The sequence below is a fragment of the Mytilus galloprovincialis genome, chromosome 1, assembly GCF_965363235.1.
Source record: "Mytilus galloprovincialis chromosome 1, xbMytGall1.hap1.1, whole genome shotgun sequence".
NCBI lineage: Eukaryota > Metazoa > Mollusca > Bivalvia > Mytilida > Mytilidae > Mytilus > Mytilus galloprovincialis.
The window spans coordinates 125,687,749-125,831,927 of NC_134838.1; the positions used below are offsets into that span (position 1 = coordinate 125,687,749).

General features: G+C 32.0%; 6 protein-coding genes across 9 annotated transcripts in view; 4 read left to right on the plus strand and 2 right to left on the minus strand.

The window, feature by feature from the left end:
* Positions 1 to 1,764: 1,764 nt before the first annotated feature.
* On the minus strand, positions 1,765 to 20,951 carry LOC143057789 (solute carrier family 35 member D2-like protein). The gene is made up of 11 exons (XM_076231191.1): positions 20,786 to 20,951; positions 16,632 to 16,665; positions 16,224 to 16,310; positions 15,553 to 15,620; positions 14,005 to 14,076; positions 12,606 to 12,674; positions 10,691 to 10,793; positions 7,110 to 7,202; positions 6,605 to 6,751; positions 6,088 to 6,170; positions 1,765 to 5,242 (listed from the first exon to the last, which is right to left on the minus strand). The coding sequence occupies exons 1-11, from the start codon at positions 20,911 to 20,913 to the stop codon at positions 5,131 to 5,133; spliced, it is 996 nt and encodes a 331-aa protein (XP_076087306.1). The 5' UTR covers positions 20,914 to 20,951; the 3' UTR covers positions 1,765 to 5,130.
* Positions 20,952 to 21,485: 534 nt separating this feature from the next.
* LOC143057775 (uridine-cytidine kinase-like 1) lies at positions 21,486 to 44,147 on the plus strand. Of its 2 annotated transcripts, XM_076231171.1 has the most exons (15): positions 21,486 to 21,580; positions 22,782 to 23,044; positions 24,012 to 24,118; positions 24,665 to 24,835; positions 25,706 to 25,777; positions 26,517 to 26,706; positions 27,542 to 27,603; positions 29,656 to 29,774; positions 30,131 to 30,224; positions 30,463 to 30,525; positions 31,191 to 31,205; positions 34,428 to 34,550; positions 35,401 to 35,566; positions 36,273 to 36,371; positions 36,661 to 44,147. In XM_076231171.1, exons 1-15 carry the CDS (start codon positions 21,525 to 21,527, stop codon positions 36,777 to 36,779), a joined length of 1,719 nt encoding a protein of 572 aa, XP_076087286.1. In that variant the 5' UTR covers positions 21,486 to 21,524; the 3' UTR covers positions 36,780 to 44,147. The 2 variants fall into 2 exon arrangements, with proteins under 2 accessions (XP_076087286.1, XP_076087294.1); XM_076231179.1 differs by lacking the exon at positions 31,191 to 31,205.
* Positions 44,148 to 54,860: 10,713 nt separating this feature from the next.
* LOC143057794 (intraflagellar transport protein 172 homolog) lies at positions 54,861 to 91,462 on the plus strand. Its single transcript, XM_076231204.1, has 47 exons — positions 54,861 to 55,020; positions 56,910 to 57,053; positions 57,440 to 57,552; positions 57,981 to 58,086; positions 58,568 to 58,647; positions 59,000 to 59,087; positions 59,304 to 59,518; positions 60,557 to 60,680; positions 61,073 to 61,168; positions 61,753 to 61,914; positions 63,754 to 63,807; positions 65,057 to 65,160; positions 65,419 to 65,504; positions 66,289 to 66,353; positions 66,727 to 66,774; positions 67,251 to 67,418; positions 67,665 to 67,801; positions 68,468 to 68,575; positions 68,900 to 68,984; positions 69,136 to 69,228; positions 69,729 to 69,806; positions 70,036 to 70,116; positions 70,436 to 70,531; positions 71,088 to 71,159; positions 71,377 to 71,455; positions 71,806 to 71,926; positions 72,118 to 72,262; positions 72,836 to 73,023; positions 74,189 to 74,324; positions 77,231 to 77,347; positions 79,531 to 79,673; positions 79,869 to 80,027; positions 80,822 to 81,002; positions 82,392 to 82,501; positions 82,783 to 82,918; positions 83,411 to 83,509; positions 83,723 to 83,832; positions 84,946 to 85,009; positions 85,472 to 85,558; positions 86,126 to 86,242; positions 86,655 to 86,765; positions 87,116 to 87,331; positions 87,983 to 88,042; positions 88,280 to 88,378; positions 88,780 to 88,933; positions 90,555 to 90,646; positions 91,227 to 91,462. Exons 1-47 carry the CDS (start codon positions 54,982 to 54,984, stop codon positions 91,314 to 91,316), a joined length of 5,256 nt encoding a protein of 1,751 aa, XP_076087319.1. The 5' UTR covers positions 54,861 to 54,981; the 3' UTR covers positions 91,317 to 91,462.
* A 6,692-nt stretch (positions 91,463 to 98,154) lies between these two features.
* On the plus strand, positions 98,155 to 114,841 carry LOC143057801 (uncharacterized). Of its 3 annotated transcripts, none has more exons than XM_076231218.1 (4): positions 98,155 to 98,209; positions 107,796 to 107,850; positions 108,791 to 108,837; positions 109,915 to 114,841. In XM_076231218.1, the coding sequence occupies exon 4, from the start codon at positions 109,924 to 109,926 to the stop codon at positions 113,017 to 113,019; it is 3,096 nt and encodes a 1,031-aa protein (XP_076087333.1). In that variant the 5' UTR covers positions 98,155 to 98,209; positions 107,796 to 107,850; positions 108,791 to 108,837; positions 109,915 to 109,923; the 3' UTR covers positions 113,020 to 114,841. The 3 variants fall into 3 exon arrangements, with proteins under 3 accessions (XP_076087333.1, XP_076087349.1, XP_076087342.1); XM_076231234.1 differs by lacking the exon at positions 98,155 to 98,209 and adding an exon at positions 98,236 to 98,308; XM_076231227.1 differs by lacking the exon at positions 98,155 to 98,209 and adding an exon at positions 98,532 to 98,602.
* Positions 114,842 to 124,829: 9,988 nt separating this feature from the next.
* Positions 124,830 to 137,309, minus strand: LOC143057828 (DNA primase large subunit-like). Its single transcript, XM_076231255.1, has 12 exons — positions 137,050 to 137,309; positions 131,780 to 131,892; positions 130,591 to 130,670; positions 130,229 to 130,349; positions 129,639 to 129,731; positions 129,126 to 129,263; positions 128,765 to 128,908; positions 128,085 to 128,267; positions 127,561 to 127,687; positions 126,613 to 126,695; positions 125,885 to 126,047; positions 124,830 to 125,012 (listed from the first exon to the last, which is right to left on the minus strand). The coding sequence occupies exons 1-12, from the start codon at positions 137,204 to 137,206 to the stop codon at positions 124,867 to 124,869; spliced, it is 1,548 nt and encodes a 515-aa protein (XP_076087370.1). The 5' UTR covers positions 137,207 to 137,309; the 3' UTR covers positions 124,830 to 124,866.
* LOC143057821 (putative lysosomal cobalamin transporter) overlaps positions 137,289 to 144,179 on the plus strand; it is a 21,589-nt gene continuing 14,698 nt past the window's right edge. The window contains exons 1-6 of the mRNA XM_076231242.1: positions 137,289 to 137,435; positions 140,694 to 140,870; positions 141,159 to 141,222; positions 141,724 to 141,824; positions 142,295 to 142,362; positions 143,433 to 143,521. Coding sequence (XP_076087357.1) covers positions 137,376 to 137,435; positions 140,694 to 140,870; positions 141,159 to 141,222; positions 141,724 to 141,824; positions 142,295 to 142,362; positions 143,433 to 143,521 — 559 coding nt within the window. The 5' untranslated portion in view covers positions 137,289 to 137,375. The remainder of the gene's footprint in view (positions 137,436 to 140,693; positions 140,871 to 141,158; positions 141,223 to 141,723; positions 141,825 to 142,294; positions 142,363 to 143,432; positions 143,522 to 144,179) is intronic.

The following is a 144,179-nucleotide window of genomic DNA, read 5'->3' on the forward strand; positions in this document are numbered from 1 at the left end:
TACTGCTCACTGATGATACCCCCGCCGCAAGTGGATAATATTAATAGTGTAAAAATATGCAAGTGTTCGGTAAACAGGAAGTTGTCGAGTGATGAATCTGAAAACGCATCACACGGTATAGCTGACTTATAAAAATCCTGAAACCAAATTTCAGAAATCCTTGTATTGTAGTTCCTGAGAAAAATGTGACGAAAATTTTTAACTTGGTTATCATGTGTAAAATCATACAAGTGTTCGGTAAACAGGACGTAGTCGAGTGATGAATCTGAAAACGCATCACACGGTATAGCTGACTTATATAAATCCTGAAACCAAATTTCAGAAATCCTTGTATTGTAGTTCCTGAGAAAAATGTGACGAAAATTTTCAACTTGGCTATCATGTGTAAAATCATACAAGTGTTCGGTAAACAGGAAGTTGTCGAGTGATGAATCTGAAAACGCATCACACGGTATAGCTGACTTATATAAATCCTGAAACCAAATTTCAGAAATCCTTGTACTGTAGTTCCTGAGAAAAATGTGACGAAAATTTTCAACTTGGCTATCATGTGTAAAATCAGACAATATATAAATGTTGATACCAAATTACAGAAAGGGTGGATGTGTAGTTCCTGAGAAAAATGTGACGAAAGTTTCATGGGACGGACTGACTGACGGACGGACTGACGGACGGACGGACTGACAGACAGAGGTAAAACAGTTTACCCCCCCTTTTTTAAAGCGGGGGTATAAAAACTATTTTCAAACTGTCTTTTAAAACTGGTTTCACTATGCTTATATACTGTCTATTCTTTTGATTAGTTCTCTGTGATTGATTTTTCCCAAAGGAAGGTAGTAGCTTTGTGTATAATGATTTCATGGTTCAGCTAGCAAGCGAGCAAACCAATGATACTACCTTTGCCTACACACTCAAGTGAATGTGCTGTAAATGGAAACATAACTTTGCGGTCCAATAACACACTCGGCCACCATGACATTAATAAACCAATGCACCAAACATAGAATGATTGATATAAATAACCAACAAAATAATCCACACATAAAGTATACATACACTGTTAACACAGAGAAATGTCTTGCCTATTTGTTATTTTGATAAGGCAAATGTTAAAATTGAAATAGCAACACTATGAATATGTCAAAATCAATAAATCAACAGAACATGACTGAAGGTCAAGGCCAAATAATCTCCATGGAAATGAGATATGCCATTGCTTATACAACTGCATACCAAATATCATTGACCTACCACTAGTGGTTCACCATAAATTAGACCTAATTACAAACTAATACATTGTTGACATCACAGACGCTATTTCAATGTCTCTCTTTTTGAATCAGTAGTCAAACATAGATACTCTTTGGTTGAGAGTTTTCTCATAGGAAATAGTATAACATCTCCAAATTTTATATTTCATAGTGCCTGAACTTAACTTACCACACCAGAATACACAAACATAAAATGATTAACTAAATAAACTATTTCAAATAACCTATTCATATGCAGAATTGAAGGGAAGTATGAAATAAACCCACTCTGAAATAACCTATACATATGCAGAATTGAAGGGTAGTATAAAATAAACACACTCTGAAATAACCTATATATATATATATATACAGAATTGAAGGGTAGTATGAAAGAAACACACTCTGAAATAACCTATACATATACAGAATTGAAGGGTAGTATGAAATAAACACACTCTGAAATAACCTATACATATACAGAATTGAAGGGTAGTATGAAATAAACACACTCTGAGTTCCCACAGTATTTATTATATAAAAATAAATAATTAACAATATAACAAAAAATTAAAAAATAGTACACTAAATTATTTGTTCACTATATGTTTAACGATATTAACCATGATTGTTAAATTTATACTACTTAAGAACACTCTGGATTTCTAATATCCATATCTAGGTTTTACAGAATTAAAGCAAACTGACCAAACTACATCTACTATAATACGATTTGTCAAAATATGTTACAGTAAAAAAACACATTGAGATTCAATTTTATAAGGCATTGTTTTTATTAATTTCAACACCCTTTCAAACCTTCTAATTCCTACATTGATTGGAGATCAATTTTAAAAACAAAATTTAAAATACATTTCATAAGCTGCAGGGTTGTCTTTAGGAAAATGCAGAGCAATAAATCTATTACTAAAACAGCAACAACAAAATAATTATAAAGAAACTTTAACATTTTCCCCTCAAAACTTTTCCCTCATAAAACAAAAGGTCAAGTGTTTCAAAGCTGACTGAAAATCAACTCAGAATAATGCAACATTGGACCTTAAAAAAGAACACATTAAACTGTATGTTATGGTCCTGTAAAAGTGTTATTAAGGTGGTACCTAAGACTACAGGGAGATAACTCTGTAAAGTCAGCTAAACATTTTAATTACGTTGTGTTGTAAAAGGAATATTAAGCTTCTCAATGATCAAAATTGGTGTTTGTCAAATTGCTATATAACCAGTGTAATTTTTCTGACAAAACGGTTGGTTCAAAAATTTTAAAATTTTTATATTTTTGTTTATGTGTCAAAGTAAATAATTTGGCAAAATTTTATGAAAATTAAACGAGCCAAATTAATTTTAGTGAAAGTGTTGGGTACCACCTTAACAATAATACAATTTTCTATAAAACCTCATCATTAAAGGGGAACTAGCTCTAAGATATATAAAAGATCTATTATTTTGTTCAATCATTAATATAAGTGAAATAACGAAATTATAAGTCGCTTTTAGCAGCCAGTATGGTTCAATTTTGTCAAAATAAGAAACATTGAGGATGAGTTTTTCACTTGCAAGTGAATAATTCGATCTTATTGAATCCGTATTCATGTGAACTTCAATTAAACCCCTTTGCTAGAGATGGATAACATGTGAATTGTTTGTGTAAAGTTATTTATAGGAAAAGAATGTAAACATTAAAAGTGAAACAAAGGTAAATCATTTGATTGACTGATTCTATCCACCAAAAAAATCATTCTTATACATGTAAAAATGATGATAAAACATATCTTTTTTATCTATAATATGAAATTAAACAGACCTAGAAAAATCCAATAGCACGAGTTCGCTTCATCTAATTATATTTATGTTTACAACGCTTATATGGTCATAAGATGACTTTGTAGGTCAACTTGATAGTTAATTAGATGGCATACAGACTAAAATACACACGAAACGAAGCTATGAATTTTCATGCCCATGCCATGTTGATTGTTTATTTAAGACTTTAAATAGTTTGGATAAATGTGTTACATAGTTATAAATTAAATATGAGAATTGGGTCAAATTGGTGAACATGAATTTGACAGCTAAAAAAGAACCAATGTAGATATCACAACTGAAAGTTACAAAAGTTCATCTGCTTTTACTGTGGATAATAATTTATTATTTCTATTGCTAATACAGACACAGTCTCTTTCTTGTTAATCAATTGTTCTTAGTGGTACTTGTTAGACAAGTTTTTGTTCAATGTTCATGTAAAATATAAGTTAATCAAACATTTTACAAAAAGAAAATCTCAGTTGATAATCTCATGTCAAATTCATTTAAAATACAAAATTCAATAGCTATGCAAAAATGAAAATAAATCTTTTGTCTATTGCACATGCCCACTGACAATAAATGATAGTTATTTCAGGAGACAATCATACTGTATATGAATTCTGTCTACCAAATTGTAAAGCTGATCACCTTCAAATTGTGGGGCTAACATTGCATATAATTAAATACACCGATTTTGAAGTTTGTAGCCTAAGAATATTTAACTGTATACACTGTTACAAATAAGATTATACAATCATTTATCTTAGATGAATATAAACAAGAGGCTGTCAGAGCAACAGCAAACTGGATTTTTTAACATTTATTTGTGTCCTAAACATTTTTCAATATCACAAGGACCATAACTGATGAACGGTGAAAGTGAAAATCGTCAATATCAAAAATAACCTCCATTTTGTCATCAGTAGCAACATATTAAAATTTGAAAAGCTTTGGTTGAATCATAATTGTTCATGAGTAAATGCACGGACAGGACTGGAAACACAATTTTTCAATCTTTACTCCTGAACAGTAAAAGTCAAAATTGTCATTCTTGGACTTGACCTCCATTTTGTCATCAGTATCAACATATTAAAATTTTGAAAGCTTTCAAAAGCTTTGGTTGAACAGTTCATGAGTAAATGCACGGACAGGACTGGAAACACAATTTTTCAATCTTTCTAGAACCGTAACTCCTGAACAGTAAAAGTCAAAATTGTCATTATTGAACTTGACCTCCATTTTGTCATCAGTATCAACATATTAAAATTTTGAAAGATTTGGTTGAACAGTTCATGAGTAAATGCACGGACAGGACTGGAAACATAATTTTTTAATCTTTCAAGAACCGTAACTCCTGAACGGTAAAAGTCAAAATCGTCATTATTGAACTTGACCTCCATTTTGTCATCAGTATCAACATTTTAAAATTTTAAAAGCTTAGGAAAATCGTCATTATTAAACTTGACCTCCATTTTGTTGTCAGTAACAACATTTTCAAATTCTAAAAGCTTAGGTTGAATGGTTCATGAGTAAATGCATGGACAAGATTTGGCTGCCGCCCACCAGGCCACCCAACTGACTGCCAGCCGTACATCTCCAAATCAATAACCAACATTTGTGTCACAAAATTCCGTTAAAAAATCAAATGTAGCATACATAACCTTAACATAAACAAAACAATAGAAAACTTTCAAAATCTTAACAATACTTTGGTGTTGTCATAAATGAACTGTACATTATCAAAACAATAACAAAAATAATACAATACAATACAAGTTAAAAAATATAATGCATAGCATTTAGTGGTTTTTATGCAATATAATCACAACTTCATTTAAAAATGGATTACCTGGTAAAAATTAACAATAAATCATCTCCACAAACATGCTTTATAACCCTTGGCCTTTTAACATTACATTAAGAAGCATCTTTAGTTTTTCAAAAATAATCCCACATTATAATACACAGTCGTAATAGCCTCTATTATATGTAATTTATTGCATATAACAAGAAAATGTCTTTTTTAGTATCTCTTACATTGCTGGTTGGATTAATGTTATACAGTAGCTGGTGCTTTCTGTTGTACCTCTGGTTTTTCTACAATGATTTCTTTTGATTTGTCAATCTTTCTAAATGTCACATAACTGTAAATCAAACTGCCAAATACACTGAAACAAAAAGAAACTTGTCAGTACACATTATAGATGGCTACTTAGAAATAAAAGAGCAGTGGTACTATGTATGCTGTGGTTGCACATATTTTGTCTGCCAAATAGCAATTACTTGAAATAATAATTGTAGGTTCTTTTAGAAGGCAATTTTACTCAAAAATAAAAGAACAGTGTTCCTATGTACCCCAAGGTTGCACATATATCTGCCAAAGTAAAATGTGCAGTTTCTTTTAAACTTTTTCGCAAATATTCTACAAGGAGTGTAGACATGAGATTGGCTGGATAAGAAAATCAATCATCATATTTTTTATACCAAATAAAGTTGACATTTTCAGTATCTTTGTATTGAACCTCACCAGGAAAACTTAACGTTGATTTCTGATCTATACAATGATGTGATGGTTAGGTGAACCTTGTCTGAAAAGCATGAATATCTTAAAATGATTTTATTATAACCAAAAAAGATCAAAAACCTGACCTGCATCACTGTATATAATTGATTTAGGTTAAATGTATACTGGAGCATAACTAATCATTCCCTGATATTAAAGCCATGAACACCTGGTTAAAATTTTCCTTGTTCAATGAGTGTTGTAAAGACAGACAGGTGGAGTCTAGAGGTTACTAAACCATATTCTGCCTTTTTAATGAAGTTGTCCAATTACATATAATAAATGAAAAACTATCACATGAAATAATAGAATAATGATTTTTTAAAAGAAGAGACTGAATCCTGAAAATAAGGTCAACGACAACAGACTTGTGCCAGACTGAAAGTTAAGAACATAAAGCATTTGTATAAAAGATATAAATAATTAGGAGACAAATTATATTTGACTTACCTTATGTTAATACCAGTAAAATTTATCCAAGTAAAATTATAATCTCCTCCAAGAAACATTCCAATATATGTCACAAACAGGTTCTGAAAAATACAAACAAAATTTTTTTATGGAACTATTTCAGAAGAAAAATTCATGGGGATCGGTATAAACCTTTCCAACTTCCTCTTTTATGCAATAACAAGTTCTTATTTTAAAATGTCATTCAAAATTTACTTTATACTTGAGTTGAAAACCTATTTACCATAGGATAAACTACAATTCTTTTATTAGATAAAACTGTATATAGAAAATATTTCTTGTTATTTCCCCTTATTACAGCCTATTGTTTTCTCCTGTTTATTACTCTATGACACTATCTTCCATTATGACCAAATGATATTTATGAGATAAGCTCCAACAGCATCAATTGTTGATTTGATGATTGCACATTAAGTTTACCTATAAAGACATGCTAGTATTTTTGGCAGTGTATGAACTTTTGTCTGTAATACCAGTATATTATTAATTCACGTACCTTAAGGACTCCAACTATGTTAGTTGTTAGAGCAGAATTATGTTGAGTGCACAACACTATTGAGTAATTCAGTATAAATCCCATAAAACATGACAACAAGAACTGGGTCAAAAATCCAATGGTCAGCCAATCCTCAAACTTCATTGCCTGAATATAGTAAAATACTTACTATGTTTTTGTGATTTGAATGATAATCTTTTCTTGTTATTAAGTCTTCATTCAAATTTGATTCTTATTCAAAATTTAAAACAAGATGGATATGAATGCTTTCCATGGAAACAAAAGACTAAGTAAAACAAAATGTGTGTAGCTTACTATGTAGTATGGGTTTTGCTCATGGTTGAAGGCCATACAGTGACCTTTAGTTGCTACCTTATAGTAACGGATGACTAAGTAAGGAAAACACATGGGCTCAAATAAACTGTATGTATTCTCATTATTTTTGTTATTATTCTTATAAAATATATACATTTTAGCAGATTTCACAAACTTTTGTTATATTTACCTTATCTATTTCTCCCATAGAGAAAGCTAAAATGCTGATAGGTACAATCATAAACAAGGAATTGTAAAACAACAGTCCATACTTTCCTAAATCCTGAAATATTGAAAGGAACAACAGTTTAATATAAGGAAATACTTACTAGATGCTGGTGTTTTTTACCAATCATGAAAATGTTAACCATTTATAGCTTTTACTCTTATTATCTTATAGTTACTGTTAACTTGTACTAAAAATATATGAACAGATGATTGACAGCTAAGAGTAAATCAGTGAATTTGAAAGAACAGAGTTTTGAAAATACAAGTAAAAGAATCAAAAGATTAAAATTAAATTAATTTTGAACTGTCATGAAATACAGCAAAACTCATGTTTAGAATAATAATTATAATATGAAATATAACTTCATCAGACATTCATCTAGTTGATAAAACTTGTTACTGTAAAGTTTCTTGAATCTTGCAACATCTTATTTAACTTTAAAGTACATGTACTAGCAAGCTTAAACATTTTCTACCACCTTTTTTAAAAGGACAAAAGGTCCGAATGGGTATCATGTATGTACCATATTAGTTTGTCACAAGGTGTTTCATCAAAGATGTTCCATATATGTACTATGTACATTTTTTTTTTTAAACAAGAGTACACACACTGAAATGTCTCACCTTTTTTACTAATCATTGATATTATGTTGATAGTCCTAAATATAAAGCTTTATTACAACTGTCAACATTAACCAAGAAAACTAAACATTGATCAAAGAACCATGAAAATGAGGCCAAGGTCAGATGAACCATGCCAGGCAGACATGAACAGCTAACAATTCTTCCATAAAACAAATATAGTTGACCTATTGCTTATAAATTGAGAAAAACAGACCAAAACACAAATACTTAACACTAGCAATGAACCGAATGAGGTCGAGGTCAAATATAACCTGCACGACTGACATATAGATCATAAAATATTTCCATACACCAAATATAGTTGACCTATTGCATAAAGTATTAGAAAAATAGACCAAAACTCAAAAACTTAACTTTGACCACTCAACCATGAAAATGAGTTCAAGGTCAGATGACACCTGTCAGCTAGACATGTACACCTTACAATCATTCCATACACCAAATATAGTAGACCCATTGCATATAGTATATTAAAAACAGACCAAAACTCAAAAATTTAACTATAACTACTGAACCATGAAAATGAGGTCAAGGTCAGATGACACCTGCAAGTTGGACATGTACACCTTACAGTTCTTCCATACACGGAATATACTAGACCTACTGCTCATAGTATCTGAGATAAGGACTTGACCACCAAAAATTAACCTTGTTCACTGATCCATGAAATGAGGTCAAGGTCAATTGAAAACTGTCTGACGGGCATGAGGACCTTGCAAGGTATGCACATACCAAACATAGTTATCCTATCACTTATAATAAGAGAGAATTTAACATTACAAAAAAACTTTTTTTGCAAGTAGTCACTGAACAATGAAAATGAGGTCAATGACATTGGACATGTGACTGACAGAAAGTTCATAACATGAGGCATATAAATACCAAGTATGAAGCATCCAGGTCTTCCACTTTTAAAATATAAAGCTTTTAATAAATTAGCTAACATTGCCGCCGCTGTAGCCGCCACCACCGCCGCCGGATCACTATCCCTATGTCGAGCTTTTGCAACGAAAGTTGCAGGCTCGACAAAAACTATTTACATTTCTTTACCATTTTGATTCTTTTCTAATTTCAGACTTATTTAAAACTGTTGTTTGTGCGTTATTTTGTAAAATTTAGAGAAATTCAAATCCATCTAATTTTGATATCATCAAACGAAAAATTTAATTGCAACAATGCAACTGCCCTAAAGGAATCCTCAACTTACTTCCAAAAAAGCATTGCCACAACATATTATTTACAGTTCATTACTTTATAATACATGTTCTCTTTAAAACATGTTTGCAATGGACGAAAATTGATATTTATTGACAAGTAGGAAAGCTTAAATGGATTTTTTAACCTTTTTACTTAAATACCCTTTCCCATTAAGCTTTATATACCTGAACAGGCTTCACTGTGCCAATAATGGGTATTCAGTCAAATCTTAAGATAGAATAATTGCATTTTACATTAAGTTATGGTGATACCTGTATCATAAGAACTGTATGTAGGATGTTGTGCCTTATAATGGTGATACTTCAAGTAAAATTTATGTCATGTCATTCACATTTTTGGCAAAAAATAATTACTCTCTTATGAAAGTTTAATGTTTGAAATCAAACAAATTAACAATGACATACCACGTCATACAGGTTGCACTTTGTAAATACAGCTGTTTCTCAAACCACGCTTCTTTTGGAGCGATACATAATATTCATAGATAATTAATTTTGTTTAAGAACTGGTTCCCAGCTATTATCTCTATGTTTCATCTTGTAGATGTAACTTGACAATGGTACCAGTTAATTAACATATATATTGTGGTCAAATTGAAATCTATAGAAAACCTTAAGTCGAGTAAGGGTAGTGCAGAATTTTAGTGTAAGTTTAAATTTTTACCAGTTCAAGGCATATAAATTTGATTTATTTTTTTTAAATATCTTAATTATAATGTATTTGGGGTGAATTTGTAATATATGGGTGTTGTTATAAGCTTGTTCCCATAGTTCTCACGATTATTTTTTCAACTGAAAAGTAATTATTTTTCTTCCAGAAACAAAAAATACATAGTAAAGGGATGCATATAAGTTGCAGATGGAGAAGAGAAAGGGAAGAGGTTGTGTCCCTCTTTTATAATCTAGCTAGGACACTGTCATATATTGTATGTACTATAATAGCTTTTACTTTGCATGAACATCTTACATAGGCAAGTAAGTAAAATGAATAATGAGATGAGATATTCTCTGGTCTGCATGCAATTGTAATCAAATCAATTTGAAATAATTGAATAGAAATTGATTTCAATAAATTAATTCGTAGATATAATAGCAAAGGCAAAAACAATAAAACTTTGGAATAAGAATAAATTATGCATCACAATATGTTTCCTTATAAATAGTCTACTTCATATTGACTTTAATTTTCTAGCATTCCAACTTTCTAAAATACTCACTTTCCTGCTCTGAAATATTCCATAGGTTTATTATTAAACTGTTATAGGAAATACCCAGTTGTATCATTTTTTCTCTCATCCCCATTAACTAATAAGTTTAATGAGTATGGCATTCACATGCTCTCCTGAACAAGCAAAGCCGATTTACAAAATAGAAATTATGGGAAGATATACAATAAGTTGTATTCTTAAAAAATACTAGAAAGAACTTAAATCTTATGTTATGCATTTTCTTGCTAAAAATATAAGTCAATAAAAACCTGAGGACAGCATGGCAAAAAAACAATAAGATTAACTTATTAAAAAAAAACCTGCATAGAGCCTAAAGACTGAGCGATACAAACCCAACATAATTAATTCCGCAATTTTGTTTAGAAAATAAGACTTCTTTACAAGCTATGAAAACCACAAAGTAAATATATAAATTAGACAATGTCAAAATCAACTGATATTTTTATATTTACCTTAGCTTCTAATTTCTTTTTCGTGTAGACACCATTAGCTGATGTGCATAAATCATTTAATATTATAAATACATATCCAACAAGGTCAAAAGCTAGGTCATTACTGAAACAGAAAATAGGAAATTTGATAAGAAAAGATACATCTATCTATTTCTGCAAGGCATATTTTATTCTTATCCATCATTTCAATTTCAATCTAAAGTTCACATTGTTGTGCCTGTCCAAAGCCAGGATCCTTTGTTAATCTTGAATGTTTTGTAATTTAAGTTCATTTATATGTTTTGCAGTTTAGTATGATGTCCATTTTCATTAAAACATTTTATCAAGGGGCCATCTGAAATCTGCCTCCAGGTGCCAGATGTTTTTATTGTGTTGAAAACCAATTGTTGGTGGACTTTTACTCTTTGGTCATGTTGTTTTCTCTTTGACATATTCCCGATTTCAATTCTCAATTTTATTGGTGTGAATCTGTAAATTTAATATGTTTTATTTGTTTCAATTTTCTTCTTACACTTATGAAATTTGTCTATACACTTCGTGTCGCTTATTCTTTAGTTTTCTATGTTGTGTCATTTGTACTATTGTTTTTCTGTTAGTCTTTTTCATTTTAAGCCATGGTGTTGTCAGTTTATTTTTGATTTAGGAGTTTGACTGTCCCTCTGATATCTTTTGTCCCTCTTTTATGAAATATGCCTTACACTTATGAAATATGTTTTTACATAAAAATCATATCACTTTCTAAATTTTAAATAAATGAGAATAAACAAAGGTATCTAAATGTTGATAATATTTAGTAATAGATTGACAAAAAATAACCACTTAAGGGGTTCCTGACTTGGGACAGGTGCCTGAACATTTAATGGGGTTGAACCAGAGACTGCAAGCTGCAAAAGGGGAGAAGTTTGGCTTTTTTTATGATCAAGGTTATATTTTCTAAGATGCAAAGGGAAAGGGTGTGACTTTATCAATCAAGCTCTATATTGACATTTTATCTAGACAGATGCTATAGGAAAGAGGTGGGACCTCATGATCAAAGCTTGTTTGGTGGATAGTCGTCCCACTGCCAATCAATGCCAACCATACCACATCTTTTTATATTTGGCTGTTACATCTTATTGAGACAAGATTTTTTAGGAAAGAGGTGGAACTTCATCATTAACTTGGGTATCTAGACAAGATACAAATGAAAAGGGGTGTGATTTTATCATTAAAGCTATAAATTGACATCTCATCTAGACAAGATACAAGAGACAAGGGCCATGACTTCATTAAAGCTATATATTGACATCTTATCTAAACAAGATACAAGAGACAAGGGCCATGACTTCATTAAAGCTTTATATTGACATCTTATCTAAACAAGATACAAGAGACAAGGGCCATGACTTCATCATTAAAGCTATAAATTGACATCTTATCTAAACAAGATACAAGAGACAAGGGCCATGACTTCATCATTAAAGCTATATATTGACATCTCATCTAAACAAGATACAAGAGACAAGGGGCATGACTTCATTAAAGCTATATATTGACATCTTATCTAAACAAGATGTGAAAGGAAAGAGGTGTGACTTCATGACCAAGTCTATATATTTCGGTTGTATAGCTGAGTTAACAGAATGCATCAATACAATATCTGCATTTTAGTTCACGTAATGTAGATTGGCTGAGCGCAAGATCATTTACTATCATATTGTTGGGAATATATGCACTGTTTTCATGTTTAGTGTAACCTAGTATTATGATGTACTTTGACAGAAGGGAAAAATGTACAATTACAAAATTCAATATATTTGAAATAGGTCTCTGTGAATATTGTAAATATTTTTCTTCTGTCTTGTGTGCAATTATGATTGTGGTATAAAAATATATGGAACTAAAAATGTTTGAATACATTCACTTAATAACTTACCTAGCCGCCACCAGGGCTCCAAAGATCATTAAGAATACAGTCATCTGAATTGTTCTTGATGCTTTTACACTGAAAAGAATCAAATCAGTAGAAAAGGGAATGCCAACAAATTTATATTCACCAAGCTATACCAATGACACCTAAATCAAAGCAAAGTCCATAAAACAATTTTTAATATCTTCATTTACAAAAAAAATTGACCAGAAGCTTAAATTATACTAAGAAAAATCATCTATTGTTTTTTTTTTCAATTTTAAGGAGCAAGAAATTCCTTTTGCTTACCCCTACAATTCTATAACATATACATGATATAGTTTAAGATAGACATATGCCTCATTCACACATAATCGAATTAGATTCGCATTAACTTATTTAAATTAGTTTAATTCAAATTCAAAACGTGTTATGTCCTTACATAAATTCTAATATGAATTGCGTTGTGCATCAAATTCGCGTTTTGTTCTAACGACGTTAACTAATTCATATTAACAAAAACGCATTTCAAATGCGAATTAGATAATGAGAATAAGCCAATTCAAATTCAATTCGAATTAAATGTATGTGTAAACGAGGCAATACAAAGATGTGGTATGAATGCCTTTGAGACATTTTTAGAAAATCTTATAAAATACTTATTATTCTTCATAACTATCTAAAGAAAACAGGAGCAAATGTTGAATGTATGAAAAATAAAGAGGGACTCACTTCCCTCCAAATTTTCTACAGTTTATATCTCAAAAACAAGGTCAGAGAATTTTATTTATTTCTGTTTTTAAGTTCTGTTATTTACATACTACTAATTTATAAGTGTCTTTAAAAAGCAGAGCAAACATCCTTTTACAGTTTTATTATGCCATATCATTTCCTTTCCAATTCTAAAAAAAAAAATATAAACTAACAGGAATATTTGTGATAAAGGTTGTGTATGATGAAACTGATGAAACAGTTACCTACCATTAAATAAAATTGAGAATGGAAATGGGGAATGTGCCAAAGAGACAACAACCCAACCCTAGAGCAGACAACAGCAGAAGGTTACCAACAGGTCCTCAATGCAATGAGAAATTCTCGCACCCGGAGGTGTCCTTCAGCTGGCCCCTAAACAAATATATACTGGTTCAGTGATAATGAACACCATACTAAACTCCAAATTGTACACAAGAAACTAAAAGTTAAAATAATACAAGACTAACAAAGGCCAGATGCTCCTGACTTGGGACAGGCGCAAAAATGAGGCGGGGTTAAACATGTTTGTGAGATCTCAACCCTCCCCCAATACCTCTAGCCAATGCAGAAAAGTAAACGCATACGCACATTAAAATTTAGTTCAAGAGAAGTCCGAGTCTGATGTCAGAAGATGTAACCAAAGACAATGTATTACCTACTGGTACATACTTACCCCAAGACATAATATTCTGCAATCATAGTGAACAGTATGGTAAATCTTCTGAGTATTATGAACATAGGTAAGCTGAAAAAGTCATTAAATGTCAAAAAAGTGACAGTATTACCCACAAATCACAGCGAATATGAAACAATAGCAGAATTTAATGGGGCTGTCAAATGATTTCAATAATTTGAAATAAAGACCATGACCTGCAAAATGTGGAATGAAGATAATTCATGACTAATAAATTGAAAAAGTGTTTCTCAAATGACTCAGACATGAATACAGTTCAACACATTTACAAGATCTTGGATGAGAGTTAGTCATGATAATAACCTAAGATGAATTTCATGATACATTATTACTGTTAACCAACTAATTGTCAAGAGCAATTTAGTTTTGTGACTTTTGTGAGTAAAAAAAAAAAACACAAATCTTAATCACTGTGACTATGTAAAACTAGGATCTTTTCTTACTTTATAAATACATCTAGTTTCAAAGTAGTTTGAAAATCACAAAATTAAATCGCAAGAATGAGCTAAAGGCGAAAAAAAAGTTTCTGTGAAAATAAGTTGGTTAAAAGTAATTGAATGATTGTTGGTGTTTAATGGCACCCAGCACTATTGGCTATTTGTGGCGATCCTTTTTTATTTGTAAAGGAAGCCAAAGAGAATGAATGTCCTAGTCAGAAAAATCTTTATGCATGTCTTATTGTCGTTTCAAGATATAAATCAGCTTTGAATGATATCTTTATTTGAAACATTTGGTCAAAGTCAAGACACATTCTTGGGTCATGTGCATTAACTGTGAAATATCTGTAAGGTGCAAACAGACATAAAAAGATATGACAGAGTCTAAAGTTAGTACATTATTTAGCTATTACACTGACATTCAAGATGAAGGGGTGAGATCAAATAATAACCAAGGAAATAAGATATGCAAATATCACTGACTTACCATTAGTGGTTCACCTTTAAACTGTCATACTCACAAACTTATAAACTATGCAATAGTCTCAACATCAATTTACTATGACTGAACGAGTGGGTCAAAAATCTCCATTGAAATTAGATGTACTAATGCTAATGCAATAGCATATTAAATATCAACTTAACCTTAAAATAACCTAATCAAACTTTCAAATGTAGATCAAGCAAAAGTTTCATAGTCAATAAACCATGACTGAGAAGTCTATGGACAAATAGTCTCCATGGAATGAGATGTGCCAATGCTTACAGAGCTGCATATTAAATATAATTGACTTATCATTAGCGTTTACTCTTGAACTGACGTTTATCAGTCTTTATCAACAGATGCTGACAACCCCAACCACTGACATGTGAATCAGCACACCTAAGTCTTGCTAAAACAACGTTGTCACAGGTGAAACAAAATTCAAACACTTGGTTTGACCTTTTTTTTTATCTTTTTTATCCATTTTGCAGTGACATATATATTGTTTATTTCATTTAAATGTGTGATTACATTCATAGCAGAAACTAAGTGTACATGAGATACTCCTTGAATGAATTTGTTTTCTACATTCAAAAATATACTAACTTTAATTTTTGGGTTCCACCTAAACCCAGCACCAGATTTCCAAGGAAAAATAAAGGCAAAGGCCATATCTGAAAATAAGAATAAAAGATCTTTTCTTCCTGTTTACTTCTTTATGCATTTATCAATTCATTACATCCTTTTTTTTTCTTTAAATGTGAATGAAGTATGTATACATCTCTGATGAGATAGGTCTTTTTCAATTGTACTTTGAGTGTTGCTATACCTTTATTCTAGGATTTCAGTGAGTTCAGTGATCACAAACAGTGTAGTGCCTGTCCTGTAATTATTTTTGTTTTATTGTAAGACAAAAATTAAGCCAATATATGTAGTCTATGACAATCGCTTCATGTAAAGAGACAAATATTTCATGTACATAGTTATTAAGTGGACTTACAAAAAAGTCAAGAAATTTTGCTAAGTGGTAATGATGGCATGTTGGGTAAGACTAAAAAATGTGACTTGCAACAGGTCACCTACTCCTTTAGAGATCTGTTGTTATTCAATTTCCCATCTTGTGGACGTTTTAATAAATGTTGACTCCATGTCTTAGACTAGTTACTGGTATCTCTTAAATTTTACTAAGGAATTCAATCCATGATTTTTTTAATCAATATAAGTGTTGTGGACAATGCTTACTAAATGTTACATTTCTTTTGTGTTCTGTTATTTACCTTTCTAAATATGTCTGTACTGAAACCTGGGAAATCTACAATACTTAGTTGTCTGGCAAAAAATAACACAACAATGCCTGTCACCATCTGTTAAAAAAATAATAATACATTATGATTATATAAAATGTCCAACTAAAAATCTGTTTAATATAATATATATGATGGAGAGTATGAAAAAAATCCTATTTAACTCCCCTCCTCAAGTAAGATATGTTAAATTGTGTTAAAATTTTTGCTTGCCATAGCCTTTTCATCCTTGAAAATTTGGATTGACAAGTTGTTTTTCTACGAATATGTATTTATTTAAACAAATGGTCATAAGGAGATCTAGAAGGTACATTTTTGACAAATTTACTGTTTGAATTCCTTTCCATGTTAACTTTGTTGAGATATTAAAAGTTAACTTACCTGCCCAAGAGCCAAACACTGATATGATGGAAATCTACAATACATTAAACAAATTAATAAATTTCTACTTTTTTAATTAATTGTTGGTTAGTACATGTAACAAAAAGAATACTATTTTAAAGCCATAATTTAAATGAAAAAAGGTTATTTTGAATCACCAGTGATTGATCTATGTTAACTTCTTTTAAAAACAAGAATGTGTCCATAGTACACAGATGCCCCAATCGCACTATCATTTTCTATGTTAGGGGACCGTAAAATTGGGGTAAAAACTCTAATTTGGCATTAAAATTAGAAAAATTGTATCATAGGGAACATGTGTACTAAGTTTCAAGAAGAGTGCACTTCAACTTCATCAAAAACTACCCTGACCAAAAACTTTAGCCTGAAGTGGGACAGATGAACAGACAGACATCCAAACGAAAGAACCAACCAACAGACACACAGACCAAAAAACATCATGGACATAATGGAAAATAAAAATCAGTCACATCTGGGGTAGTTGGCAATGTAGCTTTCAATCAATACCTTATGTAATTTAGCCTGTTAATAAATAAGGCAGATAAAATAAGGAGGTACAAATGTAAATAATGTCTATTGCATGTGTCTGCATGCGCAGGCTAGCTCTAAAGCAGATCATACTATTTTTTCAGGGTAACTTACCCAGAGTAAAATATAGTCAAAAAGATATTTAAATATTAAAATAAGGAGATGTGGTATGATTGCGAATGAGACAACAATCCACTAAAGTTCAAAAAAGGGGAATGTTATGAAATCAACCTTACACCCTTCAAATCAGATTTTATATCATTTATTCACATAATGATCTGAACATGTTAAATTACCAGGAGTTTATCAAAATCGGCAGAGCAATTATAACAGTTTATAGTAAAACTAAATACATCCTTTTTAGAATAATAAGTAACTACCTAATAAATTAAAAAAAAACAGGTCACTGAGGTGTCCCTTTAATACTATTTATCAATAAAAATTAAAATCAATTACAAACGAAAGTGAACCAACGCCTGGTGAGTCTGTAGTACGGTAGAGTCCATAAAGTGGATACCCGAGGGTATGCAGGGTCGTTATGATAAAAACATAAAATGTAGAGAGTCTTATAACAACAACACTTTAGGGACTGCTGCAGAAAATTTATTGATCGACATGTTTCGGTGCCTAGGGCACCGTCATCAGGATAAAAACAATACATAAAATCATGTTGAAGTAAAAAATCGGGTTGTTAAAATTTAAACGTCACAGTGTCACAATGGTAAGTAACGTTATTAATAGCAACGTACTGAAAGTGAAAGTGAAAGTTCATTGTAAGTATGTAAATAAACTATAAAAAGAAATTAAAAATAAAATGTTTTTGTTGTGAAAATGTTTGTTAAAATTATTCTGCCAACATGTGTTTGTCCTCTTGCATCGTGGAAAGAATAATACAATTAGTTGTCAGGCTGTGTATAGACTGTATAGGTTGTGTGGTCTGAATGTTCTGTTAAATTTCTTCCCCAAAATAGACGACATTTTATCAGCAATTCCGTACCAATGACCATTTCGACTGGCTTCCCTTGGCCAGAGGTAAGCCAGTCGAAATGGTACGGAATTGCTGATAAAATGTCGTCTATTTTGGGGAAGAAATTTAACAGAACATTCAGACCAGATAGTTTATTTACATACTTACAATGAACTTTCACTTTCACTTTCAGTACGTTGCTATTAATAACGTTACTTACCATTGTGACACTGTGACGTTTAAATTTTAACAACCCGATTTTTTACTTCAACATGATTTTATGTATTGTTTTTATCCTGATGACGGTGCCCTAGGCACCGAAACATGTCGATCAATAAATTTTCTGCAGCAGTCCCTAAAGTGTTGTTGTTATAAGACTCTCTACAATAAAAATTAAAGTATAAACAAAAATGTAAATAAAACATCTGTATCTTATTCAATAAAGGAAATGGCTAATGGTAAATGTAGATAACTTTGTTAAATCTTTGCTAACAGACAGATAATCAAAACTTGTTTTAAATACATGTTTGTACAGTGATTTAAAGTGACAGTAAAAACTATTTCCTTAAAAGAAGTAACAACAATTTCACACTAGATAGTTTGCCATAATCACTCATCTAAAACTAAGTATTAAATGTCTAATTTGGACACTTTTGATACCTGTAATATTTGGAACAACTTATTTGTTAATCAGTTTTTCCATATTTATTATTTAACGTAAATTATTTTAGTGGAACCTGATTGAAATTAACTACAAATAATGTTTCTTTAAGAAAATTATTGCTCTGTTGTCAGTTGATATATATCAAAATGAAAACTATGCATTTGAGATAAAATGCTTTGCTGAGCACTGGCTTAGAAGACTGCAGCGATTGAACCCTAAACAGTTGGACAAATTAAAGAATTACAAAAAAAATAAAAGTGCCGCCTGATTTAATAGACCACACTGGGGTCAAACCCTAAACACAAAACAGTTGGACAATTCAATGAATTACAAAAAAAAATAAAATTAGTCCAAATAGTTATGACCTATTAAAGGCTATTCTACTTTTTTCTTTTATGCCTAAGGGACGACATCAAAAGTTCAATGAAGGATAAAAAAACTTAATTCACATAGTTTTTTCACTGACCCCACACCCCCCTCTTAACTTCATTTGGGAAAAATTGATTGACCAATAGGGATATATGTAAAATCGATTTTAGATTAACAAAACTTGCAGCAATGTTGACCCCACCCCCCTCAAACTATTTGATTTAAGTTTTTTATCCTACATCGATCTTTTGATGTCGTCCCTAACTGTGAAGCAAAAAAAAAGTATAGCCTTTCAACATGTTCAAGATGTCAGAATAATTTAGACTGGTTAGTTTTTTAACCCCAAAAAATTTCAATATAATTAAAAATTTGAAAGATCATTTATACATATTTAGAAATATTTATATATGTATACATTTATCAAATCATTGGATGTTGAATTGACTATAAATAGATGTCTATTACATACCTGCCAACTTTTCAAAATGCCCATGGGGGTTTTGCGTGCAAGACGGCTCTTATAGTCCTACAAAACCTTCAAGGGGTCTTCAAGGGGCCTTCAAATACATTGTAATGTTGTGTTTTGGCTTCTACATACTCCAATAAGCCCATTGCCATTGTAAAATCAATTGTAAAATTGTGAACAAAATCGTTCTTTCAAAATGTTCATTTGGAAGCCTCCATGGGGGAAATCCCCTGCAAATAGTGTCAGTTGGCAGGTATGCTATTAGACCAGAGGCCAATTTAACTATGCACAGCCACAGATTTGACTTTATCTCTATAGAGTCGAGTTGGGTTGAAAATCCATATCATTTTCATACTCATTTATAAATGAACACCAAATAGACACTTAAGTTAACAAGTTCGTTAATGATTCAGTTAATTTATACACTTTATGGGTATTTGTCTGCCATTACTGGACATCACAAAAGTGTGAAATTATTAAGTCACAATAGAAAATTTATGACGCTGCAAAGGTAAAGTGATTGTTGTATGAAGTCAAAAGCTCAAGCATGAAAGACTTTCTGGTCGAGCAGAACAGATTTACAAATATGGTTACAGCGTATTTGACATGTTTGATAAGGTGTATTCTGTTAGTGAATATCAATTCAAAGATTTCCAGAACTGTCACTCGCCATGTAGTGGCAATAGGACATATATAGAAATACAGCCGTTCAAGTCTACCATTTAATAAGATAAATCTATTTCCGCCCACGCCGACATAATTGATGTTCTGATGTAGACAAACAAAAGTACATACACCTTATCCCTATTTGTCTGCCATTACCGGATATCACACAGGTTCCTGTAAAATTTTGACGTCATAAAACAAAATATCTGACGCCGCAATGGTAAAGTGATTGTTGTATGCGTCAAACGTTCAAGCAGCCGGGTCAGCTGGGATTAGCGATAAGGTGTATTAACATAGGAACCTAGTTCGCGCTTTATTCATGACACACGAACTGTTATATCATATGACACATTTAGATTTATTAAAATGCCGAATTGACTATAAATATGTGTCGATTTGACCAGAGGCCGATTTAACTAGGTGCCGATTTGACTTGAAGTTGTACCCTCGGTTCTTGAGTGACTGTAACTTACTTGTATGTAGTGAGCACTATTTTATTGACAACTATAATCAGGAAAGATGAAAATCCATAAAACAACGCAGAGAAGAGACGCATAAAAGTTGCTGAACCAGAGTCACCAAACCTATCTAAAAGACCCATGATGTGGACTGTTGATGTTGGAGATAGGAAGCGGATGTAAAAGAGAATGTAGGACAGAAAGTCACAGGACAAAAAGTCACAGACAAAAAGTCACGGACAAAAAGTCACAGGACAAAAAGTCACAATTAATTTTTTCTGAATATTTTCTTTGAATAAAAAACACTTATTTCTACAAAAATATTTATGTATTTTTCTTGAACTATTGTATATAAACCAACATTGTAAACAAAATTTATCCAAAAAATATCAAAGATGATCAAATAATTGTTAAAAAAACAAAATGTCAATGTGGGTTTTCACTTAAATGGCTTCATGGTGCCAAGAAATATACCCTTTGCATGATTAAAATTAAATAAATCTTCATTTTTCAAGTATAATGACACATTTCCTACACTTAAATATGAATATATGTATTAAAAAGTAAATATTTCAAGATATTTCTCTTATATATTCAAATAATTGTCAACAAACTATTTGTGACTTTTTGTCCTGTGACTTTTTGTCCTATCAAATTTGTGACTTTATGTCCTGTGACTTTTTGTCCTGTGACTTTCTGTCCGTTTACCGTAAAAGACAGGGGCAATAACTCTAAATTCTTGGAAAAATAAACAATGGAACCAGCTTTAAAATTCGAGAATCCCAGATCAAATAGTTGTATTTCAGATAGGTATTTGTGAAAAATAACTTTCCCAATTGATGATTACTTAAATTATTAAACAGAAATAAGGCAATAGTAATGCATGTTCCCTGTCAAGCAGCCACGTGCAATTCTACATGATTATTAGCATTTTCCCAAAATTTGATTTATTTCATGTCTAACAGTTACAAGGATATTCAAGATTCTACAGCAAATTATATTCCTGTGTTATTTGTAAATTAATGAAGATAATTTCTGTTGGCATTACCTCATTAAGCCTATACCTAGTTAATTTTGGTAGAAATTTTATCTACATTTGTACACTGTCTTGACTGTCTTGCTGTTTTTGAACATTATTTACCATACATCAAGGACGTATATTAGTTATACATTGTAAGTCCTTGCATACACGTACATGTAGGAATCAAGGTAACTTGTACCAATGTTAAATGTTTATTCTTGCCAGTGTAAACTCGTACCACAGCAATTTCATTCCATTAAAAATGTACAATATATGAATATTTTATAATTGTTTGAGGAGCAATAAGCTACAAATTGGACAGTGTGACAAGTTTTCAAATGATATACTTTTTACAGACTTGTGAGTCGATCAATAAAATTTAGATTCAACATTTATCAACATTCAAGTGCATTTGAACATGTTGAATAATTAACCATATGGTGCTAGATAGCAGGATCTGCTTACCCTTCATGAGATCACCCCACGTTTTATGTGGGATTTGTGTTGCTTTGTCTTAAGTTTTCTATGGTATGTCTTGTGTACTATGGTTTTTCTTTTTTACTTTTTCTTTTTTAGCCATGGTATTGTCATTTCTTTTTATCTACATGTATGAGTTTGAATGTCCATGGTATCTTATGCCGCCTCTTTTAGCATAGTTGCAAGTTTGTTTTTAGTGGTAAGAGTTGACTTTGGTACAAGATAACTATAATTCTACCATGTGGACCATATTGGGATTTACTGATAAACAATTTTCAAATTCTTGCATTTTTCTTTTTTGATTGACATGGAATATACTCTAACAAAATCTTTGGCAATTGGCAATCAAATGGAAATTTTACTTTTAAGATTTTTCTAAACCTTTTGATTAAGTCCCCCATTAAAGATTAACATGATACAACTGTTGATAAAAGTCCCTGTTACATGTTTTATGCATAATAAAAATATTATTTATCAAATATTTATTGAATTGATTAATGTTTGTATAATTAGTAGTGGCAGTGGAGAAGAAGTGGACCATGGATTAGAAGAACTGACCATCATCACTAATTTTCCAGAATCTCCATTGAAAGGACCAAAATCACCACTTAAAGGGCCAAAATCACCAACAAAGTTAGGAATAAATAAAAAAATATCCTTCTCTACATCATCTAAATCTCATCGTGTTTATCAGTCAGGGTTAAGAACTTTATATACATCTGGTAGACCTCCATGGTATGATTCACATGGATCATTGAAAGAACCATTTGTTATAGGTTAGTAAGATCTCATCTGTTTATTATTGATGCATTAGAATACTATGTATTCAGTTTGAAAATGTATTGACACATACACACACACACATTTAAATGTATATATCTGTAACAAAAAAAAGTTCCTCTATGTTTTGACTTTTCAATTCTGTTACTTTGTAATCAATATCCAGTGTATTTACATTATAGAGGGGTCTCTAAATACTGGTACTAGTTGAAGCAAAGAAAGGTTGTTAAATGCAAGCTGCTGTTCATATTACATATTACATATGTTGCTGTACACTATCGAAACTTTGTCTTTTGTGATTAGCTTACTCAAATAATTCAAGCCTTTACCGTCTCTGATTCTCTCTGAGTCTGACATGTGAATTTCTCACTTATTATAAGTACATGTACATAATAAAAGTATATTTGGTATATTGGTTCCTTGCATTGTCTACCTGTGCGTCTTAGTTTTTTTTGCCTTGACCATTTGACCATGTTTTTTGGTCATGTGAATTTCTCAGTTACTATGAATAATGATATATCTGTAAAGAGTAGGATTTCCTTGTAAGGTCTACAGGTTTGTCAGACAGGCTTCACCTAACCTTGACCTCATAATTCATTGGGCCATGTTAGGTTTTTGTTTTTTGGTCTCTTTTTATCTCACCTGGCCCAAGGGTGAAACCATCTGTAATTCACATACATTTGACATAAAATAGGGTTACAGGAATTGTCAAAAATACAGCACAGTATAACAGATCACATCAACCACCAACACTTTAATCCTCTGTATAGAAATATAAACAAAGACAAACACCAACAAATAACATATGGTCAAGATATTGTTTTTCATGCACTTAAACGCCAATTAAATGATTTCATTCATCGAAAAATCTCTTTGATAGAATAAGGTTAAAGCTAGTAGCCTAGTATTTAAAACTAGCATGTGCTTTGAATCTTTTACATGCATATAATTAAATATGACTAGGTGTATGTGGTGGCAGTGCCAGTGGTAAAACCACTGTGGCCAGGAAGATAATAGAAGCTTTAGATGTTCCCTGGGTCAGTTTACTGAGTTTGGACTCATTCTACAAAGTAAGTATGACTTTATGGAGGATTATAGTGCAAAAGGTAAAACTACTGTAACCATGGTTACCAGGCTTATTATAGAAAGTTGGTTTACTTTCAATTAGTTTCGTGATTAAATATAATTATGGATGTTGGTTGGGGTGATAAACTACATTTGATGTTTACATTATCTTTTTTTTTAACCCAAATTAATCAATTCTATTGCACCTTTACATTTTCAGCTTTTGCAGTATGGGTTCATTCTGCTTAGTACATTTAAATGTGTGCTTGGATTTCAATCTATGAAAACCAAAAGCACTTTTTCAAAATCCCATGTGAGATCTACCATTTTCATGTAAGAAGTAAGATGGTTAAAGATGATCAGTTTAATACGGGCAGGCATATTAATGAATTTACTTTATATTGTAAGTCAATACAATAAAAGAAAAAGTAATTCAAGAATTCAAACATAAAAATATATTCAATGAGTTACTAAACTTTCATGCTAATTCACTCCTGATCATATTGAATTAGTTGTATTATAAGATATGAAAATTATGATTATATTTGCAGGTATTAAATGAAGAAATGCACGAGACTGCAAATAGAAATGAATACAACTTTGATCATCCTGATGCCTTTGATTTTGATTTATTGATAGCCACACTACGCAGGTTAAAAGAGGGTAAAAGTGTGGAAGTTCCTATTTATAACTTTATCACACACAGTAGAGATCAAAGTACAGTAAGTTAAGCTAAGTGGTATACGATTCTCTTAAAAATTATCTTGGGTTATGCTTTTTGCAAGATCTATTTTAAAAAAACAGTTTACTTGTGCAGACATATCATGCATAATATATCAATTAATATGTCCTTACGAAACTATTTTACACTACCATGTCTTAGTGTCTGGTCCTAGTAGGGGACCTCAATAAAGGGGTTGTCATTTTTGGATGTTTCGTTCAGGGATATGTGCACATTTAATTGTAGTCATCTAAATCAGTTCAATACATTAGGTGTTATGGTTCTTACAGAATTTTGGAAAAAGAAAAGAAAATAGGCATAGATCACTGTTAGAAAATCCTATTCCTACATTGAAGTTCAAACTTTTTTAATGTATAAAAATAAGATGATCTAGTATGATAGTCAATAAGACAACTCTCCACAAGAGACCTAATGAAATAAAAATTAACAACTATAGATCACCCTACAGCCTTCAACAATGAGCAATGCCCATTCTTCATAGTCCACTATAATAGGCCTCGAAATAACAAATGTAAAAATAATTCTTGCCAGTTCCCTTTTATAATTTGCTTTTATTTGCAGCTAAGTTTGGGGTGAAATAATACTGAAACTATATGAAGAAGAGCCATCTATCATTTAGAGCTATTTTTAGATATTTCTTTGATTTCAATAAACAATTTTCTGAATAACAAGTTTTGATTTATCTACATTTTCAATGCAAATGACTTCTTTCAGTTTTTAATAGATCTTTGATATTGAACTGTATATGATTTTCTTTTCTTAAAATAAATCAAGGTGAATTTATATGTTACACAGTTCACTGTTAAATAAATTGAAATGTATATGTATGCATTATTGCTTATTATTTTAGAGAACAATATATGGTGCCAATGTTGTAATATTTGAAGGTATAATGAGCTTTGTGAATAAAGAATTATTAGATGTAAGTACCCCTTATTGATATTTGTATTTATAATAAAAATATGTGGTATGATTGCCAATGAGACAATTCTCCACCAAAATTCAAATGAAGTGGATGTAAGCAAAAATATGCAACCGTAAGGCGTTGTATTTTTCATCATCATGTAATTCATTAAACAATCCTTTATTTTGGTTTGTACATTAATTCAGATTTGTTAGAAAAATCTTATCAGTAAATATAACCAGAATGGCTGGTGAAAAACATCAACAAGTGCCAATATATTACATAACATACATGCTAATTGATAGTACAATATATCTAAGAAATATATATAATTTTGAAAGTTTATATGATCTGTAGCGGAAATATGCATACTAATTATAGAATTTTGCTAGATAAAACATTTGAAATTAATATTTTAGTTCTCCAGATGCATGCATACAAGTTTTTATATATGCCTCAGTTTTTCAAAATACAAAACAAATCTTGAGAATCAGATCATCTAACCAGAACCATATAGATTTTTAAAAATTTGAATAGCTCCTGAAATTTAAGATATTGATAAGGAGCAAGAAAATCATTTAAAGTAAGTTGTAGCAGATTTTTCTGAGTTTTTCTATTGGAGATTCTTAAAATTTCTATAAGTGATTCATTTGAATTTGTAACTAGTATTATAGTAATGCATCATATTTGTAAGGATGAGGGAAGTACATTGTTTACAACCTTTAACCAAACTCTTAATTTTTTTTATACATTTCAGTTAATGGACATGAAGATATTTGTAGATACAGATTCTGATGTACGACTGGCACGTCGATTGAAGCGTGACATAGCTGAACGAGGAAGAGAACTAGAGGGTGTTCTCAAACAGTATAATACATTTGTCAAACCAGCCTTTGATCATTGGATTTCTCCTACTATGTCAAGTGCAGATATCATTGTACCCAGAGGTATCATTATAATACATTGATCCATGTCACTTATGTATGGGTTATTGGGATTAAAACTCAAAGAGACTCAAATAGATTAATTGTTAAATTATTGTGTTTGATTTTAAAAATGTTTACCATAAGATTTATTTTAGTTATTGTTCACTTGGTATTTTTTTTACTGAATTCCATCATTTGAATTATCCACAGAATTGATATAGCACTTGCCATTTAGGTGAAATAAGAGGTTCAAACAGGGGTAAAATCTCAAGTTTAGATTCTTTTTATGTTGTCAATGTTAATGCTTTTAGTTTTTTTCCCTTAAATCTGTTATAAAATTCCCAGCCTAGAATTGATTGATCAGATTTTGCCTAGGTCTTTTATTTCTTATGTAAAAGGTTTTATTGCTATTTTACGAAATTTTCCTTTATTCTTGCTGTCTGATAATTTCTTTTCTCAGTGGAGTGGAGTGATATGAAAAATTATCACTAAAAACTAAGGGGGCACATGGTTCATTGACATGTAATTGACAATTTCGTCATAGGTAAAATAGTTATAAACCGATTATCATTGGTCATCTCAACAATAATCTGTAATTAACTGCACTGAAGTAAAAAAAATTATGTTGCATCTGTAAGTTCATCTTGCCCAAATGACTAGTGGGGCTTTAATGGTATATTTGTGTGATCCTGTTTAAGAATAATGTTGTTAACCCCTGCTGCCTTCTTAAATGCTTCTCTGTTTTCTACAAATGAGAAATAAAAACAAAAATTCAATAGAAATTCTTATGCATAGTAACAGGTGTTGTTTGAACCATTGTTAAAACAATACATGTTCCTAATTGGTTTACTAACAGGAGGAGAGAATCTTGTTGCCATCCAGTTGGTTGTGTTGCATGTCCATGGTCAGTTACAAAAGGTAAGAACAAGGAATAGTACAAAATGCTTCTGTCCTATAGGCCTAAAATAAAATATTTTTTGTTTCCCCAATCCCGACCGACCCTGCAAAATTGGTGCTACTCATAAAATTTTATTGTCAAAACTAAGTGAAATATTATTTTATTCATTTTGGATTTTCAGGCTTGCCGGATAGTTCGATAATGTTCGAAAATAAAATTATTTCCCTACCTACCTACCCACACCTGGCTTGGCAGGGTCAGGATTGGGGAAACAAACAATATTTTAATTTAGGCCATATAGCAAACCATTTAAATGATTTGAATGTGAAAATATAGAGTTGATTTAATATTAAGTTCTTTTACTTAAAAACAATTAGGGAGAAAATCAACATCTTTTTAAAGTCACTTTTCATCTAACATTGAGCAGTGGCTGTAATAGTATGATAATGCTATGTGAAAAAATCCAAGGAAGTAACAAACAGTCTGAAATTAGCCTTTATGAACATGAAAAACCTATTGAAGGTGAATGTTTGTTTGATAATGATTGATGTTTGCAAAGGACAAACAACAACAAATTAAAGTCAGAAGTTATGATGAGTTTTTATAGGACTGCAAAATTGAAAATTTTTTGGTCGTATATATTGGTATGACGTTGTCATCGTCATCGTCATCGTTTGAAGACATTTGGTTTCACACTCTTACTTTAGTATAAGTGAATAGAAATCCATGAAATTTAAACACAAGCTTTATGACCATAAAAGGAAGGTTTTGGGAGTTTTGGTCCCAACAGTTTAGGAATAAGGAGCCAAAAAGGGCCCAAATAAGCATTTTTCTTGGTTTTCGCACAATAACTTTAGTATAAGTAAACAGAAATCTATGAAAATTTAATATAAGGTTTATGACCACAAAAGGAAGGTTGGGATTGATTTTGGGAGTTTTGGTCCCAACAGATTAGGAATTAGGGGCAAAAAAAGGTCCCAAATAAGCATTTTTCTTGGTTTTTGCACAATAACTTTAGTATAAGTAAATAGAAATCTATGAAATTTTAACACAAGTTTATGACAACAAAAGGAAGGTTGGGATTAATTTCGGGAGTTTTTGGTCCCAACAGGTTAGGAATTAAGGGCCAAAAGGGTCCAAAATTAAACTTTGTTTGATTTCATCAAAAAATGAATCATTGGGGTTCTTTGATATGCCGAATCTAACCGTGTATATAGATTCTTTATATTTGGTCCTGTTTTCAAATTGGTCTACATTAAGGTCAAAAGGGTCCAAAATTAAACTTAGTTTGATTTTAGCAAAAATTGAATTCTTGGGGTTCTTTGGTATGCTGAATCTAAACATGTACTAAGATTTTTGATTATGGGCCCAGTTTTCAAGTTGGTCCAAATCGGGATCCAAAATTAAACTTTGTTTGATTTCAACTAAAATTGAATATATGGGGTTCTTCAATATGCTGAATGTAACCATGTATTTAGATTTTTAATGTTTGGGCCCAGTTATCAAATTGGTCCACATTGAGGTCTAAAGGGTCTAAAATTGAACATTATTTGATTTCATCAAAAATTGAATTCTTGGGGTTCTATGATATGCGTAATCTAACCATGTATTTAGATTTTGGATATTGGACCATAATAGGCAAATGTCAAATTTAAAATTTTTAAGTTTTTAAGTTTAAATTCTTAGACCACATTCATTCTGTGTCAGAAAGCTATGTTGTGTCCATACTTGCCCCAACTGTTAAGGGTTTGACCTCTGTGGTCGTATAAAGCTGTGCCCTGCAGAGCATCTGGTTTATAAAAGCTAAATTAATAATGTGACTGGATGGGAATTATAAGAACTGGTATTTTGATATCTCATACATACATCTGTTCAGAGCTTTCCTGAAATCCCAATAATTAATCTCTTTGTACCTATAATAAATGCACATAATTATTTCTGATGCATGTTTACATTGATTTATGCCATTTTGAATAGAAATTATACGAGATAGTTGGTTATAAGCTTAAAAAACCTTGTGATATTGAAGCAAATGATTTATAATGAAACTTGGATTGATAAATTAATTTCAGAGAGGTTTCAAGTTGAGGTCCAAACTGGCACATTCTGCAGACAATGGTTGTAAGAAACCTGACACTCTGAAAGTATTAGAACAAACCCCACAGATTCAGGGATTACACACATTTGTAAGGTAGGACTTCGAGGCAACACTTAAATTTACATACATAAGGAGATGTGGAATGATTGCCAATGTGACAACTACCAAGCAAAGTGCAAATTAAGATGTAAGCAATTATAGGCATCCATACAGCCTTCAGCAATGAGAAAAACCTAGTTTGTATAATGAACATTTTTCTTCATTAAAAATCAATTTAAATACAAATTTGAATTATTTAGCTTATTCTTTTAGAAGCTATCTGACTAAAATAAAATAGCTTGTAAAGCAGTTAGCTATCTCTTCATTTTTTTTTATTTCAAATTTGTGTTGCCTCAGAAAAAATCCATAGTCTTATTGGCACATATCAATTATATACTTACATTTTACAGGAATAGAGAGACTGCAAGAGATGAATTCATATTTTATTCCAAAAGGTTAATGCGGTTGTTGTTTGAGTATGCTGTTTCTTTATTACCATTTAAAGTAAGTAATTATTGCATAACATTAAAACTAAGGGCTATTTAAGAAAACAAATATATGTGGGGTTAAAGGCAATTTAATTATTTTTGTGTAAGTTGGGCAGGTCATGAAGTTTCTATTGTGTGGTTATTTATGCAAAGTAAAATACAATTGTATTGGTGATGGCCAAACCCTTCCCTCCTATTATTTTTCACATACTATGTTATCAAATAACCCATCTGCTGTTGTATATTTTTTGTAGACTGTTAGTGTAGATACCCCACAAGGAACCTCATATCAGGGGAGACGATTAGATGCTGACAAGGTGAGTTTTATCATCTGAAATCTACCTTTTTTATACTTTCAGAAGCAAAAGAAACATTTTCAACCAAGCAAATTAATACTTCTTTTATATTGCACAAAACTTTATTCAAGTATTAACTAGAAATGTCGGAAGTATGGCAAATCTGATGGGGCAAATTTATATAATATTTGGTATCATAAAAATTTATAACACAGAAAGCTTCATGAATGCATTGGGATTTTAAAAGGTGAAGGGTAATTTTATTATAAGCATGTAAAGGTGGAATGGTTATATTCAATAATCAAATTCATTGATCACAGAGTTTTTTCATAATTTATTCCTTGAAATATTTCTATTACTAATTTTGTTAAAATGAAGTATTTCATTATACAAATTGTTCAAACATTGGTACAAGGAAATTATTAAAGTTTAATTTCTAATTTTCATACAAACAGATACTGCATCAAAAAAAAAATCTTCTCAATTTATTATTTGATTAATTCTACCATAACAAATCTGGCTTAATTAGCTAGCGATTTCCTATTCTCAATATTTTCAGAAACCATTAGACTATGGTCAAAGGTATTTTGAGAATATTGTTTTAGATAAAGTATTGTAATAGATGAAATACTATGCAGTGCTGAATAGTGCCAATAATATTTTATAATCATTGCATGTATTTCTAGAACTCTAGTCCAATGGTAAGCATATGTGTAAGGTTTTCCTTTAACCGTGCTTTTTCTCCTCTTATAACTTTATTTCCTCTAAAGACAAATAGATAGATGCAGAGGTTTCCAAGTCTTCCATTCTTAAATTTTGTCTTCATTAAAGGTTCTTTTGACAATTTCTTCTATAATAATGCTTCCATATTTACAAAATTGATGGTAACTAATCACTAGTTTACACCTTAAGCAAAGTATTTGTCCTGGTTTGAAAAGTTTATAAAACAGTCCATAGTGTACTATCATAGACAGATAATGATGTTAAAGACATGAAAAACATTTACAGCCGATTTCAATGAGTATGTAGGCAAAGGTAATATTTTTAGTGAGCCTGCTTGCTAGCTGAATTGTGAAGTCATTGTTAAGTTAGGTTAAGTATCCTCCTTTAATAGTAGACTAGTCCGACAGATAATAAATTAATCTGTCTGTAGGACTAGGCTACTTCGAAAGGAGGGTAGTATGCCTTACCTAACAATGATTTTACGGTTCAGCTAGCAAGCAAGTTTTACCAAAGATATTACCTTTAGCTACTACACTTATTGAAATCAGCTGTAAAAATAAGTTGATCCAAGGTTAAAAGACATTGCATGATAGTTCTCTTAATTCTTAACTTGTCTGAAAATTATACACAATAAATCAGTATTGTCTGTACAGAAATTCTAAACTTATTAATAGAAAGAATCAGTGACAGAGATTTAAAAAATAGACTTCTTCTTGAATGGTATTTTTTACTCACTTTGTTTTGTACGTCTTATGTACTTATAATTATTGGTATTTTTGCAGGAGGTATGTAAAAGAAGATTTGAAACTTTAAAAACATGCTTCAGTACAGGTAGTGTTGAAGTTTAGTCATCACATAGTTTACCCGTTGAAATAGAAAATTCCTTGTTGTTCCCTTTTATAGCTTTAGCTTGTAACAGTTAATAAGTAAATTTAATTAACAACTTTTAGTGCGCTGTTATGGCCATCCATATTGTATTGTTACTTAAATAACCTTAACTTTTGACAAATTTATAAACAAGGGTTTCCAAAATGGTAAAAATGTCTAGACTTGTCCATTCTTTTATTCAGCCAAGCCAAATCTATGTCATAGATCAATGATGCAGAACTCTGATTTATGAAATCATAGAAGTGTACCTGACTTGCAGACAAAATAAAGCATATCATAGCTTGTGCTTGTAACAATATTAAAGCTAGTTCAATTTAAATGTTCTTTAAGATAAATATCTACAGAACCCCATTGTACAATTGTCTTAAAGTCTTGAGAATAAATAAATAAGTTTTACCAGTTATCTTCATGTTTTTCACAAGTTTTAACATGAAGGAAGAATTGAAAAGAACTACTATATGTACATTTAGATGATGTTTGACAAAATTTACACAGGTTTCATTTTTTGTCACTGATTTGAGTTTTATTGTTATAAGTCAACACCTAATATCAGAAAACTCTTTTTTTTTTAATAACAGTAACTTTCTGTAAGTGGTTGTAGTAATGAAAAGTAAAAGTATACCTCAAAATAATTCTGCTAATTTTCAACATTTAAAATAATTCACTGTCATAGTTTACAATATCCATATGTGGTGACTCTATTCCATGCCACAGATCATTCTGATTGGCTGGAACTTTGGTTTTCCTGTTTGAAAATGACAGAAGGTCCCAAAAAATGCATGTTTTTTTTTTGTTTTAACCAGGTTTTCACTCCCTGTCAAGTTTCTGCCTTATCATTAGATTAGTTTTATGATTAAGTCTGTGTCTTAGAAACCCATCATGATCACTTTTATGATTGATCCAAAACTTTTGAATCACTAAAATTCAACTAATCAGTATACGTTTAATAATTGTATTAACTTTGGAAACCTCTGCACATGATTGCTGTTATTTATAGCATTGATATATTAAACAGGATTTTGTATGAGAGTTTAGCTATGAATAGATATTTTGTTTGATTTGTTGACGGTTTTTCCAAAGTAAATCTTAAATAAAAGTACTTTTTATCTTCAGGTCTTCATTTTATTCTAGTAAACAACTTTTAAATTTTCAAACTACATTTCTTTAAGATTTCCTTTCTGGAAAATCGTAAAAGCTAAAACACTTGTTTCACAACTTGTGTCACATTGATTTTTGTTGTGTTGTGAAGCAAGTTTGACTTATGCCAGACTGCAAGCTGAATTGTTTAATTTTTCTTGCATAGCATTCGTGCACTCGATGTTTTATAGTGCTTTTACACATCACATATATTTTTTGTTTTCAGTTATATGATGATGTCATGTATATAAAACAGCAATTTTTAGAAATACATGTAGTTAAAAATGTACATATATGAAAATATTTTTTTAGGTGTTAGTGATAGTTTTATTGTTCATTTAATTCGATTTTCTTGTATTGTCTACAGATTAACATTGGAACCAGGCTAGAAATTCACTTAGTGACCAATAGTTATAAAATTAACCACATTCTTTGCTGTTTTTTTTCAGGTGGTTTTTAACAGATATTTTTCTTTGTAGTAATATTTTTATGTATACAAGGTATTCTTTTTGTAGATGAAAGGTTGATTATGATAGTTCTGATTGAGATAAAATGCATGATTATATCAATATTTTCCTACTATTAAAAAGTATTGCATTTATTTCTAGTGTATGTGCTATTAATCTCATAGTTGTTGTATGCTATGAGCTGTTTTCTAACCTGAAAATTTTCATAGTCTACTTGCCTGTCTGATTTATTTGCAAGGACAAGGTATTTTCACATTATACAAATTCATTAACACCTATAATTTACATTTAGCCCAAACTTTTTAGATTTTAGCACCAAGCAAAGACTTTTGGTATATACACTTCTCCTGTAGCACTCTTATAAACTAAATATCCATAAAACACTCAAAAAGCAAGATTTTTATACACAAATTACATATTTTAATCAAGTTTTACTGCTGTTTTTCCTCAATATAAATCACATGCAACGACCTAAAGAGTTTTGAATAATTATGATTAGACCTTTCCTTCATTCAGGTTTCATCCAGTTGAAAAGATATCTTAAATAATTTAATCTTGAATAATTTAATGATATGAAAACAGTCCTGGAACCATACTTCTTTTAGGAGATTAAATTTTTCCCTTAAATATGTGAAATAATGTTTCTGAATGATACCTTGATATTATTCTATTGTTCCTGTTATACAAAAGCATTGTTAATTTTGTCAGATCTGTGGAGTATCAATCTTGAGAGCTGGAGAAACAATGGAACAAGCCTTATGTGAAGTTTGTAAAGATGTACGCCTTGGTAAAATACTCATACAGACCAACTTTGATACAGGAGAACCAGAGGTAGGCATTAATACTATGTTAAAATTATGTTCAATGTAACTGTAGAATCAGAGGTAGGAATTTAGGCATTATCAAATTTATGTGCAATACAGGCCAGAAAATAAAACTATCTGGTTTGATGAGAACTGCTTCCTCATTTAATGAAATATTGAAGGTGGTAGATTCTGGTTGATGTGGTTGAAATTGAAATCTTATTCCTATACAGTAAAAATCCTTTGTATTCAACATTTAAATCAAAACTAAGAAGCCAGCTGCCTGCAAATGTAATCTGAGAACCTTACCCCTGATAATCAGGCTGATCAAATTAGGCATGACCCATTACCATATAATTGAGTTGCCTGTTCTTTATGGAAGAAACCCTTCCGCTTGTATAAATAATACTTATTCTCTGCATACGTTTTTATTAATAACAATTAACATAGAAAATAAGTTTATTCAGAGATAAAGTTAAACTTCCAAAGCAAATATTTGTACAATATCTATGAAAGAATTTAGTTAAGGTAATAATTGATTTGTTGTAAATAATGAACTTGTTTGTCTGTTGGTGTTTTTCTTCATTAGCCATGGTTTTGTTGGTTTATTTTCGATGAATGAGTTTGACTGTCCCTTTGGTATCTTTGGTCTATCTTTTACAGAATATATAGGTTACATCAATTGAAATACAAAAAGCACTACATACACAGCATAGCAAATAAATTGGAAAACTACATAGTGTAAAATAGGGCCAAAGGAACCTCAGTATCCTATAAGAAAGGAAAATTAACAATAGGGATGGAAAAAATTATCTCTTTTCATTTTGATTGAATATAAAAGTGTAACGATTAAAAGTGTATATCTAAACTTATTGTAGTTGCATTACTTGAGGTTACCAAAGGACATAAAGGAAAGTCAGGTGATTTTAATGGATGCCACTGTGGCCACAGGAGCCGCTGCCATGATGGCTATACGTGTTCTACTGGATCATGATGTACCAGAGGACAATATTACTTTGACATCTTTATTGATGGCTGAATCTGGTAAGTTAATCTTGATAATCATTGTAGAGGAAACACGCATCTGACGTAGATAGAAAATTTAATCCTGGTATCTATGATGAGTTTTTCTATATAAAGAAACAAAACCTTAATTGGAAAAGTCTTTTCTACATAATTAATGTAAAGAGATATGTTGAATCTTTGAGATAAAAGTCTTTTAAATATATGTATCAAGAAAACATTGACTTGAAAATTATGTAAAGGTCAGGTAACATTGTCAGACAGACAAATACAAGTATAACAATCATTTTTATGGCAAATTCTGTCTCAATTCTCATCTTTGTAAACTATTTTTTTTTCAAATCATCCCCTCTGAAGCTTCATGACAAATTTTATCCAAACTTTAGCCAATTGATACTAAAGGTATATGGTATAAAGTTTGTGTGTTTTTTGTTATATCTGTCCCTAAACAACAAACATGGCCACCATTGCTAAAAAAGTGAATATAAAGGTAAAATGCTTTTGTTGACTTAAAACATGACAACCATAATAGATGTAGTAAATCTTACATGTAAAAGATCTATTTACTATCTATTTTCATGAACACTTTCAGATGAACCCTTAAAGGAGTTATTCTCTTTGAAATATAATTTAGTCTTTATATGTGTCAAATTTTGATATATGACAGACAGGTGGAAGACACATTGTTCATTATCGGTAAATAAATGCTCTTATTTGATATTTGTAGGTGTTCACTCAGTTGCCTATGCCTTCCCCAAGGTTAAGATTGTCACAACAGCTGTTGATAAAGAAGTGAATGAAAAATTCCACATTTTGCCAGGAATAGGTATGCAAACTATGTTCATCTATTACTGTGTCATGTGATCTTTACAAATGCTCAATATTATCATATGCTATATCATGTGATCTTTAAAGATGCTTAATATTATCATATGCTGTGTCATGTGATCTTTACAGATGCTCAATATTATCATATGCTATATCATGTGATCTTTATAGATACTTAATATTATCATATGCTGTGTCATGTGATCTTTATAGATGCTCAATATTATCATATACTGTGTCATGTGATCTTAACAGATACTCTGATCTTTAAAGTTTTTATTTTTAAGGGAACTTTGGAGACAGGTATTTTGGAACTGACTTTGAAAAGCTAGTACCAATAGACAGAACTCAGATGACAAGATGTTATTCAGAACCTGGATGTCGCGATGTAGAACAAGCAGAATAATAAAGAGAAGATTATTAAAAATAAATCATTCCTGTTGACATACATTTCAGGAAAGCTGGTTTTTACTGTTTTTTTGGGTTGTCTGCAGACCTTGTATGTTTATACACTGGTTGCTTGACTTGGCATTATCAAACTATTTTCTCAGTCATTTTATTTAAGATTTTATTAATGAAGAGATTCTATATGCATTATTAGTTTCAAAATATACAATTGTTAAAATGCTACCTAATTTTCGAAAATACTGCATAAAGTTTGTCTGTTTTAAAATCAAGTAAATCAGTGGTAAGTGTTAAACAATCTTTATATAATGCAGCAAATTTCATTCATTGAAAGATTGGGGACCTTAAATATTCTGATGCTATGCTATGGTCATTTACATATCTTTTACCTTAAATTTTCTGATGCTATGCTATGGTCATTTACATATCTTTTAAGCTTTTCAGTTATTATAGGATTGGTATTTTATTTTTCTGATTTATTTTCTTTATTTACAAATTCTTTGCAGTTTTATTACTATTTTTTTTTTATAATTAAAATTCTACCTAATAGGTAGATTTTTTACCAGCATTTCCCTACAGTAGGGATAATTGCACCTGTTAAAAATGCAAGAAAAGGTTTGATGATGTGACAAGTAATGTGAATATATAACATAATCAAATTAGAAAATACTCTCCACATGAACAAAAAAAAAAAATTAACATGGCACATTAAGTAATATGATCTCTGAAATTTATAATGTTTTACCTCATGGACTCCATGTCCATGTCTGCAGCCAGTTTAAAGAAGCCTGACTTTTGGGCTGTAGATATTGGTTTGAACATATTTAATAAAAGTTTTAGTTAAACTATCCACCAGATACTATGTGAAGTAGATGTAAGTACTATAGGTTGTATTTCATATATCAGATGACCTTTAATTACTTGCTATAATGATATAATCATGATAAATTAGGAATTTACATTTTTAAACTATACTGAGATTAGTGCTAAATAAGTAGCAGACATTTATATTACTTGGTACATCTAGCCAAAAGGTATGTTACCATGACATATTTAACACTCTCTTAAAAGGTATGTTACAGTGGCATACATTGAACACTTCACTAACTTATATAAAGTTTGACATCACATACTAAGTGACCTGAAATGATACAAATATGTGTGAAAATGGATCTGGGAGAGGTTACAATCACATAACTGACTATGATCTTAACTTAACTTATGTTTTAGTTCGAATCTCTAATATAATGTGATGTATTTTAAATGATTTGATGTAAAGATGCATTTTAAGAAGTATTGCAACAACCCACAAAAGAAGAAGATAACTTTGTCTTTTATTTTGCTCATCCCTGATTTATAATTAGATCAGTTCAACAAATCTAAGTTACCTACATTTTAGTCCTTTTTATGTTGAAGTAAAATTATTTAATCTAAGGAAAAGTAGATTACATTTGTTATAAAAAGATGCCAAGCATTATACTTGTAATATGTTACATTAACAATTAATGTTATTTTGTTTTATCATGTTCTGTTCAGAATAAGATTTCTACATTTTAATAGTACCATTATGTAGTATATGAGCCCCACGCATGCTCCAATGACTAATTTTCAATTTGTTCCGTTATCTTTCTAGTGGATTATTCTATAAAAAAAAACCTTTTATCTCTGATATGCATTAAATGTAAGCTATTGCATCCATGCAGACCATGGCACATATTTTATAGCTCATTTGTTCTAGCATTGTTTTATCAAAATGACTACATGGAAATGAACAATATATAAATGGAAGATTTTGTATATATTTACATTTTAATACTAGGTATATCAAAATAATGTCGGACCATTTTATTGGATCAATACTTTTTTTTACATGAATTTATTGTATAATTGTTTGTGTGTATGGGGTTTTTTGGTTTGTCTTTTTGTGGAAGAGGGATGTCTTCACATGGATCCCCTATCATCTGTTCCTCCTGATTTTAAGGGGTAATTTGTAAGAACAAGATCATTTCAGTTATTTTCATACAATGATACCTCTTAACTGGTTTAAGATTATTATTTATGTCAATAAGATTATCCTTCATCATTAGTAAAGATATATGACAAATATCTCAACATAGAAGAAACCAGAAATAAAAAAATCTTATTCCCATTATCTGATCTATTATAAAACAAAGAATTGTAGAATCTCTTCATGTTCATGTGCATATCAATTGTAGGTGGTGCTTTTAAGTTATCTCTCAATGTTCTTAAACTAATTTGGTGTTGATGGCAGTTGAACAATAATCGCTGTCAAATAATTCACAACAGGTCTTCAATATGATAAGCAGAGATTCATCTCCAAAAAATCATTTGATTTTTATGCTCTTAAATTTTGTATAGCATGCATCATTTTTCATGGAAATATTTATTGTTCCAAATCATTTTATTGAATAAAGGATATTATTGAAAAAGTGTGAGGCTTTAATCTCAGTTGTAACAATCAGTTATTCTACTTGTTTAATTTGCAATAGTAAATGTAAATTGGTTTACAATTGTAGGTATCAGTTGAATATAGCAATGTAACAATAATTTGAATTATGACTGTTAAACATATGATTATTGGTTTTCAAAAATACCATAAAAGTCCATATATTTTATTTTCCAAATATTTTGATTGTCAGAGACAATATTATAATTTCTAGCAGCAGTGTTTGTTATAATTCAATGTTTTGATATAATTTTGCTAAGTATCATGAACCTCAGAACAGATATGTAATCATCCTCACTTGTTTTCACATTTAATTGAACCATGGAAGTAATATTTAGAAGGAATAACAACGACTAATTAGCATGTTTTTATAGCATGCTGAGCTCTGTACTAAAGTCATACGATTTCATCCAATTATAGTCTCAGCGGTAAGACGCCTTTGGTTACTATCTGCGTTACCGCGGTTGTAAAAGGCATCTGGAATTTCTTATCAGTCACGTGGTTTTATCGAGTCCGGTAATTATAGCGCACCTGTGGGAAATCCCTAGTTTATTAATAACAAGGTAGCGCTGTATCACATAGAATATCTACCTTTAGCAAAGAAATCGAATGGTGAAAAAAACTTGAAAAACGGACGAGAATTGTTCAAACTACAGCAGTTTAACATGGAAAATTGTATTTAATTTAGCATATTTTTGCTTTTTACCGTTTGTTTTAAACTGTTCTGAAAGTATTTTCCGGTTAAAAGCGGATCCCGAGTTAAACAGTTAAATACCGATGAATCGATCAGGTTTCACATGATGTTTAACAAAATAATGTAGGCAAATGTAGGCATAGATTTTTTTACTGTTGAAATGTGCAAAGTTTATCGAGATTGAATGAAATAATATTTACTTTCAAGTATTCTAAATTTATGTATATGTCATAAATGTCATTGATTGCATTATTGAAACTGGACAACTAAAACGGGGATAATATTTTCGTAAATATATATTTAAAAAGTGTTTATTGTGGAATGCTTGTATTAATATAATAAGCTATACAGCAAAAAATATAACAAACCGACGAAATGGGCTTGCATCTATCTGTCTTACGGTAAATTTATTTTTACACAAATTAGTTTATGTATCAAGAACTTAAATTGAAGGATAGACCCGTTTAGAATTGTTAATAATTTAATTGACTATAAATACACGAGAGATTTAGATTTTTCGTATTTAATAAAGGGTGTCCAAACGTATTTTTTGTACAGTCATCTTCTTAACTTTATACGGAAATGGTTTTTTAATTGTCTGTAAATTTTAAAATTGAAATGACACAACTTTGTTCTCCAATTTCGTATGTGATAGCTGTCGGTTTTAACTATTAAGTTTAAACTAACCAAAAATAGGGAAAAATTGGACTAAAATAAAAATTGAACGAATGACTTTTTTCTGCAGCGTACATCAACGGAATGTAACGAATGGACTATTCGGGTTACTTCGCATGTATATTCGACAAAAACTTGTCTGTTCGTAGTTCTCCGTGAACACGAAAATGACCGATAAGTGTCAGTGATTTGATCGATCACATGCGGAGAATAAACTTCCATGCCAGATATTGAACCAATTAACGAGTTATTGAAAGATGGGCGGTAACGCAGATGAAACCTTTGAAGTGACGACGATGTTATTCCTTCCAATATTACTTCCATGATTGAACACAATGTATTTGATATATAAATTGAGGAATATGTTATATACGGTAATTAGTATAAAAAAAAAAGAATCAGATTGTGAGTGTGTGTGTTTGTTAAGCTGAAGATTATAGTGTACTTTACTTATATCCTTCTGGAGTTGAGGAAAGCTTTGCTTATATGTATCCTTCTAGTGGTCCAGAAATATTAGCTTATTTGTATTCTTTTTGGGGTGAGGGAAGCTTAGAACTGACAATTAAATTTTAATTTTAACCTCAGGCACATGTAACCCAAGTTTTATCTGAATTAAACATTAAACCTTTTTTACTAATGAAAAGGATAGTGTCAAATTAAAATACCAAACTTGTTGCTTTCTTTTCAAATTATTTGTAAAACAATCCATGTATTTAATGATTGAGTGTATGGTCCTGTATTAAAAAATGATTAATTATACTCTTACTGTTGAATTTAGAACATAACAGGCCTTATTATGTTTAAAGTCTTAGTTTTAGTATCAAACATTGTTCAGTATTTATGAGAAATCTGAGGAAAAGGTTTGCTAAAAGTCATTCTACCTCTAACCCACTTTTTAGTTATCTACCCTTCATATCTGTCTCAATATACAAAGTCAAATAGGGTGTATTTTGTCATCATTTTAAGAGATGTTGCTATTATTGACATCTTTGCCAGCCAAGGGTCATAATCCAGCCCCCAAAAAGAGGCGGCTGGATTGTAATCCTTGGCTAGCATAGATATGGTATTGCAGAATTACATTTTTTTTTCAATGAAGAAACATGAATTTAAAATTAGATAGTCAGTAATTTGGCAACATATAACAACAGTACAATGAAGATACCACTGATCTTTATTGTGTAGAATCTCTTTTTATTTAAAATTTAATCACAAATAACCATATACCTTTCAAATATTCTAGTCAAATGTTACTTAAACAAATTTATGCTTTGATCTGGATTTATTTCCATCAAATGACCCAATATGTTTAAAGTTTACTTTATAAAATGTGTAAATGTTATGCAATGTTTGCATTACCTATCTAAGTTTATAGTACCTACCTTAGTTGTGTATGTATGGATGAACCTATGATATTACATACCAATGATTTAAAATGGACCTTAGAAGCATCCAAAGGGAAATAATATTGTACAGTTCACTATTTTGTTCAATCATCACTTCAAAGGTTTATCAATGTTTTATTATACCAATCAAACAGCCTTTCAAACCGTTGAAGATACATATAAGAGAAGTACATACTTTTCAAGATTGTCAACAAAATTTTTTCTGAGACTTAGAATGCAACTTATGTATGGTGCTTTTTGTAAATTTTTCTACGTTTTATCGGTTAAATATGTCATTCATGCTTGGGTGGTTCAAGGTTTATGTCACTGACTTTTTCATTGGTATTTGTTTATCGGAAGGGACTGTCTTATTTCTTTTTCTCGTTTTACCTTGTTGTACAACAGAAGTAAATTCATATGAAACATATTGACTTACCTGAAAACAGCCATTTGTGGAGTAAGATAAATTTTCAAACTTTGTTTATAGGTGACAGATAAATAATTTATAAGGCTGATAGCTCATGTAAAAATCAAGGCTCAAATATGTTACTCACCAGTAGAAATAGATTATTCATGACATGTTAAATAGTAGGGTTATTAGTCATTCCATACATTTAATTGAAAATTAACTCAATTCTCTATGTATTACCCAATTGTTACTATAAATATATTTTATTTATGAATAACGACTGATTAATGCATACATTATAAGTTATATGGTTCGTTACTGACCCCCTACGGATCCATAGAGGGTTAGTAAAATCCATAGGGGGTCAGTAGTTAACCGTATAACGAATTTATTGCACGCTGGACTTTTTCTGCTGCGTTTTGTTGAAAAATAAACAATGAAACGCAACAACATTAATGGATGACGTCACCATTAATGCGTCACGAACCCCCTATGAAATTTACTAACCCCCTACAGATCCATAGGGGTCACCACGTGAGGACATTAAACCAATCACAACATGATATTTTACCAGTGGTGCGATAAAATAAGCTATAAGCAATCTATCTATATGTTAAGATTGTTTTGTTTTTTTTTTTATAAAAGTTAACACTCTTTGGTATGCATGCAGATTACCCACAGATACTTTTTAAAGGTTAAATTGAATACAAAATTTATTCAAGATTCAAATATCAACAATTTATTTTAGTATAATCTCATCATATTATTATCTGGATGTTTTAATGCTCAATATGCCTTCTTCTGTTAAAAATTGAATGTTGTTTATTGTAAATTTGAGTTAATGTGTGGATGTTTCAAATGTAAACTGTATGGACTTTCTGAAAGATGTGTTTATTTTGACAAAACAGTGGTTTGAGTTTTATAAACTGATAGTTTATTTAAGTTTTTTTCTGTAAACTTCCTTCATTGTTACAATCTATTTTCATCTTGAAGAAACACACAGAGTGAAAGATTGTTCTGAAATTATACTTTACTGATATCAGATATCAGGTAGGTATTATCTTTACCATTTAGTGAAATTTTTTTTATAATTGATAAAACAATGGTGTCTGGCTTACAAAATTATAAATCTGGTATCTTTAAGTTTTTGTTATGACACTCCATTACACCTTTCATACATTTTCACTTTGTCTTCTCCAGAATTGATTCCAACAATGTAGGAAGGAATTCCAAAAATTTGAACAAATAATTTTTGTTTGTTTGTGATGTAATTGAATTTAGACAATTTAGTATTCTTAACAGAAATTTAAAGAGAATCTGTAGAAATACAAGATAAGTTTTTTTAATTTAAAACTGATCATTGGTTCAAAGCAATTGTTTTATGAGTATTCACTTTTCAAGTACAAGTCTATGTTTTACCAATTTAAACCATTGGATGTCATTTAATTTGATAGTTGAACAAATGAGTATTTTTTAAGCACTTGTATTTTATGTATGAAATTTAAGTATACAATCAAATTGTTTATCTGCATAGGATCTGTCTTATGATTACTTAAATTATGTAAAGCAAACAATCATACATTTGAAATTTTATGGATGTATAAGTGAAGATTTTTTTTGTGAATGTTTAAACACATTTTTACTAATTTTGACCATGTATTTTTTAAAAAGAAGTATACAATATTCTTTGTGTCCTGTTTCTTTTGAAACAGATTGTTGCAAAATAAAAAAAATATGTCTTTTTTTTTGTCTTTTATTTTATTTGAATGCGTTTGATAGAGCATCATCCTAAACTTTTGAGTACACCAGGGGGAAAATGAATCAATAGTACTTAAGATGTTTTATACCATGCAGGTTATTTAATAGTTTATTTGATGCTGTTTATGAATTAATCTATAAAAAGATACTTAGGTTTTTACTCCCTCATGCAAAGTTGAACATAAAAGGATTTAGCTATTGTTTTTAGGTTCTTCTTGGTAATAAAGCAGTAATCAACTGTCTTGGTTCTTATGCATTTTTGAATTTAGATTATTTGGCTTTGAATTTTGTTCCTGATAGTATGATGTCTTGTGAGCACTGCTTGGAAGAGTGGATTCGGTATTTATTTTATGTTATCATGTTTTACAGTACAGGAAAAACAAATATGGCAGTCAGGAATAGACACATAAAGAGGCTGTGTAAGGCAAGTCTGTTAGCTCAACTCTCCCTTTAACCTTGTGCAGTTGTGTCATAGAACAACAGAAGAAACTAAAAATATCAGTTGGAAGTGGCTTGACATAAATAATGATAATAAATGAATTTGGCATTATGTACAAACGAGGACATAACATTAGCCCTACAAACCTACATACAAGACATAACAATACAATAACTAATATGCAATAAGTTACATGACACAAAATGGAGCATGGTGATACGCAAAATGGAGCAAGGTGATAATATGCAGATTAAGAGCATGATAATGAAAGTTATAAAAATTAAAAGGCATAGATTAATATAAACTAACCATGATTAGGGAGATGATAAAATGTATAACATAAAATATTATAATTATAGAAGAGGGGCGAAAGATACCAAATGGACAGTCAAACTCGTATATTAAAAATAAACGGACACCACAATGGCTAAAAAAGAAAAAGACGAACAGAAAAATAATAGTACACAAAACACAACATATAGGATATGATCTAAATTGTCAAAATCAAACATGATATATTAATGAATAATTTGCACAAACTGTGCACTTACAGTATTTACATGGCATGTTTTTGAAACATTTATAAACTAAGGGGACGACCATTTGATATTCTGGGGGGGCCAGGAGGATTTTGAAAATGAATAACTCGGCCTTGATAATCACAAAAATAAATGGTTTGTTCTGTGGTAGTTTGAAAATAAATTACCTGACTTGCAATGTAAATAACTCAGCAGGTCTAATCGAAAGTACGAGATGGCACCAGATTCTTCATAAATTCATCTTTTTCCCCAAAAAAAATCACTTCCCAATTTTTTTAATAATAAAAGTATAAATATTATTTAAATATACTTTAAATGTCTGAAAATTGGTTTCATTTAACTTGAGGTATATTGTCTCAGGAAACCTTACCTCACTTTTATTTTAACAGGGCCGTAACTACATTGAGGCAAATGCCTCATGTAGGAAATTTTAAAACCAAACGCTTGTCTCCATATCAAATTGTGTTTGATGACGTGTGCCTTGCAAGAAGCAAGTTCTGTTTTCCCTCAGATGTAGCCCTGATTTTTCGGGATCAATGTTTCTCATTTATTTGTCTTTTGTTCATCGATTGCCCTTCTGTATTCTGTAAGTGTTGCATTCCTTTTGTAATCTAGCAATTTTGTTATGTTCTTGATCATGAGTTTAAAAAAAAACCAGCAGCCACAGACTTAACTATGTGAATTCCATTTTTGCTTTATCATGCACATTGGTATTTTGATGTTGTCCCTAGAAACTTAAGTCTTATACTGAATTTATACATTTTGCCTTGAGACGAAAATATTGTCAAAAAATTATTAAAACAAAACTTGCATTTTCAGATTATTAAAGGGTCTTGGGCACACCCAGAAAGCATGATTTTGCATCATTTGTTCTATAGCTTCTTGGGCATTCAGTGGCTCCAAAACCCTCCAAAAAAAATTTTGCCTCGCTTTGCTTGGCAAAATATGTTTACTAATACTTTTAAAAGAGTCTAGTTACAACCAACCTTTAATACTATATGTATATGCACTTGGAAATATAAAGAGATTTATTTCTGCAGAGGAGGAGGATTAATTCTGATTAAATTGTATACGTACATAATGACTTGACTATCCTCCTGCCCCCCCCCCAAACCCCACCCCACCCCCGAATATCAAATGGTCGTCCCCTAACTGAAATATCATTTTTATACGACCGCAAAATTTTAATTTTTCGTCGTATATTGCTATCACGTTGGCGTCGTCGTCTGCGTTGTCGTCCGAATACTTTTAGTTTTCGCACTCTAACTTTAGTAAAAGTGAATAGAAATCGATGAAATTTTGACACAAGGTTTATGACCACAAAAGGAAGGTTGGGGTTGATTTTGGGAGTTTTGGTTCCAACAGTTTAGGAATTAGGGGCCAAAAAAGGGCCCAAATAAGCATTATTCTTGGTTTTCGCACAATAACTTTAGTATAAGTAAATAGAAATCAGTGAAATTTAAACACAAGGTTTATGACCACAAAAGGAAGGTTGGGATTGATTTTGGGAGTTGAGGATCCTACAGTTTAGGAATTAGGGGCCAAAAAGGGGCCCAAATAAGCATTATTCTTGGTTTTCGCACTATAACTTAAGTATAAGTAAATAGAAATCTATGAAATTTAAACACAAGGTTTATGACCATAAAAGGAAGGTTGGGTTTGATTTTGGGAGTTTTGGTCCCAACAGTTTAGGAATAAGGGCCCAAAGGGTCCAAAATTGAACTTTGTTTGATTTCATCAAAAATTGAATAATTGGGGTTCTTTGATATGCTGAATCTAACTGTGTATGTAGATTCTTAATTTTTGGTCCCGTTTTCAAATTGGTCTACATTAAGGTCCAAAGGGTCCAAAAATAAACTTAGTTTGATTTTAACAAAAATTGAATTCTTGGGTTTTTTTTGATATGCTGAATCTAAACATGTACTTAGATTTTTGATTATGGGCCCAGTTTTCAAGTTGGTTCAAATCAGGATCCAAAATTATTATATTAAGTATTGTGCAATAGCAAGAAATTTTCAATTGCACAGTATTCAGCAATAGCAAGAAATCTTCAATTGCACAGTATTGTGCAGTAGCAAGAAATTTTCAATTGCACAGTATTGCGCAATTGCAAGAAATCTTCAATTGCACAGTATTCAGCAATAGCAAGAAATCTTCAATTGCACAGTATTGTGCAGTAGCAAGAAATTTTCAATTGCACAGTATTGCGCAATTTCAAGAAATCTTCAATTGCACAGTATTGTGCAATAGCAAATATTTTCAATTGCACAGTATTGTGCAATAGCAAGAAATATCTAATTGCACAATATTGTGCAATAGCAAAATATTTTCAATTGGAGTTATCTTTCTTTGTCCAGAATAGTAGTTGAATCAACTTAAATCATTGTTTTATACAATATACAATGTATATTCACTTTTACTACCAACTGATAAATTAAAACAATCTTTAACATTCAGTGACAACAAGCACTTTATTTTACATTTTAATATTTTATGATGTATTTAAATGAGTAGTTATTGTTGCAAACTCCATTAGAAATTTAAATTGAGATCAGTTTTGGAAAAAGGGAAAGGGGGATGTGAAAAAAAAATGGGGGGGAGGGGTGTTAAATTTTTCTCATTTCAGATTTCATAAATAAAAAGAAAATTTCTTCAAACATTTTTTTGAGAGGATTAATATTCAACAGCATAGTGAATTGCTCAAAAGCAAAAACAAAAATTTAAGTTCATTAGACCACATTCATTCTGTGTCAGAAACCTATGCTGTGTCAACTATTTAATCACAATCCAAATTTAGAGCTGAATGTTGTGTCCATACTTGCCCCAACCGTTCAGGGTTCAACCTCTGCGGTCGTATAAAGCTGCGCCCAGCGGAGCATCTGGTTTCTGAAGTCATCAGGTAGTTTCAATAAACCCACCCGAACATACCAAGCATAATATGTACAATTAATTAATGACTACAAAGTCGCAGCCAGTTTCAACTAATGAATAGACCAGAACACCTGAAACGAATTTTGAGTTAAGATGTTCTAAATATTCTGAAAAGTCCAATTACTTGCAATGCCAAAATATAAGACAAACCCATTGAAGTTTAAAAGTATTCCGAATAAAGTGGGAAAAGTGTCAGTTCACCAAAGCTAATTTTTCATCTTATTGTAAAAATTGGTATAAAAAGTAAAATCACAAAAAAACTGAACTCAGCGGAAAATTCAAACAGGAAAGTCCCTACTCAAATGGCAAAATCAAAATCTCAAACACATCAATTGAATGGATAAAACTGTCATATTCACTGGCATTTTCTTATGTAGAAAATGGTGGCTTAAACCTAGTTGTATAGCTAGCTAACGCTCTCACTTTTATGACAGTCACATCAAATTCAATTGTATTGACAACGATGTGTGAACAAAACAAACAAACAAAATAGGTAAAAATGTCAAAAATAATAATAAAAAAGTTTTTGAATGTCTTCTCTCCTTTTTCTGTTCATTTAATAATAACAACATTTAATGTATCGTCTAATTTGGATTTAAGGGAGTTACTCTTTGCCGAAACACAGGTCAGTTTAACATCTTGAAGTTCGTTCCTTTTAACATAAGCAAACCGATTATGTTGATAACTTCGTTTATCTGAACAAAGTAAATTGTTTATGTTTTTTCTTTTTATCATGAAAAGTATTTTTTTCCCTGAATAATTGAACTGTGCTTTTGTTTGGACTACAGAAAACTTAATGTAGTAATGAACGAAGACAGCTATCCACTACAATCAATGATTAAGTATGGTCAACATTCAATCTTCAACATGTATATGAATCCAAATAAACTATTTGACGAGTAAAGATACTTGGTAAATCATTTACTCGACTGTACCTGTATTTAGGTGATCAGAACATGGGATACAATATTACACAAACACACACACATAAAAAGCAAAGTATATAAAACTACTAGTATATAATATGAACACGAGCAACGACAAAAAAGACAAGGATATACTTAGGGGTCTTGAAGGTTAAAAATGCTCCTGCACCACTAAATATCTGTTATTACGGATGCCTACAACAGTTGAAATATCAAGGATAAGGGATGGGGTAAAGAGGAGATAATTGCGAATATGTCAAATTGGATAATCCTTTTATCCTTTTATCATCTGTAACATATAGGCACTTGTATAGATACTCCATTACGGTCAACCCGATTCTGTAACACTTCCAAAGAGTTACTTCAAGTATACCATATGTGAGCTTCATCGCCATACTATTGCAATTGTCGTATCCTTCATTTCATTTGGGAGATATTTTATAGACATGTTTACAAAACTGGACTGTTCAGTGAAAGAAAATATATATGTAGTGGTACGAAAAGCAATATGAGTTTTCGTTTCTTTTTGTTCTAATTGAGAATACAATTTCTCAGAAGAAAAAAAACTACATTTTAAATAGACATATATGCCTAAGCGATGACTTATAAGATTTTTGGCTCCAGCGTTCATAAGAGTGGTTAGTCAACTGAAAAGCACAAGAAGTATAATTTAATAAACATAAAATTAAATTAAAAAATAAGAAAGCAGTGAATAGGATTGTTTAATTTAATACATGCATTTTTGTGCTTCTTTGTTTAATATTTGTTTGTTTTTATTATCATTAATAATTATCAAAGGTACCAGGATTATAATTCAATAATCAAGACGCGAAGTTTCGTCTACATAAGACTCATCAGTGGCGCTCAGATCAAAATAGTTATAAGCCAAACAAGTACAAAGTTGAAGAGCATTGAAGACCGCCAAAATATTTAAAAAAATTGTGCCAAATACGGCTAAGGTAATATATTCCTGGGATAAGAAAATCCTTAGTTTTTTCGAAAAGGGTTGTTGGATACTTGTACATCCTGTCATTATTGAATTTGTTAATGATATTCTAGTATTCTTGACTTTCATTTTTGCCAATGTGCTTTGTTTATGTCTTTTTGTTGTTACTTCGCAAACTTGTATGTTGCTTATCATTCATTTTTGCTATGTGCTTTGTCAATATGCCTTTTTATGTTTCTTTGTTACATATATGACGTGGCTCTGTACGTATTTAAATCTCGTCATTGTGTTATTGTACTATAGTAAATTTGTGTATTCTTGTCTTTAATTCTTGTGTAGCGATTTTAGTTTTGACAGTTTAATTCATTATTATGTAAGAGGTCTTTCTTTTTAATACATTCGGGTTAAATTATATTTCAATAGGGTACAGTCTGTTATTTTATCTATGTGAACGGTGTCTAATTCATTTAAAGGGAAAATTCGCGATTTTTTACTTATGGTTTAAATATGTTCATTATGACAAAATATATATATTCACAAAGTTTTATCGCTATATGTCCAGTAATAAAGGAGAAATTCAACAATTAATGAAATTTTTTTAACTACTTCCTGTAGGTCGTGACGTTTTCTCCTGGTTTTTGCATGCCGGGATTTAAAATACAATCAGTAAAAGTCTTGGTTTTTAATGATATTTAAACGTAATCGTAAGCGCGCCGATGACTTATGGTTTATCTAATAAACATCCGATAATAAGAAGATAAGACGCACAGACGTGCAATTGTACACATTCATGAGATAAATTTTCTATGTTAAACGTATATATTCGAATTATTTTAGTAGACAACCAAAAAAGTTATAAATTTATTAATTAATGCATTTTCGGACTGATATATGAGGTGAACAAATTAAAGTACAATAATCTGTAAAGACAATATGTTGGTGTACTCTTATTGACCTTTTACTATCTCTGCTTTGACTAGATTTATACGATGTGTGTATTCACGGTTCTGTGGCAAATTGAATACTCTTAGATGGCTTGTTGAAAGGTAAATTGTTATTTGCACTTCGGTATTTAACCACGCCTCTAGGGCACACCTTGCCAGGTGTGACTGTCTATTCGGATCAGTGGATTATAAAACAAGGGAGCATTCAATATACACATCTATAATACTAATTCAAGTTTCAAGTTTGTTACAAATAAAAATAGATCGCCGTGGAATTATTTAATTATATTTGCTGTATCATTTATTTCAATTCAAATAAATTAATTTACTAAGTAATAAAATTTAAACAATTTTCGGTTAAGACGGGAAACTTAATTCATGTGTCAGAATGAAATGATATACACCTCTTGTCCTTGATGTATGTCTCATTAAAAAGGGGGAATTAGAAATAGCTTTACCAAAGCATTTTAATTTTCTTTATTAGGCAAAAAATGTACGAGAACACTTACATTTAGACTTTTGAAAGCCATGTATTAATGTATATCTGAAACTATCTGAAGATAAGTAGATAAATACCCGGTACACCATCTTTGGAACCGTCAGTGTACCGCCTGTAATTATGTATATATAAGGGGATGCGAGAGAGACCAGAGAGAGGGGGAGGTAGATAGTTAGTTAGAAGAGTTTAGATGATAGTTAGAGAACGAGAGGACAGTGATATTGTGTTAATGAGCTCGGGATTATTGTCCATCTGTTTTATAATGTTGAACTATAATACCATATATTTAACAGATTACATTGTGATTTGAATTGAGACTGTCAGTTGTGGTTTTTTTTTCTTTGTGCCATTTGAACATGGATTTTACGTATTTCTACGCCACCTCAAAATGACACATAGACAAACAAGAATTCATAAAAAAAAAAAAAAAAAAAACGACAACGCTAAACTTGTTAATATGCATTGTCTAAATGCCATTTTGTGCTTCTTTGTTACATATTTGTATGCTTTTTGTTAGTGGTTAAGATTATAACACAATGTTGACTGCTGTATTTTTTACTTTTTTACTTATGTCTGTTTGTTTTGTTGACGCATCGTAGTTGATATGATGGAATTTGATGCGACTGTCATACAAGTGAAAGGTTTAGATAGCTACTGATTAGTCAGGAATATGACTGTTGTTATCCATTCGTTTGATGTGTGTGAGCTTTTGATTTTGCATTTAATTGTGGACTTTACGTTTTGAATTTTCCTCGGAGTTCAGTATTTTGGTGATTTTACTTTTTACTTATCAGTCTTGTTTATTTACTATTTCTATGACGAAATTTACAAAGTTCCTTTTTACCTATCTGATAATAATGAAAGTTTTCCTCTTTTAAACATAATTGACATTTTTTTAGGACAATAAATATACATTTAAATTACATCAGATATTTTATGAAATAAATATGTATCAGAAACGTATGAAACTATTTATCATTGACTCCGAGTCGTCAAAATAAAGATTCTATGCAAGTTCAAATTTATGTATAAGATTAGGAAAAAATAAATGATTGGTCTTTCCTTTTCAGCCATAGTGTTGTCAGTTTGTTTTTTTACTTGTAGGTTTGGAAGTCCCTCTGGTATCTCTTACATCTCTTTAATAATATATACAGGATGAACCTTGATTTAAATATAACTATTAAAAGAAGTCCAAACTTACGGAAATGAAATGTAGATATTTCTCTTCACGTCTAATCTATTGTTGTTTAATTGCCACTTCATTAAAAAAAAACACATGATTAGGGGACGACCATTTGTTATTCTGGGGGGGGGGGTGCATGAGGATTTTGAAAATAAATAACTCAGCCTTGATAATCACAAAAATAAATGGTTTGTTCTGTGGTAGTTTGCAAATAAATTACCTGACTTGCAATGTAAATAACTCAGCAGGTCTAATCGAAAGTATGAGATGGCACCAGATTCTTCATAAATTCATCTTTTTTCCCCAAAAATTATTTAAATATACTTGAAATGTCTGAAAATTGGTTTCATTTAACTTTAGGTATAGTCTCAGGAAACCTGACCTCACTTTTATTTTAACATGCAGGGCCGTATCTACATTAAGGCAAATGCCTCGGGTAGGAAATTTCAAAACTAAACGCTTGTCTCCATATCAAATTACGGTGTTCACGGCGAGTACCTTGCAAGAAGCAAGTTCTGTTTTTCCTCAGACGTAGCCCTGATTTTTCGGGATCAATGTTTCTAATTTATTTGTCTTCTGTATTCTGCTAGTGTTGCATTCCTTTTGTAATCTAGTAATTTTGTTATGACTTGATCATGAGTTTAGCTTCTTCAACGGGGCCTTCAGTGGCTTCAAAACCCTTAAAAAAATTATACATTTTGCTTTGAGACCAAAATATTGTCAAAAAATTATTAAAACAAAACTTGCATTTTCAGATTAAGAAAGGGTCTACGGAACACCCAAAAAGCATGATTTTGCATCATTTGTTCTATAGCTTCTTGGGCCTGCAGTGGCTTCAAAACCCTTTGAAAAAAAAGATATCTTTGCCAATACTTTTAAAACAGGCTAGTTATAATTAAACTTTGATACTATGTATGTATGCAGTTGGGAATATAAAAGATTCATTTCTGCAGAGGATGATGATTAATTCTGAATAAATGGTACATAATGACTTGACTATATATGCATTATTTGTAATAAACAAATCATTGAAAAATTGTATGTTTTCGAATATCATAAATATAGTTGTAAAAATGAATAATCAGTCCCTTGCTTTAATGAAAATGAAATATCTTGGTTCAATAGTACAAAAAATGAATAATCTGTCCTCTTAGTTTACAAAAATAAATAACCGATAAAATACAAATCCCCCTGCCCCCCCCCCCCCCCCCCCCCCCGAATATCAAATGGTCGTCCCCTTAGACCATATTGAGAAATATGTCTCTGATATGAAATTACTTATAAAATCTACTACGGCTTGCAAGTAATAACTGTAACAAGGCAAACATGAGAGTTTGAATGGATGGTCCTTACTTTCTGTATTCTATATTATAAATTCGATCTTTACTATACAAATCCTTGATTTTGCTATTAAAAAAAATTGTAACTTGATTAGAAGATTTACTTACTCTGCCCCATTCATTTCTGTAATCAGTATCTTATTATCAATTTTTGATTGTCCACCGTTTTTTTCTAAATTTTTTTGTTTTTTTTTTTTCTGTTCATTTTTCTGTATTCTGATTTTTTTTTTCTATTGTAATCCTCATTTAGACCTTCAAACATGAATCAATGAACTATTTTCAAGCGATGTTTTACAAATTCTACAAAAGGTTACTGTAACCAGGGACATATGGGTTGGATTATCCATTTACTGCTCTCAGCTGTAACTTATCTTTAAACTGTTTTCACATAATTACATTAGATGTATGTTTCATTACAATACTTTATTCTGATTGGCTAACTGCACATCATGTGTTATTCCTTCAGCAATTGCATCACTCAATAAAACTTATCATTCATGATAACACGTGGTTCCACAATAAAGTGCACAGGTGAATTAAATAAAACAATCATAAAATTCGTGTTTTCATGATCATAGCTTAAAAAAAATGTAATAATAAGTATTGAATGCTTCTCTTTGTAACTTCCGCGCTTCATACAAAATGTACTTCGGTCAACGCTTTTACACCCCAATGAAGTTACAAAAAGAAGCTTTCAATTCTTTTAATTAAAAAGTAAGAATATATATATATATAATGTTTCGGAAAAAAATATTGTTCTTTTCCAGGATTGGCTCTGAGACTTATTCATAAAATAATTTTCGAACTTTCTTTTTGTGCATAATCTTATAATCGGAGGAAACCAGAAAATATTTGATTATGGTTTTTATAAAGAGTCAGTATAATTTGATGTTTCTCAAAAAAATGTAAAGGTCTTCAACATCATTATTTTTGTAACATTTACGAAACTATATTATTTCAGAACGAGGCGCTGCCTAGCATTCCACAAACAATTCTACGAGCAAGTGTTCGAAGAATTTTATACTGAAAAGATTCGATATATTCAAAGAGACATATGGTTGAACCATAAGAATGCAGCTAAAACATATGAAAAACTTGCTGTCCCCACAGGTAAACTGCGTTACAAAAAATTATTAAAGAATTATTTGAGGGTGTAGCTTTTATTTTTTTTTCAGATTTTTGGTCCTTCGAATATTTTTTAATAACTCAACTGCTACGAATTATTCTTTAAATAAAATTAGAAATTCTTTCCAAGTTTAGGTCGCAATAAATTTAAACAATATCTTCAGGTGCTGCTCCAAAAGTTGGAGCCAGAAATTTTGACAGCTAGAAATTAGAATGTATTTTGATCTTTTGTGGAGTTGTCATTGTACACATGAGTCGTGAAACTTTAATGTATACAAGAGAGATAATCCAGTGTCAACAGCAACCTCTACTAAATACAGAATCCTATTTTAGAGCCATTTTTAAGGCACAATTTTTGCGGCGTTTCTGTGTGCACTGTATTTTACTCCTAAAATAGTTTCATGTCTCTTCTTTTTTCTTTTGGTATTCTGATGATGATCTTATAATCCTTGATTTCTTTTATTTGCATGATTCTTGTACTTATTTTAAAATTGACAAAATAACTTAAGAATAGAGAAAAATGGCATTAAAAATAAAGGATACTGGGGGAAAACCACCCTTTTCTCTCTCCAAAGACCTTCTTATCTTTGGACTCTGACTTAAAAGACCTTAATCTATATGTCCTAAAGTGAGAAGGATAAATACAGATTCTAATTAAGTCTATCAGAATTAATGAGAAAATGGATAAAATTTTAGTTATTTCTTTCTTTGTGTTTGGAGGTGCTCTTATCGCAGGAGGTTTATTCACAGTAGGAGAATACAAAATGGCGTCGATTTTAAATCAACAGACTCGTCTGATTTCAAAAATTAAATCAGTTTCAAGAGAAATGATGTTTTTTAAGAGTTCATTACAGTTCTCATCTTTAAGTTACATGTAATTACAATTTCGTTATGGAACCACGGTAAACATTGCAAATTGTGCTCGTATGATAAATTGATTAAAAATGAAAGGCCAACTGACCGAATTTCTGTTTACAAATAATAATACTAATTAATTTTGAGGATTGTTATGACTCATCAGGTAATCCGATTACTTGCAACAACAAATTATGACACCTGTTGTGACCGTTGATTAGCGTAGGATTGGAAACTTGTCATAATATGTCCCCAGGTTTAATTATAGATTTTTAAAATTTATTAGAAAAACTTCAAAATCGGTATAAACCAAACAATTTTTTCGGGTATATTTTGTGAAAATCAGGATTTTGACTTGTTTTACAATCCTGATATCAGGATTCGGGTTGAAGGATGAAAATCGGGATAGTTGGCAGGTCTGAATATGTTTGGGTACCTAGCTGGTCCTGGTAGAATCCCAAGTGCCGATGTGCATGAGCTTTATAATTTATGGTATCTGGTTTATTTTAATAAAGCATGATTAAAAGTTATTTTTATTCAACATGAAACTTTTATATAAGGGGGCAAAAGATAATAGGAACAAACAAAATATTGGGGGAACAGACCCAGATTCCTTTATTACAATGGGGATAGAGAACCCAATTAGTCCTGATTGCAGCTAAATAGTGCCAACTTGAAACCTTCAGTTGACTTTGGTGTCATTATTCTGTCTTCAAGGTAAAGATTTTTTCTCAAGAATATCTTACCTTTCGGCTTTGCAATGTTTTAACATGTTAAAACAGCCTTTTTTGCAGCAGACTATTTTGGAGAAAGACACATGAGTGTGCTTTCAAATACAGTGTGTGTTCAATTTTTCTTATACATATTTTACCCAAATAAAATATAAAAGCTCATTCCAAATGTCAACTTTGTTGTTGTGATCATTTAGGAACATTGATTGCAATAGATTTGACATCGTTATTAATTCTTCTTTTATCAATGAAGGTTTTAAAATTTAAATTTTTTGTTTATTTTCACAGGATGGGGCAGCCAAAGTCTGTGTTATTACCTGGTCACCAAACAACCAAAAGATGGCAGTGTGTACATCAGATAGAGTAATTTTACTGTTTGATGAACAAGGAGAAAAAAGAGATAAATTTTCCCTGAAGCCAGCTGATCCAAAGGTTAACCTTGTCGTTTCTCTTTATACTGTCTATATGTGTATTATGTTAGTCTATAATTCAGTGGAAACCAATTACCCAAAAAAGATATAATGATAAATTTGGAATGAAAAATGCTTTCCAAAAAGTTTTCGGTATATACAAAACAATTTGAAAAATATATTAAGAGGTATTTATTTTCTGGATTCACTAATAATTACAAGGCTCAATTATTCTCAGTGGCAGTCTACCTCATTTTCTAGAAATCTTTTTACATGTATGTTTGAACATTTATTTCTGATTAACATTATATATGTACACCTGTTGCTATTATTTCTTTATTATTTATGAGTCTTGCATTGTTTTTAAAAAGAATATGAAATTCAACTAGATTTGGTTGTTTATTTCAGTATGGAAAGAAAAGTTACACTGTGAAAGGTTTAGCATTTTCTCCAGATTCCACAAAGATTGCTGTAGGACAAACTGATAACATCATATATGTTTACAAAATTGGAGATGATTGGTAAGAACATGCTTGAATTATTTTTGAGAATTTAGTATTATAGAACACTGAGTTGAGTTGTGTGGTCACCATTTGTGCCTAATGTTTTATGTCAATTAAATGTAAAAAAAAAAAGAAATAGAAGACAACAAAAACCCAATTCCTGATTTGGAGCAGGTACATTTTCATCAGGCCGTTAAAATGAAATCATGCTGCCCTACCCAAAAAATTGTTGTAAATCTTTTTCTGTAAGTCTGTTTAGCCAAAAAAAGTAAATTCCTTAACTTAATTACTCTATAAATAAGATTACAAGGATAATGAAGGTGTAAAATAACATTTCTACTAAACTTCTGCATGAAACCATTGGTACCTATTGATTATTCAGGGGATATGATTAAGTTAGTGTAATAGATATATTTAACAATTAACAATCTGCATTAATATTTCAGGGGTGAGAAAAAGGTGATCTGTAATAAGTTTGTTCAACAGAGTGCTGTGACTTGTATGATGTGGCCTCCTGAACAACCTATTGTGTTTGGGCTGGCTGATGGAAAGGTATAGCTGCCTCATTACAAACTTTCTCTTCTTGTGAGAATATATTGTCATCCAGTAATTGATAGAAAAATAATTCATACACTCATGTAAATATTTTTGTTCTCATGCAAGTTGAAACAATAAAACAAAAGGTGATGATTTTCAACTGATACAAGAAACTTTTAAAAACAGATGAAAAAAACCCTTGGTTAATTTGAGCACTTGAATCAGGAAATACTGTAAATGCTCTTGAGTAAATTAATTTGTGTAAATCATTTATTCTTTGACCAAACACCTGTTAAACTTGAGTCACATTCCTTGTCCTCAAATGGTAAAGTTATACTGGTTTCCTATACAATATCTTAACCAGGGATTATCAAGTAATTTGTTTAAAATTGCTAATGCGAAAATTATTTGATTATAATGTAGTTGAATAAATCTAAATTATTTTAGAAAACTTGCACTGAAAATAGTTCCTTAACATGTAATCTGAATATTGTAGGTGAGATCTGCTAATATAAAGACCAACAAGTCCTCCACTATTTATGGCACAGATTCGTATGTTGTATCTCTAGCCTCTAAGTAAGTTTTATTATCGAGAAAGAGACTGATTATTGCATGTAAATAGTAACAGTCAAAGACACTACTAATCAAATATTTATAGTAACAGAAAGAGACTACTTATTAAATATAAATTGTTACAAAGCATCTTTCATGTTCTTCGGTAAGTTTATTGTGAGATCCTATATAACTGGTTTTAGTAGGACTGTTTGTTTCTTTTTAATTTATTCCCACTGTTTATATTAGAATATTAAAAATGTAAAAAGAAGTGAAGGAACAAATGTATAAAAAGCATGCTTTTTAATTTGTTTTTACCTATAGAAAATCAAAGAAATTATATTTTAACTAGCCTATTTGTATATTCACATTTCAGTCCTTCAGGAAAAGGTTTCCTGTCAGGCCATGCTGATGGTGCTATTGTCAGATATTTCTTCGATGACGAAGGATCTGGTGACACGCAGGTATATATCAGCAGTCATTTTTTTTCTTGAAATTACATGAAAATGAAAAAAAATCATAAGCTTAGACTCTTAAGCCAAAAATAAATTTACATCAAATCTAGTCTACGCCAGATACAATGTAAATGCAGTTTCCAATTCTTGTGTAGAATGATCATTAAATTAAACAGCAACTGATATTGAAACATTTAAGAGCTATATTAATATAAACATTTGCAGGGAAAGATCAGCACTCATCCATGTCCACCTTATGCCCTGGCTTTCTCCCAGAATTCCATAGTAGCAGCAGGTTGTGACAAGAGAATTATTGCTTATGGACGTGATGGACGTAGTTTTCAGCACTTTGATTTCTCTCGTGAAGATGATGAACATGAATTTACTATTGCTGTATGTAGTCCAAGTGGCCAGTCGGTTGTTGTTGGCAGTTTTGACAGGTAAAATAGTGATTCTTTTATTTATTCGTATTATTTGAAATCACTCTGTGGAGATACATTAATTCATGATTGTTTTTGTTTTCTTGGATAATAAACTTTTAACAAAAACTCATTAGTTTAAATAACCAACCTTTAAAATTTACCAGGCAGTAGGTAGATATTGTTATTATTGCGAATCCTATCATAGTTTTCCATAGATTCACCTGCAAGTTACCTGTCCATTTAAACTTTTTTAAGTTCTATTGTCCCATTGAACAAATACAACAGGTATTGTTCTCTGTATAGTTTATTTGATGGGACCTTTAAATTTCTTCCAAGAGAAATCTATCACTCATTGATTAATTTTCCTGACCAAAAAAATATCTTCTTTGTTCACTGAAATACATGTATAAACTCACATAAACTGCATGTGAAACAGTATTTATTCAATATGAATAATATATTTTCAATCTGTTCAATATAAGCACTGATTTAATTATAAAAAGTTTATTTCTGATTTTTTTTAACTACTGCATGCATTTATGTTTTAAAGAATTTGCATGTTTTTTGTGGTTGTTCATTTATAAAGAATACATTTATGAAGACCTCTATTTAAACATTATCATTTCAAGTTTTTACTTGTGAACAGACTTAAAAAAAAGCACATTTTAATAGGTAAAATGTTGAAATTTGATCAGAAATCAACTTTTAATTTTTAAATCAGTGTTTATATCAAACAAATTGAAAATGTGTTATTGATTGAATAAATACAACATCACATGCAGTTTCATAATTACTTATTTGTACATGTATTTCCATCATTCACAGTTCAATTTTTTGTTCAGGTAAATTAATCAGTGAGTGATAGATTTCTCTTGCAAGAAATTTAAAGGTCCTATTGAATAAACTAAACAGAGAACAATAGCTGTTGTATTTGTTAGATGGGACAATAGGACTTACAAAAGTTTAAATGGACAGGTAACTTGCAGGTGAATCTGTGGAAAACTATGGTAGGATTCGCAATAACATGGTTTAGTAATTGACCACTTTTGATTGCAGGTTGAGAGTTTTAAACTGGAGTCCAAGGAAACAAACGTGGGATGAACCTAAAAACAAAGATATAAAAAATCTGTACACTGTCACAGCTCTTGCCTGGAAGAAGGATGGATCCAGAGTTACTTGTGTAAGATAATTTTTTTCTTTCTTAATTATAATGAGGTGGAATGTAATTAATTAAATTTTGTATTAAAAACTCATTTTATATTCCTTCTTTTTTATATGATATTGGATAAAATTTTGGATAATTTTTTAAAGTAAACCACACAAATAGGATTTATCAATAATAGTAATACATGAAGATGAAATGATGATATACTATCACAAAACAAATATTTTCTAATCTTACATATTCAAAATATTGGTATGATATAAAGGATGTTTGTTTTTCAGGGTACATTATGTGGAGGTGTAGAACTGTTTGATTGTATGATATAAAGGATGTTTGTTTTTCAGGGTACATTATGTGGAGGTGTAGAACTGTTTGATTGTATGATATAAAGGATGTTTGTTTTTCAGGGTACGTTATGTGGAGGTGTAGAACTGTTTGATTGTTGTCTAAAGAGAACCATTTACAAGAACAAGTTTGAAATGACACATGTTGGACTTAGCCAGGTTTGTTTTGGATATAACTTTGGTTTTGTTTTCTATTAATATTAGACTTGATCAGATTTGATTAGCATGTTTTCTTTTCAAATTTTGATACACAATATTATGCTCCCTGCAAAATAGTTTTCTTAAGTTTAAAGTTGACCATTGTCAGTCTGAAAAAAATATGCTTTACTGATTAAATATTGCTTTTTTCCCATTCTTAACTAAAACCAAACTTATACCAAATGAAGTGAAATATAAGGGGAAAACTGATTTGTTAAACTTCATGGTCGCTTTTACCAATTTATGAATTGGCCTATTTTTTTAACCAAAAGTTTCTTGATAAAATCTTGAGTTCTTCAATTTAAAGGAAACTTGTGCTGTCAGAAAATATAAAGGGAAGAGAACAAAGGTCAGGGACTCAAAGTTCATGGTCACTTACTACAGATTTTGATTCTCGCTATCTATTGTATGGGCCATTATATTTTCTGGTTTGTATCTATCCGTAAAAACTGTGTCAATACCGTATTTGTTGCTTTATATTTTTAAGACTTTACCATATTGCATATGTTCACGCACATAATTTATTTAAAAACTGTTTTCTTTAGGTTATTGTAAAGAATATGTCAAGTGGTCAAAGAGTTGTTTTAAAATCTCATTATGGTTATGAGATTGATGAAGTTAGAATCATGGGAAAAGACAGATACCTTATAGCTCATACATCAGATACCATCCTGCTTGGAGATTTACAGAGCAACAAACTGAGTGAGGTGAGTAGAGGGTAGATTGCACACACATCATATACCGTGCTTCTATGAGATTTACTGATTTATAAACTGCTATCCTGTTGTTAGACTAAAAGAGAAAGAGGTAGATCACTTGTACATCACATACTATTCCTAATTGAAATCTACATCAAATATTATTCTAATTGGAGATCTAATGTAATTATGAAATGAATAAATTGTAGATATCACATGACAAATATCTCTCTATGATTCTATTAGAAGATTGTTCAATTATTGAAAAACAAGAAAATGTGTAAGTTTTACTGGTTTTTGTCGAGCCTGCAACTTTTGTTGCAGAAAGCTCGACATAAGGATAGTGATCTGGCGGCGGCGGCGGCGTTAGCTAACTTCTTAAAAGCTTTATATTTTAGAAGGTGGAAGACCTGGATGCTTCATACTTTGTATATAGATGCCTCATGTTACGAAGTTTCCGTCAGTCACATGTCAAATGTCCTTGACCTCATTTTCATGGTTCAGTGACTACTTGAAAAAAAAGTTCAGATTTTTTGTAATGTTGAATTCTCTCTTATTATAAGTAATAGGATAACTATATTTTATATGTGCATACCTTGCAAGGTCCTCATGTCTGTCAGACAGTTTTCACTTGACCTCGACCTCATTTCATGGATCAGTGAACAAGGTTAAGTTTTGGTGGTCAAGTCCATATCTCAGATACTATAAGCAATAGGGCTAGTATATTCGGTGTATGGAAGGACTGTAAGGTGTACATGTCCAACTGGCAGGTGTCATCTGACCTTGACCTCATTTTCATGGTTCAGTGGTTATAGTTAAATTTTTGTGTTTTGGTCTGTTTTTTTCATACTATATGTAATAGGTCTACTATATTTGTTGTATGGAATGATTGTAAGGTGTACATGTCTAGCGGGCAGATGTCATGTGACCTTGACCTCATTTTCATGGTTCAGTGGTTATAGTTAAATTTTTGTGTTTTGGTCTGTTTTTTTCATACTATATGCAATAGGTCTACTATATTTGTTGTATGGAATGATTGTAAGGTGTACCTGTCTAGCGGGCAGATGTCATGTGACCTTGACCTCATTTTCATGGTTCAGTGGTTATAGTTAAATTTTTGTGTTTTGGTCTGTTTTTTTCATACTATATGCAATAGGTCTACTATATTTGTTGTATGGAATGATTGTAAGGTGTACATGTCTAGCGGGCAGATGTCATGTGACCTTGACCTCATTTTTATGGTTCAGTGGTCAAAGTTCAGTTTTTGAGTTTTGGTCTTTTTATCTAATACTATATGCCATAGGTCAACTATATTTGGTGTATGGAAATATTTTATGATCTTTATGTCAGTAGCGCAGGTTTCTTTTGACCGTGACCTCATTTTCACGGTTCATTGCACAGTGTTAAGTTTTTGTTTTTTGGTCTATTTTTCTTAAACTATAAGTAATAGGTCAACTATATATGTTGTATAGAAACATTGTTAGCTGTACATGTCTGCCTGGCATGGTTCATCTGACCTTGACCTCATTTTCATGGTTCATTGGTCTTTGTTTAGTTATCTTGGTTAATGTTAAGTTTATGAGACAGTTGGAATAAAGCTTTATACTTAGGACTATCAACATAATATCAATGATTAGTATAGAAGGCGAGACATTTCAGTGTGTGCACTCTTGTGTTTTTGTTTGTTTATTTTTTTAAATTCTGAATTATTCTTTTTAGGCATGTGACTTTTTCCTTTAAGGGAACTGTTTTTAGGTAGAACTCTCAGTACAGTTAACTTCCCCATATTTAGAGCATTTAAAATAAAATTTAGTTATGTATCACTAAAATGGAACTTTGTATTGACAGGTACCCTGGCATACATCTGGAGGAAATGAAAAATATTACTTCGACAATGAAAATGTAAGTTTTAATAATTACATTAGATGTATGTTTCATTATAATACGTTATTCTGATTGGCTAACTGCACATCACATGTTATTTCTTCAACAATTGCATGAAACAATAAAACTTATCATTCATGATAACACGAGTCTGACAATAAAGTGCACAGGTGAATTAAATAAAAAATTGATAAAAATCCTATTTTCATGATCCTAGCTAAAAAATGTAATTATAAGTATTAAATGCTACTTTTTGTAACTTCATAGGGTTGTAAAAGCTTTGACCGTGCACACATTTTTAGAATGAAGCACTTCCGCACTTCATACAAAATGTAATTCGGTCAACGCTTTTACACCCCACTGAAGTTACAAAAAGAAGCATTCAATTTTTAAATAAAACTCTTGTAATGTTTTAAAAATTCTGTTTTATGCGATTATCATATCAATATTTCAGAGGATATTTTTTTAATGATATGCAACTTATATCAATTTGATATTGTACAAAAAATTTAAATATAAGACAAAAAAAATAAAGATTAGCTTTTTTCATTTTGCAAATATTAACAGAGTTCACGAAAATGGTTGGTCCTGTCCGTCAAAATAAGGCTTGGACCAGTATTTTGAAAGCTAGTGCCGGTCCTGATGACCGATGTAAAAATGGTCATGCAGGGCCTTTTTTATCGGTAATTAGTTGTACTGCAACTTATTCCAGTACATGTTTACATCAGTCACCTGCTGCTAATTTCTGGTACTAGTTTCCTATAATAAACAAACTGAAACCAAAGTGGCGATCTACACGTGGCCTGCTAAATTTGTTCATGTAGCCATTCCAGGCAAACAATCATTGATTGAACCCTTTGATAGAGATAACAAATACTGAGAAAGTGATTCAGAGGATGAAATGGAAAGTGAAGATGACTTTAAATAAGAACAATCAGAAGATCAGAACTGGTCCTTTATTGTTAATTTGGCTGTGGATGTGAGAAATTAAACTAATAATAATAAAATACATTCACAAAAATATGTTATTATTTTTATTCCATAATAAAATTGACAGATTTTTTAGGACTGGCTTAAATTTTGTAGGACTGAAAAATAATCTTGCTTGTCGGTCCCATGTTTGACAGGTCAAAAAACGTTTTCGCTAACTCTGTATTAACTATGATATTACAAGCTATTTGTTGTAGCAAAAGGAAAATATAAATAAATGTTTTAGATTTATTGAATAGATATGAATTTTGATGTTATCCTTTGGTATTTATTTTAGGTATGCATGATCTTCAATGCTGGGGAACTGGCCTTAATTGAATATGGATCCAATGAAGTTCTGGGATGTGTTAGAACTGAGTTCATGAATCCACATTTAATAAGGTAAGGTTAATATAATGTTCATATAAATAAGCAATAAATTCTCCTATTTTCAGCACTAGAATGCTTAATAGATTTAGAACTTGAAGGTATATAACGTGTGCATGACACCCATCTATGGTCCTATTAACTTTTATTTGAAAACCAATGTCAAATTTTATCATTGAATTGCATGTTTTGTAATTTTAATTATTGAGATAGAGTATAATGAGATCAATATTCATTTAAATTTATATACAAGGATTTCATTTTATTTCACAGTGTAAGATTAAATGAAAGAAAACAGAGAGGTGTTGAGGACAACAAAAAGATAGCATATTTACTTGATCTAAAAACTGTTGCTATTGGTAAGTTGATATTAAAGCAGAGGACAACAACAAGATAGCATATTTACTTGATCTAAAAACTGTTGCTATTGGTAAGTTGATATTAAAGCAGAGGACAACAACAAGATAGCATATTTACTTGATCTAAAAACTGTTGCTATTGGTAAGTTGATATTAAAGCAAAGGACAACAAAAAGATAGCATATTTACTTGATCTAAAAACTGTTGCTATTGGTAAGTTGATATTAAAGCAAAGGACAACAAAAAGATAGCATATTTACTTGATCTAAAAACTGTTGCTATTGGTAAGTTGATATTAAAGCAAAGGACAACAAAAAGATAGCATATTTACTTGATCTAAAAACTGTTGCTATTGGTAAGTTGATATTAAAGCAAAGGACAACAAAAAGATAGCATATTTACTTGATCTAAAAACTGTTGCTATTGGTAAGTTGATATTAAAGCAGAGGACAACAACAAGACAATGTAATAAAACATAAAATTCAGGGCATATGGTGCAGTGTTCTCAGTCAAACAGCATCATGGGAATAGAAATAGCACTGTTTCTCAAAATTATGATACCACATTTGTTACTAAATTCTGTTTATATATCACCATGTTATTATGGTGCACTTAGTGACAGAGAAGAATACTGAGTCAAGAAAGAAAAAAAGCTATAGATTTACACAGTCAATGATAAAAGTAAAAGATTGATTCTTTTGGTTGTTTAAAAATCACATATGAAGAATCTCCATTTATTTTTGTACAAATTGAAATAGTTCAGACAAAATGTTTGTTTTTACAGTTGATCTACTGACTGGTGCAACATTAGCACAGATTACTCATGAATCCAAAATTGACTGGTTAGAGGTAAGTTATATATGCTTATATTTGATGAAATTTACTAATATAAAACTGATATAAAAAGCTTTATGATGTTAGCATTTGCAATTAAACATAAGCTTTGTTAATTTTATTTTAAGCACAAAGTATTTGTTATGTTTAATTTGGAGTGGGAGTATGGAATTACTAGAAATCAGAGCCTATACATTCTTTTTTGTTGAGTTTTGTCACTAATCTTGTTCCAACAATTCTCATTAAAGTGTAATGACATTTTTATAAAAGATTGTGCTGTGAATACTCTGCAGTGATCTTGATAGAGGTTTCACATATATTTACTTTTAATACTATTAATTGGGCTGTGTTAATCTTTTCTTTTAATTGTTGTTTTAATCTATTTTAGTTGAATGAGACTGGCAGAAAACTTCTGTTTAGAGACAAAAGACTAAGGGTAAGAATACTATGCTAGCAAGCTACTTGTAATCATTTAAATATATCTATATACAAGGTTGTTACTTCACCTATTGTATTTAAACTAGTTGATGTGGTAAGAAGACAGGATCAATTTCAAAATAGAGTCTGTTCTCAAGACAACTTCACAAGGACCAGTAGACTTCATTGAAACCATCACTTTATTACTAAAAAAAACCCATCCTTTTATTATATGCACTACTTTCCAAATTTGAAAACACCAATTCAAAAATCAAGATATTATTGCATTCATTAAGTATTGTGAATGCAGTTTAAAAAAGTGCTTCATACAAATAATTTGATCAGAATTTAGATTGAAAAATTCTGATTAATGCAATACAAATTATGTTACCTGTTACCAAGTAGCATGATTGATAATCCACGCATATGCTCAATTTGTATGGTGACTATACTAATTTGGACTCCGAAATGTCATGATTTACTGATATTTTACAGCTGAACTTGATTGACATAGAATCCCAAAACAGAACTACAATCCTAAACTACTGTTCTTACGTCCAGTGGGTACCTGGCAGTGATGTTGTTGTAGGCCAGAACAGAGGAAACTTATGTGTCTGGTATAACATTGATGCTCCAGAGAGAGTTACAATGTTCCCCATTAAGGTGAGTGATGTAACAGGCCAAAACACAGGAAATTTGTGTGTCAGTTAAACATTGACACTCCAAAAAGAGTAATAATGTCTTTGTAGTGTAATGATCTTACCTAAATCCAGTTATTATCTAATTTGTTCGTTTTGATATATAGAAATTTTTAAAGTTTGAGCAGAAGCTCTATTGATACACTAGAAACTTTGACAAAGATAAATTTACATTTATTTTAGATTGATTGAGTATATTTGTCTATTGCAGGGAGATATAGTAGATTTAGAGAGAACTGATGGTAAAACAGAAGTTCTGGTCAATGAAGGTGTGTCTACAGTATCTTATACTTTAGATGAAGGTTTGATAGAGTTTGGAACAGCAATTGATGATGGAGACTTTGAAAGGTAAACACACTCTTATTAACAGGTGAAAGTTACTACCACATATATTTTACAGGGAAATGGTCTACACACACTTATTGTAACTGTGGAAGAATATTACTCACTTATTTTACATGTGAAATATAAAACACTTATTTTACATGTAAAGAGTATGCACACACTTATTTTACATGTGAAAGTATATACACATATATTCTACACATGAAAGGTATAAAATTATACACATGAAAATATACACACACTTATTCTTCACATGAGAGGTATACATACTCTTATTTCACATGTGAATATAATATATTTTATACATGAAAAGTACACACTCTTTTTTAGATTTTGAACATTAATCTGATATGCTGGTAAGATCTTACTTTTACAAAGGAAAGCATAGTCAATATGATTATTTAATCGTAATGTTCAATATCTGGTGTACAGATATCCATCAAAAGTTAGAACAGTTACTTGGTTCATATGTAAAGAAAGACATTACGAAGAGAGAACTTATCAAGAATTTGAAACTGAAACTGAAATTTTGATTGAAACATTTGTTGTTGTTCTGAAGGCCCTTTAACTTGCAGAAAATATGCTCTGTTGGGGACTGAAATAGATAATGACAAATTAATTATATCACAAATGTACTTTAATCTGACTTTCAAACTTATTTTATTATAGAGCTGTATCTTTCTTGGAAACGTTAGAGTTGTCTGCTGAAACAGAAGCTATGTGGAAAACTCTAAGCAAGTTGGCCATGGAAGATCGACAATTACATATAGCTGAAAGGTAAGTAATGTGCATAATACTGAGTAAGCTTGCTATGGAAGATAAACAGTGTCATATACTGATAGCTGTTGTCAGTTAAGAGTTTGATGGAGAATTGAAATTACAATGAGAACTTAATTTTCAGATGTTTTTTCTATTTATTTATTTAGAATTAGATATATTTTTATTCAAAAGAATAAAGAATTACAAATCTACTTTAATCTCAAGGTTTAGCCTAGATACACATGCTGACTTTGCTAAAAATCTTTGAGTTAGAGCAGAGATAGACTGTAAAAAGTGGTAACAATTTAGCTTGAATTTAACTTTTGCCCTTTTTACTTACAGGTGTTACTCTGCCCTTGGAGATATAGCTAAAGCCAGGTACATGAAAGAGACATTTAGAATTGCCGAAGACGTCCAGAAACAACATGTAAGTATTTTTAAAGTTTGTTGAACTAATATTTTAAACTTTGTAAGTAATGTTGTTAATAAATTGGTTTCTATATATTTATAAAAGAAAAAATGTATGATTTTTTATTGTAAACCTTATTGATCTGATGCTGATATTGTTCACATTTTAGGGTGGAGATGGTTTTAACCACTATAAAGTAAGAGCCAGATTTGCTGTTATGGAGAAGAAATACAAAGAGGCAGAGAGCATCTATCTAGAACAGGTATATTGGCTTTGTTTTGTTTTGTTATTAATGAAGACTTGATGGCATCATATAAATTTAATGTTAAACAATGCTCAAAGAAAGTATACAGAAGCTTTAAAAGGTTCACATTTTCTTGAATAGATGCAAGTTACAGTTTACACAAGTTGTGTGCTTTTGCTTGACATTTTGAGATTAACCTTTATCAGAAACACTTAATGCAGGAAACCAAGAATGAATCATTAACACATGAATAACTACATGACCAAAAGAGAACTTGAAATAATGCCAATAAAGATTTGTTATTTTATCCCATTTTCACGATCCACTGAACATAGAAAATGATAGTGCGGATGGGGCATCCATGTACTTGAGACAAATTCTTGTTACATTCAAAATTATAATAGATTTTGATAGTAACAAATAAAACAGTTTGACAATTATTATGTCTTAGATTTATTGTTCTATGTGAATGTTTCACATCTGAATGTATATTATAATCAAACTGTTTAATTTTACAGAATCATGTAGATGAAGCCATGGAAATGTATCAAGAAATGCACATGTGGGATGAAGCAATAGAAGTGGCGGAAGCTAAGGTAGGTCATGTATACCCCTACATATACATATTCACATATACCATATACCTATTGATAAATGATACATCTAGGAATAAGAATATTGAGTCAGTTAAGAATTAGATAATTGTGGGAAGTAGATTAAACAAGATGTTAAAGGGATTAAATTTTGGACTTTTTTACGATTTCAAAATATTTTAGACATATTGAAAACACAATTAGCTAATGAAACCAAATGTTGATTTTGTAGATGCATCCAGAATTAGAGAATCTACAGCGTAATTATTACCAATGGTTGATGGATACTGGACAGGAAGAGAAAGCTGGAGAGGTAAAACTTTTTTAGATTTAAATTAATGATTTAAAATTCCTATAATGTAATGGAATATAGTTAGATTAGAGTTATAACTTAACTGTAATTATTAAAAATTTATCATGATCTGAAGACGAAGGTTTAAAAAAGTTATTCAATTGAAAATGCATGTAATGACCAAATGGTATAAGTCAAAAATTACTTTTACTGAAAAATTAAATACACAGGATAAAAAAACAAGAAAATTGACATTCATTATAAGTTATTTCAAACTCAAGTTTAAGCATTAGTTATTTTCATTGGCTATTTGCATTGATTCACTGTATATTTATTTCAGTTGAAAGAAAAGGATGAAGATTACTTGGCAGCCATTAATCTTTACATGAAATCTGGTTTGCCTGCCAGAGCTGCTCGACTTGCTACTAGTAGAGAGGTATGCATTTTCTTGTCATTTTGAAAAGGTTTCAAATGGTTTTCAAACAATTCCATATCATTTTGTGATTATCTTTTTGTCATTGTTAAGTTGTGTAATGACCTATGGAACTATTGTACAATAATTGTCTCAAGTGAAGGAGATTGCATCATCAATCCAAGGCTTTGTCAAATGAAATATTTAACATTATTGGTATTTTCTGCTTCTCTCTTGTGTGCACTCTTCCTTGAAGAGTATGGACAAAACGATCATCTCTCAATTAAAGTTACAGATTGGATAGATATGATCCAGTAAATATTATCACTGGGAGTTGGCACATTAAAACTTTTGTTAAGCATTCAGATCATCGTTTTTTTCCTTTTTTAATTTTGAAAGATTGTCTTCTGGACATTAACACCATTTATTTGTTTTTTGTTCAATATACATAGATAGAAATATTTACAAACTTTGTGTATATTGTTCCAACTTTTGCTGTTAAAATGAAGTAAGTCTTTGATCATGTCATCACTTTGGTTGTTTTAGTTATTGAATTTTTTATTATTTTTTTTAATTTTAGGAATTAATGAGTAATGCTGACTTGATTGGAAGAATAGCATCTGCTCTGATTAAATCTGAGTTGTATGAGCGGGTGAGTTTACATAATAGATCAGAAATACTTATTAGAAGGTAGGTGTATTGTTAGGTTCAATGTTTTTTTCATGTTTTACTAATTGTTTAAAAACTTTTCTCATTGAAATTTTTACAGATGGATAGGAATTTTAGATAATAGTTGTAGAGGAAATTGTTAAAATGCTTCCATATTATAAAAAAATGATCTTACTTATCTGTTCTACTGTTTGTTTTAGGCTGGAGATTTGTATGAACATATCAGAGATAAACAAAAGGCAATGGAATGCTACAAGAAGGGCAACGCTTATCTTCAAGGTAATTATATAAACAATTTATGCTACAAGAAAGGCAACGCTTATCTTCAAGATAATTATTTAAACAATTAATGCTACAAGAAAGGTAACGCTTATCTTGAAGGTAATTATAAAAAAATTAATGATACAAGAAAGGGCAACGCTGATCTTCAAGATTATTATTTAAACAATTAATGCTACAAGAAGGGTAACGCTTATCTTCAAGGTAATTATAATGCTACAATAAAGGCAAGTATCCGCGAAAATAAGTTGGTTTACAGTTAAGAGGAATTCTATGTTATTGATACTCTGAGTAACAGATTCTTTCACCATGGTTTACTTGTAACAAAGGTGCATTGTTTTGTATTCCAGCTGTCAAACTTGCCAGAGAAGCTTTCCCTGGAGAAGTTGTTAAACTTGAAGAGGAATGGGGAAATTATTTGGTTTCACAGAAACAGTTAGATTCTGCTATCAACCACTACATAGAGGCTGGGTTAGTATACATATTTTCATAGACACATAAACATTTTTGACTGAATTTTGATACAAAAAAAATCTTATTTATTTAAGCTATTGATTTTAACCTTTGGATTGGCAATACATCATGCACAATGATCTTATATTTTAAATGGAAAAATACAGTGTTTTAAGAAGAATTTTGAATCATCATTTTTTGTTTTCCAGAGCTAACATGAAAGCTGTGGATGCTGCTATTGATTCTAGACAATGGTCAAAGGCTGTACAAATCCTGGAGCTACAAGATTCAGCCATGTCATCCAAATATTACAAGAAAATTGCTGACCACTATGCTTCTATTGGAGATTATGAGGTACTTAGATTAAAAACAAATAATTATAATTATTTGAAAAATTATACAAGAGAAAAAAATCATATGTTTATATAAGAATAGAACCACAGTTTTATTATAGAAATATAAATTATAAATTGGCCAAAATTTGAAAGAAACACTAAGATAATGACGATGAATGGCTGTTTTACACGCTTTGGCAAATTAAAAAAATATTCAGGATAAGAACATGTTTATGCTCTATGAATATGAGCCTTTCTTTGTACAAGACCAACACACTGAGCCAGATAGTTAATTTGCTTTTTTGCAAGGTAACACACAGTCTTAAGGAATAAAAGTCAATTTAGATGGATACATTATTTTGACTTCAAGGTGGACTAGTCTAACTCATGCTTCTTTATGCTGAATGTCTAGCAGCAAATATCAATTTTAAAGTCTTTGACCTTGCAGGAGGTTGAAACCTCCCCTCTCTTCTCTTCTCATGGAGCACGGGACCAGTAATATAAAAAGAAATGCTAAGACATGTCTGAGATGAAGGCCAACCTACGTTGCTTATATAATTTCAATTTCAATTTTTGTTTTTGTTTTATTCAGATGGCAGAGAAGTTATATGTGCAAGCAGGCAGTACACGAGAGGCAGTAGACATGTATAACAATGCTGGCAAGTGGGATATGGCACACAAGTTAGCTGCTACTTACATGAAATCTGATGATGTATCAACACTGTATATCTCTCAGGCTAGACAACTTGAGGATGACATGAAATTCAAAGATGCTGAAAAGTAGGTTCCCCATTAAACGTGATAAAAACTGTAGATTGATTGCTTGGTGTTTAATGCCATTTTCTTCACTATTTTGTGGGGTGAAGTTTTTATTGGTGTTGAATCCCAGAGTGCCTGGAGAGAACCAACTATCTTCTTGGAAAAACTGATAAAAAAAAAACCTAGAAGTTTCTGTTCAATTGAAAATAATTGAAAATAATTTTTATGGCTTAAAAATATTAATTTATACTGACTTTCACATTTATAATTTAACTCATTGGACCCCAAGAGATTTTTGGAAAATCAGGCATTTTTAGAAATTTGCAATCATATGCAAATTATGTATATTTTCTCGTGTGTTTGACCCCACTCCCACTGAAAAATTGTCACTTTCAGTCTATTTTCCTATTTTAAAACAACATTGAGAGGTGAACATTGACCAGACTGTATGTCTTTGTCATTCAAGTATTACCCTATAGTTACAGCAATTCATTCATGCTATCTAGGAGTATATGGGACTTCAGTGTCATGCTGGGGAATTATTATTGTCAAGTCAGGTCTACCTAAATGTCCATTTTTACGGATTTTTTTTATAGACTAGATTCCTATTGGCAATATTATACCTCTTTGTATTCCTGTACCACCTATGCATGCATTTATGATAATAGTTTATACCTACAGTCACTACCAGTTACGTAGTGGCCATCAAAAGATGCCCACCCCTACCTGATTTTGGCTACTTTTCACGTTTTTTCCGATTTTGAACTCTTAAAAGGCTTTGAAAGTGCCATATTTTCATAAACAGACATCTGAGAAGAGTTTTTTTTGTAATTTATTTTTTTCTCATCTGAAAATACACCAAGCAATGTGATACATAAATATACAGATAATTCATAATACATCTGAGAAGAGTTGATAGAGCATAAACTGCTTGGCTGAAGTCCCTGCTATCATGACAGTTTAGCTGGGGCAGTTTAAAAAAGTATGGAGGTTCAAATGGGCCATCAAAGAATGGTTGTCGCCATCATGCATTCAGGCGGGATTGGGGGCAAAGGGGTTAATGTTGCATTGAAAGCATTGTAGAGTCAATCCATAGACTTGAAATTGCTGATTTTGCATATATATATAAAACACACTTGACCAGTGAAGGATATTTATTCAAGGATTCATTTACTTTCTGTTTTAGATTGTATGTGTCTGTCCAGGAACCAGATATGGCCATTACTATGTACAAGAAACATAAGATGTATTCTGACATGATCCGTCTAGTGAAAACATACCACCCTGACCTTCTACAGGATACACATTTACATCTAGCTGTAGTGAGTTATATAATATCTGTATTCTGACATGATCCGTGTGGTGAAAACCTACCAGGCCCAAGACCACATTTAATGACCCTGCTTTTCGTTGTCCACATATATAGTTCCTTTTAATCAGAGTGTATTTTTCCTTATTTTTTATTTTCTTTCCCTTTCTCACTCATTTCTTAGATGTTTTTGGGTGGAAATGAAAGAAGAGAGGTGAAATGAATTTTTGGATGTTATATTTAAACTGATTTTGATATGGAATGAGTGATTAGGCCAAGTGCAAAAAGGTGATATTTACAGTTTTCGAAACATCTCTTGACTTGTCAATAGGGGTATGGATGTGTATTGGCTAAATTTGTAAAAGTGATTGCTTCAATATTTCTGAATTTTGGATATATATATTAGGACTAGTACTAAACATTACACACACATAAAATTTGACAAAAGTGCATTGTGCAATTTTTATACGACCGCAAAATTTGAAAAATTTTTCGTCGTATATTGCTATCACGTTGGCGTCGGCGTCGTCGTCGTCGTCGTCGTCGTCGTCCGAATACTTTTAGTTTTCGCACTCTAACTTTAGTAAAAGTGAATAGAAATCTATGAAATTTTAACATAAGGTTTATGACCACAAAAGGAAGGTTGGGATTGATTTTGGGAGTTTTGGTCCCAACATTTTAGGAATAAGGGGCCAAAAAGGGCCCAAATAAGCATTTTCTTGGTTTTCGCACTATAACTTTAGTTTAAGTTAATAGAAATCTATGAAATTTTGACACAAGGTTTATGACCACAAAAGAAAGGTTGGGATTGATTTTGGGAGTTTTGGTTCCAACAGTTTAGGAATTAGGGGCAAAAAAAGGGCCCAAATAAGCATTATTCTTGGTTTTCGCACAATAACTTTAGTTTAAGTAAATAGAAATCTATGAAATTTAAACACAAGGTTTATGACCATAAAAGGAAGGTTGGTATTGATTTTGGGAGTTTTGGTCCCAACAGTTTAGGAATAAAGGGCCCAAAGGGTCCAAATTAAACTTTGTTTGATTTCATCAAAAATTGAATAATTGGGGTTCTTTGGTATGCCGAATCTAACTGTGTATGAAGATTCTTAATTTTTGGTCCCGTTTTCAAATTGGTCTACATTAAGGTCCAAAGGGTCCAAAATTAAACTTAGTTTGATTTTTAAAAAAATTGAATCCTGGGGGTTGTTTGATATGCTGAATTTAGAAATGTACTTAGATTTTTAATTATTGGCCTTGTTTTCAAGTTGGTCCAAATGGGGGTCCAAAATTAAACTTTGTTCATCAAAAATTGAATAAATGGGTTCTTTGATATGCCAAATCTAACTGTGTATGTAGATTCTTAATTTTTGGTCCAGTTTTCAAATGGTCTACATTAAGGTCCAAAGGGTCCAAAATTAAACTAAGTTTGATTTTAACAAAAATTAAATTCTTGGGCTTATTTGATATGCTTTATCTAAATATGTACTTTGATTTTTGATTATGGGCCCAGTTTTCAAGTTGGTCCAAATCAGGATTCCATATCAAGTATTGTGCAATAGCAAGAAATTTTCAATTGCACAGTATTGCACAATAGCAAGAAATATCTAATTGCACAATATTGTGCAATATCAATTAATTTTCAATTGGAGTTATCTTTCTTTGTATAGAATAGAAGTTGATAATATATGTTGGAAATTTGCCAGACATGACTATGATGTCATTTTCTATTTTTATTTGCCAATAACTTTATGTAAATAACTTCATTGGAAATTTGCCAATATAAAATGTTGCTGATGAAGCTTTTTTTCCTTATCTTATCTAAAATGTTTTTAGATAATGTATGTTGGACATTTGCCAGACATGACTATGATGTCATTTTCTATTTTTATTTGCCAATAACTTTATGTAAATAACTTCATTGGAAATTTGCCAATATAAAATGTTGCTGATGAAGTTTTTTTTATTGTTTTATACAATAAACAATGTATATTCACTTTTACTACCAACCAATCTTTACCATTCAGTGATAACAAGCACTTTATTTTACATTTTAATATTTTATGATGTATTTAAAAGAGTAGTTATTGTTGCAAACTCCATTAGAAATTTGAATTGATATCAGTTTTGGAAAAAGGGAAACGGGGATGTGAAAAAAAAGGGGGGGGGGGGTTTAAATTTTTCTCATTTCAGATTTCATAAATAAAAAGAAAATTTCTTCAAACATTTTTTTGAGAGGATTAATATTCAACAGCATAGTGAATTGCTCAAAGGCAAAAAAAATATTTTAAGTTCATTAGACCACATTCATTCTGTGTCAGAAACCTATGCTGTGTCAACTATTTAATTTTAGATTTAAAAAGTTTGAAGAAGAAATCTTTAATTGATTTGTAAAATCTTGACATTTGTTTTGTGTAAAAAAAAACATGTAATGTCAAAAATTTGATCACAATCCAAATTCAGAGCTGTATCACGCTTGAATGTTTTGTCCATACTTGCCCCAAGTGTTCAGGGTTCGACCTCTGCGGTCGTATAAAGCTGTGCCCTGCGGAGCACCTGGTTTTTAATGATACAATACGTTATAAAGAACTGATAGAGGAATTAATTGTGGTCTGTGGCCACCACCCTGACCATCTACAGGATACACATCTACATCTAGCTGTAGTGAGTTATTTGGTATCTTTAATGGAGGTCCTCCAGATTTCTTCAATAAATCAATCCATAAAAAAAATCATTTCCATTCTTAAAAACTTAAATCTTGTGGGAAAATAATTTTTGCTGAAATGTAAGATAAATCATCTGCCTTCACAGAATGCATGAAACATTTTGTATGTTTATTAATTGGTAATTTTTATAAACTGACCAACTAATTACTTGATATGTTAAAAACAGTTTGAAAATTTTAATTGTTTTAACTTGTAGGAACTACAAAGTGAAGGAAATCTCAGACAAGCAGAACATCACTTTGTAGAAGGGGGAGACTGGAAGGCAGCAGTCAATATGTATCGATCACAGGATATGTGGGATGAATCTCATAGGGTGAGTTGTTAGGGAGTCTGTGTACAGATCACAGGATATGTGGGATGAATCTCATAGGGTGATTTGTTAGGGAATCAGTGTGTACAGATCACAGGATTGTGGGCTGAATCTCATAGGGTGAGTTGTTAGTGAGTCAGTTTGTTCAGATCACAGGATATGTGGGATGAATCTCATAGGGCGAGTTGTTAGGGAGTCAGTATGTACAGGTCACAGGATATGTGGGATGAATCTCATAGGGTGATTTGTTAGTGAGTCAGTGTGTACAGGTCACAGGATATGTGGGATGAATCTCACAGGGTGAGTTGTTAGGGAGTCAATATGTACAGGTGTAAGGATATGTGGGATGAATCTCATAGGGGGAGTTATTAGGGAGTCAGTGTGTACAGGTCACAGGATATGTGGGGTGAAATTCATAGGGTGATTTGTTAGAGAGTCGGGCTGTATAGATAACAGGATATGTGGGATAAATCTCACAGGGTGAGTTGTTAGGGAGTCAATATGTACAGGTCACAGGATATGTGGGATGAATCTCATGTGGTGATTTATAAGGGAGTCTGTGTTCAGATCACAGGATATGTGGGATGAATCTCATAGGGTGAGTTGTTAGAGAGTCTGTGTGTACAGATCACAGGATATGTTAGATGAATCTCATAGGGTAAATTGTAAGGGAGTCAGTGCATATAGATCCCAGGATATGTGTGATGAATCTCATAGGGTGGATTGTTAGTGAGTCAGTGTGTACAGATCACAGGAAGTATGGGATGAAGCTCATATGGTGAGTTGGAAGTGAGTCAGTGTGTATTGACTAGAGGAAATGTGGGATAAAGTTCATATGGTGAGTTGGTAGTAATTCAGTGTGTATAGATCACAGGATATGTGAGATGAATCTCAATGAGTCAGTGTGTATAGATCTTAGAATATATGGGAGGAAGCTCATAGAGTGAGTTGTTAGTGAGTCAGTGTGTTCAGATCACAGGATATGTAGGATGAATCTCATAGGGTGAGTTGTTAGAGAGTCAGTATGTACAGGTCACAGGATATGTGGGATGAATCTCATAGGGTAATTTGTTAGTGAGTCAGTGTGTACAGATAACAGGATATGTGGGATGAATTTCATAGTGTGTCTTTTTAGTGAGTCAGTGTGTACAGATCACATGATATGTGGGATGAATCTCATATGGTAATTTGTAAGGGAGTTGGTGTGTACAGATCACAGGATATGTGGGATGAATCTCATAGTGTGATTTGTTAGTGAGTCAGTGTGTACAGATCACAGGATATGTGGGATGAATCTCATATGGTGATTTGTAAGGGAGTCGGTGTGTACAGATCACAGGATATGTGGGATGAATCTCATAGGATGAGTTGTTAGTGAGTCCGTGTGTACAGATCACAGGATGTGTGGGATGAATCTCATAGGGTAAGTTGTAAGGGAGTCAGTGCAATTAGATCACAGGAATATGTGTGATGAATATTATAGGGTGAGTTGTTAGGGAGTCAGTGTATACAGATCACAGGATATGTGGGATGAATTTCATAGGGTGAGTTCTTAGTGAGTCAGTGTGTACAGGTCACAAGAAATATGGGATGAAGCTCATATGGTGAGTTGGAAGTGAGTCAGTGTGTATTGACTAGAGGAAATGTGGGATGAAGTTCATACTGTGAGTTGGTAGGAATTCAGTGTGTATAGATCACAGGATATGTGAGATGAATCTCAATGAGTCAGTGTGTATAGATCTTAGAATATATGGGAGGAAGCTCATAGAGTGAGTTGTAGTGAGTCAAGTGTGTAGATCACAGGATATGTAGGATGAAGCTCATAAGGTCAGTTGTAAGTGATGTATACAATGATAGATAATCATTGTTTGTTGCAAAGAGAAGCTTAACTCACAGGGATAATTATTCTATATATCCTAAACGTTTCACAACATAAACTCTAGAGTAGTTTAATATAATTGATACAACTTGCAAAACTGCTAAATCAGTGACTACTTATTGGATTAAGCAATTAAATTTTGCTGATAAAAACCTACAGTATGGGTAAGGTAGGGACATCTTTGTTTCCAAGTGTTTTGTTTATTTGTTAGGGGTTTGAAAGGACACTTGAGAAGCAACAACTGACAGATGTCCCATCAATGGACCAACAGAGGATTGTAGTAATCTTATCTTATTATTTGTTGTAGGTTGCTAAGAGTGCTGGTGGAGCAACAGCAGCCAAACAGGTGGCTTATCTATGGGCAAAGAGTCTGGGAGGAGATTCTGCTGTTAAACTTCTCAATAAGTTTGGATTGGTTGAAGCTGCTATTGATTATGCTAGTGAAAATTGGTAGGTCATATAAATTAAAATGATATTTATGCCTTGAAATTTGAATAAAAAAATTGTCTTAAGCTGACTTGCTGGCAATAACCAGATTATCTATTTTACCTCGTTGTTATTCCTAGACTATGAACTTTTGTTTTTTATTATGTGGCTTGACTAGCAACAAAGGTAAAATTAACTTGTTTTCTGTTGTATTTTCAGTGCATTTGAATTTGCCTTTGAACTTGCTCGCCTAGCAATGAAGAACAAGTTGCCTGATATCCACCTGAAATATGCCATGTATCTTGAAGATGAAGGAAAATTCCAGGAAGCTGAAGATGAGTTTATCAAGGCAGCTAAACCAAAAGAAGCTGTTCTCATGTAAGTTAGAAAACATATTAACTCCAGGCTCAAAATGTCTTAGAACATAATATTTTTATCTATCCATAAGTATGTTGGCCCATCATCACTTGTTATTGCATGGATAGCACCATATTTTGTTTATCCGATTACAAATTAGGAAGAAGTTTTCCACTGATCTAAACCTAGGAATAGTGTAATTAGCAGAAGAATCTGCAGTGTAGTGTGTAGTAAGATGATGTGGGGCAGGCATAGAAAAGTAGGTACTAAATTTGTGTAACTAACTCCTACAGTTTTCAACCAAGACCTTGAAACTTCACAAAAGGAAAATTGATTGCACATATGTTGAAGTTATGCACCAGCTATTATGGAATTGTTTCAGTTTGGTTTTTCTTTTTCTTTATTTTCCCAAACTTTTGCAAAATTTATGAAAGAAGGTACAAGTTTTTTTTTTAAATTTTCTTCCCCTTCATATATTTGCAATTACACTGTAAACATTCCAAATTGATAACTCACAAATATTGCAATCCAGGTTTTCTAGACATATATGGGTTGGGTAGAATATAAAGTTTGTACCTATTTGTGTGTTATCAATTCCCAAATGTATAGTTTTCAACCCAGATCTTTGAAACATCACAAAATTTGCAGTCCAGTACGGTTATTCATCTTCCACTATGGAGGTGTTTTAAAAGATTTTACCTCCTTTTTCAATTTAAATGTATTCTATATGGTACCACACTCTTTGTTTATAAAATTTAAAAAAATAGAGATCCAATTATACCTGTACATTTCACAATATTTTCTATATTAAATAGGTATGTTCACAACCAAGACTGGGATTCAGCTCAGAGGGTAGCAGAGAGTCATGATGCTGACTCAGTGTCTGATGTATTGGTCGGTCAGGCAAGGTTTGCTTTTGAAGAGAAGGAGTACGCCAAGGCTGAGTCATATTTACTGAGAGCACAGAGGCCTGAACTTGCTGTCAAATATTACAGAGTAAGTGAAGAGATAAGAGTTGAGTCTTAAACAGTATCTTGAATATTAATACAATAGTCCATTGGAGAGGGAAATGTCTATAACAATAGGTTGATTGGTTTATCATACAACATATTACAATGAAACACATAGGGTAATTAGCTATAAAAAGTAAACTACAGAACAAAAAAGATCTTAACATTGACTAATCTTTCATCAAAATATATATGACATTTGGATCACACCAGTTAGCTATAGACACATCTGGATAGAGATTTGTTTATCAAACAATGGGGTTCAAATTTGAAAATACAGTTGACTCTCATTATCTCGAAGTCAGCTTGACCAGAGAAATATTTCGAGATACACATAGTTCGACTCAAACGAAAACCGGAAGTTTGACAGAACAAGGGACACAACTCTTGCTTAGCTTGGTAAAGCTAAAATAAATCCGGGTGAATATGGGTAGGGGATCGATATTCTGGTATCAGATCGATGTATTTATATGTTATGGTCTTTCATTATTACAATAACATTATTTTTACTTATTCAATTGTTTCAGTTACATTTTTTCCATATGGCTTTTATCCAGGAGAGTAGTTTCCAATTGATAGTTTCGTTATTCAGGTCGTTTATAGTTGACAAAATTGTTTATTCTCGGATACAAGAGATTTTAGAAAATTTAGATTTCTCTTCATTTTGTTTTATCTCACTCTTTCTTTTCAAAAGAAAATACAACAAGATTAAATACGCTGATTGAGTAATTTTTAGGTGATCATCAACGGAAGTCATAATCCTTACTTTATACACACCCAAGCTCATTAGCGTAAATCACAATTAATTGTTCTGTAAACATTTTAAATACTTTTTCATGAACATTAACAACGTATCACTAATCATTTATAAAAATTCTATGAAAAATATTCTTAGGTAAACACTTGTTTAAATAGCATGTCATTAAATCAATACAGTGGTCAGTGACTGGAAATTTAATTACACGTGTATTGTCAGATTAACTCGTCAATCCATTTAAATCCCAGAGGTCATGTTTTGACATATGTGTATGAGTTTGAGATAAATAATGAATTTTGAATGCTTTTGTTAACTTTGGGATCGTAAATTTAGTTCGACTCAACCGAAATTTTGACTCATCCAATTTTGACTCATCAGGAGTCGAATTACATACATTTATATGGAACAAAGTTCGGGACCACATGAAAATTTCGACTTTTCCGAAATTTCAAGTCGACTGAGTTTGAGACAACGAGAGTTAACTGTAGATAATATGAAAAAATGTTTGAAAAATCCACCATGAAACTATAAGAATGTGGGAAAGATCTAACTTGTGATAATGAATGTGTGATTTTCTAAGTTTGTGATGAATCAATATGAATGTTATGATTATTGCAGGAATCTGGTATGTGGCAGGATGCTTTACGAGTGTGTAAAGAATATGTTCCACACAAATTACAACAACTACAGGATGAATATGACAGAGAGATGACATCCAACTCTACTAGGTAAAATAGTTCATCTGAATAATGTTTAGAAATTCTTATTTATTATGCAGGAGAGACAGGTCTGCATGAACATTATTGCTTTTAATTCCATTTTATACCATTTAAAAAGAAACACTAATCAACTTAGAAATTTTGATAACTTTTAACCAGAAACATCAAAAACATAAAAATATAAAATTTCCTGCGTTTTACTATTTTCTTATGATCAATTCTTCGTGTTATTTCATTTAATATTCAAATTTAGATGAATAGACAATTATTTACATTTTTTTTTCCTCCAGTGGATTAGAGGCAATGATACAACAGGCAAGAGAATGGGAATCATCTGGAGAATATGCCAGAGCAGTGGAGTGTTACATGAAGGTCACTCCTAAACTCACCAGTGATTTAACTGTTATGGAAAAATGTTGGATGAAGGTAAACTGTCATGCAATATCATACAATAGAATTTTAAGATTTGTGTCCAAATTTTTTTTTAATTTGATATTCCAATTTATGCAGAACAATGTTCAATATTAGGCATTAGTTAATTGATGTTACTACTATTCAGTCAGCTTTTGTAAAACTAAAAAACATCTAACCTGATTGAAAAGTAATTGATCAATAAAAAATCTTTCGAAAATAAAGCTTGAACTAGGGGGGGGGGCATGATAATAGAAATAAGTTCTGGAACCTTTATTTGATGATTGGATTTTGAAAATTTATACATTAAAGCTTCAAAAAGATCTAAGACAATTTATTCTACATTAAAGTGTCCTAACCTGGATTTAAATTAACCAAGAAATGATCATTTTGAATACTCTGCTTTTTTTTACTAGATTGCTTCTGTTTCAAAATTCATTACTTTTATAGTAGAATACGAAATTGAAATAATATTTATTTCTAAATGTATTTTATATCTATTTTCAGGCTGCAGAGATATCTATAAAATTCCTTGGAAATGAAAGAGCACAAGCTGTTGTAGAAAATGTCGCTCCGAAAATGGGAGAACATAGAAAGTTTAGCCAGGTAATAGCCCAATTCATTCGACTTTTATCATTATAGTGATTTGATCAATACTTTATTTAGAGTGTTAATAGATTGTTGTCTATACTTATAACAGAAATATCTTGCATCTAAAAAAAACATCAGAACAACGATTCCAAGAAGTTCTTTCTAAATATAACTATCTGTGTGTGTGTTATAGTAAATTTTTCAACATTGTTCTATCCCCGATTTTAGGCAGCAGAGTTATACCTTACAGTTGACCTGATTAAAGAGGCTATAGACATGTTTATTGTTGGAGAAGAATGGAACAAGGCCAAGAAGGTGGCAAAGGAATTAGAACCAAGGTAAGCATATCATTTCTGAAACGGAAAAATTTTCTTAAAAACTTTTGTGAAAGGTGCCTTACATTTACAAATATTAGCTTTATTGCCATAAGGCAGCTTTTAAGGTCTTTGTTAAATAATTTTCCTATAAAAATTTAAATATAGCTATTAATGTGCTAACAAAAGTTAAAATAAAACGTAAGAGATGTTAAAAAAACAAACAATGTACTTATGATATAAAAAAAGAAGATTTGGTATGATTGCCAATGAGACAACTGTCCACAAGAGACTAAAATGACACAGACATTTACAAATATAGGTCAACTTACGGCCTTCAACAATGAGCAAAGCCCATACCGCATAGTCAGTTATAAGAGGCCCTGATATGACAATGTAAAACAATGTAAAACAATTCAAACAAGAAAACCAACGGCCTTATTTATATAAAAAAAAAGAACGAAAAACAAATATGTAACACATAAACAAACGTCCACCACTGAATTACAGGCTCCTGACTTGGGACAGGCACATACATACATAATGTGGCGGGGTTTAACATGTTAGCAGGATTCCAACCCTCCCCCTAATCTGGGACAGTGGTACATCAGTACAACATAAGAACGAAGATACATGTTTATTGATAGCTATCTTAATGAACAGAATTGTTTTCTTGCAAATTGTGAAAAAGTTTGAACAGATAAGTCTGATATCGGAATAAATTAAATGTTTGAACTCTTTTCAGACTGTCAATTAATGAATGATTATGATTATATCTGTCAAAATATGGCAAAAAAATCTTACTTTTTATTATCTGAATTTTCCACTTGAGCAGTGTCCTATTACTTGTACTGTTAACACCTTTGTTCTGAAATCTAAACCCTTTTTGGATTAGAGATGTAAAACATGGACTTTTGCATCGTCTTTATCCTATTCCATGATAAGCTTTTGTTATGCATCTTTTAAAAACTTTACTTTGACATGTCTGATTTGTATATTTCACCAATGTAAGAAGTTTAAATTGTGATTCAAGCATGTCATATGCGTCAACACTGCGATTCTATTAGATCCATGAATGTAATGGCCATGTTTAATTTAGTAGCTACATATATTTGAAGATAGATTGTTTAATTACAGATTAGAACAGTATGTTGATGAGAGATACAAGAACCAATTGAAGGATCAAGGAAAGGCTGATGTGGTTAGTTCAATAATATCTTGTTAAATCTACATCACTTAGTCATGAAGATAAGATATAGCGAAAATGATAGAAATGTACCAGAAGGTGAAATGTTGATAATTATCTTTGTAATGTTGTATTTACAATGTGAGACAAGTAAAATAACAATCTTGTTATTACTTAATGCAGTAAATAAATTTTACAAAGATACCAGGATTAAAAATTTATATGCTAGACATATGTTTCTTCAACTATAGACCGTAGACTGATCAGTGTTGCTCACATAACATTTAAATAGGTCAAAATAAAGTATGTAGTTGAAGAGCATTGAGGATCCAAAATTCAAAATGATTTATAACCTCAAGTAAAATTCATTCGCATGAAGGCTGATTAAAAATAAACAATCAGCTGTAAGTCAAACTGAAAACAATAGTATAGTTTTAAGAGTTCTTCAATATACATATTGATGTGTTTCTTTTACAGCTTGCTAATGTAGATGTCGTTGGTGCATTAGATATGTATGTGGAGAAAGGGGAATGGGAGAAATGTCTGGAGACAGCTGCTAAACAGGTAATATCAGGGGAGAAATGTCAGGAAATATGAGGGGAAATAACTCAGGAAATATCCAATGTCATGGGGAAAATCCAGCAAGGCTAGAATTAATGTAGATGACTTGTTAAGAGAACGTAAGAATAGATAATGGGATAATGGCTGTGAAGAAAAGTCTAACAAATAAACTATTTAATCAGAAATTTGGTTGCTGATTTTGTCAGTGACAAATTTTATAAAACTTAACGAAAAATAATTACAACTTAAAAAAATGTTAAACACATTTCTGTTGAACCTAGGATAAAAGATTCCTTAATATCAACATGATATCATCAATTGTATTCATATATTGCCAAAATATTGTCGATTTATTAAAAATTCTGTTTTATAAATTTGCTGACTACAACTGAAGTTTTGACTGAAGTCATGACAATGGTTTTGTTGCTTAATCATAGTGTTCTAACAATCTTATATCTATTATAGCTCAGATCCTTAAAAAAAGTTTTTTCTCAGCAATTTTATACACACAAGTTTTCAAAATGCCTTAATACTTGCCTTTATGTTTATACTGATGTATACTTATTGTAGAATACCAAAGTTCTACACAAATATGCTGCTCTGTATGCCACTCACCTGATAAAGAACGGAGATAGTAGACAAGCTCTAGATGTGTATGTACGTTATGGAGCTCCACCATTCCAACAGGTATAGTCATGTGATATTGTTAACCTTATGTCAATCTCCATTCAACCAAACACAGCAAAATAGTATTGTACTAGTCAATGAATTTAAAATAGTATTCAGATTTTTTTAATGGTCATAACTATTAACAAAATTTTGTTAGATCAGGGACAAAACACAATAATAAAAAATATATGGCAACAGCAACACTTAACAATGCAGCAATGTCACATTCATGTTAATTTATCAATGAAATGCAGAAGTTATTTATGAAATAGAACAATATTGCAATGTTTAATGTGTGTAAAATATAAAAAAAAATATAACAGTTTATTGGACATAAACTTCAAATCGTTAACTTGTGTAAACTTAATCTTTTTTAAAACAAAGAATGTTATTTTTATTCTTAGAACTGCTATGTTTTCTTTATTTTCAGAATTTCAACATATACAAGAGGATATTTAGTGACATCATAAATTCCAGAGATTTAAACCGTCCAGAAGCTTACAAAATTTGGGCAGATCTTAGAGATGTGATGTTTGATCTGGTATGCTTTTATTTTCTTATGAAGATTCCTTTATTACTAACAAATAGTATGGATTGCAATGCAAAATAGAAAAGTCCTCCCAATATCAGATATAGTGAAAAAAATATATGTTTGTTTAGAGATAGTTACTTGCATAATGTTCTTATCTTTAAATATACCAATGTACCAATATATGGTACTTTCATCAGGTAATACTATATCTTGATTTAACAAATGTTACTTTATGATAAATATAGAATTCTTAGATAGCTTTAAGTGAACCTTGATATTTTTTAAAAGCTTTTATATAGTGTAGTTTATAACTGAGGCAGCTGTTTAACCCATGTCTATTAATAACACATATATTTCAGTGTGAAAACATGTCAAAGTCATCTGATGCTAACTCACCACCTCATCAGGAGTTTGAGTCAATGTTACTCATAGCACATTATTACGCCAACAGATCAGCAGCAATGGCCCAGAAATCTCTTGACTCTATAGCTGCTAAGTTATCTGTCTCACTACTCAGACATACAGATGTTATACCAGCAGACAAGGCTTTCTTTGAGGCAGGAATGATGGCTAGAGTAAGTCCTACAAATGTTTTATGTTTTTATAAACTTTTGGGTGAAATAACAGGAATATATTATGACTTCTGAAAGAATAAGATCTTTTTTTAATAATATTTTTGTTTGTCGTTGGGGAAAAACCCAGATTGAAGATATGTTCTTCCAATTTGTTTTCCATAGATGTTAGAGAAGATTTGTAACAAGATGTTTTTTGTAATTAACAAATGAACTGAGATTGTGACTCTTTAGGTATTGTTTCAAATATTAATCAAATTGATCTAAACAGAATAAATATTCATAAGTCCCATTAAACATCGAAATTGGTACTACTTCAAATAAAGAATTTAACTGTAAGGAGTATTTATAGATTTAGGATATACTGGTATATGTAAATTCAAAATTTATTTTAATGTATTTTTAATGGGAATAATGCGACTCTTAGAGTGTAGCAATATTAAGATCTTAACAATGATATTTGATGCATAAATGTAGCTTTTCCTGAAATCGCTCTAATGAGGCACATTTTTGCTCTTTCTTCAAAAATCCTTGCCTACAATTAATTTTGAGTTTACAATAGTGTACTGCTCTAGTCTTCAATGTTCTAGTTTAATTAAGTAATTGTATTTTCATTGTTGTGCTATATCATGTAATATCTATGTATTTTTTCAGGCACTAGGTTGGGAGAATATGGCATTTGTGTTCCTGAACAGATATCTAGATATATCAGAGGTAATCACCTTTTAATTATATTTTTATGTACAAAAGTATTCTCTTGTTTTTAATAAACAGTTTAACAATCTGTTTACCCACAAAATATAATAAATTTGTTGTTGAGATTAAAAAAAAAATTCCCATTTGTGTAATGAAGAATATTTCATATCAATAAAAACTATTAGGTTTTAACTACTTTTAATTGAAGAGGACTTAGTTCAATTCTATTTAATTAATACAATATTTGAATTACAGGCTATAGAAGAAGGATCATTAGATATGTTAGACCACAGTGATTTCCAGGATACAGATATACCATTTGAAATTCCACTGCCAGAGAAAGCTCATCTCACGGTACATTTATTTTTTTGACAATGGTACAAGTGATACTTTAAGCCTTTCTGTGATAAGATGTAGTGTATAGTGTTTTGAAAAAGATGAAATCTGTTTGATTTTACTATTATCTTTACCATTAGAAATAATGTCAATATATGAATGAAATATACTAGAGGAACATTCAAACTCGTCAGTCGAAAACATAGTGATGACACCATGGCTAAATAAGACCTACAAACAAACAATATTTATTCATATATTCTACAGCTATCAGCTGAATAAGATAATGTTTATATCATCGTGTACCGGGTTTTTCGAGCAGGATGTATGTTGACCCTTGAAAATGATTAGATAACACATATTTAGAATCTTTTTTAAAAGTATAAGATAATCCATGTTATATTATTTTCTGTATTCAGAGTCAGCAGCATGAGGAGGTAAAAGAATGGGTCCTGGCTGTTTCCATGGATCAGAAAGTTGAACAGATTCTACCTAGGGATGAAAGAAATTGTTACGAGGCATCCCTTTTAGCTCCAGATACTGGCGTTAGATCCTTACCATGTGTCATAACAGGTTAGTATGGACCTCTTAAAAGCTGATATATCAAATATGTTACTGCCAAAAGTCAGAAGATTTTTGCTTTTGTACATTGTAGCATAAGTTACTAGTAGTAGAGGCTTTATGGCAGGTTATTAATGCAAAGCACACATTTATAATAAATCTGTCCGAGCCTATGTATAAGCTAAAATTGGATAGCATGTCATAAAATTGTACACAGTATATGTACATTTTTACTAGAGTTAATCTAAACTGAGATTCCTTTTCTTTGCTTTTTAGCTCACCTGGCCTAAAAGGCCAAGTGAGCTTTTCTCATCACTTGGCGTCCGGCGTCGTCGTCCGGCGTCGTCGTTAACTTTTACAAAAATCTTCTCCTCTGAAACTACTGGGCCAAATTAAACCAAACTTGGCCACAATCATCATTGGGGTATCTAGTTTAAAAAATATGTCCAGTGACCCGGCCAACCATCCAAGATGGCCGCCATGGCTAAAAATAGAACATAGGGGTAAAATGCAGTTTTTGGCTTATAACTCAAAAACCAAAGCATTTAGAGCAAATCTGACATGAGGTTAAATTGTTAAACAGGTGAAGATCTATCTGCCCTGAAATTTTCAGATGAATCGGATAACCCGTTGTTGGGTTGCTGCCCCTGAATTAGTAATTTTAAGGAAATTTTGCTGTTTTTGGTTATTATCTTGAATATTATTATAGATAGAGATAAACTATAAACAGCAATAATGTTCAGCAAAGTAAGATTTACAAATAAGTCAACATGACTGAAATGGTCAGTTGACCCCTTTAGGAGTTATTGCCCTTTATAGTCAATTTTTAACCATTTTTCGTAAATCTTAGTAATCTTTTACAAAAATCTTCTCCTCTGAAACTACTGGGCCAAATTAAACCAAACTTGGCCACAATCATCATTGGGGTATCTAGTTTAAAAAATGTGTCCAGTGACCCGGCCAACCATCCAAGATGGCCGCCATGGCTAAAAATAGAACATTGGGTAAAATGCAGTTTTTGGCTTATAACTCAAAACCCAAAGTATTTAGAGCAATCTGACATGGGGTAAAATTGTTTATCAGGTCAACATTTATCTGCTCTGAAATTTTTAGATGAATCGCACAACCCGTTGTTGGGTTGCTGACCCTGAATTGTTAGTTTTAAGGAAATTTTGCTGTTTTTGGTCATTATCTTGAATATTATTATTGATAGAGATAAACTGTAAACAACAATAATGTTCAGCAAAGTAAGATTTACAAATAAGTCAACATGACCGAAATGGTCAATTGACCCCCTTAATAGGAGTTATTGTTCTTTATAGTCAATTTTTAACAATTTTCATAAAATTTGTAAATTTTTACTAACATTTTCCACTGAAACTAATGGGCCAAGTTCATTATAGATAGAGATAATTTTAAGCAGCAAGAATGTTCAGTAAAGTAAGATGTACAAACACATCACCATCACCAAAACACAATTTTGTCTTGAATCCATCTGCTTCCTTTAATATTCACATAGACCAAGGTGAGCGACACAGGCTCTTTAGAGCCTCTAGTTTATTTCCAGCATATTGTTTTTGCATACTTTAAAATTAGTGAAAAAAATCTATAAATATTTACTTTGTACTTCTAGGTTATCCAGTACTAAGAAACCAAATGGATTTCAAAACACCAGGACATGTAGCAAACAAAGATGACTGGAATAAATTCCTTATGGCAACAAAGGTAAACAAATATATATATAGTGTATAAAAATTAAAGTTGAACATTTATCAGATTGCCTAACCTAATTTTTTAACAAAGACTATTTGGTCTGTTTATGTTGTGATATCAGAATGTGTTACAGAGTTGAAAATAAAATGCATTATCAATTTATTTTATGTAATAAACTGTATGAATTTTTTCCTCCAAATTAAAAAAGAGTGTTTGTTTATATATATCTGCATTTGTAAAAAAAATCATATTCTTTTTAAAAAGTTACACCTACAAATGTACACTACTCCAACAAAAACTGAATCACAAACCAACTATTGTGGATTCATTTATTTTTGTGGGTACCAATTTTCAAGTATTGAGGAAAACATGCATTCTCATGGATATTTAATTTCATGGTTTTTCAAAAGTCTGCATACAATCATACAGCAAATTGGCAATTCGTTAAACATTTAAATTCATGATTTCCCTATTCCTAGGAAATCCAAGAAAATTGGTATCCAATAAAAATATTAATGAATCCACAGTATTTAAAATAAGATGTTCCACTGTATATTGATCATGTAATGTTATGATGTATTTTATTTTACAGGTTTCCCACAGTACAGAACTACAGGACGTATTGAAGTTTGTTGGAGCATGGTGTGGTGCTACACCTAATCCTAGTTATTCATTCCAATAGACAATACAAAACACATTAACTGGTTGTGATGATTAATTTATTTGTTATTAGTGTTATATGTTAAGAACTGTCCGTCCTAAAAATAAATACATTTTTATGATAAATACATGTGATATGGTTATGCTATTAAACAAAATTTATGTGAATGATCTTGTTTACTTTTTAATTAGATTTTTACTTGTTTTTGTATTTTATGAATACATTTTGTGTGCACATAACTCATTTAATCCTACTACACTTTGTGCCAAATCTCAGTCAGTTTGTTTAAATTAAAAAAATAAAGGAGGATTCTGATGTCCGCAGTGGATGTGATCAGTTTTACTGTCCAGTATTTTTTGTGATCCTGTCATCCTATGTAATTATTCCTACTTCTGTTTGGGTGTATTTTTCAAGAAAAAGCATTATTCACACACTGCCTTCAATAGCAAAGTCAACATAATTTATAGTCTGTGTCTTCCCATTTGTTTGTCCATCCATTCCTCATCAGGTGAAAGTGTTGGTTTAAGGTATCATAGAAATGTGAAAGTTGAAATGTAGCGTTGTGTTCAAATGTACAAATCTATGCTAGATTAACGTATAAAATCTTGAGCATTATAAAACATTGATGAGTATAACATGTTCTTTCTGTACTCAAACTTGCCATTATAACAGAAAAATAATAGGGTTGTTTGAATATCAATTGCTGACTGCTGGAATCGTTTAAAGAAAAGATGTGAACAGCCTTACAATGCATTGTGCTCACCTTGTGTACCTGAGTTCAAGGGTTAGAACCCAAGCTGTGTCAAACAAATGACTTTTGATATTTGCTGCTTATTAGCTAGATGCTTAGCATTACAGAATATGAGGTAAAACTGGTAACCTTAGAGTCCAATTAATGTTTCCTGGTAGGGGGACATGTATTTGAAAACTATCGCCTTTCCCAATTCAGGAGCCTCTGACCTTTGTTAGTCCTGTATTTTTTTTAAATTTTAGTTCTTTTATATGTTTTGGAGTTGATAGATAGAAGGAGATGTTATATGAGTGCCAATGAGACAACTCTCCATCCAAGTCACAATTTATAATAATTAACCATTATAGATCAAAATAGATCATCAACAGAAAGCCTTGGCTCACACCAAACAGCAAGCTATAAAGGGCCCCAAATATTACTGGCCTAAATCCATTAAAACAGGAAAACCAACAGTCTAATCTACATAAGAAACAAGATCACTTAGGAACCACATCAACATACATTAGTATAACATCCATTTTCACTGAAATAGTACACATTTTTATTTGGGGGGCCAGCTGAGGGTGGGGGATTTTTCCGCTGCATTGAAGATCCTTTGATGCCCTTTGACTGTTATCTGCTCTTTGGTTGGGTTGTTGCTTTTTGACATATTCCCCATTTCCATTCTTAACTTTATAGCACTTTAAAATCTAGCTCGAGTGTCAGCGAAGTATAAAAGCAAGGTTCATATTATTCATCTGTGGACTGTTTTCTTCATTTGACCTCTTCAGAAATTTAATTAGAAAATATAAATATCACAACAATGTGCTGAATATATAATTGAAGATAAAGTTTGTGAATCAAGATGTCCATAATGTAGCATTAGAGAGCTGAAAAAAAATAGCTCACAAGTCTGTGTACTGTAGAACATGTTGATGTGGATGCTAGATCATACATTCTGATTTAACCTATTTCATAAAATATTTGCATAAAAACTCTCAAAATGTACGTACTTTTATCATGTAACATACTTTCAACTTATAGATTGGGTAGAAAGCAAAGGTGTGACATAAATCACATGGGCTGTTGCATATCACCAAAAAGCAACACATATATGCCTGTATGAACAGTAAGTTCTGAAGTTGAAATAAACTAAAATAGTTACAAAAGAATCACTTGACCAGGGCCCTTACACTTCTGATTGACACATTGATATGGAGGTGTATTGATGAATTCTTCACTTACTGATTGCATGCACAAAGATCTTCATCATTAAGCTTTCTTTTCTAATCAATAATATATACAAAGAATTACTCACATAACTGAACACTGATTCAAGTAAAATTGACATTACAGATCATATTTTTATATAAAAAGGACATCACACAATGTAAAATTCAATCAGATGCTCCCTGGTGCCTGCACCACTCACCTAGATTTAATTTTGCTCTAGAAGCCACCAAAAAAGATTTTTCATAAGAACATATAGAACATGTCTGGCAGGTTTTGTGTTTTAATTAGCTCAATAGATCTTCAGTAGAAAATCTATGAAAATCTCACTCTTCTTGAAGAAGAACAAAACACAGTATCTCATTGTTGTTATGTAAACCTTGACTTCAGGTTGTGTTATTTGTAATTTTCTGATCAGATCTGCATCGAAGTAACAACACTCGTTAATAATATTCACAGCCACAGAGCATATTTGGCAAGTTTGATTTTATGTTGCTTGAGAAGGTCGTTAAAATCAGACCTTTCAAGCTTTGTAACTCTTATTTCCCCCCTGATGCCATATTCAACTTCATCTTGGTAAGTAACTTTGTTTTCATTTCATTTTATCTGTACTTGACAGTGAATATGTAGTTTCCATTGCCCTTTTAATACAGCCTAATAATGCGTCATTTTTTTATATTCAAACCTTGTCAAAATAACAGCACTTGAAAAATAACAATAGTTCCGAGATGCCAGGTGATAGCAATAGATCATAGGGACTTTACGTCCAAGGCAGGCAAAGATTGGAAAGTTTTAATAAACAAGTTATAGGGTCATAAACACTAGTTATGATGTGACCTGAACATTTGACTTTATGAGCTTTGTCAAGTTCTCGAGTCAGAGATGTCATCGTCAAAGACTAGGACCCTTGGTTTAAGGATTAAAGCTAAGCATGTCTTTTTGCACATCGTCCCTTGGGTTATGTATGTATGTATGTACTCGAGATTCCGCTAATTTAGACGCACCCCTTGATTGACTGCAAGGGTACAGCGGATCCATGTACACTCCCTAAGGATTAATGGAGATGTGTCCTTTACAATATTATCCCACCACCAGAACAATCCCCACCCAACACCGCCCAAGGGAGCGTGTAGGACACCGGGAAGTCTGTTATTATGGTGGAGGAAGCCGAAGTACTCGGAGAGAACCACCGGGCCACTCGGTGGAAACAGACAAACTAGAGAGATATCAGAAGATTGATCTCTAGGTCAAAGTAGGGGACAACTTTGACCAACCGAGGCCCCCCAAAGTACCCATTCTAGTTTAAACTCCGGTCTGGGTACCAGAGATGTGTGTGAGAGGGTGAAAACTACCCTTCTGATGTACTGATATTTTTAGCACCCCGAGTGAGAATCGAACTCGGGACCTTCAGAACTTAACCACTAGACCACAAACTCACAAAACTTATGACCCTTAGGGGAAAGATCAAAACACTTCTGTCAAAATATAAGAGTTGCCTTACCATTTTCCATTATTCAAGACAACAGTTCTCTTGACAAGGTCAAATGTCAAGGTCAACTCAGTCTTTATAATTTTACAATGACCTTGAACATTCGCATACATTGGTGCTCTACATGGGGAAAATTAACAGTATACATCAAACAAAATTTGTGACCATATGGTTATTATATCCTTTAAAAATGGAAAATTGTGTACTCAACCGTTAATTTTTAAAGAAAAATCTTTAGGCTGGAAATTGGAGATTTTAGATTTGAAGATTTTAAGACAAATTTAAGAGGTTTTTCGTCGACTGTTTGTGCCTTCTATATACATTTACACCTATTTCGAAAGAACTCAATCAGTAATGAGACCGGACGTTAAACAACAGTGGCTCAAAAAAATGACTACAATATACCCTAGGGATCGGCAGCATTTCCCCTGTGTCTGAAAAGCAAGCAATGAGACAATTAATTTGAAAATAATATAAAATGAAGCATATAATGAATATCAACAAATTTATAAATTCGGGGCATAGAGTTCATCTCAAGTTTGAGATTAGAACCCTACTCAACTATCCAGTGCAGATTGAGTCTGGGTTTTTTTTCTTTCTTTCTTTCTCATATGCATGTAGAGCAAGACTTTGGTTAGCTTGCTTACTTTGTTACGGTATATTGTACAATTGTTATTGGTATAACGTCCATTTAAAAAAAAAAGTAATATATATAAATATAGGTTTAACTATGTCTCTATATATAATATTTGAAGATATCAATCTTAATTACAAAGCTTGCGTAAACATTTATACAAACAAAGCAAGCCAGCCAATCAAAGTTTTACTCTACAAGCATTAGGAAATTAGCTCCGGCTATATGACGTCATCCGCCGTCGTCCGTTGAAACTACATGAACAAATTACATCAAACTTGGCAACAATTGTATAATTATATACAAAACGTGTCCGAAGACCCTTTCTGTCACAGGTATTCAATTCAAAGCTTTATTTATAGTCGGCATATGTTATATAAATAAACTCTCTGAGCTTTTATAATCGACAAATACATACATTTACATAATAATCATACACAAAAGCTGTAACATAAAACATAAAATAAATACTAAGCACAAGCATTGCAATGGCATGAGTTGCCATTCCATGAGTTTATTAGACTCTTGAATTGGGTAAAAGATGTTTCAGTTCTAAAGTGGTTAGGCAACTCATTCCATATAGTTTGGCAGCAGAATATCTGAAAGATTTCAAACCATACCTTGTAGTTCTTACAGGAGGTATTTCAGCTAAATTTTGGTATCTGAAAGAATATTTTGTTTCTTTAATATTTATAAGATCATGGAGGTATACTGGATTTTCATGATTGACTGTTCTAAAAACCTCTATTGCCATGGTTTTTAGACGTTTTAAGAACCATGGCAATAGAAGTTTTTAGTCAAATTATTTAAATTTATATGCATAGTTTTACAACTTCTTGCATGATTATGCACGGCTTTAATTCAAGTGAACAGTTTTAGCAAAATTGCATACATCTTATTACATGATTACTTTCGAGTAAAATGATTTAGATTCATATGCATAGTTTTGCAACTTCTTGCAAGGATGGGAATTTTGAAAAATGTACAGATCGTATGAAAATTGTAAAACAATGTACGCCCAGTTCAACAAACTTTGTTAAAACTGTGCATTACATAAATGTAAACGAATGCACAGTTTTACAATTGTATGATGGAGTTAGTTGCATTTTTTACGTGCATCAGCAAGCACAGTTGTACACTTGTTTAATTATCTATAGGCTTCATTGCTTTACATGCATATATGAACTGCTTCCTGGGGAATTGTGCATGATATACAGATCGTATGAAAATTGTAAAACAATGCATGTCCAGTTCAATAGACAATTGTCAGTAAAACTGGGCATGCTCAATTCTGAAAAATCATGTGACAAAACATACCTCTCTATCAATAAAAATTACCGAAAGGGGTAAAATCCGCTATGAGCAGATAAAATCTGACAGGGGAAGAAATATTAAGAATGTTGAGATCTACCATGCAGTTGTCCATTTAAATCAAAACTGTCAAACAACTTGATAAAAAAAAAATAACAGCAGGAAAAGATCTACAAACAAAAGTTTCATGTCAACATTGATCAACATTACTGAAATTGTAAGTTATATCTCCTCAGTAAAGTTATTGCTGTCATATTTTTTTTACCAAAAAAGTTTTATTGTTGAAGAAGATGCAGGTGAGAGGCACGGGCGATTTGAGTCTCTAAACTTTATTTTACTGCTGTTCGGATTTCTTTTGACTATTTTAATTATCTGTTACGTACGTACCCTTTGATATGCCATTCTTGATTTATAATACAAAGAACGTATATGTAAAGAAAAATAAATTAAAAAAATAATAATTAAGATGACAAACATAGAAACACTGGGGCACCAACCATTCCGATGTTGGTGTTTTTTTTTTTGGGGGGGGGGGGACGGAGGGCGATAAATTACTAGTATTAGTTTGATTCTAAATTTCGTGGAAAACAAATATTTGTTTCTGGAGGGAAGAATAAAAATTAGGAAAACATAAATCGACTTTGAGTTCAGTTTAATAGATACAATTGTGTCTTTTTGTTTATGAAAACAGTTAGTTTTTATTTTAATAAAGTCGGAAAATATTTGAAACATCTCTGAATTTTTTTTCTATACATTTTCTATTTTGCCAAAGTGGGTGGGTCAACATCGTTTTACCCTTTTGACAGTCCCGCCCCTCCACTATTTTTATACGATTTAATCATAGATGTATTTAAATTACACTTGCGGAAATTCATAGAAAAACTTTTTTTTTAAATTCTACTGAATATATATATGATCTTGTTTAAATTAAATGATGTCAGTTTTCTCACTGTAATACTAATTATGTCTGCAGTTTACTCACAGTTTAATTGTGAAATGTGTTTATTATTTATATCTTTACGGGAACTACAATGCATTTATGTACGAACAAATTCTTAGGCTATAAAGGAAAGGAAAAAGTGACATAAAATTTCGATTTTTCGAATACAAAAAATGATGTGTATAATGCCATGTAATATTTACCGCCAAAAAATACACCTTTTAAAAATTAAAAAATCAAGAGTCATCAAAAACTAATCTCAATTTAGTTTTTGACAATGTTTTTGAAAATGTGTTTTATATAAAAATCATCCGGCATGGTATTATGGAAAAAGGGGGGGGTCGATCGAGATTTCCCACGCGATTATTATGACTGATTCAGACTGATCCACGAAAGGTATAAATTTATATACATCATTTTTCTATACACTGTATATTTATGAATATTATTTTATCAGAAAATATAACCAGATTACACAAAACGAGCACCTGTTCATCAAGAGTAATCCCGCTTGATTGTGATGTCATTGCACACGTCACTTAATAGTGATAAACAAAGGCGCCATGTTCAAGTAAAGCAGGTAAAGATTGACAATAATCGCGAGATTGGGTGCGACTGCAAACACTTTTCAAGGTGCAAGAATCAAAAATATAACATTATGAATGCGGGCGCCCAAATAGTTAAGTGTTACTGCATTTATTTTGTCTGAAAAGTCAGTTTGAATGGGTAGACCACCTGAGAACGAAAGCCATGTCCGACATCATGTGCAGTTTACACACACATGTGCATTTATTACACCAACAATATGCATTGGTTTATTCAGTCCATTGCGCATTATTATTTTTTCAACGTCATGAATTATTTTCTAGCCGTACTTTACAATGAAATATTGCTACTTGCAGTTTCTGTCGGCAATCCAGGGGAGACAAATCTTGCAGTAAAAAATTTCCGAAGTCGGCCGAGACGACGAAAAGTAATTATTTTTTGTTTTATTGTTTCTCTTTTACAACATCTCATTATTATATGTCAGACATATGTTTTAATTGGTTTATTAACATTCTGCACCGTTAGGCGTTAACCACTATTATAGTCATATTCCCCAGACATTGTATCGAACGATCATCATTCGATGTGTTTTTGTATCTAATAACAATTTTCACTGCTTACGGTTTTCACTGCTGAGTTTTTATTCAGGTGTTTACGCAAATTTGAAAAGCATGTCCTATCAAATGATTTTTGGTATCTAGTTTTTTTGTCAAGGCTTTCTACGATTTCTAACCATGTACATTTATGCGTCAAAAGTTCAAGCGGCCGGGTCAGCCGGGATTAGCAATAAGGTGTATTACTTTCAGATTTTCATATGTCAAATAAACGGTGTCATATGTTTTCGTATGAATTGAATATGATCAGTTCACGGACAGGAAATGACTATATAATCTGGAAATTTTTATTTTCTAAAGTCGTGGTTCTGGTATCAAGGATGTGTAAAAAGAATTGTCAATAAAAGGTTGAATAAATGAATTTTGAACAGCCGTTTTATATAAGAACCATGATAATTTTAACGTGCTCGTTTGTTATAAAAATGACCAAAATAAAATTGAGAATGGAAATGGGGAATGTGTCAAAGAGACAACAACCAGACCATAGAAAAAACAACAGCAGAAGGTCACTAACAGGTCTTCAATGTAGCGAGACATTCCCGCACCCGGAGGCGTCCTTCAGCTGGCCCCTAAACAAATATATACTAGTTCAGTGATAATGAACGCCATACTAATTTCCGAATTGTACACAAGAAACTAAAATTAAAAAATACAAGACTATCAAAGGCCAGAGGCTCCTGACTTGGGACAGGCGCAAAAATACGGCGGGGTTAAACATGTTTATGAGATCTCAGCCCTCCCCCTATACCTCTAGCCAATGTAGAAAAGTAAATACATAACAATACGCACATTTAAAATTCAATTCAAGAGAAGTCCGAGTTTGATGTCAGAAGATGTAACCAAAGAAAATAAACAAAATGACAATAATACATAAATAACAACAGACTACTGGCAGTTAACTGACATGCCAGCTCCAGACTTCAATTAAACTGATTGAAAGATTATGATTTCATCATATGAATATCAGGCACAATCCTTCCCGTTAGGGGTTTAGTATCATACCATCATAACATATATGAGAAGAACATAACCTGTGTCATGCCAACAACTGGTTTTTATACGACCGCAAAAATTTTAATTTTTTGGTCGTATATTGCTATCACGTTGGCGTCGTCGTCGTCGTCGTCGTCTGCGTCGTCGTCGTCGTCCGAATACTTTTAGTTTTCGCACTCTAACTTTAGTAAAAGTGAATAGAAATCATTGAAATTTTAACACAAGGTTGATGACAACAGAAGGAAGGTTGGGATTGATTTTGGGAGTTTTGGTCCCAACATTTTAGGAATTAGGGGCCAAAAAGGGCCCAAATAAGCATTTTCTTGGTTTTCGCACTATAACTTTAGTTTAAGTGAATAGAAATCTATGAAATTTTGACACAAGGTTTATGACCACAAAAGGAAGGTTGGGATTGATTTTGGGAGTTTTGGTTCCAACAGTTTAGGAATTAAGGGCCAAAAAAGGGCCCAAATAAGCATTATTTTTGGTTTTCGCACAATAACTTTAGTATAAGTAAATAGAAATCAATGAAATTTTAACACAAGGTTTATGACCACAAAAGGAAGGTTGGGATTGATTTTTGGAGTTGAGGTCACAACAGTTTATGAATTAGGGGCCAAAAAGGGGCCCAAATAAGCATTATTTTTTGTTTTTGCACCATAACTTTAGTATAAAGTAAATAGAAATCTATGAAATTTAAACACAAGGTTTATGACCATAAAAGGAAGGTTGGGTTTGATTTTGGGAGTTTTGGTCCTAACAGTTTAGGAATAAGGGGCCCAAAGGGTCCAAAATTGAACTTTGTGTGATTTCATCAAAAATTGAATAATTGGGGTTCTTTGATATGCCGAATCTAACTATGTATGTAGATTCTTAATTTTTGGTCCCATTTTCAAATTGGTCTACATTAAGGTCCAAAGGGTCCAAAATTAAAATTTTAACAAAAATTGAATCCTTGGGGTTCTTTGATATGCTGAATTTAAAAATGTACTTAGATTTTTGATTATTGGCCTAGTTTTCAAGTTGGTCCAAATGGGGGTCCAAAATTAAACTTTGTTTGATTTCATCAAAAATTGAATAAATGGGTTCTTTGATATGCCAAATCTAACTGTGTATGTAGATTCTTAATTTTTGGTCCAGTTTTCAAATTGGTCTACATTAAGGTCCAAAGGGTCCAAAATTAAACTAAGTTTGATTTTAACAAAAATTAAATTCTTGGGCTTATTTGATATGCTTTATCTAAACATGTACTTTGATTTTTGATTATGGGCCCAGTTTTCAAGTTGGTCCAAATCAGGATTCCATATCAAGTATTGTGCAATAGCAAGAAATTTTCAATTGCACAGTATTGCACAATAGCAAGAAATATCTAATTGCACAATATTGTGCAATAGCAATTAATTTTCAATTGGAGTTATCTTTCTTTGTATAGAATAGTAGTTGATAATATATGTTGGAAATTTGCCAGACATGACTATGATGTCATTTTCTATTTTTATTTGCCAATAACTTTATGTAAATAACTTCATTGGAAATTTGCCAATATAAAATGTTGCTGATGAAGCTTTTTTTCCTTATCTTATCTAAAATGTTTTTAGATAATGTATGTTGGACATTTGCCAGACATGACTATGATGTCATTTTCTATTTTTATTTGCCAATAACTTTATGTAAATAACTTCATTGGAAATTTGCCAATATAAAATGTTGCTGATGAAGTCTTTTTTTATTGTTTTATACAATAAACAATGTATATATATATTCACTTTTACTACTAACCAATCTTTACCATTCAGTGATAACAAGCACTTTATTTTACATTTTAATATTTTATGATGTATTTAAAGAGTAGTTATTGTTGCAAACTCCATTAGAAATTTGAATTGATATCAGTTTTGGAAAAAGAAAAACGGGGATGTGAACAAAAAAGAGGGGGGGGGGGGGGGGGGGGGGGGGGGTAAATTTTTCTCATTTCAGATTTCATAAATAAAAAGAAAATTTCTTCAAACATTTTTTTGAGAGGATTAATATTCAACAGCATAGTGAATTGCTCAAAGGCAAAAAAAAACTTTTAAGTTCATTAGAAAACATTCATTCTGTGTCAGAAACCTATGCTGTGTCAACTATTTAATTTTAGATTTAAAAAGTTTGAAGAAGAAATCTTTAATTGATTTGTAAAATCTTGACATTTGTTTTGTGTAAAAAAAAAACCATGTAATGTAAAAAATTTGATCACAATCCAAATTCAGAGCTGTATCACGCTTGAATGTTTTGTCCATACTTGCCCCAACTGTTCAGGGTTCGACCTCTGCGGTCGTATAAAGCTGTGCCCTGCGGAGCACCTGGTTTAATAAATGTGTTTAGTTCCGATGCAAAGACCCTATAAGTGAATCAATATTAACGCCAAAATAAGCAATCTTTAGTGACCTGACAACAGTATCGTAACTATATCCCTTCTTGATAAGTCTATTTAAAGGTTTTGTTAGTTTCTGAGGTGAATACTGACATTTTTGTGCTTTATAAAGAATATTTCCATAAAAAATTGGATGTGAAATACCTGAACGTATAAGAAGTCTGCATGTTGAGCTATATTTACGAATGATGTCCTTATACCGATGATAAAATTTAGTAAATGTTTTGACTAGTTTGTGATATCGAAAACCCTGGTGTAATAATTTTTCAGTAATACATAAATTTCTCTCGTTAAAATCTAAAACATTGTTACATACACGAGCGAAAAAACTACTTGACAGGCACATGTCTTGAAGATCCGATGTAGGGCAGGCAGACAATATATAGCTATACTTCATGTAACCCCTCAGAATATTTTTTTAAATTTGTTCTAGTGTTTTAAAACAGCTTTGAATATATATGTTTAAAAGATGTCAAGTTGTAGTGTTGTTGTTGTTCCAAATATAGAAACCAAAAAACCTGCCACAATATAAACGTGTGAAATAGAAACCGATGAAATATGGATGATAAGAAAACATATGACATACGAAAACATGTGACACGACGATATAATCATCTTTGGCTCAGAATATAACCCAAGATAAATAAAACTTTTATTTTGGCCGAAAATTATTGTACAAGTTCATTTAACAAATAATTTATACACATACATGACATAGAATATACACAATTGCGGGTCTTTTTAAAAATAACCTGCACAAGTTAAATCTGTCCAAAAAAAAGGCAAACGTCACACCCCCTCGGTGGAAACTATGGGTAGAAAATAGTCGTGGATTCCTGCCTATCTTACTAATAAACTCCTTTATATACTGCTGAAAATCTGTACAAGTCACAATTAAACTAACTAATCGAAAATATATCTAATAATGATTCCAAAGTTAATAAAAGAATTCACTGAACATATACTATAGATAGTAGAAAATTTCAAAATGTTGAAGAAAATGTGTAACATAAAATATTGTCCTCCATGAAATGTTGAATGTCGGACAAATTTTTATATAAAATATTGTCCACTGACAGTATTTCATAATGAAATATTGTCTTGGACAATATTTCATTATGAAATAGTGTCCTTGTCCATGAAATTTTGTCACCTCCTTCTGGACAATATTTCACCATAAAATTCTGTTCATGACAATACTGCACTATAAAATACTGGCTTTGAAAATATTTTTTAATCAAATTATTTCACAAATGGATATAGTACACAAGCATGCAGCATGCACATTTTAAGCTCACCTGGCCCAAAGGGCCAAGTGAGCTTTTCTCATCACTTGGCGTCCGTCTCTGTCGTCGTCCGTCGTCGTCATCCGTCGTTAACTTTTACAAAAATCTTCTCCTCTGAAACTACTCGGCCGCCATGGCTAAAAATAAAACATAGGGGTAAAATGCAGTTTTTGTCTTATAACTCAAAAACCAAAGCATTTAGAGGAAATCTGACATGGGGTGAAATTGTTTATCAGGTCAAGATCTATCTGCCCTGAAATTTTCAGATGAATTGGATAACCAGTTGTTGGGTTGCTGCCCCTGAATTGGTAATTTTAGGGAAATTTTGCTGTTTTTGGTTATTATCTTGAATATTATTATAGATAGAGATAAACTGTAAACAGCAATAACGTACAGCAAAGTAAGACCTAAAAATAAGTCAACATGACCAAAATGGTCAATTGAACCCTAAGGAGTTATTGTCCTTTATAGTCAATTTTTAACAATTTTCATAAAATTTGTTAATTTTTACTAACATTTTCCACTGAAACTACTGGGCCAAGTTCATTATAGATAGAAATAATTGTAAGCAGCAAGAATGTTCAGTAAAGTAAGACGTACAAACACATCACCATCACCAAAACACAATTTTGTCATGAATCGATCTGTGTCCTTTGTTTCATATTCACATAGACCAAGGTGAGTGACACAGGCTCTTTAGAGCCTCTAGTTAGATTTCTAACTGAAATTGTTTTGTATAGTAGATAATTTATATTATTACTTATAGTGAGTTTCAAATTTGCATAGAAACATTACAAATGGTTTATTATAGATTAAAGAATTGTCTAACGTAGGTTTTTATTTTATTACATTATACTGTACAAATATAAGTAATGTGCTGACAATCGCTTATTTTGTAAATACATACACAGGCACATGTCGCAGAAAAAAAATCCTATATACATGAATATATGTTGATAACCTCCCCTTCATGAGACAAAATTCCATGACAATCTGTCTTATGAAATATTGTCTCAATACTCACGAAATATAACCAAAATATAACCTCCCTTTAACAGGACACAATTTCGTAGTACATGTATTTATCTATGAAATATTGTCTCAATTCACTCAAAATATAACTTCCCTTTAACAAGACAAAATTCCATAGTATTCATCTGTGAAATATTGTCTATATACAGACAAAATTTCACTGTGAAAATTTGTCGTTCTCAAGGCATTTTTCCATAGACAAGGACACTATTTCATGATACATAGTTATGAAATATTGTCTTGTGGTACAATATTTCATAGGACAATATTTTGCTTTAAAATATGACATGTTTTTGGATGAAGTAAAAATTGGATCTGTTCAAGAACAGGAAATGACCATAAAATCCGGAAATGATTATTTTCTAAAGTCATGGTTCTGGTTATAGATTGAATCATATAAAACGTTATTTAATTCTTTTCAGTACTAAAACTAACTTGTAAATAGTTTTTTGTTGATATTTCATGTGCTGAAATTTTATTAAGGATTTATAAAAAAAATGTCAATAGAATATTGAAGGAATGTAGTTTGAACAACCATTTTATATAAGAACCCTGTTAATTTTAACTCGCTGGTTTGAACCTTTAAATGTAAAAAAAGCCCATAACAGTCACATGTCTTTAAGATCCAGTGTCTGACAGGCAAACAACATATATCTGTACTTCATGTAATCCTTCAGAATTTTTCTCAACAACAATTCTAGTGAGGCATATTTTTGGCGTCTTTTAAAGTGACTTGGAATATGTTGTCTGCTTAATTGTTGGGTTGTTGTCGCTTGGACACATTCCCCATTTCATTTCTCAATTTTATTTAAATTTGTCAAGTTGTAGTGTTGTTGTTGTTTCAATTATAGAAACCAAAAAACCCGCCACAATACACGAGTGTGCAATCGAAACCGATGAAATATGGATGATATGAAAACATATGACACAACTATATATAGTGTCAGCAGTGAAAATTTTTCAAAATTTTATAAAGTCATAAAGGGACAAGTTTTGATTTTAAGTATCCGGATTGGTACATGTACATGAAAAAAGTTATTGGTGCAGACTGGTTATGCTAGTGCTACATTACTCGTAAGTGGTGTTTTTTTTGTATGGTCAGATATGTTTTCGTACATCATATGAATTTATACTATGCTTGCTTTTTCAATTGAAGTTGTGACGTCATAATGCATTCTTAATGGAGCAAAAACCCATAAGGTAGCAATACACAGTTAGCTAGGAGTTTAGTTTTACATTTTGGCCCAGGTGGATTTTTCAAATATGAAAGTCATTGTGTAATAAAATTAATTTTTAGACAGCTGAGTACTAATTTAGCCTTTAAAGATAGTTTATAAGATCATCAAGGTTATTTTTACATGTTTTATTGGCTATTTTCTGTTTGACTCTCCATATTTTCATAGCTAGACTAACCATCGGTCCAGAAATTAATGAAATGTTTACAAACACTTTTTTTGACGCAATTTTACAAAAAATGAGACAAAAGACACAATTTTCATTGGATTAACTAAAAGATATAGATTACTTCAAGTGATTGAAATTCTACTTTAAGCCAAAATTTTAGTGAAATATGTGCTCAAGTCAATCTAGCCCATACGTAAAGTCAATTTGGCTACATGTTTACATACACTGCCAATGAGACAACTCTCCATCCAAGTCACAATAAGAAAAAGTTAACCATTATATGTCCTCTTTTGAAAAGAACTAAATTGTGAAAAGTTGATTGAATTGATTCCATGAAAGAGTTACTTAACTGCTGTCATTGATTATTAAACTGTTTTCTAAAGATATTCCTATCATCATTTGGGAAATTCACGTTTGTATACAAATTCCATTTACTCTGAATCAAATGCTCCATAAAGCTCTCTGACTTTGATAGAAATCATTCTTTATTTTATTGTCTGGTCCAGTATTCTGTACTCTGTAGTAAGACCAACTGTAGAAATTCTTGCCAAGTTGGTTGTAATGATATAATTTGTATGATATTTAATCATTTCAAGAAAGAGTATGCTAATGGCATAAGATCAGTGAACACTGAGTGAGTTATTTGTAGTGCATTTCATGAATATCATACAGATAGTTTCCCATTTTGTCTGTTTTGATCTTTGATAGTTGGAAATGATTGTATCCACACAGTTCACATGTATATTTGGACATCCTTCAAGCATGTCAAAAGAACTACAGTTAAATATAAATTCTATACATCTGTTACAAGTTGATTTTGCACTTGTTTCAGAGAGTATATTCAATCATAGCTGCTAGACATTTTCAAAATAAAGGCTTTTATGAGCTTATAATTATATTACATGTATGTTTCACGAGAATCTGTTAGTTTGATTGGCTAACAACAACTGGGCATCATTGAAAAATTAACCTTCATATCAAAAAATATGTTACATTCACGATGACACGTGGTTCCCCCAAAAAGTGCAGAGGTAGATAAAAGAAAAACTTGATACAACTTTTTAGCTCAGCTTTTCTCATCACTTGGCGTCCGTCGTCGTTAACTTTTACAAAAATCTAAGTTTAAACAGTATTTATTAATGAAAAATTACAAGATAAATATTACAGTGTTACATAAAGTTCAAATATGGGATTCGGAAACAAGTTTGGAAAAACTTTTTATTAATCTGTCTCCCTTTACCAACCAAGATGGCTGCCATGGCTAAAAATAGAACATAGGGGTAAAATGTAGATTTTGGCTTATATCTCTGAAACCAAAGCATTTAGAGCAAATCTGACGGGGGGGTAAAATAGTTTATCAGGTCAATATCTATATGCCCTCAAATTTTCAGACAAATCTGACAACCCGTTGTTGGATTTCTGTCCACGAATTAGTAATTTTAAGGAAATTTTGCAGTTTTTAGCTCACCTGGCCCAATGGGCCAAGTGAGCTTTTCTCATCACTTAGCGTCCGGCGTCGTACGTTGTCGTTAACTTTTACAAAAATCTTCTCCTCTGAAACTACGGGGCCAAATTTAACCAAAGGTGGCCACAATCATCATTGGGGTATTGTCTTTTTGGCAATAATTTTAAGCCAATTTTTTTTCAAAATTGGATTCTTCTCCAGGGAAAAAAGCCTTTATTCTCCACTAATTTAAGGCAAACAATATCACTGAATACAAAACATGAACATGTTCATTTTCAAAGAGGGTTCTCAAAAATTTAGAATACTAACATGTACAACAATAATTATTAGCTCACCTGGCCCAAAGGGCCTCTAGTTAAGAAACACATTCCACTTTTCTATGCATTTAACATACAGATTTTTGTTTCTTTCAGTTCACTGTTTTGATAACTGCACAGTCAAGAGAAAGCCCCTAATCTAGGATCAGATGTAAGTATAAACAACCATGCAGTCCAACCATATTGAATCACAACATTAATAATGATCAATTGTCTACACAAAATGTACAATATGATAACAAATAATTATTAAAAATAGATAAATATATGTGACCAAATTAATAGTTATACTGATTTGTTTGCTGTCGATTAAGCTCAAATAAATTTCCTTCACTGTGCAATTCAGAATTATCTAACTCTATTAAACACATGTCCAAATAAAGTAATAAAATAAAATTGAGAAAGGAAATGGGGAATGTGTCAAAGCTACAACAACCCGACCATTGAGCAGACAACAGCCAAAGGCCACCAAAGGGTTTTCAATGTAGCGAGTAACTCCCGCACCAGGAGGCGTCCTTCAGCTGGCCCCTAAACAAATATGTATACTAGTTAAGTGATAATGGACGTCATACTAAACTCCGAATTATACACAAGAAACTAAAATTAAAAATCATACATGACTAACAAAGGCCAGAGATTCCTGACTTGGGACAGGCGCGAAATTGCGGCGGGGTTTAACATGTTTTTTTGAGATCTCAACCCTCCCCCTGTACCTCTAGCCAATGTAGAAAAAAAAACCACACTAATACCCACAGTAAAACTCAATTTAATAAAAGTCAGAGTCTGATGTCAGAATATGAAACAAAATAAAATAAACAAAATGACAATACATAAATAACAACAGACTACTAGCAGTTAACTGACATGTTAGCTCCAGACCTCAATTAAACTTACTGATTGAAAGATCATGTCTTCATCATATGAATATCAGACACAATCTCTCCTGTGAGGGGTTTAGTATGTTAGAAGTGATATTGAGTATGTTGATATGTAAATTGTGGTAAATCTATATTAGGTCTAGTTCTTGTAAACATATATTCAACTTTTAAAGTAGAACTGACAGAATTATATTGAATTATTTTATTTTGTAGACCAAGAATTTTTCTTTAAAAACTGAAGAAAAAAGACAATCTTAACTGTAAGTACACAATTACTGTGAATTCAGAAATGTTTATGATGTTTTTATTATTGTGATATTGCAAATAAACTCATCATATATACCAGGGATGGCTATCACAAAAAAAAAAATGCAATTCAAATTTTGATAGCAAAACTATTGCTTTTTAGTTTGAAATTTCTGCAATGGAGTTGATAAATGCACCAACTAATTTCTGACATTACAGCAGAAACCGGTTGAACAATTTTTTATTTTTTTTCTGTTACATGTTGTAAGTTTATATTATATAAAAATAAGAAGATGTGGTATAATTTCCAATAAGAAACTATCCACCAAATACTACCAAGCTTAAGATTACTAAACAATAAAATCAAAGTGAAAGCAGCCTTGAAAGCAGGTAAATGTAAAAAAACTCCATGGATAAAAAAAATTGAAACTATTCAAAAGAGAACTTTACATATACAATGTATGATTTATAACATGATAAAATACTATTATGACAGACAGCAACAAGCAACCTCTGGATTCAGTATAAGGGAAGGCTTATACAAATTGAGGTAGGGTTAATATATTTTCCAATGCTCAAAATGGCATATTCCAACTGGTGTATCAACTTAACCAAAAAAAATAAGAAAAAAAAATGACAAATTGATACACAGCACGTTCCATCAATCTGAATGTACTCACAATGACTGAAAGCTACTTCAAAATTCAAATTCATCTAATAAATAGACCACATCATCTTAACAGATATCTGTTGTTGTTAACATTTGTCAGTTGCCTTCATCTCATTCTGATTCCTTCCTAATTTGAATAAAGTGAACTACAAACGATATCAAAATATTGGATGTAACCTTTCATACTTGTAGACTCATTACAAAATATTTTACAGTCTATATTGATTTAAAAAGGAATAGAATGAAATTTTAGAGAATTATTTCATACACACATTTTAAAATAAGAAAAATCTCATTAAATTCCCATGTTTTAATATGCTACACTCCTTCCAATATTAGGGTGGAGTGTATCATCGTTTTATAATATAGTTAAAAAAAACCTCTCATAATATGCTAATAACTCTTTTTAAATTTGTTACAGGTTGTAACAATGAGTGGTCAAATCAAGGTCAAGTCAGAACCAGTTGACCCTGGTTATGAGGCTGCATTGGAAGGATCCAGTGGAGAACCAGTTGAGGGACAGCAGATTAAATCTCTACTGAGAGGAATACTGGATAAATCTGACCAGGGACAGTCTATCAAGAATGTTATTGAAGATATGCTGCAGAAAAATGAAGCAGTGATAGCACAGAATGATCCTCTACCGTTTAAACCTAATCCTAGAACAACGTATAAAAAGGATGATTTCAAACTTAAAGATTCTAACATGGTACGACCCAAAAGTCCAACACGTACTTGTGAGATACCACAGAAGGATATGTCACATATTGGTCAAACTTTGATGGAGATGGGAGTGTATGATGAAAAGACAGAACATTCATTTCAGAATATGACTCATGAAATGGTTTGTGGTGTTGCTTCCAAAGCTTTTGTTATGACTCAAGATGGAGATAACATTCAAACAGATATGCAGTATTATTGGTGTAACTTTTGTCCATTTAAAACAGAACACAAGCAGACATTACTGCAGCATGTCATGGAACACAGGTTTCATTGTAAGTTTTGTACATATCAGTCTTTTTCTAGAGCTGATGTCATTCGACATGCATCCAAAGAACATGAAGACTTCCGTTCCACTGCCGAGAGTCTAAAATATTGTACATTCCTACCTGATTTTCTTCAGCTAGAGGTCAATTCAAAAAAGAGAAAGAATGAAGAAAATGGTGAACCAACACCAAAGAAAACCAAAGTTAGTAAACCAGGTCCAAAATCAAAGACAGAAGGAAAACCAAAAATACCTACTACAGAGACTATGTTTGAAATGGAAGTTGATGAAGTAGATGATGATGACAATGAAAGTTCAGAGGAAGAAGAACCTTCAGAGAAAGTTATTGTACCTAGAAGTAAAAGGTCACCAATTGTTGCCAAACCCGTTCAGGAAGCATCCAAAGCAAAACACATTGAGACTCCTGTCGCTACAAAATCACCAGCCAAAATAATTCCTATAGCACCAAAACCAACACCACCATCAGCACCACAGAAAACAACCACTCCAGGTAAAACACAAAATACAGTTACAGTCTCTTCAGGTCTTTGTTGGAATTGTGGTTACTGTGAATTTGTCACATTAAGTCAGACCTTCCTGAAGACACATCTGAATACCCAGCATGGTGGAAAGGCCCACAAGTATGTAGCAATGTTAGTCTCATCACAGGATGAAATGAACAAAATCAAAGAGAGAGACAACCAGATGTACCTTAGTCCCAATCCTGCCTTACTGCTGGGTAGTCCAACAGTAACATCCACACCTGCACAAGAGAAGACAACTCCAGCTGTAACACAAAATGATGATAATGCAGAAGGCATAGTGGATAGTGACAGTGATGAAGAATACATTCCTGATGAAGAAAAGAAGAAGTATCCATTAACTTACAAATGTGCTCACTGTAATTTTAATGCCCCAGTCTGCTTCAAGATCAAAGAACACTTGTTGTTTAAACATTCTGGATGTGTATTGTATGCACTTGACATGAGGGCTGTCAAACTGAAGCAAAAAAGATATGTTTTCTTTTGTCATCGACAGAACTGTTCCTTTACCAGTAAGAAAACTGAAGAATACCTCAATCATTCAGAGAGTTGTACTCCTTGGTTAGAACCAGGATGTCCAGAGAAAATTGATGGATCTGCAAAGAAATGTCTAGAACTAACTCGTAATTTCTCAACCAAGATATCTCAAAAAGCATTTCAGATGGCACGTAATTTTAAAACTACCAAAACAGCAGAGTATGCCTGTGTACACTGCTCTTACACTTCAAATAACAATACAAGAGTGAAGAAACATGTATTAGCTAATCACAAAGATGGAGAAACTGTGATGAGAGATCTTCAAGCTTCAAAAATGAAGAAAAAAACCACAGTATACTTCTGCAAGATCTGTCTGTGGGAAACTAGAGTTGATGGGGAACTTGGTGAACATCTAAAAGATAAACACAATGAAGACCTTCCAGTATCAACACCTACTCCAAAGCCAGTCTCTGATACAGCAACAGGTCCTGAAGAACCTCCTCCACTCATGCCAAAAATAGTGTCAGTCAAGTCAGGGAAAGATGCAGCAACTCCACCTTCCTCAGTTTCTAGCTCAGATATAGAAGACAGATTAAATGATGATGACGATAGTGAACCCGAACAAAAGGAAGCAGATGATGGCTTGGACGGATTAGAAATTCCAGAACAGGATGTTCAGAAAATGATGGATGAATACATTTCTGATGAAGCTTCAAGAGGTAAATCTTCAGGCAGACCAAATCGGGCTGCAGCAGCTAAAGCCTCTGCAAGAGTGCAAGCTCAGGGGCATTCTCCTTCATTGTACAAATGTCTACAGTGTCAACAGATGCACTTTGGAGAGAATTTAATGAAGCGTCACATTAACACAATTCATCCTGGAGTAGCTTTACGTGCATTGGATGTCAAGAAGAAAACACACAAAAATAATCCTTACATCTGTTTCTGTCCGAAAGATCTGTGCAAGTACGTACACCTCAGCGAAGAAAATCTTGTCAAACATGCTGAAGATACCCACTCTATTGACCGCGATACACCTGCCATTAAAGCCATCCTAGAACCATTCGTACCTCCATCTTCTCCAGAAAAACAAGTTAGAAACAGTGGAACAGCTCAGTATGAATGTTTATATTGTGCAACCACTCTTCAGCTTTCAACTTGTCTCAAAATGAGGCAACACATACTGGCCAGGCATCCAGATGAAGATGTTATATTCAGAGACTGTCAATTGAGGAAATCACGAAGGGCATGTCGTGTATTCATGTGTCCCGATATTACTTGTGCATTCAACACAACAGATCAGAAAGAAATTAGCTTACATAAGTTAGCCCATGAAAAAGCCACAATTTATGAATGTTCCCAATGTCAATGGTTTACAACTAATCTGGATACTGTTGGTGCACACATGGCTGCATTACATCAAGGTGAAAAGGTCACAACAATAGAAATCAACTTAGATATAGATAATGAGGGCAGAGTAGCAAAGAAAGTTGGAGGAACTGTTATAAAACAAGAACCAGAATAGAAGTCAGTTTACAGATTGTAATTGGTTGTTGTTTCTTATGTATTTGTTATATAGAAACTGTTAACATGAACAAATTGTTTTATACCAGTAGTTATAGTTATGCATTTCTAGTTTTTTTTTCATGTAAAATAAATACATTTAAAACTGATTCAAATGATATGAAAGAAGAAATTATAGGAAAATTACAATAGAAAAATCATACCAATATATGAATCCTAGTGGAATTTTTTATTTTGGTTTTTCAAGTTAACAAATATTTTTGCATTAAAATCATGCAGAAATTGCTTGAAATTGTAATATTTTATCTGTATATTTCATGTTTTTTTTCTCCAAAATTTGATTGTACTTTTATACATTTGTAATTGTTGACATTTTTTTTCACAGCTAAATACATCAGTTCTCATGCTTTCACTCAGTTAAATTATTGTAAAAATACATTGATTATTTTAAAATGAGACTTTCACCATACTTTTCAAGTTTATTTTAATTAAACCTTTCCTTTGAATATTAAATTTGAAATTTTGAAATAATCTGATGGTCTTCTGAACTTCAATTTTAAGAAATATTGGAAAATAAAGAGATGGATGAAATTCATTTGCAAATTAGTATGCAACTGTTATGTTACAAACATTTCAGTAAAATCTGTAAATTTTAAAGCAATGGAAATACATGTACTTCTTTTGAGTTTTTTATGATTTTCTATATAAAGCACTTCATGCATTCTGGTATACACATATTACTGTGCTACAATTACAAACATTATGAATATGATATGTATTTGAAAATATATATACTGAGCATACAACTAGTCAACAACAGTAATGAAAAACAAGATGGGACTAGAATTCATCATACATTATGAGAACTATAAAACTATTAAATTATCAGATGAAAACATTTACAATTCCAGAGCAAGTGCATATGATTCTGAGAATAGTCTTAAAAAATAAAACTGTTATTTAACAAAAGGGTTCAATTCATTTTGTTGAAATTCATGACAACTATAGACATCCATTTTTGCAGGTGAGAAATTAGTATTCAAATATCTGGGAATCTATTTCAAAAGTTTTGTTAGGCAGACTTTTGTTATTAAATTGTGATATGATTTTTTAAAACACTTTATTTACAAATGAATCATTTTGGATTTTTTGCCTAAAATCAGTGGTTTGAAGAAAAACCATCACTTTGTAATCTCAATTAATTGTACAATTGTTTAGCTTGTTACTGATTTCATTATACATGTATATACATGTACATAAAATGTATTATCTTAGTAGTTATTACTTTTTAAATTGACTGGTATATGCAATCAATTAGAAATTTTTCCATGTTTTCTTAAGCTCTTATACATGAGCATGCATCAAAGTTTTGTATTTGCAAATCCATTGTAAAACTGGCCATTCAATAGTAGTGTAAATATAAGATTAAAGCAGATTGTATGGGAAATATATTGACATTTTAGTTTAACACTATACCTTTTAAAAATCTTTTTTAGAAACATTGCTTGTTTTATGTGGCAATACACATAATTATCTTTTTGTCCCTTCATTATAGCTTCAGATCAAATAGTTAGCCATCTGTCTATTCCCCTGTTCTTCAGATGACCGTTTTATTATCCTGCCTTTTGAGGTGAACTTATCTATGTAGTTTTATTACAATGAGTAGTTGATGAAGTTGTGATTTGAAAGGAATTATTTATAACAGCTTTAAGATTTTTTTATGAGAAAAAATACTGAACCCAAAAGGCTCTTGGTAAATTATAGTTACATCATTTGTGTCATTCATATCATCATTTTGAATGTTAATAAACTTTTTTAAAGTTTGTAGACTTCATTTTAGTCTTGCCTCAGACAAATGGCATTTAAGGTGAGACATGTACATGCTTATCCTGCAATTGCTATAACATAAGTTTTGTCTTTCCTGCAACAAAAGTTAAAGTATGTGATACATGGGTATTACCAACTGACAGCAACGGTGGAGCTTTAATTTATTTGTATATTTGAGAAGTTAGACCTGGATGCTTCATACCTTGTATGCAGATACCTCATGCTACAAAGTTTTTGTCTGTCATATGTCCATTCTGCTATACCTCCTTCTCATGATTCAGTGACTGCTTGAAAAAAAGGTATTTTTTTTTCATGTGAATATTTCACTCAGTAGAATAAGTATATTTTTCGTTTCAAAGACAACATGTCACTCAGACAGTATACCTGAATTTGACCTCATTGATCACAGTTAAATTTGCATTCTCCTCAGATAGTAAGCAGTAAGTTAACAAGATGTACATGTCTGACTGACAGGTATTAAATGACCTTGAGCTCATTGTCATGGATCTTAAAAAATGTCAAGTTGAGATATTTGTAGTAATTCCTTTTATCTTTTAAGACTTCCAACCAAAAATCAATAGTCAGTAAAATAGGTGAGACATTTCAGTGTTTGTAAAGAGATTAATATCACAACTCTTAAGTCAGTTTTGTATTTACTATGAATAATTGGTCAGCATGTGTTTTAAAGTCTTAGAAATAAGTCACCCGAGTTTGAACTTTTTGAATTCTTGCCTGCAACCAAAGTCCTTGAAGCAAGACCTAGGAATTACAATTAAGCGACCACATCGAAATTTTGTATAAAGCTTTAGATGCATTATGTTGCAAAGTTTCTTTCTGTCATATGTCCATTGTCCTTGACCTCTTTTTCATGGTCATGCTACTTCTTAAAAAAGTTTAGATTTATTGTCAGGAGTAGAAGGAGAACTATATTTGGTATAAGAGACCTGCAAGATTAACATTAACTCAAAACCAGATAGCCTCGGGCAGATGGGGTTCGTCAACCTTGGAGGGTAGCCATACTAGTAGAAGGAAAACTCTGATCCAAAACCTCCGCGGCCATACCCTTATGCCAGTGAAAGGCTTCAGGAGACTACCTCGAGGAAAATCCAGATTAGGAATCTATCAACCTTCCTGTACCTCCAGGATCAGATCATTTGTTCAGAAGTTAAGGGTGAGGTAACCCCTACAGAAAACCTAGAGTGCTGAAGACAGCGGTATTGGGCTATACAGCGCACTCTTAAGGTTCTTGAGGACCCTATGGCTAAAATGGCCGTATTTTCACCTCGAAATTTACTCTGTACAGAAAAACCTGTGCATCTGGAAAAGTTTTAAGACAAAGCATGCTCTAGATAAATAGAATTCAAATGCATTGTATGATTTAGAAAATTCATAACTTATCTGATTTTTGCCGTGCACTATTTTTCGTCCCTGCAGAAGATGATAAAATTAACAAATAGTTGATTTTCCTTTGATATGGTCCACTCGGGTACATCAATTATTGTCGGGTATCTATTGTCCATCTAATGTCCATGTCAATTAAAAACGCTCATTTTAATTATTACCTGTGGGGAAGTTCTCAAACTTGTTTCCCAACTTAGATTATTTTGGCACCTTCTGGATGAATGAAAAAAAAGTGCACTGCAAAATCCTGGTAAGTTTTTTTTTTCTTAAACGTAAAACATATTTGAAATGTCTTAATCTAGGGCATGCTATGCCTGAACATTTTTACAGATGCACAGGTTTGTCTGTACTCCGAGTAAATTTTGAGGTGAAAATACGGCAATTTAGCCAAAGGGTCCACATGAACCTTAACTGACCACAACACCACGCACAAACGGCCATTATGACACTTGAAATCACAACCAATCGATATGGTGCTCGCCCTGTTAGGACCCACCAGGCAGGTGCAGTGCCGGGTTCCCTGTCTCGAAGGAACCCATCAAATGCTACTGGATATACCTTTGTTTCGTCCTGCGGAGTCAGGGGACGAACAAGAAGAGCTACTGGCCGAAAAAAACACCAAGCCAAAGTTGAAAGAACAATCAGTCATTAACATTATGCACTGGAATGCAGAAGGGGCATCTAACAAAAGAGATAAACTGCAGCATTTTCTACATGAAAATAACGTTAACATCTGCTGTATTCAGGAAACACACTTGCAAGAAGGAAAATCTTTTAAAGTCAGAGGATACCAAGTTTTCAGGACTGACAGAAAAGAAAGAAAGAAAGGAGGTGTTATGACTCTAGTAAGAAACAACATAAATGCCAGGGAGATTAAATATATATGGAGGAAGCAGAATATATTGAAAGCAAAGTCACCATCGGGCAAAGCTCTTATAACGTTGTCAACTTCTACTGTCGAAATGATAAGAAACTCTCCCTAGATACCATACAGATATCAGACAGTAACTTTCTCATGGTAGGATATTTTAACAGCCAATCTCGTAGCTGGAGATACAACACAATAGATAAAAGAGGAGAAACCATAGAAGATTGACAAGATGAACACCATCTTATTCTTGTCAATGATCCAACTGATACAACAACCTTCTGTCTCGCCGCTGGCACACAACTACACCAGACCTAGCTTTCTGTACTGACGATATACACCAGAATATCAGTAGAAAGGTATGTGACCAGCTAGGAGGCAGTGACCATCGCCCAGTTATACTATCCATCAGAGGAACAAAAACACCTATTGATGCTCAATTACCAAGATGGAATTAAGAAGGGAAACTGGGGAAAACAAGAGCAAATGAACTTACAAAGGACATAATCACTTAAGGAAAGAACATCAACAATGTTGTCAAATAAAGGCAACAGTAGTATACCGCTGTTCAAACTCATAAATCCATGGACAAAAAACAAAATTTAAGATATTCAACGCAAGCATAGTAAGAGCGGCAAAAGAAAGTATACCAAGGGGTGTGAGAAAGAACTACAAGCTATACTGGTCCAATGTAATTCAAGAAACGCATGATGCACTCACAAGAGCAAGAGAAGAGGCTGAATCAAACCCCAGCCAGAAGAATACTAGTAACATCAAACTCCAACAAAGCAAGGCAACACCTCAAAACAAAACTTGAATGCCAGAGAAGAGGATGGAGAGAAAAACATCATCTCTGAATATTGAGAAGGTTAAAACAAAACTGTGGAACTTGACAAGAGCTCTAAATGATGAGGAAAGTAAAGGCCAAAAGATAACACTAGAAGTTGAAGGAAAAACAATCACAGGAAAAGCTGCTGAAAATGCATTTGCAAAAGGTTATGAAGAAGTAAGAAATACTAACATCCCAACCTCACATAAAAAAAGATATAAGAACAGAAATTAGAGAAAGAGAGAAAACACCAGCACATGAGATTATGCAGACTGGCATCACAATGTCTGAGATAAAACAATCTATAAGAAAGCTAAAGAAGAAAAGTCTCCAGGTCCAGATAAAACCACAAATGACATGCTACAACACCTAGGGAACTCATCATTAAATACTTTGCTGGACATATTCAATCTTAGCTGGAGACAAGGTCAAGTCCCACAATGCTAGAAGGAAGCAATAATGATGCCAATACTAAAGAAAGGAAAGAACAAGTCAAAAGCCTATCGTCTTATAAGCCTAACAAGCAGCTGTTGTAAATTGTTGGAGCGCATAATAAACAAGCGCATGCACGTGTACTTAGAGTCGGAGAACATCATTGGACATGAACAAGCTGGTTTTAGACAATACAAAAGCACAGAAGACCAGATTACACATATACCACAGGTAGTAGAAGATGCATTCCAATCAAAGAAAGTAACGTTGGCTGTCTTTGTAGATCTTCAAAGAGCATTTGATAAGGTATGGAAAGATGAACTCCTTGCAAAAATGCTTAGATATGGAAGAATGCACAAATGGACCAAATCTTACTTGTATAATAGAAAAGCCAGAGTGCTGGTAGATGGGCAATGTGGACAGAAAGTACTCTTAAAACAAGGGGTCCCACAAGGAGGAGTATTACTACCAACTCTATTCATACTCTCTATGAACGACCGAGTACCAGAGCTACCAAAAGGGGTACAATCATCACTGTATGCAGACGATCTTGTTCTCTTGTGCTCAAAAGAGTATGCATCTACAGCGAAATACAGAATACAAACAGCTTTAGATATGATAGTCACATGGGCAAAGCAGTGGTGTGTTACCATCAACAGAGAAAAAACAACAGGAACACTCTTCACACTCTCTCCAAAAACCCAATTTGTCAAACTGATTTTGGATGATACCCCACTTAAAATGGAAGACCAACAAAACATACCTTGGGGTAACTTTTGACAAAAGAATGACGTGGAAGCAACATATAACATCAGCTGAAGCTAAGGCTAGGAGAAAATTGAACATCATGAGGAAACTTGCAGGAACGAAATGGGGTGCAAATGAAAAAATCTTGAAATCTGTCTACCAAGGAAATGTACGACCACACCTTGAATACGGATCTAGCGCTTGGATGACTGCTGCCAAGTCTCACCATCAGACTTTAGACAAAGTTCACAAGCAGGCACTACGTCACAGGTGCTATGAAATCAACACCAATAAGAAGTATGGAGGATATAACAAACATACCACCATTAGGTAAGAGAAGGGAGTGCAAAGGTATGATACAGGCCACCAAATATCAGTGTTCACAAGACTATCCAATGAATAACAGACTGAAACAACTCTCATCAGGCAGACTCAAAAGATCCAGCTTTACATTAGAGACAAGAGCACTACAAAGAAAACACCAGGAAACTCTACCTAAATATATAGAACCCATAGTTTTCACAATGAATAACACCCCGTCACGCCATTACTCATGCTGCACACTCCATCAAAAACAAAATCGATGATACATCTCAAGCAGTATTCTTGACGGATGCCTCTCTGTGCTACAAGCTTTGAACGACAAGCTGCCTCAACTACAACAAGCTTTATACAACATCAAAATTCTGACAACAGTAATTCAGTGGATCCCTTCACACTGTGGAGTTTGAGGTAATGAACAAGCCGATAGATTAGCAAAGTATGGCGCTGAACAACAACAGGAAGGAAATTCAGTCTCCTTTACAGAGATGAAGACTATCATCAAATCTCTGTTCAACACTCCACAGCAACAAGATAGTTACCACCAGCTAACAAGATCTGAACAAACCACCATTTTTAGACCGAGGACAGGACACAACAGACTCAACCAACATCTACACAAAGTCATGAAAGTTGCTCCATCTCCAATGTGTCCTTGTGGAGAAGCGGAGCAGGATACAGCACACCTCCTACAGTCATGCAAGATCCACCAGGCATTGAGAGATAAGATATGGCACTCAGAAACACCACTCGAAGAGAAGCTATACGGACCAGTGGATGCCCTACAGAAGACCAAGTTTGTTGAGGAGACTGGTATTCAAGTGTTAAGGCGAACGATAAGAAGATTAACATATCCTTCAGACAACAACACTTTCATGGATCAGGGATGAAGTTTGAGTTTTTGTGGTAAAGTCTGAATCTTCAATGCTTAAAGCAGTAGGTGTATAGATCTGTCTGGATGGTTTCATTTGACCTACTAGTAATGTTCATGGTTCATTGGTCAATGTTGTTTTCATGTTTATTCTACATGGAATATAAGGCAGCAACCATTTGATTTTTTCTGGGGGGGGGGGGCTATGTTTTTTTTTGATTTTGTTTTTGATTCTGAGAATGTTTGTTTCACCCTCAGCTGCCACTATATGTAATGCTAAAATTGAAAGAAAAAAATTGTTTTCGACTTGTCGCGAAAAAAATAGATTGTTTTTCGCCATAGGCGGAAAAAAAATTTGTCCAGAAAAAAAAACCCATAGCCCCCCCCCCCCCCCCCCCCCCCGAAAATCAAATGGTTGCTGCCTAAGGTGTACAAGTCTTCTCTTGATTGTATAATTGTAGCTTGCGTTGTGTTATGAAATGAGAAAAAGATGTCTATACAAATGGATGATTTAATGCTGGAATACAAAGACGTTAATACATAGCACCATGACGTTACATATAGAGAGCGCTAACGTCTATAGGTACATGTATGAATCCCGCGTAATGTGATTGTCTCAATTTATCCTGGACAGTCTGTCTGGCATAGTTTACAAATGTATGTGACCATCACCTCATTTTATTGGTTCTTGGGTCAGTGTGGTTGCATGGTTTAAGAGAATTGATGGAATAAAATTTAGACAAATTCTGTTTCTAAATCTCTTGATATCCACATTTCCAACTTTTATCAAATTAGTGCAAAAATGTTAAGAATTTCACAAATCTACCAACAACCCTTTTCCACCATAACTATCAGATGAAGGTGTTATTGCCCTTTAAGGATGATGTACCCTTGCGTTGATTCAATGCTAAACATATGGAAATTTTATAGAAAATCCACAGCCTTTATCCTTGTACTCTCATATTTGGCAATTTGATGACTGATAGATACAGGATTATTGCATGCAGTGCTAGCATTGATTTCCTTAAAACAAGTTTATTAATGTAGTTATTGGTTAAAAAAATATTAATATGGATCAAATCAAGTACACCTTGTAGGGTGCGCTTGACTTAAGTGACCCAGCACGAGTTGTTTTGGAATTTACAGGTTGCTTAGAACTTTTCGAAAACAATAAACGCTAGCACATCATAGAAAAGCAAGTGAGTAATCTATGTTTCAAATTTTATATTAAAAATCTCGGTATTAAAGGCTGTGGATTTTCTATAAAAATCTTGGTTTATTTGCCACAAAGTCCTCTTTACCTATTAAATGCAATGAAACAGTAAATAATAATGCTTTGTATCAAGTTTCCCCTCGGTGTATGTACAAAATGGCCTATCTCTATTATTCATTATATCTGTAGTTTTGATACAATTGAAGGTTGAAAAGTTTGTGAAAAAATGGCTACAGAAGGGGTCATAAACATTAAACAATTTTTGACAATTGTCTCAAAACTATAATATATAGACAAAATATGTTACTAGTAATATCAAATAGCAACAATAATACAAGATCAAAATAAAGGCTGTAAAGGGCTGGTGTAGCTCACCCAAGTTTATGTTCATATTAAAAAAAGGACATTATCCATCATTGTATAAGAGAATAAAATTCATAACAAAATTCTCTTTTTTCTCAGTAATGGGCAATAACTCCAATAAAGAATCTTACACCAGTCCTAAGTCAGGAATCTGATGTTCAGTGGTTGTCGTCTGTTTATGTGGTTCATAAGTGTTTCTCGTTTGAATGATTTTACACTAATAATTTTTGAAGTCCTTTATAGCTTGCTGTTTACTGTGAGCCTAGGCTCCATGTTGAAGTTGGTACCTTGACCTATAATGGTTTACTTTTATAAATTGTGACTTGGATGGAGAGTTGTCTCATACCCCCATCTTCCTATATCTACTTAAGACAATTTTCTCGATATTGTTGAAATTTTAGATCTGGTTTTGCTGTCGAGATAATTTTTTGCTTATTTAAGTTTCTATTTATTATACTTTTTAAGAAACAGGGCAAAAACATAAAAAAAAACTGTCCTTAAAGGGCAATAACTCTAATAAGGAGTTAACTAACAATTTCGACCATTCAGTCTTATTTGTAGATTTTGTCTTGCTGATCACATTTACAATTTAAAAATTCTCTGTCTCAATTACAGTTTTCAAGACAATTTGTAACAAAGAAACAAGAGTGCACACGCTGAAATGTCTCGCCTTCTATACTCATCATTGATATTATGTTGATAGTCCTAAGTATAAAGTTAAGCTTCATAACAACTGTCACATAAACTTAACATTAACCAAGATAACTAAACAAAGACCAATGAACCTTAAAAATGAGGTCATGGTCAGATGAACCATGCCAGGCAGACATGTACAGCTAACAATGCTTCTATACAACATATATAGTTAACCTATTACTTATAGTTTAAGAAAGATAGACCAAAACACAAAAACTTAACACAGTGCAATGAACCGTGAAAATGAGGTCACGGTCAAATAAAACCTGCGCGACTGACAAAAAGATCATCAAATATTTCCATACACCAAATATAGTTGACCTATAGCATATAGTATTAGATAAAAAGACCAAAACTCAAAAACTTAACATTGACCACTGAACCATGAAAATGAGGTCAAGGTCACATGACATCTGCCCGCTAGACGTGTACACCTTACAATCATTCCATACAACAAATATAGTAAACCTATTGCATATAGTATGAGAAAAACAGACAAAAACACAAAAATTTAACTATAACCACTGAACCATGAAAATGAGGTCAAGGTCAGATGACACCTGCCAGTTGGACATGTACACCTTACAGTCCTTCCATACACCGAATATACTAGCCCTATTGCTTATAGTATCTGAGATATGGACTTGACCACCAAAACTTAACCTTGTTCACTGATCCATGAAATGAGGTCGAGGTCAAGTGAAAACTGTCTGACAGACATGAGGACCTTGCAAGGTATGCACATATGAAATATAGTTATCCTATTACTTATAAGAGAGAATTCAACATTACAAAAAATTTGAACTTTTTTTTCAAGTGGTCACTGAACCATGAAAATGAGGTCAAGGACATTGGACATGTGACTGACGGAAACTTCATAACATGAGGCATCTATATACAAAGTATGAAGCATCCAGGTCTTCCACCTTCTAAAATATAAAGCTTTTAAGAAGTTAGCTAACACCGCCGCCGCCGTAGCCGCCAGATCACTATCCCTATACGAGCTCTCTGCAACAAAAGTTGCAGGCTCGACAATAAATTATTTGTCATTTTTGGGCTATAATTCCTCCAAGAAGTCCCCTGACAGTTTTGTCAGAAATGGACAATTGGTAGAGCTCAACATTCTGTCAGATATTTTTTTAATGGTTTCCAAAATAATTGACAAATAGTGTATTTAACCCCTGTTGCCATCTTAAACACATAAACTAGATACCCTAATGAAAATTGCGGCCAAGTTTGGTTAAATTAAATCAAGAAGTTTCCCAGGAGAAGATTTTTGTGTAAAAGCTAACGGAAGGCAGACCCTTTGGGCCAGGTGAGATAAAAAAAAAAAATTAATATCACAGAAACATTCAGAGGATATGTTAATGACCTCAAGTGTCAAAATTTAAGTTTTCAAAATAGAAAATTTACATAAAGGACCATTACTCTTTTATTGAAAATATTTTGTAGATCATGTATTGATTTTTCTGCTGTTGTCAATTATTTTATAAATCAGATAAAAAGCAAAATTGGCAACTTTTTAAGCTTTTTTTTTTGGTCGACCTTAGTTGGCTGTCTTTTGAAATATACCTGAAAATCTCATTTAATTCATGTCAAACAAGCAGCTGTTAATAAATGACATTTTGAAATTTTAATATGTATTTAAAAATGGAAAACTATTGAAATTATCAAGGACTGAAAGTAGCAAAAGTGATATAAGAAAATCTAAGATCACTATGTCTCCTTCATAAAAGAGGGACGAAAGATACCAAAGGGACAGTCAGACTCATAAATCTAAAACAAACTGACAACGCCATGGCTAAAAATGAAAAAGACAAACAGATAAACAATAGAACACATGACACAACATAGAAAACTAAAGAATAAACAACACGAACCCCACCAAAAACTAGGGGTGATCTCAGGTGCTCCGGAAGGGTAAGCAGATCCTGCTCCACATGTAGCACCCGTCGTGTTGCTTATGTGATTACAAATCCGGTAAATAGTCTAATTCGGTAGGTCACATTCATGAAAGGGAAGGGGATTGTAGTTACAAAGTAAGGAACATATCCGATATCATTTGTGAAACGGTTATTCCATAACAGTCAACCAACTCGTGATGGCGTCCGTAAAATTTACGAAGGGATGATTTCAACTTCACCATTTGGAACTCTTGGTTTAATAGCTTCCTTGTGAGCAGTAACCCTCTACTGTAGGAACAGGAAACTTTGTAAACCATTTTAATAAAGTAAGAAATAGAACAATATATAATAGATTTATTAAATAGAATAAGAAATATCACATGTCAGTTTCCATACTGGCTATCAGGTCATCATCATCCATATCATTAAGGTCAGATTGTTTATTTGTTTGTGATGAGGGGGTACCTGTTCCTTCTACTTTCACTTTGATCACTTTTGGTGTGTTTGGCACTGGCTTGGTACCTACAATGGAAAAATATAATGATAAGTAATCTGACAACATTCAATATCTTGTTCTGCTTTATTAGAATCTTGCAATAAATCGAATTTTAGCAGTGCCAGTGATCCTCAATTCTGTTTCATATAAACACATACACCAATCCTATCAGCTATTTTCTAAGGTCTACTTGTAGTCTATGTTTAGGGATGTTTTTGTTTTCTGGAATGAAGGAAGCCTTAAAAAATGGACTTTCAGGATTTCCTGTCATTGACCCTTCTTTTTGTTTATGACTTGCAGTGATCTCTAATTTTTTCAAATAGCGTCAATGGATTTGAAAAAAGCATGCTTTCAAAAAAAAATTCTTTAACAAACATTTGTTATACATTTCATTATAAAATCAATTTAGCACCATGGTAAAATATATATTATGTACATGGTGTTAAAAGGCCCTTGAAAAAACAATATGTTCAGAAACCTCTTTAATGACCAATACAAATGCATTAAGATCAGCTTACAACATCGGTTATAGTTTATTGAATTAAAAATGTTTATGGATTATGGAGGCTACATTCTATTTTTTGATTCAGTAAGGGTTATTCCAGAATTGAACACTTAACAAAAGGGGAGGCACTTTCTTGAGACTACAATCATCCATAATATTGAATTTTTATTTTACTTAAAAATCTAAGATAAAAGCAACCACCAATAATGGACTAATTGGAGCATCTCCCATCCCCCACAATCAATTTGGGGACAGCTCTTTGTAGTTGTGGGCTGTTTCGTCTCTTTAGATCAGGTTGTTGTCTTTTTGACAATTTCCTTGTTTCCATTATCTATCTTTTATTTATCCTCTATACAAAATAACTGTAAAAGTTATCCAACATTAATAACCTACCCTCTTTTGGTCCATTGAGTAGTTTATAACTGTCAAGGAAATAACCATTGGGATGATTAATGTTTATACTGGCAGAATCCTCAGGGTTACGTATATTATGTGTTGCTTCAAAATATTGTGCACATGCTATCTGGTAGTGACCGGTCTTTACACATTTTGAGATCTAAAACATAAATATTTGAATAATTACAGTAAAAAGAGTCAAAATCTATAGTGTACGCTATTTGCATAAGAGTTAACTAGGTTAACTTTGTTCCCCTCTAATATAATCAATAAACTGATATAAGACAGTATATAAACTGAACATAGACAAAGCACTTGACAAGTAACTACACATCATTCAACATGAACTGATTTGGGCTATTCTGTCCCCAAAGTTTTAGGTTTTAAAAACTTCAGATCTTGAGCATTGAAAGAAGATTGATTGTATTGAGATGCTTGATTTTATCTGATCTAAATTTAATTTAAACATTCAGCTTAGCTCTAGTGTTTTTATTAGAAATTTCGTATCACATAGCTCATTGTTGAAAATGCAATCATATCTATCAAACTGTAAAAAGTTGTATATTTCTAAAAAGGCAACACATACATTATTGCTTTTCACTGCAACTTTTTGTGGACTAGTTATTTGTCTTCTCCATAATGCAGCTGTATTTACTTTTATTTAGTGATTTTTATCCATTGCTAAGTCTGAGAACCAGATATTTATTTCAAATGGCCGGACTAACCTTTTCAACATTGTCCTTTGAAATGTGTTGACCTCTGAGTTTCTGTGCTAACATGTCAACTTCCATGTGCTTAAATGGACAACCTGTAAAGTCATAAATAAAAGTTTTGTAAGACATTACATGTGTTTTCTGATAATAGAAGAATGTGTCTAGGGGACACATATACCTGCGCTTGTCAATATGCAACAATCAGACTATTGAGATTGGAAACGAACTTTTTTGTCAATTCATACAACAGTTACAGTGCAGACAAAAGAAGTGTTTCCAGTTATAGAGAGACTGAAGAACTGCAGAAGTGACTGAGTGAAAAAAAAACCCCAACATTTGTCAATTTTTTAAAGGGAAACAACTTAATTTCAGAAAATGTAAGTAATGCCAGCCAAATTTGAACTTGGTCTGAGTTTGGTAATATTAAGCATTGTGTATAAGTTACGTAACATTTAGTTGAGGCAAAGAACAGTAAGAGAATGTTTACTAATTTCAGGACATTTTAAAACAACTTATATGATTGTAAAGTCATTTTTAACTCATTTTTACTTGAAATTCAGGTCATGTTATCTGCGTCTTATGTCATATCCTCAGTTTTTAAAAATGGGCACTTCATAAAATGCAATTATGAGATAATTAGTATATAAAAACTGGCTGTAGATATGGACTCAGATCTGAATCAATGTAGTGTGTGTAAATTAATCACCCTCATTAACATTGAGGTATACTTAATACTTATAAAACTAGAACATGTGTCCATAAAACACCATGCCCCACTCAAACTATTGGTATCCCATTTCCCCAATAATAGTTGGGCATGTGTACTAATATAATACAAGTCAGAATATCTCAATGATAGCTTCAGCATCATGTTAAATATTTAAATCATTTCAAAACTTTTTAAATTACACCACATCAATCTCAAAGAAAAATGAACATGCACATTAGATAAGATTATACCATGGAAATCTCCTGGTCCTGGAGGATTAGTAGTTATAATCTTCATACAGCTGTATGGTGTGTAGTTGGTTCGCTTTCCTTCCTTTCCATAGTTATGACGAATATTATAGGAATACTGCTTATCAAACTGCAAATGAAAATATAAGTTTTTTTAGACATTTTGTAACTAACATCACTATTTGTGCTTTTATTGTGCATCTATTGTACTGATATTTAACATTTTTTATTAATTCAATGCACCCATAACCTGCATTTGACACCACCATTGATTACTGCCAACCATTGTCATGCTACATCCTTCCTTGTTAATTAGCTTTTTTTTCATAATTGTGTGCATTGAAATCTATCTCATGTTTATATAATTTGCTATGTTTACAGTTTTTACAATCAATCAAAATAATTCAAGCACTCTCTATATCATAATCTATTAACATTTTTTATTGACGCTAAGGATTAAGCTAACATGACTACAATAAATTCTTGTTAAACATCTATATTGTAATGGTATCAATACTTTAAAGTACCTTATCCACATCCATAGCTTTACAAAACTCTGTTCTCCAGAATCTCATTGCCTCCTCCAAGGACACACCAATGCCCTTGAGGAACAGTCCATACTGCTGTCTCCCACCATGACGTAAATGATGATTCTGTCGCAATGACTGATGTAATTGTTGCATACAAAGAGGAAATGACTTCTTGGAGAGCTGTAATATAAATCATATTATTATGTTACTAACAGTCAAAAAACAACTCACAAATTTCAACTAACTCCCTGTTTGTATAAAGAGAATAAAGTCCATGTTTTGCTACCAGAAACCTAAAAAAATTACTTGAATAGGAATATAAATGAGGAGATTCATAATGTCATCAAATATCAAATATTCTCAATTTTCATGTAAATTATTAAATGGTTAATGGGGAGTATATCAGAAAATCACATGCAATATAACCTTATAAGAAAACATTTTTTTATATCCTCATATTTTTTAACACATTTATGGCTGATTTGCTCATGGTTGAAGGCTGTTTGGTGACCTATAGTTGTTAATTTCCATGTCATTTCATCGGTTGTAAAGAGCTGTTTCAATTGCAATCATACCAAATCTTTTTACATTATAAGTCTCAAAAGCAGATACAATCTGTCAATGCCTATTGCTGTAAGTTTGCCATCCATCTTCAAGTCTAATTTTATACTTCCTACCGTTTCTATCATATCAGCTGTTATTTCTCCAACATTTGACTTTTTAGCATTAAAATCTTGACCCAAATATCGTTTGCTTAATCCACATAACATTGGCAATAAACGTCCATCTTCCTCCAAGTGTGGGAGAGCTCTTGTTGTTACCTGAAATATACACATTTCTACCTGTAAAATTGGAGAAAAAGAAACTCATGAAATTGTTTAGCTATTTAATTCACTTAATTATGTCAACTAACGAGATCATATACTGGATGATATTAAGTATAAAATGTAATCTTTGAAATACTGAAACAATATTTTCTGTTAAAATATTTTGGACCTTTGCAATCATCTTAAACTTAGCCTAACTAGTTTTACTTACAGCCAATGAGTGAGACAGGTGACTTCTGTAATGTGTAATTACAATGGAAATCATATCATCTCTGGACACATAGGCATATCCATCCTGTAAATATACTTTTCTTTTACTGACCAAATCAAACACTTCTGTGAATGGCACCTGTAAAATAAAGTTATATCATTTCAGGCAACAATGGAATTGTAAAAATATCATTAATCTTATTTCTAATAGCAATATTAAAGAAATGTAAAAACTAGAATGGAAGATGGGACATGCAAAACTATTGAAGAATTCCATAAAAATTGTCAAATCAAACTGGCATTACAGAAACTATTTATCTACAATGTACACATAATGAAACACATTCTAACCAGCATGAAAGCTTCTGGACAAATAGACTAAAGCAAAGTAAAGTTAACAGAGTGTAAATGATCGATAAAATCTATCAATCTGTTCCTCTATTGGAGTCAAAAGCTAATAGTAAGTTATTAGGCCACACATATTACACACTGTTCATAACTACTTCATACAAACCTTGAAATATTCGATTGTATCCACAACTCCTGATTTACTCCCTGCTGCTGCTCGAAGTTCACCATCCAATTCTGTCTTTAAGTCATCACTAATCTATAACATTCAAGAATTCATAGTATGTGATTAAAACAAGATCAAAGATACAATACACACCTTTACTTTTCAATAAATAACAGACAATTCAAATTTTATGATGTGTTTGTTTATTCCACATTTGCTAAAAGAATAGGGTAGGGTTGACATCTCACAAAGAATGTTTAACCATCCCACACTTTTGCACCCAACATTTGTTTGTTTTGTGTTTTTTAAACTTTTGGTGTGGCGTCAATTTTATCGAATTAGAAAACAAAATTGTTTAGGAACCAGCTAAAGCCAGAACCCGTTTGTTAGATTTTCCCGCTGAGTTTTCTTTCTTCTACTTTTGTTTATTTGGTAACAGTGCGATGATATTTGGTTGATATGAACATAAATCAAACACACTACCCGTGATTTTTGTCAAAATCTCAAAAGCTGCAGTGGTTTTGGAGGAAGAAACTGGATGTTAAAGTTGAAACTTTGGAAAGATAACAAAGAAAAAGTAAAATACATACGGGTTCATAATTCAGAGAGTTTTCTCTAAGGAATTCATCCCTGCTATCAGGTCCTTCTCTCAAGAAACGAAATCGAAACAAATCTAATTCCTGCTGCATAAACCATCTTCTTAATTCTTCTCTGAAAAAATAAAAGGCATCAGATAAAAAGGTAAAACAGTCTCACATATATAAAATAATTGACCACTTGTTAAAATCAACATGTACATTTAATATTGGTTATATTAGATATTGCTTCACAAATTTTGGAACTTTCCATTTCCTATACCAAACAAGTCATAACAAGATATCATAATGTCATTTTTTCTAAAATATAACTTTCAACTACCATCTACTTTACAATGACAGCCATAACAACTTACGATCTACAGTAAGCAAGCCTCAGAATAAAATGGGAGACTAAATCTTTCTGTCTGAAGTCTTTGTTCTCTTTCTTGTCCGTCTACAAATAAAATGTTATAAATTTACAGCAATTTGGAGGCATTATATTCAAAAGAAAACTTTATCAAGTATACATACAGCACACTTTGTCTTGAACATGTTGACTCAAAAATCTGCAGGTGTTATGTATCATCATATCAACAAGAGTTGTTTCCCCTTGAATAGAAGTTTGGTTGCATCAATATATATTATATCAGTTTTAAGATAAAAGAGATTTGTAAAAATTGTATTTAAAGAGTTCTGATAAATATTTTACAAAGTATTATTAATACCAAGTGACTTGGCTTCATGTTCTTTAACTATTAACTGAGGACAATTCATTGTTTCAAGAAGGGATATAATTACGATACTGTTGTCAAGTCATTAAAGATTGCATATTTTGGCGTTAATATTGAGTCACTGATAAGGTCTTTGCATCGGAACTAAACACATTTATTCTAAAAACAGTTGTTGGCATGACACGGGTTATGTTCTTCTCATATATGTTATGATGGTATGATACTAAACCCCTAACGGGAAGGATTGTGCCTGATGTTCATATGATGAAATCATAATCTTTCAGTCAGTTTAATTGAAGTCTGGAGCTGGCATGTCAGTTAACTGCTAGTAGTCTGTTGTTATTTATGTATTATTGTCATTTTGTTTATTTTCTTTGGTTACATCTTCTGACATCAGACTCGGAGTTCTCTTGAACTGAATTTTAATGTGCGTATTGTTATGCGTTTACTTTACTACATTGGTTAGAGGTATAGGGGGAGGGTTGAGATCTCACAAACATGTTTAACCCCGCCGCATTTTTGCGCCTGTCCCAAGTCAGGAGCCTCTGGCCTTTGTTAGTCTTGTATTATTTTAATTTTAGTTTCTTGTGTACAATTTGGAAATTAGTATGGCGTTCATTATCACTGGACTAGTATATATTTGTTTAGGGGCCAGCTGAAGGACGCCTCCGGGTGCGGGAATTTCTCGCTACATTGAAGACCTGTTGGTGACCCTCTGCTGTTGTTTTTTATTTGGTCTGGTTGTTGTCTCTTTGACACATTCCCCATTTCCATTCTCAATTTTATTTCAGCATACCTACTACATTTATGAAAATAGTGTATCCCTGCTTACCCGTATAAGATCATGTCCTAATGATGTTTTTCTCAGTTCATCTTGTAGCTTCTGAATGTATTCAGTGGAACCCTTCATGAGACGAATCCCAGCTACTTCAACAGCTTTCAATACTAAAATGAAATTTAACTCTATTAAACATTATGACAAAACATACCCAACAAACTGAAGCATATCAGATATTTCAGATCAGAACTAAAAAATCTCCCCTGTCAGCTTATGAATATCTGAGAGAAAAGTGTGCCCCTTTCTGAAGAACCTTGGACATTTAAGTGATCAAAATCAAAAATGAAACTATTGAAAGGGTGCTTAGGGTAGTGTGCACAATTTCAAAGCAGGTGTGAACCAGACGGTGAACGAAAAAATATATATATAAAAGTATTATAAAAATAAAATTCTTGTAGTTCCCAATACAGATTCACCAATTTTTTTTTTAACCTTGATGTTCAAGTGATGACAACCTTGGTACAATAGGAGACTTGCAGTAATAATCTTAATCCTAAATGGCTGTATTTGAAGGTCTTTCTTTCTATGTTCAAACATACATTTGTAGGTATACAAAATGTTAAAGCCTCATAATTTTTCTTTGGTTTCTGCTCAAAATTATATAACACTAAAATGAATAAAGGTAACTATAATTGCCCAAAAATAAGAATATTTTCAATTCAATTATTTAAATATATTATTTTGAGAAGAACTTTTTTGGTTTTAATTTACACATTTTTCAATTTAAACTTCAAAGATTTTTGTATGGATCAATGGGCAGTTGATATTAAGTGTGTTTATTGAAGAATAGCATTTAAGTGGAGGTGATTCAATCAAACTTCAAATCTGTAAATAGATGAAGTTATATCCTCAATGACAATGAATGATTGGAGTTGGACGTTTGTTACACTTATATATGCAAACCAAAAGAAAAAAAATCCAACCTTGAACAAACAATTGATTTGATTGTTGGTTGTTTACCGTCCAGTGTCAAATATTTCATGCATGTTCAGAACGATTGAACAAAAGAAAAAAGACCCAACACAACAAAAGAAAAAAGACCCAACACAACCTTGGAGAAAATATTATTCACTGTGAATGTAATAATCTTTAATCATTTGCAAACAATCTTATACACTTAATTGATGAATAGCTTCAGAAATATAGTCAGTCTGTCAATAACATTGCTAGGATTTCCCCAAGCTCAACGAAATGATTAGAGAGGAATAAAACAGTAATAGTGGAAACAGTTAAAAGAAATAATATGCAAAAACATTCACAACTTCCATTTTTTCATGCATGATGATATGAGTAAAATTGCAATAAAAAAAATCTGATTAAGTTTTTTTGAAGTTGCCCATGATAAATGCTTTAGGTCATGGAAAAATAACTCATGGTTTCCCCTAACCTGACCGGGTCATTTAATTTTTCTGGAAAAAAAAAAAAAAATTAAAAAAAAAAAAAAAAAAAAAAAAAAAAAATTTTTTTTGCAGAGACAACAAAAAGTGTTTGAAATATGCAAGATTAAAGTTCTGCTGTAAAAACAAAACATATAGATATAAAATTACACATGGTTACAAAAAAAAAAAAAAAAAAAAAAAAAAGCCTGCCTGCCGGGTCTTTAAAATTTTTCCATGTTAGGGGAAACCAACAATTAATTTTCCATGGCCTTAGCATGATATTACCAATAAAGTGGAAATCCCTAAGTGTCACAACTTTGCAATCTTAGACAATATGCGTTTTGAATATTTACTACGTCTACCATATTGTTATCCATATCTGTGTAAAGCATGAGAGTTCGCGAAAATGGTCGGTCCTGTCGGTCCTATCGGTCAAAATGAGGATATTATTTTTATTTCAGGATAAAATTGTCAGATTTTTAAGGACTGGCTAAAATTTTATAGGACTGACAAATAATGTTGCTTTGTCAGTCCCATGACCGACGGGTCAAAAAAAGTTTTCGTGAACTCTGTGTAAAAGACGCAGAAATTAAATTCCTGAGGTGAAATGGTACCATTATAAAGTAAATAATGACTAATATCTCATAAGTACATGTATCTACTTTAAAACCTATAAAGATTTCAGATAATATATCGGCTCTCAGGTCAATATTCAATAGGCCCCTTTACAGTTAGTTTGGCCATATTGAATAAAGGCAGATTTCCATAATGCAGGTTTAAAAGGTCTGAAAAATTTGGGAAAACATCAATAAAACAGAGCAGTTTCTTAGAAACATGCATCATGTGCAGTGATCTGGAAGGTTTTTTTCACTATGGGCCCAGGGCCCCTCAAAAATAAATTCAATGGGCCATTTTAAAAAATAATGGGCCATGTTGTCAAATGAGTGGGCCATTTGAATTGACTTCTGTAAAAAAAAGTATCAGTATATTTTGGCAAAGAGGTGTTGGTACTTACCTTTATGATTTAAAATAAAATCATGGATATTGTTCCTGTGATTGTGTAATTTTAATTTCAATGCAGGGCTCACGCTACCAGGCGACTTGGGCGAAGAAGTCGCCTTCCCGACCGTCACTTCGCTTTCCCCGACCCCCAAAAGCGAAAACAAGTCGCCCTGTTCTTGACGATACTCGCTTTCAGTCGCTTCCGTCATCGGACATTGTCAATTTTTACCAAGTTGATGAAACATCAATTTTTTATTGATAGTTAAAGAAATTCAGACATAAACGATTCATTATCTTTAGAAAAGAGGTTGAAGCATTGTCTTCACAGTGTGTAGCAGGTTATTTGATAAAAATACAACTTTTTATCGTGCATTTCCGCAAGTTCCGGTGCTTGTTACTCGAAAACGTATATCAACCTAAATTTCGGCGGCAAAATAAGTTTGTTACTTCATTTAAACGTGATAAAAGTTGCCTCCAGTAAATGTTTAATCCATTTATTGCATTAAAAACGTCATGTTCCTTTCCAAATAACTTGTCAAACATCGTTTATTTTTGTAAATTTTCTTGCATTCGTCCGCCATTGACCGATTTCTAAACTACGGATCTGAACCGGACCAGCTATGAACGAAATCCGTACTTTTACAATAATTACTGCGGACGCACGGATGGAATAGCTGACAGAAGAATATTGATCCCAAAGGGGAAAATTACGCATTCCACACGCATTAAGAGACTTTTGGTTACATCTAATTGATTGGTGTATATAATTCCCTATATTTTTTATGGATTATTTCAAACTATTGATTAAAGTTGCTTAACTCTGAGACTATTATACTAATATCAATATATTATTGCCCAGCTTAATAACTTTTATATTTTTCACGAGAAACACTGAATTTCTTACACAAAATAATTTTTAATTAAATTGTAATTGATATATTATAATTTCTTTACATTTTTTAAAATAAAACATTTTTTTTTTAGTGCTAGATATTTAGTTGGTAGTTTCTCACAAGAACCTTAGTAAAACTTAAACAACTGTTACTTTAATTGTAATTTAATTACTCAGATATGAATTGAACAGTATAAAAAGAACATTATTTACATATGGCCCTTTATTATTGTAAAATCCAAACATTGTAGCGCACCGCGCGAATGAGCACTTCTCTTTCAAATCTCACCACTTCTCCCTATCAGTTTCAAAAAGAGAAGTCACTTCTCCCTATAATTCTGAAGTAGTGTGAGCCCTGCAATGAATATACAATAACTTCTTCCAACTCCAACAATATTTAAGTTAACCTTTATTTACAATGTTTAAACTGGTACTGTTGCCTTGTTCATGTTCATTTTTTTTTGTACATTAACTTTGGGTCGTCGTCGATACCATATTTATTCCAGACGTTCCGTATCAGAAGACATTTCAGGCATTTCCTCTGCACTTCTTGTATTATTATAACTTCATCACGGTGACAAGAATAAATGTACCATTAATTCATAGAACAAAACAACAAATCGCTGAAGTCATGTTTACAAAATGTCAAAACGAGCCAAAGACCAACAAATGACAAGGACAGTTAAGCGTCTTTTATGGAGACAAAAACTATATTCCTAAAAAGTCTTTGGGGTTCTTCAATCGAAATAATAGCAAGCTAAACTAAATGAGATTATTATTAGAGTTATATCTCGTCTGTACTAGCCAAATTTCACAAATTTAAAGTTGTTTATTAAAAAAATATATCATGAATGATCATCAGGTTAATTACGTTTTTCGGGTTATCAAGTTAGACCGCATGGTTCTATTATAACAATAAGAAAATTCCCGAGACGTTAAATCGCATGGTTCTATTATCATAGGGAAACACTTGAGACGTCCCAAAAATATATAGGTGCTCCTATTATTGGAGGAACATTACACAGTTGTGTACACACACATGGCGGCACGGAACACGATCGGAAATTCATTTGACGATATCTAAACGTTTCGAAACGAAGTGAAAAATATCGTGCGCCACGTGGGCGCTTACATTTGTCACTGTATGCGCCATTTCTTGTCAATATGCGCTATAGGCGCAGGGCGCACGTCCTTCCTGATCACTGCATGTGCATATATAGGGTTTCCTGTATTATTATACTATTTCCACCTCTTTCAAATGATCTGACCCCTTCTCTACATGGCTATACTAACCGTGAAGGGGCCTATATGCCTTATTGCTTTTCCCAGGTGACCCAAGAATCTGTCCCGCTTGAACTTTTGACAAATGATTGACGTCACACACCAATCACTTTTCAATTGTGGTGTCAGATATTTTGTATAATGACATCAAAATTTAACGGGAACCTGTGTGATGTCCAGTAATGGCAAACAAATAGCGATAAGATGCACTAGTGGCGGATCAAGAACTTTTCCTAAGGGGGGGCCCGCTCCAGTCATGCTTCAATGATTCCTTTATATAATCAACCAAATTTTTCCCACGAAAGGGGAGCCCGGGCCCCCAGGATCCGCCTATGAGATGTATTGTCGTATTGACTATACACCTTATCACTAATCCCGGGTGACCCAGCCGCTTGAACTTTTGACGCATACAACAACCACGTTTCCATTGTGGCGTCAGATATTTTATATTATGACGTCAAAATTTTACGGGAACCTGTGTGATTTTCAGTAATGGCGGACAAATAGCGATAAGGTGTATTGTTGGGGAGTTCTCGAATCATGAACTTCTCAGGAAATCGGTGTATCCAGATGAAAATTAGTCAGAAGTTATTGCTATATCATTTTTTCAGGATTTTTTTTTTCAATAACGTTATTTGTGAGTCATTAGGGAGAATTGTTTAGATTTTCATTGATTATCTTAATTGTAAATTCGGCTAATTTTAGGGCACCTTTTAATCTGTCAATTGCATATTCTTCAAACTCTTGCAGGGATATTTCCCCCGTTGGTGGTATTTTGTAGAACTGTAAATTATGACCAACGCGGTTGAACTGTTTCTTATTTCTTGCGGATCGTCCAGATTTTTTGCTGTTGCCTGCGAAATCCATTTTGTTGACTTTTTTGTTATTTGCCTTTCCCGCTCAAAACAAATGTTTTCGGAACTTTCGGATTTTGTCGATTGAAAACTTTTTTACGTTCAACTGCATCTGTACGCTTACAAACAGGGATAAATCTAGATAAAGCTTTACTTTGACGTTTAACGAAAACAAAAACAAAATGGTCAGCTTGAGTGGAGCACTTGCTGCTACTTGGGTTCCATTTGTAGTGATAATTATTGTAAGTATGTCATGTCATCTTTTATCCTGATCAGATTTTCACAGTAAAACTTTAATTCAGTTGAATGGCCCCTGTATTCACTGGTACTGACTACTGTGATTCAGTCTTATGACCCTACAGCAAAACATAAATAAATTTATGAACTATAGAAATTGTCAAAAACATAAACACATTGATTTGTTTTTCATATGAATAATATGAGGCAGGCATAACCTGTGAATGGGGACGAAGTCTGTATTTATTATTTTCTTACCTCAAACATGTTAATAAAGGAAACTGAAATACCGTAATGTTCCCGATTTCGGTTCTGTGGTTAGGGATTTAGCTGTGACGTTGTTTAAATTATGACGTCATATTCAATGTAAACAAAAGAAACGCTTCCATCAGGTAACGTTTTTTTCAAATCAAACAATTATTAAAAATGAAATTGTATTGAGTTCCAATCTTATATTTTACTAGACTGATACATATAATTTTCTTTTCAAAGTCTCATGCAAACAAGACAGATTTCTGCGCAAATGCGGGGAAAACCGGAACAGGAACTAGATCTGAAAAAAAAAGTTAACGATTTTGAGTTCATTAGTAGAATGAAAAATTCAGGAAATTTTCCCGATTTTTTTTTTTTTTTTTATTGATTTTTCTACCGTAATTGGGGACTTCGTCCCCATATAATCTATGTCTTTAGGATTTAACAGTGTAGTCACTAATGATGAGTAATGTAATTTTGTTATCTCGTATGTGTTTTTATCGGAAGCAAGACTCGCCCCACTTGTAAATAGCAGCAATAGGTATCAGGTCCGTTCGCGCCCAATATACTTTCGCACCCTACACGTTCGCACCTCGCACGTTCGCACCCAAGGTCCGTTCGCACTCTACATGTTCGCGCCCAATTTTAATTCAAATTCGAGTTGAGTAATTGGAAAATCATGATTGTTGTTTTTAATTGCTTTTGTGTAAATACTGAATGTATTTATAGCTTGGTATGAGTAAAAGATTGAAGATTTTAAATGAAAAAAAACAAAAGATAATTGTTTTTAACAGATCTGAAATAATGAAACAATACACTATTATATATTACTATACATGATAAAATTTAATCAACACACAAAAAAAAAAAAGAAACGTAGTCAGAATCTCACTTCATTTTGAAACAAGTCAATGAAACAAAAGTTATAGCAATACACTAACCAAAACATGATAAACAGTTATTCAACACAAAATAAAACGTTGACAGAATCCCACTTTATTTAGAAAGGAATATAATTTTTTTTAACAATACACTATCCAAAACATGATTAAGATTTATTCAACACAAAAAAAAAATGCTGTCTCACTTATTTTGAGACCATGAAAACAATTATACTTATAAGAATACTACTTGCCAAAACTTGATTACAAAGTTATTAAACACAAAACCAATTAAAATTGGGCGCGAACATGTAGGGTGCTAAAATGAAAGGGGGCGAACATGAGTGGGTGCGAACGTGAATGGGCGCGAACGGACCCGGATTAGCAGCAATAGACAACTTTCGAGTTCAATGCATTTCCATCAAAAACTCTGGTTTTAGTGAACATGTTTTAGTGAACATCATTCGTGCATTTAGGGGCATGGTCACTTCTGTTCCAATGTTGAGCGGGTGGTTGGAAAACTATTATAAGTTATATGGTTCGCTACTGACCCCGTACGGATCCATAGAGGGTTAGTAAAATCCATAGGGGGTGAGGCCGGAGGCCGAGTCCCCTATGAATTTTATTCACCCTCTATGGATCCGTAGGGGGTCAGTAGTTAACCGTATAACGAATTTATCGGACGCTGGACTTTTTCTGCGGCGTTTTGTTGAAAAATGAATCATGAAACACAACAACATTAATAGATGACGTCGCCATTAACGCGTCATGAACCCCATATGAAACTTACTAACCCCATACGGTCTCATAGGGGGTCACCACGTGACGGCATTTAACCAATCACAACGTGATAATTCATCTGTGGTCTGATAATATACTATATATTGCACGAATTATTCGGCAAATTAAATTCTCATAGTTGACAATCAGCACTGCTGTCAATAGGGAATAGTGATTAAGTACTTACAAAACAAACATTATTTCTAGTTTATACCATGCACAATGACAATCACTAAGACGCTTGATGAAGGTTAATAGTACAGGCGATCCCCTTTATCTGGTTAATGAAGTCATAAAGGCGTGCTTAGTTGATGATTTTTTTCCGGTGACAGATGAACTTGAAAATGGTCTATTGGCATGATGAAGGTCATTGTGGTTTTTGTTGGAAGACCTTTATTCAGCATGTTCAGCAGGATTTTAACCCTTTTCTTCTGCTTCTTTGTATAAGTATCTATAGAAAGGAACACCTCTAATGATATAAGAGAATAAGTGTAATTTTGTTTAGAATTATTTTTGGCTTTGTTTCAGACTATGTACATTGTACAGGCTCAATGAAGATGGTTTGTAGTAAATTTTTATGAATGTAACTTTATAAGTTATATATACAGTTTTGGCTTTTATCACAATTAATATTATAAAGTTTAAACTTACAAACTTTTCATAAGTGGAGTGAGTTGTCAGGACCTATTTTCAGTGGGAGTTGTCGTCAAAAAAGATTGTGGCTCTTTTTTTAAAAGTGGGGCGAGTTGTCATGGATTCGTTGTTATCTCACTTGTACAATGTATTCACTCTTTTGTTTATTTATTGTTGTAAAAAATTGGATAACTCTCTATGTCTGTTCCAAAAGGCCTTGAGAAAAAGACCCCTTTTTCATCTATTTCTACTATGACAATCTATGTGACCACCTGAGGCTGATCAATAAATTGATACACCTGATCTGAGATACAGCAGTTAATTGTATGTGTCATGTAACCTTTATAACCACATGACCTAAATATATGCATGGGAAATCAAATTCTAATTCTAGTTGGTCACCCTCCCTTTAGTCGTACATACGGACATTATTTCTAGACTACTCTGCAGAATGACCATTCAAATAATGCTTCAAACTTTGATGGTGCAGGGATACAGATGCACCTTCTATCTTGTAAATGATGTCATAAGGGCGTGTGTAATTATTGAATTTTCCTTTGAAAGATATGATACAAGAAATTATTCAGATACTCTTGGAAGCACAAATTAAAAATTAAAAATTCTAAGAAAAATTAGATGACCTTGCTTTACAAATTACATTTTATTTCTTTGAGTTGACTTCATATCAAATTGTGCCAAGTTTTTTTTATGTTTTAGCTTGCCTTGCTGTTTTCAGTAGTATATATTAAGTATTTTATGAGCAAGTATGATCCATCATTATCAACAACTATATCTGGGATTATCTCCCTTACCATTGCCCTGTTAACAGTATGTTTGGTACCAATAGATGTGTTTCTAGCCTCATTTATGAAGAACAGTGATGGCACTTTCAAGGTAAGACTAACAGCATGATAAGCAATCTGTTTGTTTGCAGTTGTTCTTGTTTTATGTAATACATGCAAGAATGCCACTAGATATTTTGACTCTCACACAAGTTTCTTAAAAGATGTATGGAGATTAATTTAAAGATCTAAAAAAAACCTACCACTTTAGGTAATGCTTCAGCGTTTTTGAGTCCCAAATAAAAATGGCATGTCAGATGTCTATGACTCATTATGGTTATTTGGAAGAACTTTGAATTATTCTGTTTAGACACTACTGATAAAGAATTAAACATTTTAGGAATGGGCAAATTCATCAGATACCAGAGACTCAGTAGAGAATACAGTAGCCATAGGATACTACAGTAAGTAGTTAATCTTGAAAAACATATTTTTTACTTATCTTATCTTATCTTACAGTTTTTTTATAATTCAATATCATTATGTGTGCAATCTAATTAATTCATGCCCTAAATTGATTGTACTGTGACCTTGCAATCTAAAAATTTAAAGTCAGCCTAATTTCTATGATTTTGTGTTGAATTTTCCAAGATAATTTGTCATGACTTTCTGTTCAGTTTTCCAAGTTGCAGTGTTATTAAAGTTTCATGCTATAAGTGAACATTCATATAAAAAAGAAGATGTGGTATGATTGCCAATGAGACAACTGTCCACAAGAGACCAAAATGACACAGAAATTAACAACTACATGTATAGGTCACCGTACTGCCTTCAACAATTAGCAAAGCCCATACCGCATAGTCAGCTATAAAAGGCCCCGAAATGGCAATGTAAAACAATTCAAACAAGAAAACTAATGGCCTTATTTATATAATAAAATGAACGAAAAACAAATTTTATTTTAGCACTGTATGCACTGGTTACATTCTGTCTGTTCTTGCTGTTACCGTTTATGTACTTCTTTTATGAAGAAAAAGATGAGTCGAATCCCACCTCCTGTAGATCTGTAAGTTTTATCTTATTTCTGTTATAACCATGTGTAATACACAAATATTGATATTGAACTGATGCATACATGTTGTAGTTAACAGGGATTTATCTTGATACATTTTGTAGTTAACAGGGATTTATCTTGATACATTTTGTAGTTAACAGGGATTTATCTTGATACATTTTGTAGTTAACAGGGATTTATCTTGATACATTAACGACACAGTAATCAATCAATCAATCTTAAATGCATTAATAAACGTAAGATTTATTTGTGAATCTAAAAATAAATTGCTTAGTAAATTATTTATGTCATTTGTTATATATAAGAGACCTAATACCGGTACTCATCTCATAAATATCAGGGTTGACAAAATTTTCAACTTGATTTATTTGAGTGGAAGCATGAGTTGAAAAAATTACTATCCCATGCAATCATTGATTGATCATTCACTTTTTAAATTTGAAATTATGTTTGCTTTACAGAAATTCTGCACAGCATCCAAGTACACAGTGGTGTTTCTGATCATAGCTGGTGTCCTGATGTTGATTGGGTAAGATTATGAGGTTGATATAAAGATGTCAGCTTTTTCGGTTTAGTTGACAATAATTGCTCATTTGATAAGTGGATTGTCTGTAGTAAACAGAGTTACATACCTTAACAGAAAGTCATAAAACTTTGCTCAGTGCTCGGAGCACAAAAATCTTGCTCGAAACATGAATCCAGCATTTTGATTGGTTGATTTTGGAGTACAAGTTAAAAAACTGACTCAAAAGTTTTATGACTTCAAGGCATATTAGTTTCTTATAAACTTAATCATTTTTGTAGTCTTTGTCTCTGACTCTGTAATGTAGTTTACAATTTATTTAAATAAGGGGCATTATATTTCCTGATCTTATTGTGTTAAATATTCAACAAACATTGAAAGTAGTACTTAAATATTAACTATTCTTGATTTGTTTACAACCTCCTTACAGTCATTATAATCCTTCCAAAAAGGATTTTATACAGTTCCAACTTAATAGAAATGATTTCCAAATATCGATTTAGACGTTTTATAAGGATAATGATTATGCAGTGAGATAATAGTTGCAAGTTAATTTCTGCTGTGATTCCTTGTTTAAAAAAAAAGGGATCGAACTTTTGTTAATCAGGAATGTCCCCTGAACAAACTGAAGAGAAATTGAGAACTAAATTTCCGGATCCCATGTCAGAATCTTTCATAATAAGGGACAATACAGTCAAATCATACAATAACTGCCAATCATGCCTAAGTTCTTTAAAATCAGACTAAGTCAAAGATGAAGCTAGTAATATACATCCTTGGTCCCTTGCTGTTACACACCAAAAGGTTGATTTTTATAGCGCTCAAAAGTGACTAAAGCCCTCAAAATCCTAGCTAAACCCTGAGGGTATAATATTTTTTCCTTACTTCTATTAGAAATGTCTAATTCTAAAAACTTCTGTTTCCACAAGGATTTCGATGAAAATCAATATGTAAACATAACTTGCTATCCAAATCGATTCATGTGTCAAAAATTATTGTCTGCTTACCAATTTTGAAAGGGCATTTTAAATGTCCAGTGCATAGTACTGAAAACTATTCTATCTATGATATTTCAGAGGTCTGGTACCAACAAAGCCACAGCCAATTGGTAATTCCACTGAATGGGATAATGTGAAGAATCTGTTTATGCAGATGGGCACTAATGGTAATATATTGATTAGTTTAAGAAAAATACGTAAATTTTTGTCACACCAGATGTATGTCAACGAGTTACCAACCCAACTGCTTATAGAAATATTTGCAAGTAGACATCCAATATTTATAGAATAACTAATTGAAGAAGTCAAATATAAGAAAATATTCAACGAGTGACCCAACAACACATTTATTCATGAATGCGTGCAGCGCATGAGTTAATTATCAGTGTTGTTTGGTTATGAGTTGAATATTTTTCGATATTTGAATATTTTGATTAGTTTTTCTTTTTATTACATTGGCAAATGGCTTTTTTTATGAAATTAAAGTAGAAAATGCAAGGAACTATATCTTTTTCTACGCATTCACAATTTGTTTTGATCCAACGTTATATATGACTATTGTATGACGTCAGAGAAGTGAAATAACCACGTTTATTTCACATGTGAAATTATCGATTTTTATTTCACTGGGAAGTCAATCTTTTCACAGTAATTCTGTAATATGTGAAAAGTTTGAAGTCAGTTAATGATGTTGAATATTAGCTTTAACATGAACTTTTATTAGATGGAAGTAGTTTTTAAAAGATATTTATCTTGATGTTTTAATCTTTAATGTTGCTGCTTTTATGTGCAGTTTGAAATAATAATTATTGCTACTGACGAGTA

Coding starts and splice junctions, on each gene's coding strand:
- LOC143057789 (XM_076231191.1), bottom strand. CDS start 20,913: ATGGGTCTTTTAGATAGGTTTGGTGACTCTGGTTCAGCAACTTTTATG. Junction 16,311..16,631: donor AGTGTTTGGCTCTTGGGCAG/GTAAGTTAACTT, acceptor TTTTTTTAACAG/ATGGTGACAGGCATTGTTGT. Junction 6,171..6,604: donor ACATAGTTGGAGTCCTTAAG/GTACGTGAATTA, acceptor TGTATTTTTCAG/AACCTGTTTGTGACATATAT.
- LOC143057775 (XM_076231171.1), top strand. CDS start 21,525: ATGGAACCAGCTTTAAAATTCGAGAATCCCAGATCAAATAGTTGTATT. Junction 24,119..24,664: donor GTTTGGACTCATTCTACAAA/GTAAGTATGACT, acceptor TTATATTTGCAG/GTATTAAATGAAGAAATGCA. Junction 27,604..29,655: donor TCCATGGTCAGTTACAAAAG/GTAAGAACAAGG, acceptor AATTAATTTCAG/AGAGGTTTCAAGTTGAGGTC.
- LOC143057794 (XM_076231204.1), top strand. CDS start 54,982: ATGCAGCTAAAACATATGAAAAACTTGCTGTCCCCACAG. Junction 59,519..60,556: donor GTTGTTGGCAGTTTTGACAG/GTAAAATAGTGA, acceptor TTTTGATTGCAG/GTTGAGAGTTTTAAACTGGA. Junction 83,510..83,722: donor AACATAGAAAGTTTAGCCAG/GTAATAGCCCAA, acceptor CCCCGATTTTAG/GCAGCAGAGTTATACCTTAC.
- LOC143057801 (XM_076231218.1), top strand. CDS start 109,924: ATGAGTGGTCAAATCAAGGTCAAGTCAGAACCAGTTGACCCTGGTTAT.
- LOC143057828 (XM_076231255.1), bottom strand. CDS start 137,206: ATGGATTTCGCAGGCAACAGCAAAAAATCTGGACGATCCGCAAGAAAT. Junction 131,893..137,049: donor TGCAATTGACAGATTAAAAG/GTGCCCTAAAAT, acceptor ATTTCATTTTAG/TATTGAAAGCTGTTGAAGTA. Junction 128,268..128,764: donor CAGCTGATATGATAGAAACG/GTAGGAAGTATA, acceptor TTTATATTACAG/CTCTCCAAGAAGTCATTTCC.